The 141,630-nt window shown below is 42.3% G+C and overlaps 5 protein-coding genes and 1 long non-coding RNA gene across 9 annotated transcripts in view; 4 read left to right on the plus strand and 2 right to left on the minus strand.

Moving 5' to 3' along the window:
* The first annotated feature begins 9,039 nt into the window (after positions 1-9,039).
* Positions 9,040-71,607, plus strand: CCDC88A (coiled-coil domain containing 88A). The gene is made up of 33 exons (XM_041417210.1): positions 9,040-9,106; positions 9,647-10,028; positions 10,150-10,250; positions 24,505-24,613; positions 28,220-28,289; positions 31,849-31,907; positions 32,499-32,582; positions 33,137-33,277; positions 34,818-34,987; positions 38,174-38,255; positions 38,810-38,968; positions 40,343-40,489; positions 40,969-41,113; positions 41,719-41,903; positions 43,263-43,400; positions 45,477-46,547; positions 47,000-47,127; positions 49,963-50,104; positions 50,679-50,855; positions 51,357-51,518; positions 54,327-54,604; positions 55,300-55,443; positions 55,955-56,141; positions 56,507-56,652; positions 57,324-57,416; positions 57,612-57,826; positions 62,542-62,625; positions 63,649-63,852; positions 64,141-64,212; positions 64,769-64,855; positions 65,187-65,267; positions 66,655-66,917; positions 68,108-71,607. The coding sequence occupies exons 2-33, from the start codon at positions 9,966-9,968 to the stop codon at positions 69,113-69,115; spliced, it is 6,195 nt and encodes a 2,064-aa protein (XP_041273144.1). The 5' UTR covers positions 9,040-9,106; positions 9,647-9,965; the 3' UTR covers positions 69,116-71,607.
* Positions 71,608-76,732: 5,125 nt separating this feature from the next.
* LOC121342634 (prolyl-tRNA synthetase associated domain-containing protein 1-like) lies at positions 76,733-78,283 on the minus strand. Its single transcript, XM_041417201.1, has 2 exons — positions 78,157-78,283; positions 76,733-77,588 (listed from the first exon to the last, which is right to left on the minus strand). The coding sequence occupies exons 1-2, from the start codon at positions 78,235-78,237 to the stop codon at positions 77,151-77,153; spliced, it is 519 nt and encodes a 172-aa protein (XP_041273135.1). The 5' UTR covers positions 78,238-78,283; the 3' UTR covers positions 76,733-77,150.
* A 2,382-nt stretch (positions 78,284-80,665) lies between these two features.
* MTIF2 (mitochondrial translational initiation factor 2) lies at positions 80,666-90,352 on the plus strand. Its single transcript, XM_041417232.1, has 14 exons — positions 80,666-80,834; positions 82,024-82,255; positions 82,721-82,826; positions 83,721-83,892; positions 84,131-84,291; positions 84,709-84,885; positions 85,283-85,422; positions 85,795-85,919; positions 86,652-86,856; positions 87,436-87,688; positions 88,381-88,521; positions 89,280-89,444; positions 89,574-89,714; positions 90,096-90,352. The coding sequence occupies exons 2-14, from the start codon at positions 82,031-82,033 to the stop codon at positions 90,263-90,265; spliced, it is 2,181 nt and encodes a 726-aa protein (XP_041273166.1). The 5' UTR covers positions 80,666-80,834; positions 82,024-82,030; the 3' UTR covers positions 90,266-90,352.
* Positions 90,353-90,905: 553 nt separating this feature from the next.
* On the minus strand, positions 90,906-92,556 carry RPS27A (ribosomal protein S27a). Its single transcript, XM_041417233.1, has 5 exons — positions 92,397-92,556; positions 92,109-92,163; positions 91,828-91,913; positions 91,398-91,529; positions 90,906-91,084 (listed from the first exon to the last, which is right to left on the minus strand). Exons 1-5 carry the CDS (start codon positions 92,442-92,444, stop codon positions 90,935-90,937), a joined length of 471 nt encoding a protein of 156 aa, XP_041273167.1. The 5' UTR covers positions 92,445-92,556; the 3' UTR covers positions 90,906-90,934.
* A 26,248-nt stretch (positions 92,557-118,804) lies between these two features.
* Positions 118,805-135,298, plus strand: LOC121342662. 2 transcript variants are annotated; one of them, XR_005953592.1, is made up of 4 exons: positions 118,805-119,229; positions 133,838-133,906; positions 134,447-134,676; positions 135,239-135,298. It is a non-coding gene; the product is annotated as an uncharacterized LOC121342662 (long non-coding RNA). The 2 variants fall into 2 exon arrangements; XR_005953591.1 differs by lacking the exon at positions 133,838-133,906.
* Positions 135,299-139,844: 4,546 nt separating this feature from the next.
* The window catches only part of RTN4 (reticulon 4), a 42,104-nt gene continuing 40,318 nt past the window's right edge, over positions 139,845-141,630 (plus strand). Inside the window, exon 1 of one of the 3 annotated variants that reach the window (XM_041417241.1) lies at positions 139,845-140,427. In XM_041417241.1, the coding sequence (XP_041273175.1) occupies positions 139,977-140,427 (451 nt within the window). In that variant the 5' untranslated portion in view covers positions 139,845-139,976. The remainder of the gene's footprint in view (positions 140,428-141,630) is intronic. The other 2 variants (XM_041417242.1, XM_041417243.1) reach the window with 2 other exon arrangements.

Below are 141,630 nucleotides of genomic sequence, written 5' to 3' on the forward strand. Positions count from 1 at the left end.
GGGAAGTCTCCAGGGAGCAGAGGGGGATCATTTGAGTCAGAGGTCACTCGTGGGCTATTTCCACTATTAGCACACAAGCCCTCTGCAGCAGCTTCTGCTTTCTGCCAGCGGCTCCGTGTTCTCTGTGCTCCACAGGCACCCAGGCTGGGAGCTGCAGCTCCTGCAGGGAGCTCATCAGAGGCAGGAGACCTCTCTGTGCTTTGGGATAATGATTATTATTACTGCCAACACCCCTTTTGGGTGACTGTCAGCTTCAACTATAGCACAAAATTGGCTGTCCTCGTTCGTTAATTAATTTTGTTTGTAAAATACTCCTCTGAGGGAGAGGGAATAAATGTTACCATTAAGGACTTAAATAGGCTTTCAGATGAAATACCATAACCAGCTGCAGGTCAGCAACAAACCATTCTTTGTTAAGGTGTTTTCCTTTTGCAGAGATACAGCCTGAATAAGCTGAATAATCTCATCCTTTTAAGGCAGACTGTTAAGGTGGACTAATTCTATGATCAAAAATATTCTATAGATCATAATGGCAGGAAGAAATAAATTTCAAACTGTTAACTATTGTAGTAGAGCATTTTCTGTGGGAAAAGGGCTACAATCTTCTACTTTGTATATTAAATATATCTATTATATTTTAATACTTTATATATTTTTGACCTGTTACTAATATTTAAAAGTAATAACCGTAAGAGGAATTAAACATTCTCTGGCCCACACAAGAATTATCAAGCACTGATAGATCTGATATATATAAAAATCAGAATTCTAATCTTACCCAGGTTATCTTAAAAAAATCACACAAATCATAGACTCTTTTAGATTGAAAAATATCTTTGAGTCCAACCATTCCCCCAGCCCTGCCAAGGCCACCACTAAACCACATCTTCAAGAGCCACATCTGCATGGCTTAAATCCCTGCAGGGATGGGGACTCCACCACTCCCCCAGGCACCCTGTTTCAGTAGTAATTTTAGCATTAAAAATAAGGAGCATGTTAAATTGCTTCATAATAGATTTTAAAAGACCCAGACAACTGACATTTCAGTATAAGCCTGAAATTAGAAGGAAATTTAGTATTTTGCTGAGCCATCCTTTGACCTTTCAGCCACTGCACACTGTACACTTAATTCAGAAGTTGTTTTACAGAATGGAATATAAAAATCTTAAAGAACTTCAATATTGTATGACCACCTTAGGTAAAAATATAAAATTTTGTAGATGCATAAAGCTGGCAAGAAGAATCCACGGAGGGAGATATTTAGGTACTGGAATGGGATAGGCAGGAAATAGCTGTTGATGACAGTGGTTTGCAAAAGCCTAAATAAAATGACCAAACATATCACTGTGGGTTTTTGCAGAAGAAAAATTACCTGTTGTAGAAAAATGCTTCAGTAAGAAATTTTAAAGGGGGGTAGATTTGGATTTAAAAAATGGTATATGAGATGAACATAGGTAAGAATTGCAATTTTGTATTCATCTCCAATTAAATACACAATTCAGCTGGTGTCACAGTGGATTGAACTCTCTGCACTGAATGCAAGCCAAGGGGTCCTGCAGTTAACAGTGGTGTCTGAAAGAGGTGTGAGTGAGTAGGCTGTTCCCAGTTCTAGGGAACCCAGGAATCCACCCTCTTTCAAGAAGCTTCATCAGGAATGCTATCTAATAAGTCTAATTATAATTTTTTAAATCCATCATTAATTACTTTTTAATGACCTGTAGTTTTGCCTGTTAATTAGTTCATATATTTTAATATCAGTCTTTTTAGTGTAATGCTGTAAATAACTTGTGTTTTCTTGTTCTATAAGTTGTCAAATTATTTTCCCAAAGGCAAAATAGGGATATCTTAAAAGCTTTTAATTGTTTCACCAGTATTTCCTGGAGAGAAAAGCTGTTTTCAGACGTAAATAATTTGACAAATAACCAGGGATAAAATCAGACATGAAAATAATAGGATAATCCTGAGAGAGGGAGCTCAGAAGAGCAGAGGCTTGAACAGAAGTGACTCTACTGCAGCTGCATTCTTTGTGCTGTGTATTTTTTCATAACTAAGTCCACATACACTAATGGAAATCTCAAGGACAGTAGTGTTCTCCACCCAGTTCATTATTTCCTGACCTTGGGAAGATCCACCTCCAGCTGGTGAGGAATGCCTCTCTAATGAGACATGCTAACATCAAAGGTGATGCAGGGCTCTGGAACTTAATAACCTCTCCTGAGCTCAGAAATCTGGGTCTCATGGCAGCACTGCCCAAGCTGCTGGGGTCAAGTGACATCCAGACTGCAAAACATGGGTGAAAGTAGGGAGGCACCAGCAAGGGTCCATGGCAAAGGACAGGGAGCCAATTACCTGGGACGTGGTGTTGTGTGAAGGAAAGTAAACTTAATGCCATAATAAAGCAAAACTGAGGCAAATGGAGCTTTAAGAGGTTAAAAAGTCTTTCCCAGGGATAAACATCCTCCACTGTTTTGTGAAGCTGAATGGGGAGAGTGCTCCATGCTGAAGGAAAACACCAGAGAAGAAAAACTGCTCATCAGGGATGCGAGATGGCCTAGTGCTGTAGATACAATTCCAGTGTCTTGCTTTCCCAAGACACAGATCTGCAGATCCACAGGCAGCTGTGTCTGCTAACAATGAGCAGCCTGGGCTGCACTTTGCTCCTCATCAGAGGAAATGCAGAGCGTGCTCTGTAATTCATCTTTCTGACCCAGTTCATAAGAAACACTGCTCGTACTGGCAGGAGCTGCTCTGACAGAAGGCATGTCAGCAAGGGCTTTGCTCAGTCTCACTCCGCTGGCCACAACAAAGTGAGTACCTCAGCTATTGTCCTGGTGACTGCTGCTCTTGCTGTAATGCTCAGTGCTTGCTTTTAGGAAAAGAACGATCTATTTCTTTTATATGCAGCAAATAACAAGGGGAAATTCACAAGCAGCGTTATTAGACAGTCTTGTAGTTCACAGATGACAGCTGGAAACAGGTAAATGTTCTATTGGCTAAGCAGGAAAAAGAGCTGAATTGTAATGCTAAGTTCAAATGAATTTTCTTTGAAAGGGAGTATTTCTCTGACAGCCTTTTAAGAGTTTAAACCTATGGAAAATCTTAGGAATGGCTATTAAATTTAAAAATCAAGATAAATACTTGGTTTGTTTCTGATCACGTCAGTTGGCCTGCCACAGTAACATTCTTCCTGCCTGTCAAGAAGCTGTAGGCTCCTCCCTCCTCAGACGAATCCCAGTATTAAATGTGACACTTTCACCAAATGTTTCACCATTTAAGTACTGTCCATGTAGTCCTCAAAGGAAAGCATGAAGATGGCACACACAGGCATGGCTACAAGTGGTCAATAGCTGTTCTTGCAATGAACATTGTGCCTGACAGGAAATTCTGATGAATTTGACACTGGTACCCATACAGGACATTCTTTGTCTGCTGTCTCTGTACTAATTTCTTGCTATTTGCCACAATTAGACACAAACTGTAAAATGTCTGGGATCTGTAAAAAATCTTTAATGGACAACACCAACTTTCCCCAAGCTCCTACTGTTTTCTTCTTATTTTTTTTTCATTCCAAATACCCGAATTTTGAGGTTACTTACCATTTTCTCAGGAAGTTCCCTTAAAGTTGATGGGGAATTTTGGTCATGTCAGAACAGACACTGTGTCAGGGAAGAAATCTTCAAGAATTGTTGTGGAATTTTCAGTTCTTTATTAATGTTACAGAGGGATTTCCCCTTCTTTCCACTCCTGTGGAACAAAAAGTAACTTTTAGTCTGCTGTATTTGTGGCACCTTTAGGAATTCATAGCCACACTTAAAAAGGCTCAGCCCCTCAGTGCCCTTTCTCTTTATTGTCCCATCTTGATAGGGACTAGGGTTTGATAGGGAAATGGGATTCTCTGGGAGCAAGCAGGACAAGGAAGGTGGCTGTCCTTGTCACTGGCTTGCAGTTTTCACCAGACACTGTCCTATCAAGCCAGCCCATCATCAGAACACTCCAGTTTTGGCTGTGGTTTCAAAACTCTGCTGTGGATCCCAAGCATCCAGGCCTGGTCCCTGTTTTTCCCGTGTTCTGAAGTGCCATCAGGCCAAGGCTGTTAACCCAGCAGAGCCAGCAGCGAGAGCCGTGTCACGTCTTTCCTCTGCTCGTGTGTGAGAGGAAGAGAAAACCACTGCGTCTTGCATCAGCCAAAAAGGGAAGGTTGGTTGTCATCTACTCCCCAAACTGTCCCCTCCCTTGGCTCACTGCAGGCAGGGCTGACCAGAAATGTTTTGACAAGCCCTGACAAGGTAAGTGGGGCTCTACATGGTCACACTTTCCTGCTGTCTGCAGATTCAAGGCATCAGGTTTTTTCTGGATGTTCTTTTTCAATTTTTATTTTGCAAATAGCAGGTACAGGAAATGATGCCACAAGCAAAAAAAAAAAAAAAAACGTTCACTGAGAAGATGAAGTAACTCTGTAATTTGTAGATCTGGGATCTAGGCAGAGATCATTTATAATTTCCATGTCTGTGCAGAGTCTTTGTGGTACATGGAGATGCAAAAGAAAGGAGATGGGGGTGCTTCACCTGTACAGGAACAAACCTGGCTCTTCTAACAACCAGGTAATCTCTAAATCTGTTTGTTCAGAAGCAGCAGGTCACACCCTGTAGTAAATACTGACAGTGCTGTTCCAGAAAATGAGATGTGAAAGAACAAGATTGTCCTCTATGCATTTTTTCAAATTATAAAAAGGATATTTTTTAGTTCCAAAATATTCCTGAATGTGCATTCTTAGAACAGTTAGAACTATTAAAACTTCAGTTTTCTAATAATGTTTCTTCTCTGTTTCTGGGTCAGCTAACTTCAGTGGTCAACTTCTTCAGCTTCTGGGATTGACCACTGTAAGTGCAATCATCAAACTTTCTTTTAGGAGCCTTCCCAGGTAAAAAGTGCTAAAAGAATGCAGCCAAATATATCACCAGCCACAGGTTACAGTAAAGTAGTCCTGTAGAGCTGTGACTTGTAAGTATTTCCTAGAACAGTACTCCTGGGACTCCTGACAGCTACGCTGAAAATGAAAGCTTTCCGTATTCAGTTCAAGATCAGAGAAATAACTCGAAAGACAAACATTTTAATTCATTTTAAGGCTTGTCTGTCAAACAGGGGCTGAGCAATCAAAGGCTGACAGCTTCCTGTCCTAGGGCAAGTTGTCTCACCTCGCTGAGGTGGCTGCAGTCCAGGTTCTTCTGGCTCTGACTCCACTGCAAACATCTGTCCTGGCAGCAGTTCATCCTGGTCGGTGTCTGCGTGTACCTGACAGGAGGTAAATGTTCTCACACTTGGTGGCACAAAGTGAGACCTACTTAGAGGAAACTTTAGAGTTTCTTCATAGGTTTTCAAGGTTCTTACGCTTGGGGGAAAAAAAAAAAGAAAACAAAACCCAACCCAAACCAAAACTGAAAACAAACAGGTTTTCAAGGTTCTTACTCTTGGGAGAAAAAAAAAAAGAAAACAAAAGCCAACCCAAACCAAAACTGAAAACAAAACTCTCCTGACTGCGTCTGGACACATTCTCTGAAATTTTATCTTGTACTAATCTCCAGTTCAAACAGGGAAGTGTAAATCATTCGAGGTAAAACAGCTGACAGTACATTTCATATCTAAAATGTAGCAGTCTTTCTGCAGGAAAGGTGATCAACAGCCATGCTGAGCACACAGGCCAACTGCATGATGTGGATGGAAGCAAAAGCATCTAAAACCATTTAATTCAATTTTTAATGCTAGCGAATCTCAGTATAAAACAGTTCCTGTGAGCCAGCTGCTGTTACTACTACATGGGCTATCAGCTTCTACTGGCTGGGCTCTAATTCCTAGAAATTGCTTTATGCCAAAGTCATTACTGCCTAATTAGAGCCCACAAGAAACAAGGGGATGAGCCAGGGAAGTTCCATGGCATTGTGGGCACAGTTGCAGTTGACAGACTGCTGCCAGACGCAGGGAGCGCAGCGGTTGGTTGGTCAGGCTTGTACAAAAATGCTTTTGTGGCTGCCTTTAAGGGCTGGGAATTTATTGGCAGTTATTTCACCCATGGATCACCAGGTTCTCATTCAGAACCAAGACTGCAGAGTTTTCCTTTGCCCTTCCTTATTTCTTTTGTTTCACAGGAGGGCTGAGTTCACTCTAGAGATCTGGTTTGGGAGGGAAAGTCCTGATTTTTGGTGAAAAAATAAAGCTGTGAGAATCAAGTCATTTAACTATGCAACATTGTCTAAATTTAGAAAAAAAAATCATTAGAATGCAAAAAGACTAATATTACAAGGTCCATAATTTATTTTTCTGATCTGTTACTTATATTGGCAGTTATTTCACCCATGGATCACCAGGTTCTCATTCAGAACCAAGACTGCAGAGTTTTCCTTTGCCCTTCCTTATTTCTTTTGTTTCACAGGAGGGCTGAGTTCACTCTAGAGATCTGGTTTGGGAGGGAAAGTCCTGATTTTTGGTGAAAAAATAAAGCTGTGAGAATCAAGTCATTTAACTATGCAACTCTGTCTAAATTTTAAAAAAAATCATTAGAATGTAAAAGACAGACTAATATTGCAAGGTCCATAATTTATTTTTCTGATCTGTTACTTAGGCATCCTGGGAAACAAGTCAAGATAAGGTCCATAATTTATTTTTCTGATCTGTTACTTAGGCATCCTGGGAAACAAGTCAAGATTGGAATTGGGTTTTTTCCCAGCCTTGGACATTAGGAAAAATATATATCCAATATTTGTATTTAAAAAAACCCTATCTGTTTAGCTTTTACTTGATTTTTTTCAAAAGCACTTAATTTCAGTCATTCTATTGCAATGTTTTGTGGGATTTTGGTTTTGGGGGTTTTTTTGTTTGTTTTTTTTTTTTTTTTTTTTTTGTGGAGAAAAACAAAAAGGAAAAAAACCCTATCTGTTTAGCTTTTACTTGATTTTTTTCAAAAGCACTTAATTTCAGTCATTCTATTGCAACATTTTGTGTGATTTTTTTTTTAAATTAGGTGAGCAAAACTAAAGGTATTTGAAAAAATGCTGCTGCAATTTAATTTATACCACACAGAAGAGAAGCTGGATTTAGTTTGAGATTTTGTAAAATGCTTTGCCAATGAACCACATAATGTATTAAGCAGATATATCCATGCATATTAATGAAGGATTGAATACTGAAAGCACAAGAAGCAGGAGAAGGCTCAGGGAAGGGACAATGATCAGGCCAACACACTGCTTGTCATCCTCTGATTCCCACAAAATCCTTCCAGAAAGTTGAATTTTACCTTAATATGGGTGTGTCTGGATTCCACCCTCTGAGGAAAAACCTGCCCTGCTTCTGGATTCCACTTCCTGAGGGGAAACCTGCCCTGCTTCTGGATTCCACTTCCTAAGGGAATGAGTTTTTCTCCTCACAGGCACCTTTATTCTCAAAAAGGGAAATGGGAGAACATCTCAGTTCTGCACTGAGTTTTTCCCCAAAGGAGAATGAAAGAGCATCTTTTCCTCCCATGCTTTTCCCCTCATGGATACCTTTACTCCCGAGATGGGCAATGGAAAGTCATCTCTCTCCCACACTAAGCTTTTCCCTCAAGGCTACTTTTATTCCCCGAGAGGGGAATGGAAGAGCGTCTCCTTCCCACCCTTCTCCCCTCACGGGCATCTTCATTCCACATAAGGGGATTGGAAAAGGATTTTCCTCCCTCCAGTGCTGAGTTTTCCCCTTACCTTTATTCCCCCAGGCCAAAAGGATTTTCCTCCCTCCCGTGCTGAGTTTTCCCCTTAGGGGCACCTTTATTCCCCCAGGGGGAATCGAAGAGCCGCTCCCTCCCTCTCTCCCTCCCGTGCTTTTTACCCCACGGGCACCTTTATTTACCTTTATTCCCCCAGGCACCTTTATTCCCCCAGGGGGAATCAAAGAGCCTCTCCCTTCCTCCCTCTCTCCCTCCCGTGCTTTTTACCCCACGGGCACCTTTATTTTCCTAAAGGAGATGGAGAATATCCCTCCCGTGCCAAGTTTTTTCTCCCACCGGCACCTTTATTCCCTAAGGGGGGAATGGAAGAGCATTTCCCTCCCTCACACGCTTTTCCCCCTTTATTCCCCAAAGGGGAAAGGAAGAGCATCTCCTTCCCGCCCTTCTCCCCTCATGGGCACCTTCATTCCCCAAGAGGTGATTGAAAGAGCCTCTCCTCCCGTGCTTTTTCCTTCCCTCACGGGCACCTTTATTGCCCCAAAAGGTAATGGGAGAGCATCTCCCTCTCTCCCTCAGGTGTTTTTCCCTTTACGGGCCCGTTTATTCCCCTAAGGGAAATGGACAATATCCCTCCTGCGCTGAGTTTTCCCCTCACAGGCACCTTTATTCCCTAGGGAATATTCCCTCCCTCACACGCTTTTCCCCTCACGGGTGCCCTCCCCAAAGGGAAGAGCATCTCCTTCCCGCCCTTTTCCCCACATGGGCACCTTCATTGCACAAGGTGACTGGAAGAGCCTCTCTCTCCCTTTCTCACGTGCTTTTTCCCTTACGGGCACATTTATTCTTCTGGGATGAGTTTTCCCCTCCCGGGCACCTTTATTCCTCAAAGGAGAATGAAAGAGCACCCTCCCCTTCTACACTTTTTGCCTCACGGGCCCGTTTATTCTCCTAAGGGAAATGGAGAATATCCCTCCCGCGCTGAGTTTTCCCCTCACGCGCATCTTTATTCCACAAGAGGGGAATGGAAGAGCACCTCTCTCACGGGCACCTCTGTTCCCCCAAAAGGGGGATTGAAAGAGCATTATCATCCTTCAGGGACACCTTTATTCCCGGAGCGGGGAAGGGACGAGGCTCTCTCCCCTCGCCACAGCGAAGGCTGAGCGGTGCCCGCAGCCGCATCGCGCGCGCGCGCGCCGGGCGCGAGTCCTGCAGCGGTTTCGCCGCGGCCCCGCCCCTTTCCAATCGCGCCGCCATCCCCGAGCGGCGGCGGAGGGATACCCGGCTCGGGGCGGCGGAGGGATCCTCACGCAGGAGCGGGCGGCCGGGCAGGGAGGGCGGGAGGCAGGCAGGGAGGGAAGGAGGACGAGGACGAGGCGAGCGATGCGGCGCGGCCGCGCTGGCTGAGGCGAGGTGGCCCCGCAGTTCGGGAGGACGGGGGTGGGGAACGGAGCGGAGCTGGTGCCGCGGGAGCGGTGGCGGAGCGGCAGGAGAACAGCTGGGGAGGGGTCGGGGGGCGCTCCGGCAGCGGCGAGGGGAGAGCGGAGCCTGAGGGGAGCGGCCAGCGCGGGGGAAGGGCGAGGCTGCGGGGCCGGGAGGCGTGTGCCGGTCCTGCCGCTCTCTGGCGTCGTAGTTCAGTGGAAAAGGGAAGGGATAGAAAAGGGAACTGATTTAAAATAGCCCCCGATCCCTCCGGGGGCCGGTTCCCTGTCGGTGCCATTGCGGGGGGGCAGCGGGGCTCTGGTGCAGCCGCAGCCCGGGGCTGCGAGAGGGGCGGGGGTCGCTGCCCTCGCTGCTCCCCTCGCCCGGGCTTGGGGCTTTTTTTGTGGGGAAGGGGCAGGATGAGCTTGCGGAGTTTCGCTGGAATTTCTCCTTCCTTTCTGAGGCGCTGCCGCTGCTGAAGCAGATTTTTCCTTCCTCTCTTTTTTTTTTTTTTTTTTTTGTCTGATGCAGAATCCCAGTAGCTAGGCAGCCTCCCTCTTTTCTTTCCTTCCTTCCTTCCACCCCTTCGCTATGTAGGAAGGGAGAGGCATCAATGGAAAGGCTGAAATACGCGTAGATGGACTTTCGGATGCATTTTTTCTTGAAAGAGGACGATAAATCCCGCTTGCCAGTGCACTGACTTTTGTTGGTGTTGCATCGCTTGGTAAAAATGGGGTTCACTCACTCCAGCTGAATCCTTGGAGCATTCCAGAGAGTTGCTGCAGTGAAGGACTTATCTTTATTTTTTGCATCAGAGGAGCTGCATTGATGTTAACCATTTTTTTGTAAAATGGAGAACGAGATCTTCACACCCCTTCTGGAGCAGTTCATGTCGAGCCCTCTTGTCACCTGGGTAAGCGTTCATTTTCCCCTCACACGTTCCTGGTGTTATTTGCTCATTGTTTGAGAAGAGCCTTGCGGCAGGGCAGCGAGGTGGACTCGGTGTCACGGAGCTGCTGCTGGTTCTGTTCCAGGTGAAGACGTTCGGACCGCTGGCTGGAGGAAATGGGACCAACCTGGAGGAATATGTGGCGCTGGTGGATGGAGTGTATCTGAACGAAGTCATGCTGCAAATGTGAGTGTGGGCAAGCGCTGCCTTGGGGTAATTTTTTGCTGGTTTGTTTCTCTTGTATGTTTTTGCTGCCTTCTGAAAAATCCTTTCCCCCATCTCCCCTTATTGACCTTGGTAAATTACTTTCATTTGTGCGTGACCCGGTCATGTGGTGACTTAAGAGGAGACTTGGGATCGTGGCAGATCCCGACTCCACACAGCTGAATGTCCCAGCAATGTATTTGCAGGATGTATAGTGTGATACAGGCTGAATCATCATTGTAGAATTTACTGGAAAACGGGATGACTGTAAATAGTTTCCCAGATTTCCACTGAGAGGCATAAAAAAGGTTCATCCTGCTGTAAGTCGTGCTCATAAAGAAAATTTTTAATAAATTCGCTTGGCTAATGAGGTTCTAATCCATATCTTGGTGCACGTGACGTGCAACTTAAGGATGGCATGCAACTCACACAGGGCTGTTCACTGAGCAAAAGGGCTGCCCTGAAACTCCTTCCTCTTCATTTTCCACACTTCCTAATTAGAGTAGATAGCAGTTGAGCAGTAAAACTGATGCTTTAATTGTGAGTGTAGAGTGTTTTCTGGCTATAGCCAACAGAATAAACGTTTTTACATGGGGTTATAAACTGTTTATTGAAAACTCTGGTTGTCAGAAAAAATCCTTTACAGTGGCTCTCTGTTAATCATAATTTTGACTGGAATGTTGCCCACTACTGTCATGCTGGAGAGTAACACTTGTCAGGTGTCTAGTCATATAATCATAAAGGTGTTACTAGTGCAAAAATTTCTACATACTTTTTTTTTTTTTTTGGTATTTTGAGTCCCTGCAGAGAAATTCATCCATTTTCTGTGTAGGTATGAAAAGCTGTGGGCTTATGGCCGGCTGGGTACATCCATCAGTGTGTGAGCAGCTTGTGTTGGCAGCTGTTCCTCAGGAACACTGCTCAGGGATGGGCATCCTCTTGCTCTGTTTATAGCTTTTATTCATATTTAGTGCTTTAAAAGTTATTACCCTTGGTGTTCAGCTTGTGTAACTAATCTCTGTCAAAAGAGCAACACTTTACCACGTAGAAGTGTGAATTCACAGCCTTTTGAAACCAGTATTTTCTTTGACACCTATTTCTGTACAACTAAGGCTCCCAAATATTCACTTCTAATACTTACTCTGATGTTGAAAAACATGGAAAACTCGGTGGAATGGAACTTTCTGAAGAAAAAAAAAATTCTGAGTGGAATCTGGCACACTTTAATAAGAATTTTAAGTGATGCATTTAGCTGAAGAATAGTATTTTTATTTTATGACTTCTTTCTTTTTTTTCTTGGATTGCACAAAGTAAGTAGATTGTCAGCTGTGGCCACTCATTTGATATGTAGAACTTCTATGGGATAAAAAAGTTTGACAGCTGGAAGGCAAATTTAGCAGTGGAACAAGGTGATTTTGAAGAATATGGCCTTAAACTTTTTTTTTCAGTCAATTTCTTAATATGAGTATAAATGGATGCATGTATGTAAAATGGAAAACTGTGGAGAAGGAACATTCCCATGCCTGAGGCACTGTGTGTTGAATTTGGCTGTGACTTTGTTCATCCTTGACCCCATGCCATGATTACTGTACTTAGGAAGCATTGGGTGTGTGTGTGTAAAAAATACACACTGGAGATGCAAATTTAAAAAAATTATATATTTTGGTATTCAGAACAGTGAAAACTACCTCAAACTGGAGGTGTGTGGAAAAGCATTGGTGTAAAAATAAAATGAATTTTAGAAATATGTCACTGTACTGGAAGGTCTTTTGGGAGCTGAGATGTATCACGGCTGGTTGCTGCTTAGAATTGCCTCTTAGAACTCTGTTCATATTTTGGGAAAGTTCAGTTTGTTTTGGGTTTTGTGCCAGGGTTGAAATAGGGGAAAAATTGTTTCATGTTTCGCAGTGTGGTCGTGTCTGTGGTGAAGTCACTGTGGAAACCTGTGTTAACTTTTAGTCCTGTTCACTTTGAATATCCACCTATTAAGCAAGTGTCTTCATTTGCAAAAGCACTTCCAGGATGGAGCTCTAACTAATCATCAATACACATTATTTCCTGTGTTTTTCCATTTTTATTTCTCTTTTATTTGCCTTTCATTCATTACTACCATATATTAAGGATATGTGGCAGAAAAATTTGTGTCATGTGACTTCAAAAGAGGGGTGATTTTTTTCAGAATGTTGGGCTTGGGGAAGTTTTTTTTGGTTGTTTGGTTTGGTTTTTTTTAAAGCTCAGTGACTTCACTTGAGAACTGGAGGTCTGTGGTTAGGAGCTGTGGCAGTGGGGGCTGTTAGAGGTGCTGTGGTCCTGCTGCATATGGACTTTAATGCCTACTTTTTTCTTGCCAAATGTTGAAAGGACAAATTCTGTGACCATAAAAGTGAGTGTTAATATTGGATTAGGCATGGTTTGTAAACAGTCACACAGTCAAAAAAAAAAAGTGGCTTTGTTAGTTAGAGAAGGTTTTCTGTTCAGTTAGAAAAGAGTTAATCCTGCCCTCCGTCACCTGCAGGTGAGAGTCCAGATTTGGTTCTCCTTGTGCTTGTCTGGACCAACTTTATTTTCTACAATTGTAATGATTCAGACAGGGAGGAGAGCTGTCAGCATTGGAATTGTTGCAGGATGCTGATGGTGCTGAGATTTATCAGCACTGAGTTTATTAGTACCTCATCCACGAGAGAATTCATTGCATTCCTTGTGTGTTTTTTACCTTGGCATGTTTTGGGACATGTGAAAAATTTCCCAGATTCTGTTCAGTGACCAGTTACATCTGAAGGGCTCTTCCTTGCTGGAGATGCTACAGGCCAATTGATATTATTTTTTTAATGTTACTTTTAATTAAGGAGAGTCCCAGTGTTTATAATATTAGCTCCTAACTTGAGAGAATGTCTCTAATTTCCTGTTTAAATTTAGGTCCCATGCTTCAGAAGTATCCAGTTACTTACCTTCTGCTGGGATCAGTCAGTATCTGATACTTGTGGATAGAAACCCATCTGTCTTTCTAAATCTGAGCCTTTATCTTTGTGCTCTTTGATACAAAAAAGGGGTCATGCATCTTGGAAATAAATCAGAGCATGAGGGATCACTGCACTGGTGTTCTGCCATGGCAGGGAGGTGGAGGAACGTGCCAGGAATGCTTCATACCTTCACTGCACCTCTGTGTCATAGTGCTTCTAACATTTTATTTATAAAGTGCTCATAGGCTTGAGTAGAATCTGCTGTGTTTGGTACTGAAATCAGTGAACCACTATCTTTCAGTGGATTAGTCACCTGTTGCACACCCAATTACAATTGCAGTAAAATAATACTCAGTTGTCCTGGAGATATTTTTCCAGAACCTGATTAACATCACCTCAGGTTTTTTTCATAGCCTCAGCACTGTACTGTTTATAAACTCCTCTGATCCAAAAAAACCTGCAGTATTTTTACAGAAACACTCACTTTCTGCGTGGTGTTTATTTCCATTTTTGATAGGTCTTGTTCTCTGATACTTGTTAACTGAATTCCAATAGGATTGGGTAAGAAACGTGAAAGTCTTTCAGTATGAGCTGTGGTTCCCAAACTGACAAGAGTCTTGCTGGTTCCTTTGAATAAAAAGAGACAGCTGCAAGTAGTTACAAGATTGGGGCTTTCATTACATTTACCACCACCATTAATATTTGGTCAAGCAACAAAGACTTGAAACAGTATTTTAGCTTTAATTGTTTTATTTTACTGTGCTTTGTATTTATGGAAATAAATCTGGTTTAAAAGAAATATTGGACCCAGACTGTATGCAGAGTTGGTAATGGACAGAACCAAACTCTGGAACTGAGTTAACTTAATCCACTGTCTGGAAAACCTGGCTGCTTTCATCCTGCTGTGCCTTTTATAACTTTGGTCTTAATTACATGAATTAAGTGATACTTTCCATATCAGTCTTTGCATCCAGACATGCTGAAAACTACTTCAAGGATGAAGTCTTTCATGCTTCTCCTGGGTTTTTCCCCTTTTACCATTCTCCCACTGTTTTTCACTGCCTGAATCCACATGCAGGCCTTTGACACCATCAGATTTTCCAGGTGGACTGGCTGCCTGTTTCCTCCTGCCACGCTGGTGCTGTGTGCCTAGAATGTGGACAGCTTCCTTGGCTCCCGTTTGCAGCTCTCAGCCTTCACTTGTGCGCTTTTTTCCGAGCGCTTCAGCTTGCCAGCCCATACTTCTGGCTTGCCTATATCTCCCCCTGAAAACTGGACTCAGTCTCCAGTGCTGGAGCCAGCTGCTCTGTGAAAGGGTGCAGCCACTCAATCCAATTAACTCCTTCTTGGGAAGACCAAGGAGGGAGAGGCAGCTTCAGCCAGGCCCTGGCTGGGTGGGGAAATGGAAAAGAGTTTTGAGGAAAAGGGAATCGGCGACTTTGGCAGCAGAAGTAGGAATGTGTATTTTAGAAAAAGGTCAGATATTATTAAGTCCCACCTTTATCATTTCGTGGTGTAGATTCACACTTCCCAGATGTGCTCTGTCAGGTTTTCCACAGGTGCAAGGTGTCACTTGGACTTTGTGAGAGGTTTTGCTCCCAAGAGTAGTTCTGCAGCAGCAGGGCTGACATTTTTCTTCAGGAAAGCTGAATTTGTAACAGTCACTTATTGTGTAAAAAAGCAAATTCTTCAATAAGTGGTCCAGCACAATGTGTGTCAAGACTGTGAAATTAAACCCTTTTGGTTAGAGAAGAGGAAAGTGTAGTTCTTAGTGTAATGATGAATGATTTTAGATGGGACCATCAGCCTGCAGTGAGCTCTCAATTGGGCAGGTGAGGGGGAGACAGGCTGATACCTGCACCTGTGAGGTGCTTGGGCTTTTCATAGATAGGGAGGAAAATGCATGGGTTGAACATGGACTGCTTGAAGTGGTTATCTTGGCTTTTCTCTGTTTTACTGGTTTTGTTGCACTTTTGTACCCTTCTCCACAGCTGATGTCCACTTTCCTTCATCCTGGCTACCCTGATTTATTTCTGAGCAGGAAACTGCTCTGTAGTTTACGCTTGTTCTGTGCAAAGTTTTCAAAATTAGGAATTAAATCATCTAACCTTCCTTTACACATACACATCCACTTCTTTCCTCTTTCCTTCATGTGCCATCTTGGTTATCCTTCTTTGACTCTGTCTCCTTATTTCTTTTGGTAGCCTGCTACTGACCCCATTCTTACTCTAGGCTAGTACCTTGGGCCAGAGAATAAAAACTGAATTTAAAACTATTTTTTAATACATACAGAGAATTCTGTTAAGCCTGTCAACCTGTTCCATAAATAACCATCTTAGATCCAATATCAAAATAACTTTTCTTAGCATTGAAAGCATTCTGGCAAGGAAAGAACATACATTCACTATGGCTTTGCAGTTTCTTTTTTAGAGAATTTTGCATTTCACATTCTACATGCTGTTTCAGAGCACTGCATGAGAATAATAGCAGCAGTAAAATGCAGTTTTAAGTTAGCTACAGACACCTGGCTGGTCAGCTTGTCCCCTTCAGTGGCAAGGCTGTGCTTCTTCAGATTTTGTGGCTGGTCTGGGGATCTCTCCACCACAAACCCTTGCAAAGCATTGCTGTGCTCTGATCTTTCTTTTGAAAACTAACCTAGTTAACTGAATTTGGGTCCTAAATCAAGCTCATCTTATCTTGCACCAAATTTGAGATTTACTTCTAGATTTTCCTCATTTGTTTCTTCTGTTAAGAAGGGACTTCTGAGATTTGTGTTTGTTCATATGTTCTTCTTATTTTTGTTTCCTCCTCTTTTTTCTCTAAGCTAAATAGCAATTTGTTGCCTTCCTTGTCTTTCATAATGAACCACTTTTCCCTAGGTAGTAATTATTTAGGGATCAAGACATTTTTCCGAGATGCTGCTTTGTTAGAGCACATGACTTCAGTGGTCAAAGATTATTTGGGAATAACTGTGTGAGAGTGTCTGTGTTTGTGTGCTTTGTTTTAGAGTCCAGTCCTGGACTCTATCCCTTTATCCTGAAGATGCTCCAGAGGCAGTTGTTGTTGAGCACTGTTTGCAAAACGCCTCCCTTTTGTTTAATGGGATTAATTGATGCCAGGGCTTTGAATTGAAGCAAGGCTACTGCTTGACCCAAGCAAAAATTGTCTGATGTTGTATTTTGGGATGGGAGATTGCAAGGGCTGAACTCATAAATGGTCTCTGTTCTATTCCTGTCCATTGAGTGAATCTTTGTGTTGTACATTTAGAGACACTCCAATACTTGCTTTCTTTCCTGTAGTGACAGAAGACAGTCCACTTAGGTTTATTACAGAATTTTATCTTGGTTTAAGCTTCAGGGAAATATTTGCTCTAGTTTTTCTCTGTGTGGTGTCTTTGTTTTTCTTAAATAAGCCCCTGAGCAAAAAGTGTCTGCTGGAATTTCCTGGTAGCTTGGGAATACACTTGCTGTATATTTGGAGTATTGTGTGTGCTGGGCAAAACCAGAATAGAGATACTGGGAGATGTATGAGAGAATGCAGGCAAATGTCACATTGTCACTAGTCTAAAAATGGGTGCAGAGAATGATGAAAATATGTATTTTATTATTAATAATTTACTTATAGAGGGTTTATTTCCCTTCATAAGAAAGGAAATTATCTGCAGTTATGGTGTTCCAACCAAAAGTATTTCATGGAAATCTGTGTGGTGCTATTTTTACATCTGAAGACCTTTCTAGTCACTAAAACTGCAATATTTGTGTGGATTTGGTGCCATCACACATCAGTATTTCCTGTAGTTGTTAATGCTGAGTACTGAGGTGTTTACCTGTGGTCAGACTGTTTGTGACTCTGAAGTGAGAACTAATTTTCTTGAGAATTTGTAGCTTCAGCCAAGTTTAAAGTCAAGAGTAAAATGAGTGAAAGGAGAAAACTGATTTTTGGTAGTGCTGTGATTATCAAATAAAGCAAAGTATATACTACTGTGGTGCTGTTAGGGTAGAAGACAGAAACTTGTCCTTACAAACTCTTCCTAAGTTTTTTTTTTCAGCTTAAATAATGAAGACTGCATAAATGTGTATTGCTTTTAAATCCTACATAGTAATTTTCCCTTACATTAATATTTTAAATGTCTTAGAAATCATGTTAGCTCCACAAATGTCATTTGCTCAGGGCAGTAAGTGTTCATTGTCTTCTGTTCTTACTGCTTGCTGCTTCCTGGCAGCGATGACAATTCTGCTTCTTTCATAACTTGATGTTTCTTCCAAACGAATACCTTCATGTTGGCAGAATGATCCTTCCAAGGTGTGCTGTGAAAGCATTTCCTGCCTGCACCCTGGGATGTTTGGTGCCAAGCCAGGCTGCATCTCGTGGGGCAGATCTGGCGGCGCTTGTGTGCGAGGCCGATGTGACTGGTGTCACAGCAGTGCTGGGGGTGGCAATGTTTGCAGAGTTCCCCTGGTCAGTTGCTTTGAGGTGTTAATCACAAAGTCATGTCGTTCTCAACTGCTCTGTTTTTTGGTAAAACTGAGTAGGTCTTGAAAATTTGGACTCATCTCAGAAGTAAAAAATGTTGGCTCTGAGAGGGAAAATAGCACGCAGTGCTTGAAGTAGAAACCAAAACTTCAGACTTCGTGATCCTCTGTATTTTGCTTCTGTGGTGTGTCCATGTTGTTGCTTTCCTGGCCTTTGGCCTGTACGCTCTTGCATCCTTGGGCAACTTTTGGGTTTAGTTTAATTTGGAAAACTGTGTGGTGCAAGTACTACAGCAGTTTAATTCTCCCTTTTCAAATGATTTTTCCTGCTAAACCTTCTGTAGTTAAAAAGACCCTTCAAAACCAACCAAGCAAACCAACAAGGCGTTCCTTGAAAGATATTTAGATTTTTGGGGTAGAGTGTGTTTGTCAGATTTTCTGGTTCTCATATGTTTTTCCTCACTAAAATAATGTTGTTTGTTGATGTTTCTTCTGGGAATTCTCAAATTTTTAATGCCTAGGTGTGTTTATTTTGTTCTGTGCTGCTCTGCATCCTGTAGATTTTCCTTTCTGTGAGTGACACGTGTTAATTTGGTGGCAGCCAGATTACCTTTTGCCAGCTGTGCCATTCATTGATTTGTTGTGGGGAGCTCACCCAGGTTACTTGGTGTGGTCAGCAGTGACTCGCTAGGTTCAATTTTTGGCAGAAAGCTTTATTTTTTTTAACGTACTACCTTTTAGTGTGATAGGAAAAGAATAGTCAAGGTCAAGGTGAAACAATAGTAATAAAGTTATTTCATAGTATTTGATGATAAAGACAGTGGTTGCTCTATAAACTTGGAACTTGAGGGGTTTGGGAGTTTCTGGTCTTTTCCACAAGAGTGTGCTTAGTCAGTGACAGGTGGGCTGTTTTACCTCCTTTCTTGTTTTCTCACACATTTTACTCACCTGCATACATCTTCTTTACTGCAGCTGGGGAAAAGAGAACAAAAATAAATCTGGGCTGTTCTGGACTTCATTTTGTTTATGTTTTAAACCCTGGGAGGAAGAAGTGAAAGATCAGTCAGCAGACCTGTTGAATGTGCTGTGTTTTAGCCTGGCTGTTGGCACATTCCCGTGTGCGCCTGGCAGCGTGGGGACGTGAGGGGATGTCTCCAGGCTGATGCTGCCCCCACAGCGGCTGTGGTGTGCAGCAGGTCCCCGTCCCTGGAGCAGGGAGACGCAGGGTTACTGGGCAGGACACAGCTGCAGCTCTTGCAGCACCCTGCAGCCGTGAGGAGCCGTGCAGCTCCTGTGCTGGAGTGCCAGCCAGGCTGCTGAGGCACCGGGCAGCTGCCCTGGGAGCAGTTGAGCCGCTGGGATGCTGAGCTGAGGCTGGCAGAGGGAAGCTGTCTGCATGTGCTCAGTATGCAGGGATATGTTCTTGGCAGTGCTCCCTGTGATCCCACCAGCCACTCTGTTTGGGTTAGGCCAGTTGGTCGTGGTTTGGTTGTTTTTTATTTTTGAGTAGGCATAGGGCTTCAGCCTCCTAACAGTTTATGGTGTTGGACATAATCCTAGGAAGTGGGGTTTTGTGCAAGGGCCAAGAGACTTTTGATGTTAGGCCTGCTTCCTAAAGCTCGCATGATCACGAGGCAGAAAACGTTGGATACAGCTGTTGAACTTCTGGCACACACAGGCAGTCCTTGCTAAGTGCAGAGTTAGCAGAGTGCCCTTAAAGGGAGGTATTAATACTGATTTTGTGACAAAGTGTATCTCAGTGTTTGGGGTATCTTCAGATGTTTGAGCAGATGACCATTTCATCACTGCATTGGTTGCTGCTCAAGCAGTATCATCTCAAGGATAGAAATGCAGTGTATTACAACTAAAAGGGAGATTGTAAAATGTTAAGCAATTTGAAGATTATCAGTTGTTCTCCAGTGAAAGCACCAGGTTGGGTTTTTTTCACTTTTTTATTGTTTTGTCAGTAAAAGGACACTGCTGTATTAAGTCTCTTTGTAAAATACATTTTGAGCATGCTTATTATTTTTGTGCCAGTAGTAACTAATGAAGATGCTGCTTTGTTAGTTAGTCTATCCCAAAATTCTGTTATCAGTAATGACTAAAATATATGACAGATACCAAGAGTGAACCTCAGCATTCCAGTTAAAAGGAGTTGGCAGAAAATAAACTTTATCAGGCATGCAGCATTTGGTTGTACAAGTGAATGCTGTGCTGCTGTAAGCTGAAGCACAGGGTAGCATTTCACTGAACTCACCAAATACATTCAAACAATGGTATATTTCAAATTAGGGTGCGTTATGATACCAGACTTAATCATTAAGTACCATCAAGGAACAGATGGCAGGGGAGGACACAACTGGTTTGCAGTCTGCATAGATTTAAGCATGAGGCCATTAAGCTATCACATTCCCATTTCTGATAGATTTTGGTCAATGAAAAATTAAAGACACATAATCCCTGATTATATGAAGTCTCAATCTGTGATTCATGACACTGGTAGTATTTCAAAATCACTGAAGTTCCCTCTGTAATCAGGAGTTTTAAACGAATTAATGCATTATTGGGATAGATGCTCCTGGTTTTATTGCTATTGAAATTAATGTATCTTGTCATAAGTAGGTTGCTCTTAAATGTAAAATTGCTTAAGGGTATCTTTTACTGCTCTGCTTCCTATCGACTTCTAGACAGATTTGCCCTATTTTGCTGGGCTGTTTGCCACTGAAGCAGCTCAGTATCCCCACCTCATCAAAGGAGCAGTTCAGAGCATGGATGGCCTTAAAAATGTTTATAGTAGCCACCAGAATCTGATGGTTTTAAAAAGCTGCTTTCTAAAGCTGTGTCTTAAGCTGGCAAAGTAGGCCTTTTTATCTTCAGAATGATTTAATTTGCATCCTATATTTCCAAGATCGTCCAGTTTATTTCAATGTTATTGGACCTGATGTATTCTAATAAACAGAATTGTTTCGCATTAATAAAAATATAATAATTATAAACATTTTACTGGTCATAGAAATTCAATTGTTCAACTTATGGGTATAAGTACTTCATTAAAATCTTTAATAAATTAGTTTTCCAGAACTGTAAATGAGTTTAGAGTTGCTCTTAGAAGGTTCTGGCAGTTCATGCTTAGAATTTTATCTTTCTGTATGAAAAATAGTTACACATCAGACTTCCTGCTTAGTAAAAAGTATTAGTATGCCATGACTTGGACCAGCCTGAAAAAATACAATTCTACAAACAACATAAAATGGAAATGAGCAGCCAGGATCCTGCTCTATTATTTCCTCTTCAAGAGGGGCAGATAAAGATATCAATACTTAAGATGATGAACTATATTGACTAAATAAATATTATTTAAAATGCTCTTTAGTGGATTATGGAGACTCCTGAGCATTCAGGTTGGAGTCTGAGAAAATGAGACCTGGTTATCAGTATTGGAGGTGAAGGTGGATTTAGTTGTTTTTGTTTTTTTTTTTTTTTTAATAAGGCATTTCCTGTTCAAGGACCTAATCATGGTCCTTTCATGACACTGGTGTGAGGAGGAATCTGTCAGGTCTGTGCTTGGCTGCTCCATACACAAACCTGACAGTTCTAACACAATCTGAAAGGTAGAAATAAATCAGTGATTGAAGATTAGGGGGCTCTGCTAAGCACCAGCACAGAGGCTGCTTGGTGGGAACCCCTCAGTTTTTAACATTTACTTTTCAGCACAGGGTTATTTTAGTAGGTAGCCCATAAACAGTCTGTGTTTATAATCATTTAATGGCATAACGTGGTTAGAAAGATCTCATTTACTGCAGCACAGAGGTGAAGTCCTGTTTGCACTGGAAGGTGCTGAGAGCAGGATTGCACTCTGGCAAGCATGGGAAACAATTTTTTGTCCAAGTCACTCATCCTAGTCATGGCTAACAAGAACTAATTGAGAGTGTCAAAGAACTGACCTCTCATGGTTGAAGAATAATGAGCCAAAAGGACGTTCATTACCAAAAAACAGAAAAAGGAATCTACTACCAATAGTGAGTTATTGGGGGTACATGTTTAATTAAATTCAAAATGATTGGTAGAGAGTAGTATTGATATCTCACTACCTTGCTTTTATTGAACCTTAAAAACAGTGATTTGAACTTCTTGTTACCACTACCTACTTTTAAGTTCTGCTGAAAAATGTTAAGGGAACTTGGAGCTTGGGATTTCTGTTGGACCCTTTGCCATAAGCTTTTGGAAAATTTTAAAATTACTAAAATAATGTTTTCTGTGCACCAGGCTGTCCCAAGGCTGACATTCTGATTTTAATTGCTGGTTATTTGCACTAGCAGAGCATCTTGAACCTGGACAGTGGAGTTTTCCCAGTGGTAAAAATACGTGCCCAGAGCACGTCTGCGGCCCAAGCTTTTCCAGCAAAAATTCACAATCTCAGTAAACTGCTTCCTGCAATTTAAGCCATCAACAAAAAGCCAAACCAAAACAAAAAAACCCCCAACTTTGTTTTAAGCTACAGGAATGAATCATTTTGGCACTAAGCAGGTCACTAAACTTGTCATAGAGGGAGGTGAGGTTGTTAAAGCAGCCCTTCCCTGCGGGCTGGGCTGATCCTGTGGTGTCATGAAGATCCAGTGCTATGGAAATGTTGAAGTTTTTGTTCATCCAGGATCAATCTCAATATCCTAATACAGCTTTGGAAATGAGAAAATGGAAAGCCTGAGCTTTTATGACGTTTGTGTTTTGAGTTCTTGTGGTTGCACACTAATTTTGGTGTTGATGCTAAAATAAGAGCTGGCACAATATCCAGGAAACCCCTGTGCCCTGTTTTGGGTGCTCTGAAGGGAGAGGCATCTGAAATGTGTGGCTGTAGAAATGCTGCTGAAGATGATGAAAAAGCCCAGAGATAATCCCATGGTCATTAAGATTAAAGATGAAGATTAAGGGCCCAAATCGGCCTTTTGGAGATATGCATGTAGAAATAGGAGACTTCAGCTGATCTCTGTAGGTCAGCAGGATTTATTGTGGATTTTCTCTTCTGATTTTAACAAATTTGAATGAATTCAGTGTGGAAAGGAGTCCAGTTCTGTGCATCTGCAAAGCATAATTATTTTTAGCCCATTTAGCTTTTACAGCTACAGGTTGGCTGATCTAATAAACCCAAGGTCACATCTTGGTCACATGGTTTGGCTAATATGTTCTAAAATATATTTTAATTGTTTACAGTATTTTTAGGAACGTGGAGATGAGCATTTAGGAATGAGGCAATTACCCATGTCCTAATTTTCCTAGATTTGTAATAATAAATACAGAAAAAAGATAGTGTGCCTACTGCTTTTCTTTGAAAAATGTCTGTGTGTTGGAGGTGCATTTTTTATATGACCTGACTTCCTTTCCCAGCAGTGGTTTTTCTATTATTTCTATTTGTGTTTGTAAGCCAGGAAATGCTGATAGCAATAAACTGAAGAAAAGACATAAATATATATATTTTTTAAAAAATCTGATATGCTAAAAGTTAAGCTAGCTGTAAAAGGCAAATAAAGTTTTTGTAGGTAACTTATATATAAATGAAAAATACTTAATTTTTGTACAGAGAGTTTATGTGAAACTACCAATCAAAGGGATAAACTGCATCAGAGTCAGTCATGATACCACAATATTCAGGTCATTTTTGTTTTATAGCAAATAACTCCCCTCTGTGCATTTGAATCTGACTCTTATCCTTTGCCTGTGAGTGAGTTATTGAATTCCATTACTTTTGCACATTACCAGGATCATTCTCCATTGCCATAGTATTTTTTGAAGGTTGTTCTTTGGGGTTTTTTCCTCCTAAAGTTTGCCAGTGGCTGTTCTGGAAAGTGTATTCTGTATTCCATTGTTTAAATCATTAATGACAATGTTGAATAAAAGCAGAGCCAGCAGACACATATCCCTGCTGGGAGCCCTGGTTTGACAGGGAAAAATTGGTAGTTTGTTTTTTGAGTGCAGCATCCCAGCCAGCTCTCATTTATCTGATGGTAATAATATCATTAAACAATACAATAATACCATTAGATATCAAAAGTTGAGTTGTGCAACTGTATCAAGAGGCTGTAAAAGTGAGAAACTTCACATTGGCCGTCCCTTAGGAATTCTTTAACTATTTCAGAGAGTGTTATGGGGTGTGCTTTGATTCTGCGTGGTTTTCCATGAGAAATCCCAGTGAATGGTTGTCCTGCTGTCCTCTCTGTGTTACAAGGTATTGAAAAAGGGGGTCTCATCTGCCTTTCCTCAGGTCCTTTCTACTTTGGGAAGGAAAAAGTGATTGATTTCCTCCCTGAAGCCAAGACAAACCAGAGAAAAATCTGGTAGTATATGATAGTACATGACAAAAACTCCAATTAATGCCTTTGTTGTCACATTCCAGCAATCTGTAAATGCATTTAAAACAGTTTAGTGTGTGTTACCAAGATGTGTTTCATATTCATCATCATTCTAAAAGTTAAAAATTATGTTTTGTTCCTAGTAAAATAACATCATATAGCCATAAAAACTTTCCTGTCAGACCCATTCCCTGGGAATTGTGGTGGGTGCTCCCAGTTTCAGGCTGCATTGGCAGCAAACAAGAATGTGAGGCTGGCTGGCTGTGTCAGAGACACATTTCAAGCTCTTTCCATCTTCCACAACTCCTTACTGATTTCTGGAGGGGGAAAACAAGGCATGGTTATCAAGACAAGGAATGGCTGTGCTGGCACATTAACTATACCATTTGTTTTATAGAGAAAGCTTTAAAGATGAATGTTCAGTGTGTTTAATGTCTTCTTTTTTCTTTTATTTTCACAGCAATCCAAAGTCTGCTAATCAGAGGATAAACAAAAAAGTAAACAATGATGCATCATTAAGGATTCAAAATTTGTCTATTTTGGTGAAACAAATCAAAACTTACTACCAGGTCAGTAATTGCTGTGTTACGTTTTGCCTGGAATTATTTCTAAATTTTCTTCTGTAGTTATGGCTTCAAGGGTAACAGGAGTAAGATGAACAAGAGATACTTTGTATGGATGATTGTTTAGGTATCTGGTCAAATTTCTTATTACTGTTTACAGGTATAAAGGTGGTGTGGACACACTTCTGTATGAATCTGTTTACAGAATACTCTCTGTGTGCAATTACTCCTGTGGTTGGTATTTTCTGAGTTGAAGCAAGTTTTGTGCCAGTGAGAGAGACTATTACATGTGCATTTAGTCTTGTAAAATGGAATTTTTGTTAGAAAAACATGATGAACTTTACTGGGCTTTGAATTGATTTGGGAGTTTGTAGTAAATGCAGTGAGGATCTAAGAGCTGTAAAAGAGCCACTGCAGTTTGATGCAGTAGTAGGAGCTGGTCCTGTCCCTGCTGGATAGGATGCTGTACACATGGACACTCCAGAGCTGGGCACTGCTGCTGTCACCAGTGTCCCTTTAGCGTGGCTTTTAGTGCCCTTCCCCACTCCCCTGCTCCTTCCTGCCAGGAGAGCCCAGACCTGGGAGAAAACCTTTGCTCTGCCTCTCCCCACACCTCCTGGCCAACCTGTGCTCCTCCTGTGTCCACCCACAGTGTGTGCTTCCCAAAACTGCGAGTGCAGTGAGAGTTCCCAGCTGTCAGTGCCCTGACCAGCCACAGAACACCTTCCCAGCACTTCCCCCCTTCTCTCCTTGGCAGCCCCTGCACATGGATTTATGGGCTGCCTGCTAAGGCCCAGATGCTTTTCCTTTTCCTTACTGAAGGCATTTTCCCCCAGGCATTAGTGTTCCACAACTGGTGCAACAGAAGGCACAAACACTGACAGGATTGATCTTTTTTGGAACACAAAGCATTCCCCATCCTGCACTGGCCTCATGGTATCACCAGTCCAAGTGCTCCAGGACCAGGCAGAATTGCTGGCTTTTAGGTACCTTTGGATGGTTCAGGATTGCAGATGTTGCTCCAAACTTTTGTGATAGAAACAAGAGCTTTTTTAAAATAAAAAAAAAATTCTTTTTTAAGAAATGGTAAAACCAGTCACCATGCCTTTAGTGGCCCAAGCTATATTGAACTGCCCTTTTAACTGTTTTATACACTTTTCTCCCCAGTCTTTCAGGGTTTTGGTCACCATGCAGACATTTGAAGGGCTGGTGTTTCTAGCAGGAGTAAAGGCATTTATGCTCCAATCTGGAGAGCTCCTTGGAATCTAAAATTGCTTTTTGCATGTTGTAGGTATTCCCTCCCTACAGTGCCTGCAGGGAGGTTTATGCTTTGTGGTAGTTGAAGTGTTAAAGGATGGGCTGTTTCACAGAGGGGTCACTTGAGTTCCTGTCACCTGTGAAATTCCCCAAGGCAGGAAAGCTGGGGCTTTGATGGATGCCTTGGAATCAAGCTGAGAGGCCTCCCTTAGCCTGGGGTGAGGCAGGAGCCTCACACCCCAGTGCTCCTGAAAGCTGAGTGTACAGGCACGGGCCTGGGGCTGTTCTGGGGATGCCTGGGATCCCAGGGGAGGGGACAGAGACGTTCACTGAGGCTTGGCATGAATGTGGGAATTTGGGACTTTTAGCACTGCGTTGACCTAACTCTTCTCATTGTGAGCTTGTCCATGCTGCTTTGTTCCATGTGGTTTTGTAACATCTGTGGAAAACCTTCTCTCAGTTTAGTGAAAAATCACATCGGTGCTGTGGATGTACTTGTCAAAAACCTGCACTGGTAGAATGTAACATTCAAAATTAAGTTGTTATATTAGTCAATTTATTTGTTCCTGTATCATCTTTGTTATTCTCTGGAATTACAGTTCTGGTCCTGAACCAGTAATTGGAGTGTGTACATTTCTTGGCAGTGTAAGAGCATGGAACTGTTCTCAACAGTTCATTCGAGACATGTGATTCTAAATTTTTTGGTGGGCTCGAGAGGTTTAATCCAGTGACCCTCAGCAGGTTTGACTGAGGAGGTGAAAATCTTCAGTAAAATAAATGCTAGTGAAATGTGAAAGTTTGTGCAAGCAAAGCCAGTGCTGAGGTTAACACTAAGAGACAGAAAAGGTGTCAGACATCTCTGGGGCAAGGCAGAGGTGTTGTAAGGAAACAGGTGATCATGTCCATTCAGGACACATGTTTTGGTTACTGCTGCTCATACTCTGCTTTGATACATGATCAGCTTCATGATAGCATCATGGAATTATTTAAGATACTACCAAAAACCACCCCCAAAAAACAACAAAAAGCCACTCTAAAAATATGTGATTCTTTCATAGTTGCTGTCGATACTCATTAAATTAGTTATATTTTATCTGGTTTATATTGATTTCAAACATCTTGTGGTGCACTTCGTGTCTTATTTTTATTTAAAAATAGTCTTTATCAAAGTCTGAGAAGTACAGGTGTCACAGTTGGTTGGATTTCATCATATTGGAGGAGGTCAAAGCTGTTTTCTCCCTCCTTATAATTTGTCTTAGGCATGTCCAGTGGGAATGTATATTTTGCAGTCTACTATTAATCCAGATATAATTTTGATGTTGTGTATTAACTGGTGGGAACTTCCAAGTATAGCTGTAGCTAATAATTTCTACTGGTGTTTTTCAAGAAATATTGGGGTTTTTTTTCAATTTGACCTAAAGCAGGTAGACCTGTGTTAGGTTGTTGCTTATGATGTGACACCTGATGTGTGCCTTGGGCTCTTCTGGAATATGTTCCTTTTGAGTAGGAGCATTTCATATAATAATGGATCTGTCACTGTGGAAAAACAAAAAGCCTGACTATAGGATGGCATCTGCTGGGAATAAATATCTGGGAACAGGAGAAAGACTTTTCTGCTTCAGGAGAATTAGGCTCTGTCTAGACTGGGGATTTGACCCGATTACAGCCATTACAGGAGCTCCATTGATGGAATCCATGGAACACATAGGCAGAGCTGCTGGCACTTCCCAGCTAAAATTCCATGTGATTTGTGCAGACAGGGGTTTGTACCCTCATAATCACAGCTGGCCCAGTGTCACTGCAGCAAAAACCCCTGGGATTTTTACATGTGTGTTTTGGTGAGGCCAAAGAAACTGTGAAATAAAGGAAATCGATTTTTTGCAGTGGGAATGCACCTTAGAGCCAATAGAACAAATAATGTATCAATACATGTTTTGGTGAGGCCAAAAATGTGAAATAAAGGAAATCGATTTTTTGCAGTTGGAATGCACTTAGAGCCAATAGAACAAATAATGTATCAATAAGTTAGTCAGGGAAACATGACCATAATAAATTTAAAGGGTTTTGCTGCATTCTGAGACTCGGGATCTCGTTGGCTTATGATCCCTAAGCCAGCTCATTGCCACGAGAGGATTTTGCTGTGTGAGATGATTGTGCAAACCAGTAAAACAAAGCTTCTGTAGAATAACTCATATTTGTTAGTTGTTTTTTTAATTAGAATGCAAATAATTAAGTGTTATATGAATTGACTGCATGAAGTCCTGAAAAATATTAAAACTGTTTAATTAATACTGAAATGGCTTTGCTTTCATTCAGTACATATGATGTAAATAATGTTTTAATTAACTTTTGTAGGAGACTTTGCAGCAGTTGATCATGATGTCTTTGCCAAATGTGCTAATAATTGGCAAAAATCCTTTTTCTGGTAAGTTTATTTTTGACTAAGATAAAAATGTATACTGGTGTGATAATTTATATTCTTTCCCTGGAAGTAAAATGCCTGTAGGGTTGAGCCTTTCAACAGAAGATTGTTTAAATACTTTATCAAATAAGGGGCTTAATAATAATGAGTAATGATTTAATAATGATTTTCTTTGTCCACACTCTAAAAAATGTGTTCTGCCACAGCCTCAGCCCTGGCTTTCACTAGGATTTATACTGAGCCTGAGTGCATTTCCCAGCAACCAGTGAACCACTGATGGCACAAAGTTAAAGTTTCACGTACTCCCAGCTACTGCACCTTCAACTTTCTTCACCTGTGTCACCGCTGAGGGAATTGGCAGTCCAGTGCATCTCACTTGATCCAGCTCCTGATCCTTGTTTCTCCTTCCCCCAAACTCTCCTGCTTCTCTTGCATCCGTACCTGAAAAATATTGCAATTACCTTCTTGTTTTCTCCCCTGAACTGACACTGTCTTCTCCATGCTCCCACCTTCTCTGCTTCCAGCTCTGAGAGTTGCAATTTTCACACCAAGAAAATTAGCCTGTGTGGAGCCAGCTGACTGTCCACAGCCACTTGGGAATCTCTGCACCATGCTCTCAATTCCAGAAGCACGGAGCAGACACACCTGGCCTGCATGGAGCCACTATGGATTGGGCAGAATTTATTTACCTAGGTCTAATGTGCCCCAGGTGTTCTCCTCCTGACGTTCTGACACCTCAGCAGAGAGGTCAGGAACTGCTCTAGCAGGCTGTGTAGCTTCCCCTGGCTGTTTTGATTTCTTTGGGATGTCTTCTCTGCCACGCTTCTGTGTCTGTGGGACAGGGGCTTCCTCATGAGCCAGAAGAACCATCTGTGTTTCCTCACTTCCCAATCCCAGGGCTCATGACATTGGTATTTTCCATATCCCATCTGCACTGTCCCATCTCTGTAGGTATCTTGCTTTAGTTCTTCTGGGTTTTTACTTTCTGCTTTTCAGTATTGCTGCTTTTGCTTCCGAGGTCACAGCTTTTTCAGTTTTTATATGTGCAGCTGCTGTCATATGCACCAAGAAGTGTGAATGTGGTCTCTTCCTTTCCAAAAGAACAGAATGCATCGTGCTTTTTTAATTTTGGTTCCAGACTCTCTTAAGGTTTTCGAAAGACTCCATGGATTTGCCTAGAAACCAGATTTACTGGAAAAACAGATTTTAAAAACCCCAGCTCATAATATTGTTTTGTAGTGACATTTTTTATTCTGTTCAAGATACTGAGAGAGAATGTTTCCATAATATTGTCTAGTATAAGATGACATTTCATTGAAAATGCACTATCAAACCCCACAGAGATAATACTGCATTCAGTTGTACACATTCAGTTTTATGGTTTGGTCATTTTTCAGGTGGTGTCTTTGTGTTTTGGGGTCTGTGGTTTGGCAGCTCTGCTGGTGTGTGCTTTGCTGTTCTGTGGGGATTTTGTTGGATTTGTGAGAAAATTTGGACTTTTCTGTAGTGTAGCACTCACATTTTTAAAAAATTGTTATGCTTGGACAATTTGGACATTCTTGAAGGTGTTTCAGCTCCCTGCTGGAGTTCAGTCACAGAGTTTGGTCTGAACTAGAATACAGACCTGTTCTTCTGGGTTCTGTCCAGAACCTTTCCCCTTAAAAAGTTAGGGCTGCTCTTGCTGTGTCAGCTTGGAAAAGGATCTCATCCCTACAGAGGTTTTTAAGCTTTTTTTGGGCAGGTGCAGGGAAATGAAACCTCAGTGATCTTTGGAGACACTTGCTGTGTAAATCTGTTTGCATCAAGGCAAGCCCTGGAGTAAAAGTCAATTCCCTGATCAAGACTTGGATCCAGTCCACTAAAACTTAGGCTGGAGGTGTGATTTTTCACAGGGCTTTTTCCCAGTTTTTCCCCTTTGCACTTAGGGAATGATTAGTAGAGAAATTCCAGAAGGTGCCAAATTGCAGATGGCAGGAGCAGCTACCAGAGGCAGTTGGCTCATGGAGGAGAATGCAGGGAGAAGGCTGGAGTTGAGGTTTGATAAAACAGCTCAGCAGGGATTTTATCAGGAAATATTTCCTGAGCTGATTGACAGGAAGGCAGTTGGAGGAGAAAACTGGAAGAGAGCTACAGCTTGTGACTGTAAATGTTAAATTAAATTACAGAGGGGTAATGATGAGGCAAAGGGGAAGGGGGAAGATGAAAGCAAGTTCATATTCCTGAGGGAGCAGGGCAGGGGAGGATGGAAGCCTGCAGAGGGTGTGAAAGGCAGGGATAAGGGTGAGCACAGGGAAGATCAAGCAGTGGCACAGGGCAGGGACAAAGCTCAGCAGTTGAAGGGTGTAGAAGAGAATCATCTGTTTCTGTGTTTCTGATGGAGGAAAAGGAAGAAAACCAGAAGATGAGGGAAGCTGAGATGGTTCAGTATTTTGCCCTGTTCCTTCAGGGAACGTGGGGGAGAGACAAGGAATCAATATTCAGGCAGGTGTTTGAAAGGCAGTCAGGAGATGAAGAGTGAAGAGGAGCTCAGGGATTGCTTAAAAATTAAGAAAGTGTGATTGCTTTATTGGGGTAAGTGAATGTAGGCTATGAGCTGTTGGATTCCTCCTGTTGCAGTATTCCTGTTAACCTTTATTGATAAAAGGCAGAAAGTCAGGTGGAATTCCCCTTCTTCAGCTGAAGCAGCTTCTGATCAAACACATTCCATGATGGTTTTTCTGTTTCTCCATAAAAGACTTAACAGCTTGAGCCTTTGGGATACAAGAAGTCTGAATAAATGACTCGAAATCTCCCATTTGAGTCTATGTTTTTTATAATGTATTTATCTACCTGAGAAACCCCTTGAAAAATTGCAATATTCCATGATCATTGGGATTATACACATTATGTAGCTCCCTCTAAAAGCAGCAGCTTGAGTCAATGCCTAAACTGTTTTGTCATCCTTGAAGCATTTGCTTCATGGCATTTATGTTCTAGATATAGAATATATTTCTATATTTAGTAGCAAGATGAGGACATTGTGAACGTAAAAAGTAAGAAAAATTTTTATTAATCTGTAAACAGAGTTTTTTAACTTAAGCTTCTTTAGGAGATTAAGATGCTTAAGGCCAGATTTGGAAATGCATTTTGATTTTTTGGATGTGCAGCTGAATATCTAATACAGCTTTGTAAGGAATTTACATGAACTTGTCACCTAAACTCTTCCAACTTGGGAGCAACAGATAATTAAAGCACTTTTGTAACTATCTTGAGACACCTGAGATTACCATTGAAAACTTGATTGTAGGTCTCTAAAAATGTCACTGTGAAGTTCTCCTTTTTGAAGGGCTGAGGTTTTTTTTTCCATTTGAAATTGTTGTGGCTGTTAAGCTGTTGGGTTACTCTGGAAGTTGGCAGTTAAATGGCAAAAAGGACTGAGCTGAAAGCTGCTCTGGTTGTTTTCTAAACTAGGTTAACATAAATGATATGGGAATACCAAGAAAACCTCCTGTCTTCTGAGGTGTAGGAGAAGAAGCTCAAAAGACAATTTTACAGTTACCATTTTTTCTTCTTTTGTTCTCAGAGCCAGGTACTGAAGAAGTAAAAAAGCTCCTCCTGCTTTTGCTCGGTTGTGCAGTTCAGGTGAGTTTAATTATGTTTGTCTCTATGAAACTTGAATTACTGATCTCTTTTCTTACTATTTTAATACTTGGGGTGGTGTAAAACGTTTCTTCCTTTGGTAGAAACTGTACAACTGCACTCCTTAAAAAATTGGAATATTCTGATTTTTAATTAAATGGCTACAACCCTACACCTGTTACTGCACAAATACCCCCAATACCACCATAATGGGTTATTAATTTCAATAGTGGTAATTTACCTAATACTGTAAAGAAAGGGAGGAAATGGTAAAGTGCTGAAAATTAACTCACTGCACTGTTTCATGTATTTAATAAACTATCACAGAATTTGAATAAATAGCAATTTTAAGAAACCTCTTCCTTGTACCATTTCAATTTGATTTTCCTTGTATCATTTAATTAGTGTTGAAAGTTATAATTACTGTAACATGGCATAAACCACGGATTTGCTGGTCACCAGAATTATTGGATAATAATTTAGTCATGTGGCCATTGCTTTATAAGTTTTAGCTCTTAAGAAATGCAAAAGAAGAATTAAAATACTTGCCATTATACATATAAATGTGTATAAAATAGATGTCTCTATTTTTAGTGTCAGAAAAAAGAAGAATTTATTGAAAGAATCCAAAGTCTGGATTTTGATACCAGAGCAGCTGTTGCAGCCCATATTCAGGAGGTATTTTGGCGGGGGGGTTTGCTTTTAATTTTGGGGATTTTTTGAGATGGAATATTGTGATGCAGGAGGGGGAGTTGCACGTGTTCAATGGCAAGTAAATCACATATGTGATTAGCATATTGAGTGGTTGTAGTAAGCAAAAAAGGCTTTTATTTTTTCACTTGATTCACAAAAAGATTTAATGATTGAGCATTTTTGGGTTTTATTTTTAGAGCAGTACCAGAAAGCAAGTCTGTTGCTTCCAGGATTTCTTAGTTACATATAGCAAATTTAGTTTAGTGAAATCTTTATATGCAAATTTCTTTATAAAATACCATTCTAATCAAATGTATGTGGTAGATAATTTATAATGTTATTGTCACCTTGCCAGAAGGACAAAGTGCTGCTTCCAGGTAGACAAAAAACCCTTCCTTTACTTACAATTAAATATACTTTAAATGTTTTTTCATACCTTATCCAGAGAATTAAACCTCTAGAGCTGCAGATTTTTTTTTTGCTTGCTTTCTACTCTTAAAATTTCAAGAGTTTTTTCTCTTTCATTTCACCCCATGTAGGTAACTCATAATCAGGAAAATGTGTTTGACCTGCAGTGGATGGATGTCATTGTGCTGACACAAGAGTATGTTGAGCCTCTCCTCAAAAATATGGCATTGCATTTAAAAAGACTTATAGATGAAAGAGATGAGCACTCAGAGGTATGGATGTGGCTTAAGAGAAATACAAAAAATCTTCTTTTTTTGAGATAATGCAGCTCAGTATTTTTGTAACTCACAGTTTAATTTTCTGCTGACATGTTAAAGCAAGGATTCCTGACTGCCAGAAAGTTGTCTCAGGTAGTTCCTCTGTGCATCTTTGTTAAATGATGTAGGAAAGTTAAAGTAGAAAAGAGAAGAGGTGATCTTTCCCACACAGCCAGAGTGGGAAACAACTTCAGCATTGATCAGTAACTGAAAACAGAGAATCCAAAGCTGTATCAGCTGCATTTACCAGGAATCAATAACCCATCAATTTGCAAGCCAGTCACTGAAAGCTGCTCTATTCCCATGTCCTGTTGTCCAGGTTTCAGGGGGACAAAGCAGAATTCATACCAGGAGAGGAGGCTTTGCAGGCTTATCTTGAGGCACAGTTGTTGTATCATGTTAGAATCAAGGAACAGAACTGTATTTACTAAATGTTTGAGTTGTGAATCATCTCTGTGGTCCCAGATTTGCCCCTCAGTAGAGTGGATGTGTCAGTGTTGCAATTATTCCAGATATTCCTTTGACAGTTTTTCCAGATCACAGCCTTGACAGGAATAAAACAGAGGGTAGAGGATGGGGGTGATGCCTTTGTGCAAATCAAAGGAAAAATACTTTAAACTATGAGAGATGTTCATATTTGGCTAACACCTTTATTTGTAGGGGGACATAGGAATATTCCTGTAGATCTGGTGCTTCATTCAGTTGTTAAGGATGCTGCTGCACGCTGAAGAACACCACTTTGTTTAGAGATACACATTTATCTTTACTTTCAAGAGGTGGTGGTTTTCATTTTGTTTAGAGATATACATTTATCTTTACTTTCAAGAGGTGGTGGTTTTCAAGGAATTCACACCTTTCATTACCCAGTCCATTCTGAATACTGGCCATTTTGTGGGCTTAAAAGTCTGAAGTGAAAAACAAAATTTAAAATAGCAGAAGGTCCTGTTCAAAAGCTGTGTGTGGTAGTTTCTGGAGTCCCCAGGATGAAGGAGGAATATGATAAATCTGATTCCATGTTCTCAGAAGGCTTATGATATCAAAAATGATATTTTATTGTACTATATTGAAGAATACTATACTAAAACTATACTGCAGAATAGAGAAAGGATACATCAGAAGGCTTAACAAGAATGATAATGAAAACTCGTGATTCTCCTCAGAGAGTCCGACACAGCTGGACGGTGATTGGTCATTAAACAAAAACAATTCACGTGTTGGATAAACAATCTCCAGCCACATTCCAAAGCAGCAAAACACACTCTGAGGCTTCTCAGCATCCCAGGAGAAGAATCCTGGGCAAAGAGGATTTTTCAGGAAATATGACAGCGACAACTCTTTGCTTTAGGCATAGAGCTGCATGTAGAACTTTTGACCTCTTCGATGGCCAAAACCTTTCCATGGTTGCCGTGCCATTGCAGCGTTTGATGTGAACGACACCCCAGAGGTGGCTCTGTGAGGGCCCCTCTGGAGCTTAGGCTGTGCTCTGCCTCCTCAGACCATCATCGAGCTGTCGGAGGAGCGGGACTGTCTCCGTTTCCTGCCGCACGCCTCGGCCGCGCAGTCCCCGTGCGGCTCCCCCGGCATGAAGCGCACCGAGAGCCGGCAGCACCTGAGCGTGGAGCTCGCCGACGCCAAGGCCAAGATCAGGAGGCTCAGGCAGGAGCTGTGAGTACCAATGTGTTGTGGTGAACTCTCTGTGTGTGGAGACACGAGGCTTGACTTCATTTCAGAAGGCTGATTTATTATGTTAAATATTATATTAAAATGCTATATTAAGACTATACTAAAAGAACAGAGATTAGAAGGCTACAACAAGAACAAAACAGAATAAAACAGAATAACAAAATCCTGTGACTGCTCACAACCTTGGCACAGGTGGCTGTGATTGGTCATCAATAGAAAACAATCCACATGGACCAATCAATCATGGATGCACCTGTTGCATTCCACAGCAGCAGATAGTAATTGTTTACATTTCTCTCCTGAGGCTCTTCAGCTTCTCAGGAGGGGAAAAATCCCAGCAAAGGATTTTCATAATATCATAGTTACACCAGTGTGCACTCAGATCCTCTCCAAATGCTGCCTTGGCACGCTTCTAGTCCTCTTCAGACCAATTCTTGGTCCATTCAAATGGGTTTTTTAGTTACTGCTCCCCAGAGGGGTGTTTTTATAATACAGGGAGATTTGTGGATCCATGGGACAAATAGGATGTTTCATCTGTGTTTGTCTCTGTTTGTATTCATAATGATGTTTTGACCTAAATTTTATTCTCTGATGTCCCTGAAATCATGGATTAAAGGTGGAAGTCTCACAAATCTCAGCTTTTTGTTCTCGAACCAGGTGATCATTAAAGGGAGATGATTCCTTCTCCACAGCATGATTTGGTGACCTGTTTCCAACAAGTATGGTTAATTCATGGTTTAAAATCATGGCAGATAGGACAAAAAATTTCCATTAGAATGCTTTCCTGTCCCCCACCTCTTTGTTCCTGTGTAAAAGATTTCTTGTCTAGACAACACTTACTTCCTCCTGAAAACTGCTCCTGATTCTGTAGGTTTCTGTGGGCATTTTGTCTCCATAGTCAAGGAGCAGATGTGAGCAGAGTGAGGAGTTATTTGAGAGAAGATCAATAACAGACCTGTGGAGAATCTGCTTCTCCTGTAGCAGTGTGTCAGTTGTTTTAGCAGAGTGAAGTGTGTGTGTGTGTGTGTGTGTGTGTGTGTTCTGAATTAAAATGCTCAACCTGAAGAGATTCAATATGTGTAGAAACAGCATAAATATTTATTTTTTTAAAATTCAGCAATGGGGAGAGGAGACAGGTAAACTAAATCACAAGCTAAAGGTAGCATAAGTCACAATTCCCAGAGTTTGTTCATCAGATGATTTCTAGCTGGCTGGATTAAGGATCTTGTTGATTTACTCTGAGGATCCCCTTCCCCCACTACAGCATGGTCTTCATGAGGAACAGAGGACAAAAGATGGGGCTCTTTTTTCCTGATGTCTGTGTTATTATGTGTCTCCTGCAATGAGCCCGCCCAGGATATTCTATAAACAGCTGCACCAAGAAAATTAGTGAAAAAATTGCTGTTATTAGTTTGATTGACAGTTAATAGATAGCCTAAACAGTGAACACTGGTATGTTCTGTATAATTTAGTCCAATCCTCTCCAGTCTGTAGCTGAAGCGTGCAATTAGGGCAACACTGATGGCTCAGAACAGTCCACATTTTGCACTCTTATTTGAATTCAGTTGGTAAATAATTTCCCTTTACGTGTAGCAGTATCTTAAAATACCAGACTTGGATGAATTAACTTCTGTCTGCAGCATTTAGTGTTAAATGCTGCATCTATTTGATAAATTTTAAATTACATTAATTCCAGACTTGGAAATACCCAGCATAAAATTTATGTATAATCTGGTTTTGGCAGTGAACCTTCATACCTGGTTTAATATGCAGTGTAGCAGATGTAATTTCCTATAAAAGGTCTGCAAAGATTATTTTTCAGTTGGATGCAAACCAGGGAATACAGAAACTCCAAAGAAGGAATTTGCACACCTCATTTTCTGACTGTTGAGTTCTGCGTGTTCTCATCTAGAGCTATAAGAGGAATATGGATGCTGATGGAAAAGTTACAGAAATCAGGAATAAATTTGTGTTTGTTTGCCTGTTTCTGAGCACCTCTGGAGAGGAGAAGCTGTGACAGGGATGTTGCACTGAGCTGTGCAGAGCTGAGCCTCCTGTGCTTGTAGGCTCAGTGACCTTTTCCAAACAATCCTTTTCCAAAATGATCATTCATGGAGAAACAGGCTCATTTTTGAAAACAACTGCTCTAGTTTTGTTTAAAATATACCTATTTTTTAGTATGATTGCTTTGAGATAGCATTATACATTAGAGTCCATTAAATTTTCTTATTTCCCCCTTTTCTACTTTAGTTTCTTACTTGTATTGCAGAATGTGGAATAATACAGTAACACATTGGAATATGCAATACATTTTTAAAGAATATTCAATATTGGCAGGTTTTTCTCCAGCAAATACTGTTTGTTCTGAGGTGCAGTTGAATTTTGAACATCAGGTGTTCTTTGTCTGTGAGAGAATTAAATATTTCCTTTGCACTTACTCATGGTTTAACAAACTCATTTTTTAAGGATTGGGAAATGAGTTGGAAGTTAGGAATGAGTCATGTAAGAATTGTGCCATTCTATGTCAAATTGTTTTTATCACAGGTTTCTGAGTAGACTAAAACAGACACTGTGTTGTTTCCATGAAGTTAAAATTCATTGTGTTTTCATGAAATTACTGAGCTTACTAAGCAGTGTCGTTTTCAGTAGAGTAATGACACCTAAACTCCTTAATTCTCTGCAAGAAAAGGAAAAATTACAGAGCTATAAAAGTGCTTTTAAAATTGGCTTTACTGGATTGTGACAAGGGGTCAGTGTCTGGTTCTCCTGGAAAGAATTTGGACCTTCTGCATGTGTAATTTGAAATTCTGAGTTGAGTTTTGGATGTGGATCTCCTGGTAACATTCATGTGTAATGCCTGTGGCTTTTTACACAAAATCCCTTATTGCAAAAATTCCTTATTACACCCTGTTTTCTGCCCCCTGTGAGTAGGAGACAACAATTTAAAGCACTGTGAAAAGTCTTATCAGCATTTAAAATATTAGATAAAGACTAAAACCAAAAGAATAATTAAATCTTAATGACAACACTAAATTTTGCACTCTGATGTCCCTGAAATTGTGGGTTCAAGATGGAAGCCTCACAAATCTCAGCACTTTGTTCTCAAACCTGGTGATCATTAGCAGGGTTTGTGGCTGTGTTTAACTGGATTGTGTTTTCTCCTTCAAGTGAGGAAAAGACTGAGCAGCTGCTTGACTGTAAACAAGAACTGGAACAGATGGAAGCTGAACTGAAGAGGCTTCAGCAAGAGGTGTGGGTTTAATCATTTTATTATTTTAAGAAAAGTTGCCACCACCAGAAAATTCAGCACTCTTTTTTGATATTAAGTATGTTTTCATGTTTATATTTTTGCTTTGCATTCTGAACCTGACCTGGTGTAACTTACTCCTTTATTTGGTGTATTATGATGGGGAAAAAATGCCCTGACTTAGGTTAGTATTTCTTCTCTGATTTTTTTGTTTCTTCATTCAAGCAGTTTGCCACCAGTGCATCCTTGAGAAGATCTTAAAATGAAAATGTTCCAGTTTTGTCTGATTTTTCTTTGTACTTTGTGTGGTGATAATGAGGGGGAAAACCTTAAATACATAGATTAATATACATTGTATATAATTGTAGTGAGTCCTTGAAAAAGCCCAGTGCAGTTTCCTTGGACATACAATCACCTACAATCCTCTCCAACATATTCGATTTTTCTTTGTATTTCTCAGAATGAACAATCCCCCTCTGCATCCCCTTCATTTAATCAATGAAGGAGCTGTGTTCTCCTTCACCTTACCTGTGTTCCTGTGTCTCCCTGTGTCCCAGAACATGAACCTGCTGTCGGATGCCCGCTCTGCCAGGGTGTACAGGGATGAGCTGGACGCGCTGCGGGAGAAGGCGATCCGCGTGGACAAGCTGGAGAGCGAAGTCAGCCGCTACAAAGAGAGGCTCCATGACATTGAGTTCTACAAAGCCAGGGTGGAGGTGAAGAAATTCAGGGGGGAAATCACCCAGAAGCACAATTCTTCTCTTGGCTGGGGCTTTTTCAAAGTGTGTTTGGAGATGAAAGCGTTGGGATGTGGGAAAGCGTTTCAGCGTCTTGCTCTGGAATATGGCAGTCAGGTTTTTGTGACAAATTCCATTTTTTTGGGAATTGTTTCCGTGTCTAACGGCATGGAAGTCAGCAGTGTTCACCAGAGCTCCAAGCTAGCAAGGCCAGTGGAAGCCTCTGTGAAGGATGGATTGAGAAACCCACAGAGGAATTAACTGAAAAAATGCTGTAAATGTAATAATTCCTTTCTCCCCCTGTAGGACTCCTAAAGGAAAGCAATTTTCTAAGGCAGGTGTTGGGAAAAGGGAAGGCTGTTCACATAAATGAGTATAGCACAATGGCATAAAATACACTAAAAAAAGATGTACCAACACCAAGCAAGGGAAACAGAATTCTGGCATGAATTAGTAATTTAGGAGGCAAATCAACATGCAGGAATTTATCAGGCCATCATTCTGTCTGTAAATGACAAGTTTGGTGGGCAAGTGCCATATGGTATAAAAATTAGTTAAGGAAAACAGATTAGTATACAGGATTTGACAACAGTGGAAGTTTTATTTTCATAGAATGTTTAAACTAATAAACACCCAAAAAAATTGTTTGTGTTTCACAGCTTGTAAACTATTGGATATTTCAAGCATTCTTCAGTACAGATAGATGTTAATTAGTTGGGTTTGCTTCGTAATAATTGTGAGTTAACTTCATGTTTGTGTAGGGAGGAGTATGAAGGATATTTATGGGATCTTTATTCAGATTTTGCAGCTGACTGTGTGCTGAAGTTTGAAAAGTTTTGTCTTTGTATCATGAGGAAAATTGCCAATTATGTATTTTGCACATTACTTTCATCAGATGCTATTAAAAAAATCCTCTGTGTACCCAAATTAAAGCTGCTCAGGCCCTTTGAGAGTGGCTGGTTGTATTTTAAGATTGTGGTTGCATTTTCAGCATCATGGCCTGACTTTGGGCCCAGTGGCCTATAAACCTAATTTTGGGCTGTACATGCAGTACATCTTTCCAGATCACAGCCCAAATCACAGAGATTCTGATGGTTTGATTATAATTATCAACACCTTAATTGTTCTTAATGGCTTAGGGAGTATTTCGTTCACGTCAGATTTTATTTTCACAGAAATTTGTAAGTTGCATTTATGTGGAATTGCTGTAAATGTGCTTTTTATAAAAGTCTGTTTCAGCTCCCAGTTTAGTTTGGGTTTCTGAAACTGGTTGTGATGTGTATCAAAGTTTGCGTGAGCAGGGGAATGCTTCTGGTTTGGGATTTATTTGTTGTTGTTGTTCCATTTTTGCAGGAGTTAAAGGAAGACAATCAAGTGCTGCTGGAAACCAAGACAATGTTGGAAGATCAGTTGGAGGGGACCCGAGCTCGTTCAGATAAACTGCACGAGTTAGAAAAAGAGAATCTACAGCTGAAAGCTAAATTGCATGACATGGAGATGGTGAGTGTCAGGAGAGGGTGGCAAAGGCAACTGATACACACAGAATTTCATTTCCATTTTTAATAAAAGCCTTCAAAATAGCAGGGAAGACAAGGAATGTGATGATAAATGCTGAGGTTTGAGAGCAATAGGTTTGATTTTTTTTTTATGTGAATCAATTGTCACTTAAATATTGTGTTTACCCGTGCACTTTGCTTCCTAATATTCAGAGAGGAGTAAACTTTGGAAGAGTAGGGAGTAATTGCTGTAGGTTATGAGGAGAAGAGTTTCTTTGAAATCTTCTTTTTACTGTCCTCTTCAAAGTTCTCCCAACTTTTCCCAGTTCCTCCCCATCTCAATGTCTAGGCAGACCAGAAAAAGCACTTTGCCCTTCCCTGTGACAACATAATAAAGATAATATAATATAAACATCAATAGAATATAGATAATGAAATACTTTGCATGTATTGAGACTTTTAAGCTGTGAAATAATTTTCAAGGAGCGTGATATGGACAGAAAGAAGATTGAGGAGCTCATGGAGGAAAATATGACCCTAGAAATGGCTCAGAAACAAAGTATGGATGAGTCTTTGCATCTTGGCTGGGAGCTGGAGCAGATAAACAGGACTACTGAACTTTCTGAAGGTAAACATAAATGATTGAAATTGAAATCTCAGAGGCTAGGTAGCATTAGGAAATTAAATGTCCTTAGTTCTGAAGTACAGAGCATGTTGTCCTGTGGAGAAATGCTGATTCCCATGGATCCATTGAGATACAGCCTACATGAGAAGTCTGTTCTTGTGGTTCTGGGTCAGTTAAATAGTTGTGTAAACCCCATAAAAACCTTGAAATTGCACACTTTGCCATTCACACTTCTGTACTCTGCAGCACAGATCATGAGTCTTCTTGCTTTGCTGTTCTTAAAGTTAAGGAGAAGAGCTGTGGTAAAAATTTTGACTCCTCTATATAACATGCTTGGATACAAACTGGATTCTGTGCAAAGCACTTGTGGAATTTGGAGACACGTCCTGAGTTGTGGGGAACAAATCTGTGCTGTGATTAGGAACATTGGGAGAGTAGAACATATTTTAATTTCTAATATTTCTAATCGTTATCAGCTCTGGTCACTAAGAGGGCATTGGAAGGACCTTCAAAGGCTGTTAAATCCTCTAAGTTGAAAAATGCAGAATCCAAAGAATTCTGTCTAATAAGTCACCTTTTATTTAAATAATGGTGTTTTTCTCCTGCAGTGCCACAGAAATCACTGGGCCATGAGGTGAATGAGCTGACATCCAGCAGGTTACTGAAGCTGGAAATGGAAAACCAAAGTTTGCTGAAGACTGTGGAAGAGCTCCAAAGTGCAGTGGGCTCTGTGGAAGGCAGCAGTTCAAGGATTCTGAAAATGGAAAAAGAAAACCAAAGACTTAGCAAGAAGGTAAAGGTCAGGGTGTGCTTGGATTGTGTGAGAGCTGCCTGATGTTCTTTGCTATTTTCTTCCCAAAGGATAATTTTATGAATTGCTGTTATTTTGGGTAAGGCATTACAAGGGTCTAAGTGGAGTTACAGTGTTTGTAAGTTTATGGTAAAAAATGAAACCACCTCCGTTCCGAGAGGTTTTTCTCTATTGTGTGAGTGTGTGACCAGTTTATTCAGAAAGGTCTTAGACCAGTGAGGGGAAAAAATAATAATGTATTGGGGATATGATGAGTAATGGAAGTGGTTTAGAATACTGGAGAGCATTAATTTTGGTAATTATGTAGCAGAAGAAAGTGTGTCTGCAGAAGTGGAGAGTGAGTGATGAGTCTGAGCTGAAAACTTGGTCCTGTGTCCTCATTTTAGCTGAGGGAGGGAGAAGGTGGGTCAAGGAATTGATAAACAGCTCAAGAGGGGAGTTTGCCAGGTTTAACAGTACTTTGCTCCTCAAATTATGTGTATCAAATAGAATAATTTAGTCAGTGGTATTTATAGAGAATAAAAATCAGATAAAGAAAAAAGAAGCTGGGGCTAATTACAGTGGAGTGAAAATGTCTAAAGTTCCTGAAATAGCTTTGACTTCAGCAGCTATTTCAGGTGAAAGACTATTCTTAGAGTGGCTAAGAGATAATTAAAAAAAGAAAATTAAAGAAATCCCTACTGTATTCCATGCTTCCATAAGTTTTCTGATTCCTAAGAAGCTGGTGTTTTTTGGAGCAGCCTCTGTGCTGTGCCCAAAAGAAAGCTGGGAGGTACAAAAGAAAGGAATAGGTGTAAGAAACACACAAACATCATTCAGGTCAACTTGTTGCCACGTAAATGTGGCAGAGAAATCATGCTTGGGTGTTTTAAATTTTAAATAGCTTTGCTCTCTGCAAGTTGGAAACACTTGACAAAACAAACTCATGTATTTAATTCCCAAGGAATCATCTTAATTATCTCTTGAAATAGTTAAGTAAGATCAAACAACGTTCAACCTTCCTAAGTTAAAAGGGTCTTGGAGGAGAAGTATGAATCTCACTGAAATGGAATTTTAAGAGAAAAAAAAGATGCTTGAGGAAATATCTAGAGCCTGAGAAAATCTGACCCTTTTTTTTTTTTTACACTAAAGTACTTTATAGATACAGTGTTCTGAGCCAGGGAGAAAATTCTGGCAGGAGTAAATGTATTCCCAGAAGAAATTAATGTTTCAATTAAAGATTAGAAAATTCTGTTTAATTCTTTCCCTTAAGCTGCTTTATTCATTTCTATAAGGGTGCCTTCAACCCAGCTAAGACTGTCATTTTTAAGTACATTTTAAAACTTTTGTTTCTCTTTCCAGCTTGAAGAGCTGGAGAATGAAATTAGCCAAGAGAAACAAAGTCTTCAGAACAGTCAAAATCAGAGTAAAGATTTGCTGAAAGAAAAAGCACAGCTTGAAAAGACACTTGAAGCACTTCGAGAGAACTCCGAGCGGCAAGTGAGTTGCAGAACCAAAAGTTTTAATGCTGCTTTGTGCTCTGCTGGTCTCCTTCTGTAGCATTTTACAGACATAAAGGGACTGTAAATGTAGTGGATTTGTCAAAAGGAGGTTCCTGCAGGAAAACAGCTTTGCTGGGAGCTGCAGGCAGTGAGAGACGTGACTCATTTCTGGCTGGGGCTTTCCTGGTGGGTTTAGAGCACTCCCACGGCTTCGTGGGCATCTGCTGGAGCTGCTTGGAGGGTGTAGCTCAGCCAGGAGGGAAAATTGGGAACTTTGGAGGGAAGCCAGACACCTCCCAGAGGAGGAGAGCAAGTCCCAGGCAGCTGGCAGTGTGTGGAGTAATGTTGGAGTAATGTGAGAGTACTGATGGGAATTGCAGCAGCCTCCATCATTCTGCCCTGCACTGGGATGGGTTCCTGCTGTCACCACCTGGATTTATTTGTGCCTGCCAAAAACTGGCATCTGACTCCTTGTAAAAGATGTACCTGTGCCTGATGGACACTGGCACCTTTGAGGTGTCTGCAGAGCAGCCAGCAGGAAAAAGAGTTCTGGAAGTTTCTGGAATTCCCAGATGTAGGAATTGAGTCCTTCAGAATTAGAACTGCAGTTAGTTTTTATAAATTCTATTTATACCTCCTGATGACTTGGCCATTTAGTTTAATTTAAAGTACAGTATTCTGAAATGCAGAATATTAGATTTCAAAAAATGCTGAATATTTTTAAAGGCCATTCATCAGTAAGTGGAATTCCAGAAGGAGGAAAAAAGGGAGGTGGAAAAGAAAAAGCTTGGCATGGAAGGTTTGCTTTCATTTAAAGATACATATCTTGTTTTAGGACTGATATTTCAGTGGGCCTATTTCTGCTTAAAAATAATATATTTAGGGGCTGATGGGGCAACAGCATCTTCCATATCTTCCATAATCCTGTGCTGACACTGGAGTTGACTGTAGGTGGTTTGTTTGATCTCATCTGAAATCCTGGAGGCATTTATCAGGATCTTTTTGTAGAATTGGGATTCTAGAAGCAGAATTCATGGACAGTAATTCAGTGCCATGCCAGGTGCTCCAGAGCTGTGTTTTTAGGCACCTGTTAAGGAGTTTCTGGTGAATATTCCAGAGCAGTGTGTCATTGCTGGGAGCAGAGCTGTGGATCTGTAATTAATAATTCCATTCAGATTTCACTGTGGAACAGCCTGTAATTTTCTCAGTCTGTTTTTCATTGCAAGCAGCACTTTTGCTTTTCTCCCAAACAGTTTATTGTTGAAACATCCCTTACACTGGGTTATTAGTGTACATTTAAATATTGATCCAAACAGTTTTGCTGGATTTTGCTGTCTGGTGTTACATGCCCAAATAATTCCAAATGATTTTGAGCAACCTAAAGAGTCAAGAAATACTAAAAATTAAGGTTTAAGTTCTGCCTTTATCCTTGAGGTAGATCTGGGAAAATGTTTCCTATGAAAATAATTCCACTATCATAAATTATGATTTAATTTCTCTGAAGCTGGTTTGAAACAGAGTAACCAAAGGTTCTTTTTAACTCAGAAATCAGTGTAACTTTGGTGTGTTTTTTCTCAAGTTGTTGTTGAATGTGATCAGGGTTCCCTCATCTCCCACCCATCACCTCTACTTTTTCCTAATGAAATAAAGAGATTATTGTGGCTCCCACACCTCCCTCCATCTCGTGCTTGGTTTAGAACTTGCTGCAGTCCTGTTCTTTGTGGACACAGCTCTGGAAATCACAGAGTGTAAGAAAAAACAATCTAAACATGGGTAAACACAAATGAAAATTAAATTTGCTAGGAAATAGGTAAAGCTTTCTTTTGATTTGTGCTTTATTAGTTTTGGGTTTATGTTTATCTATTAATATTCAAGAGGAAGAGATGTGAATATTTACTTTGTTGTCAAACTTGAAATAATGTTTGTAGTTCTTCACATAAACATTAGCAGAGTAAGAGATTTTCTTTAATTTAAAAGGTGCATATGATACAATGAGTATCTTTCAGTTTAGGTATGAAAGCAATTCCTTGTTGGCACATTGTTTATCACTTTACCATTTTTCTGCCCAAATTAGATTAAACTCTTAGAACAAGAAAATGAACACTTGAATCAAACTGTGGCTTCTCTAAGGCAGCGCTCACAAATCAGTGCTGAGGCAAGAATGAAAGAAATCGAGAAGGAAAATAAAATCCTCCATGAGTCTATCAAAGAGACTAGCAGTAAGTTAAATAAGATTGAATTTGAAAAAAAACAAGTCAGGAAAGAACTGGAACACTACAAAGAGAAAGGGGAGAGGGCAGAAGAATTAGAGAACGAGCTGCATCGTCTGGAGAAGGAAAATGAGTTATTACAGAAGAAAATCACCAACCTAAAAATCACTTGTGAGAAGATCGAGGCCTTAGAACAAGAGAACTCTGACCTGGAGACGGAGAACAGAAAGCTGAAAAAAACCTTGGACAGCCTGAAAAACCTCACTTTTCAATTAGAATCGTTAGAAAAGGAGAATTCCCAACTCGACGAAGAAAATTTAGAGTTACGGAGGACAATTGAATCCTTGAAGTGTACAAGCATTAAAGTGGCACAGTTACAGTTAGAAAATAAGGAGCTGGAGAGTGAAAAGGAGCAGCTCAAAAAGAGCCTTGAACTGATGAAAGCCTCTTTTAAGAAGACTGAACGCTTGGAAGTCAGTTACCAAGGCCTGGACACAGAAAACCAAAGGCTACAGAAAGCCCTGGAAAACAGCAATAAGAAGATTCAGCAATTAGAGAGCGAATTGCAAGATTTAGAGACTGAAAATCAGACCCTGCAAAAGAACTTGGAAGAGTTAAAAATCTCCAGTAAGCGCCTGGAGCAGTTGGAAAAGGAGAATAAGTTGTTAGAACAAGAGACTTCTCAACTGGAAAAGGATAAGAAACAGCTGGAAAAGGAAAATAAAAGGCTTCGACAGCAAGCAGAAATTAAAGATAGTACCTTAGAAGAAAACAATGTCAAAATCAGTAATCTGGAAAGGGAAAATAAATCTCTGTTTAAAGAAATAGTTGTGTATAAAGAGTCGTGTCTGCGCCTGAAAGAACTGGAAAAGGAAAACAAGGAACTGGTGAAAAGAGCTACCATTGATAAGAAAACCCTGGTCACTTTGAGAGAGGTAAACACAGAGGAGTTTCCATTCCCATCGTAATCTGTTTCTAATGTACAGAAATTATATCTGGGTTTCTGATTTGGGGGTTTTATTCTGCATTAATCTGTGTACTGTTAACACATTTATGCATTAGATAATTAAAATTTCTATAGTCATAGTCATGGAAAGGAAGAATATGATATTGCTGGAATGTTTCCCCTTCAGTGTCATGTTCCAGACCAAATTTAAAGAGAAATTCTAAAGGAAATTATAAAGGGAAAGGAAGAGAGCACAGGGAAATCATATTCTAGTTGCAGTGTAATTTCTGATCCAGCTGAAAGCTGGCAGCTGGAAGGAGACTTAAAGCTGAATTATTCCAGTCATGTAGTGATAAAACACCCTTGTCTCAGCACTCCTAGAGCTGAGACTACGTTACTTTATTTCACTGAAAATACTGACTGTAGTTTCTTCTGTGCAAGGACTTGGTGAATGAGAAGTTGAAGACTCAACAGATGAACAATGATCTGGAAAAACTGGCCCACGAGCTTGAGAAAATTGGCTTGAACAAGGAGCGTCTCCTGCACGATGAGCAGAGCAGTGATGACAGGTGACAATGGCAGGGCCTGCATGACAAAGAGGACAAATGAGGATCTTTTGTATTCAGAAAGTGGTTTTGCAGACTGGTTCTGTGCATACTCTTAGATTTTTAAGGCACACTCATAGACCCAAAAAGGAACTTGATATTTTTGGAAATTAATTAGTTCATGTGCTTTCACATTCAGCTGACTGTGACAGTGAGTTGCCACTTTTTGTTGCTAAGAGACTCATTGAAGTATGTCAGGAGATACAGTTAATTATAATTAAAATGTTTTATGCTCTAGTCAGCAGCAGCAACAGCAGCAGGAAAAGATAATTAGCTCAAAGTAGGTTTTTTTTCCTTTTTGTCTGCCTGTCTGACACAAATGGTTTTTATCACGTAGTGATTACCTTAAAGTGTCTCACTCTTTCCTTGCAACCATTTCCTTCTAATTCTTCAATTCTCAAGGAAAATGCATTCCCAGTTCCCCTGGCTGGGAAGTATCCAGTGCTTGAGTGTCTCCAGAACTTGGTGGTGGCTCCATCACTCCTCCACACCTGCCACTGGAAGGCAGCTGCCATGACATCTGTCTCTTGTGCTGCATTTTCCTCCTCTGCCTTATCCTGCAGGGATTTAGGGAAAATTGGTGACAGGAGCGAAGCAGACAGTGTGGGCTTCCAGCCAAGCTTTGCTTCTCAGTGCAGTTCTGTTGTCATGATCTGTCACTACAGCTTTGTCCTGAGCACGGAGGTTGATCTGGTGCCTTCTGTGTCCAAAGGAACCCAAATAACACTTGGGGTTTGAATCCAGCTTCCCTTTCCCAGTGCTCTGTCACAGGGTGATGCCAGAGTCATGTGTTACCCCCTCTTGGTTTCTGCTCATGGCTTTCACCTGCCTTCCTCAGCTCCCAGATGAGTTCAGGAAAAGTTCTCAGAACTTGAACTGGTTGGATTTCTTCTGATTTAAGCATTTCTGTGTCATAGAATACACAGAATACAGCCCTCGATAAGCATTTGATGTGTCCCTAGGTAAATATATGAAATAAAAAACCACCAGACCTTGATCCAAGGTGAAGCTTAAACTTAGATGAAGCCCAAATGGAGCAACATTTAATCAAGTTCTAGGTTAGAAGTGGTTGGGCTCTGCTGCTGGCTTGAGGGTCTTCCAAGCTCCATGTAGAGCTGGAGGATCATGAAAGGGCAATGTTTGTTTTCAAAGTGAGAACTAGGATTGGTTTGAAGTTTTGTTCAGCCCATAAATACCCTGCTTTTTCATTGTTCTCAACTTCTTCATTTATCCCAAAGATACCTGGATTGCTTTCCTTACATAACAATACTTAAGTGAGCCAGCTCTTCTATCAGGGCTATGAAGAGCTGGGTTCATTGTGGATAAAATTACTTCTCAGTGTGGTTTTTCATCTGCCTCTGTCATTTTGATGATGGAAATTAAAAATGTACCACTTTCTTCCTCCTGATTGGAAAGAGCTGCTTGTGGTTTTTAAGAAATTATCTTGGTAGCACCTCAGAGTCTTTCTATTGGGGTCTAAACTGGCCACGTTTTATGAGTTAACTTTGAAGTGTTTTCCATTTTCTCTTGCCTGCTCTCCTTGGACAAACAGATTTATGGATTTTGGCTCTGAATCAAAAATAACCCAACTTGCAGTTATATTCAAAAATTTGTACCATCTTTCATTGTTCAAAGTGTAAGTGGGTATTGGGTCTCTGCTATTATTGTTTTTCCTCCTTTGTTTTCTATAGAATTGTGTCATTTTTCAGTAGCAGGAATTGCTTGTAGCCAAATGTGTGCTTCAGCTCAGGAAGGTGAAATACTGTATATTCTACTAGTCTCAGGCTGCCTACTATTCCATAAATTCTTGGGAATTAGTTGTCATATCTGAAAATCTCAGATTCCCCTCCTGCTGCATGATGCTACTGGACAGCTTTCTGCTTATTAATTCTCTTGCCATTGGTCTTCTGCTCCAGTTCCTGCCTGGATCTGATGCCATTGTCCATTCAGGAGTCTGCTGCAGTTTATTCCCTTCACTAAACTGATGGATCCTTCAGCAGCCAGGATTAGAAAGGGGGATATCAGTGGTTGGATTTATTTTATCCAGCTGTGGGGAGGAGTGGGGTGTTCTCCAGATTCTGAGCCACACACAGGGACTGAACTGCTTAGAAGTGATTAATGACTGTGGGTTTTGGTATTTCCCATAAAGAATGTGCAGTTCTAAATCAATGCAGTTTAATCTCACCACTTCTCTCTCAAATGGACATTTTGAGGGGTTTTAGGTGCCCTACAATAGCATGAATATGGTTAAAAATGGAAGCTTTGCACATCAAGGGTGGCAGCAGTCTTAAAATACCAGCAGCTGGGCTGAGTGAGCAATTTGCACATTGATGCACCAAACGAGTGTGCACCTGCACAGTCCTGTGCTCCATCTCCTTCCCTGTCCTCCCCTTTGGAGCTGGCAGGAAATGGGAACTGATGAAAATCTTGCTCTCCAAATACTTCACATCCTAATTGAGTTCAGGTCCCTGCTGGATTTGCTGGAGTGGAGCCAGAAGGAGTGCAGGCACCACTCATGAACGATGCAGAGAAACCCAGCACCCCCCTGGTGTGCCTCAATGGGTCTTTTTCTGGGTCTAACATGTTTTGAAAGAAAGGAGGAGTCAAAAATGGTTTTGACAACCATCATCTTGTTATTTTTGGCATAGAACTTGCTGTGGATGCTGAGGTGTCTTCAAATTTTTGACCACAGCACCCAGGGATTTTGGATGTAGCTATGAGTCTTTTCTAGAACATTTCAGAATTTAAATACTTCAAATAATTATTTAAAATACAGACTCTTTTTTTGCTGTTGGCCAGTAGGTACAAGCTTTTGGAGTCCAAATTAGAATCCACACTCAAGAAGTCTCTGGAAATAAAAGAAGAAAAAATTGCTGCTTTGGAGGCTCGTTTGGAAGAATCAACAAATCTGAACCAGCAGCTGCGTCAGGAACTGAAGACAGTAAGGAAAAGGGCATTTTTCTAGAATATTAAATGAGCTGTTGTTATTTCTGCACTTTTTGGGTAAGACAGCAAAAAATGAGCATCATTCAGGTCATAGAAAGCAGGACAAAGATGTGAATGCTTTTAAGACTCTGTTGAAATCACATAAAAAGTTGTTGAGCTTATTCACTGGCCATGAAGATGTCACCTGGGTAAATATCCTGGAGTTGATTTGATTTGAGATGTCATTTCCAGTTACATTTTCTGGACTACCTTGAGCAGTCTGAGTAGATGGGTTGAAAAAGGAAATTCTATCACCTTGGTTGTAGAATTTTTAGTATAAAAGTTGGGGGATACAGTTAAAAACACTGAAATAAAATATAAAATAGAGGTCTGCTGTTTGTTGGGGTTAAACTGTCCATAAATAACTTGTACATCATCTCCCCAAACATGTACAAAAACCAAATTTACAAATGCAGTAACAGCACTTCCTGTTCTTTGAGAAGGGTCGTGGTCAGGTAATAAAGTAATAAATTTGGAAGTACAAAATGGAAAATTCTAAACCTAACCTGAGTTGTCCTAAATAATTCCAGGTGAAGAAGAACTATGAAGCTCTTAAGCAGAGACAAGAAGAGGAAAGGATGGTTCAGAATTCTCCTCCAAGAAGCGGAGAAGGAAATCAGTCTGTCAATAAGTGGGAGAAAGAAAATCAGGAGACTACTAGAGAATTACTGAAAGTTAAAGATAGATTAATCGAGGTGGAGAGGAATGTAAGATGTGTTTTAAATATGATTCTGGTGGTAATTATTTGTGGTGAGCTATTCCAGTAATGCAAATGAGGGTGCTGTTAAGACACTTTAATTGATCACCTTGTTCCCATCCCAAGCACAATCTGAGTTAAATACAGTGTGTGTAGCAGCTGGATTCTGCTCTGTGGGATGCCATAAAGCACTTGACAGGCATTTTAAAAGGAAATGTGAAAACCTGAATTTGCCCTTTGGCATCCACAGCTCTCTCTCCAATCCCTGCTATATAACCCCTATTTACACCAGTCCTGGAGGTTCCTCTCCTGTTTTTCCATAGGTGCAACATCTGTTACCTGGTTTTCCAGTGATAAATCCCCCCAAAGTGTGTTTGTTCTGCAGTTTTATCCCACCCTGTCAATCTCTGCATGGTCCTGCTGCTTTCTGTGGTCTGGAGAACACTTCTGTTTTATCTTGGACTTCCTGGAGCAGCTGTGAGCTGAGGTTTTGTGTGGTTTTCACCCCCAGAACGCGACGCTGCAGGCGGAGAAGCAGGCGCTGAAAACGCAGCTCAAGCAGCTCGAGACACAGAACAACAACCTGCAGGCCCAGATCCTGGCCCTGCAGAGACAGACTGTGTCCCTGCAGGAGCAAAACACAACTCTGCAAACTCAGAATGCCAAGCTGCAGGTAATGCTGCTTAGTTTGCTTTCAAAAATAAAACTAAAGGGTTTTTTTTCCAAAGGAAAACTTAAAATGCATAATTATTGTTAGCTTTAAAATTACATTTGGCTTCCTGCAGAGACATGGAAAAGAAGGTGATGTGAAAATAATCTGCACTCAGCAGTCAAAAATAGTTTGTTTGCTGATGAATAATTGCTTTTTTAGAAATCTGTTTTAATTTTTTGTCCAATGTAAAATCTTGGCTTTATACTTAGAAGCAGAGTAGATTCTCGTACCAAGCCTTCCAAGATTCATTGAGATTTTACTGTGTTTATACATCTAAATTAGATCAGCAAAGTAGTGTGTCCAACCATATTCTAATAAATTTTATCTATTTTTATAAATATTAAAAAAAAAAACAAAAATAAGCCTATACCTAAGAGGAAAATCAAGATACTTAAATACAGAAGATTAAAAAAAAAAAAAAAAATAAGCCTATACCTAAGAGGACAATCAAGATACTTAAGTACAGAAGATTAAAAAAAAAAAGAAAATGGAAAGCTGCATAAATATATGAAGAGCTGAACTGAGATAATTGAGAGGCAGTAAAAAGGGTAATGTGGGACCATGGAAATTTATAAAAATGGTTGTCCCTGGAGTCTTGCAGCTCTTCTGGCCAAATTCAAATGTTACCCTTATGGTTTAATAGGGTTATTAAATATGTGTCTTTTTTCTTTAAACATTAAATATTCTTGTTAATCAGTTTAATGCTTTTTGGAGTTCTAAGAATCAAAACTCCTTCAAGAGGGGATGAAAACCCCACAGTGCAGCAGAAGTAGTAAAGAGTGTCAGAAAGGATGGAGAGCTGATGGAAATCAAGATGTCAAGGACTGTTAAAATGGAACAAAAAATTTACATTTGGTGGATGCCTGGAGTCCCCTCCTGGCTCTTCCTGGAAAGCAGAATGTTGTTGTCCCATGGATGCACTTTCTGCTGCCATGTTGAAATGTCACTAGTGCACAGCACACCAGTAAAACAGGACATTGGTGCACACCCTGTGCCACCTCTGGTTGTTAAAAACCAGTAGATATGACATGGAAGTATCCCATTTAACCAGTTAAAAGGGGATTGCTGGGATTCAGAGCTCTCTGAGTGCTTTGTAATTCCCTTCATCAAAAAACCCCAGGAATATCTATGTAGTTCCTTTTTTGCCTCATGCCCAGCAGCACAGCCCTTTCCTCTCTGGCAAGACAATTCTCCATGAACTGCAAATCCAAGTGGAAGTTGAAATATGTTCAGGAAAATCAAAGTGATGAACTGCTGTCTAAATCTGAAGAGCAGACTGAGCTGCTCGACCTGGACTGTGCCAGAATTGTTCCTCGGCAGCTCATTCTTCTCTTCCTCCTGATAGCCATAAGGAGCAGCCAGGGGAAAGGATGTCTGAGAGGGTAACTGGGAATTCTGACCTAACCAAACTCAGGATTCAGCCTGGGAAGTTTCCCAGCACACCCATGCCATCAGACATGACTTCATTTCCAGTGAAAGATTCAGCTTTCTCATCTGTAACAAAGAGCACTGCAGTTCCAGCAGGAAGGGATTTGTTCCCTGGTAACAGCAGGAACTGGAGTGAGAGATGGAATTTTTTTTTCCTTAATAGATACCCCGAGGGTATTAGAAGGCTCAGTAGTTTGTGGTTTTCATCTCTTGAACAGGAAAGAGAAAGAGGCTGGTACAGGTCAGGTGACAAGCACCAGTTGTTTAAGATACCAAGGATTTCTTCAGAGGCACAAAGAGTGAAGTTGTTGGTTGATTGGGGCTTTATAAACTGTTTAATGTTAAAGGCTTTCGTGTATGAATACACATGAATACTGTTCTGGGACAGTTGTTGGGGAACTGGTGCTGTTCCACAAAAGAGCACAGAGCAGAACTTGGGTGGTTCCTTCCAGGTGCTGTTATCTCCCTCTCTCTGTTAAATGGATGTTCCTGTTGGAACTTTCATTGTGAAGGAATGTGTGGATGCCATGAAGGTTTTATGGCGACAGTACAGAATTTTTTAAAAATAGATCTCCATGCCAGTGTGAAAGTCTCTTTTATTTTAGTCATGTCACAGATTTGGCTTTTATTAGGATCACTGGTGATCCATTTCTCCAAGGTATCTTGGTGCTGGAGGAAAACAGCCCTGTCAGCAAGATAACGTTTTAACAGATGTTGAAAGGTAAATAATAATTTGATCCATCCCAGTCAATTTAATCACATGCTTCAATGCTTTCTGCTAAAAACACTCTTGGAACATTTTGAATTGGAGCTGTCTCCTGGGATGTAGGAAAAGGTTGTCTGTGGCATTCACATTCTCTGAAAAAATCCCTTTGCCCAGGATTTTTCTCCTGGGAAGTTGAGAAGCCTCAGAGAAAAGGAAAACAATTCTTACCTCATTTGCTTCTCCTGTGTTGTGTTCATGTGTGGAATGTGTTTGGAGATTGTTTACCCACAGGTGATGGTTTGATGGCATTCTGGTGTGAGTTATTTTCACTCTTTGGCCAATCAGTGCCAAGCTGTGTCAAGACTCTGGAAAGAGTCACGAATTTTCATTATTTTCTTTTTAGCATTCAGTTAAGTATCTTTTCTGTATTCTTAAGTATAATATAGTATAATAAAGTAAGAAATGAGCCTTCTGAGAGCATGGAGTCAGATGGATCATTCCTGCCTTCATTGGGGCATTCTCTGCAAATACAATCCTTGTCAGTGGAACAGCCAGAAGGTCGAGAAGGGTTAAACCCAAACAATCTTTAGGTGGGAGATAAAACAACTCAGACTGCTGCACGTTTGTGGCTGCAGGTTGAGAATTCCACGCTGAACTCCCAGAGCACGTCCCTGATGAACCAGAACGCGCAGCTGCTGATCCAGCAGTCGGCCCTGGAGAACGAGAACGAGGCGGTGCTGAAGGAGCGCGAGGACCTGAAGGGACTCTACGAGGCCCTGCTCAAGGACCACGAGCGCCTGGAGCAGCTGCACGAGCGCCAGGCCGCCGAGTACGAGTCGCTCATCGCCAAGCACGGCAGCCTCAAGTCTGCTCACAAGAACCTGGAGGTGGAGCACAAGGACTTGGAGGATAGGTGAGAAAACCAGTCTGCCATTCAGACTGCTCTCTGGTGGCAGTACCAGTTGTTGGTTTCTCTGGGTCTGGGTTGAAGGCACTGGAGATGGTAGCTCATGTTCCAACTCAGGTGTTTATTATTTCTTATCGGTAAAACAGCCTCACTACTGTGAGCTCAGCAGCTTTTCATTAGAAGGCACAAAATGGCCGACAGTCTCTTGTTACAAGGTCTTTTAAGACTAAACTATCCAATTAAGAACTGACACCTAGATTATTTTCTCTTTTAACCCAATAGTTGATCCCAAAGAGCCCACAATGCAGACTTTTCTGCCCAATTACAAAATGCTACCCAAACCCATGCAGAAGAAGCATGAAGAGGAAACCCAGGACAGCACCCTGTACCCTCCATCTTGCTTCCATCCACAACATACTAAAAATCCCAAAACCTAAATTTCTCACCAAGTGATATATCTATACTGCTCTCTGTAATCTATTTCACATTTCTGTGGATTCTAGTCTGTTGAAGTCTAGGAAACTTTCTCTATGAATGAGGGTTAAAGTCAGTGCTCCTCTGGGGGTCAGGGCACCCCAGAGCGGACCGAGAAATATTCCCAGTGCCCTGGGCTTCCACAGCTCTCTAATAAATTGATAGAATGAATAAAATCACCATCACTCAATCACTAGATTATGACTTTAACAGAGTTGTCTTTGCAGGTACAATCAGTTGCTGAAACAGAAAGTGCAGCTGGAAGAACTGGAGAAGGCTCTCAAGACAGAGCAGGACAAAATGCTGCAGCAAAGTGAGAAGCACGAAACTGTGGCAGCAGAATATAAAAAGCTTCGGGATGAAAATGAAAGGTAAAGAGAATTCTGGCACCTGCCAGTGCAGCCTAAACAAGTGGTGTGTTCTTCGCATTTCTTTGACACCTGACACTGCTATTCCATATATTCATGATCCCACAAAAATAATCTTTATATCCTGAGGGGACACAGGGATAAAGGGGCATGGCAGCGCTTAGAGGAACAAAGGGAACCCAGGAATTGATATGTTTAACTTCCTTGATTGCCAGAGTTTGGGCCATTCCTGTTTTGTGTTGGCAGGAAAGCCTGGCTGTTTTGTAAGATTCTTTTATTCTTCAAACCAGTTGTGATGTAGAGATGCTGCTTTGTATTTAAATGTACAGAGAGTAGTGCTTGGCTCAAAGGCAGAAGACATTCCTAGGAAAATGAGGCTGGGATAACTTACAGTATGTGACAGTAAGGAATTTGTATGTATATTTTATGGAGTAGTTAGAAATGTCATGTTTCAGAGGGAGTGTGGATAACAAATTCATTTCCAGCACTCTTTGATGGTGTCTTTGCATCCCAGGCTCACTCACACCTACAGTCAGCTCCTGAGGGAGAATGAAGTGCTGCAAACTGACCACAAGAATCTGAAAACATTATTGAACAATTCCAAACTGGAGCAAACACGGTTGGAAGCTGACTTTTCCAAACTCAAGGAACAGTACCAGCAACTGGATATTACATCAACAAAGCTAAATAATCAGTGTGAGGTATGTGGGAGTTCTGCTGCTTGTAATGGCTGGAATCACTGGAATATTTTCATAACTGTATTTATAGGTTCATAAAATCATATGAAGTGCTGGAGTATCAGTCATTTATAGATAATGAAGTGGATCCAAAGACTAATTAATTTGCCTGCTGTACAGGCAATACACAATCGCAGGCTCATATTAGGGAAACTGGTTTAAATTATTTAAAGCATCAGAGGCTTTTATCAGTTGATTCATGATTTCATTTTGAGTTTGATTTGACTTTAAGACCCCCTCTGTAGACCTAAATTGTCTTGATAATCTCATTATCTGTGTGTAAAATACACTCACCTATAATTCATGGGCAATTTCATCTGTTTTAACAGCTGCTCAGCCAACTTAAAGGAAACCTGGAGGAGGAAAACAGACACCTGCTGGATCAAATCCAGACATTAATGCTGCAGAACAGAACATTACTGGAGCAGAACATGGAAAGCAAGGATCTCTTCCATGTGGAGCAAAGGCAGTACATGTGAGTTGTGAAAACAAGGAAATCTTGTGATTAGGGCAGTGACACCAATACCTGCATTTCTTTAAAAAAGCTTCTGTTAAATATAGAATTTAACACATGTGCTGCTTCTGAAGTGTTTCTCTTTAAAATAAGAATTTCAGTGATGAATGTAAAACAGATAACTCAAAATATCAACATTATATTTGTAGTTCTAAAGGATCAGTGCAATTGTGTTCATTACTGATGATGCAAATAAGGAATAAAAATTATATTTATTCCTCATTCTACTACTGGCAAAGTTTAGATTTGTAATCACTGTATTTGTAGATTGATAATATTCATACATGAGTCTACATACATTGTAGATTAATTTGCAGATTTGTAATCTAAGCTTCTTTAGTGGACTCAAGAGAAGAGAAAATGTGCTTATCTAAATGATAGAGCACTTGATTTAAAAAGGAGGAATGTGTAAAACAGGCAAATGGAATTTTATTCCATTTTATATCATGAGGTTAAGCCTAAGGCTGATTGTTTGCTGTATCTCTTGCTTTTTCAATGAGAAACAAAGGGTTATGTAAGAATTCCACACAAAAGGTGATGCTTGTCAGATAAGAGATTCCCAGAGGAATGTGCTGCCCACGCATCCTGTATATGTTTTTGGAGCATAAATTATCATTAATTTCTGTTTGCAGTGACAAACTAAATGAATTGAGGCGGCAGAAGGAGAAACTGGAGGAGAAGATAATGGATCAGTATAAATTTTATGAGCCATCTCCACCAAGAAGGTACTGATGAACATGATGTAAAATAAAGCACAGCTCTAAGGCACGGCAGACCTGTTCTGTTCCCGCTGAAAACTGAGATTCCATTACAATTGTGGGATCAGAATCACCTCTGTCTTGCTCATAAAAACTAGTTGAGTCTGCAGGCCTAAGCAATGTGTTGTAAATGCAGTGAATGTGCTGTGGTTTTGATGACAGAAGGGGCAACTGGATCACCCTGAAGATGAGGAAGCTGATCAAGTCCAAGAAGGACGGGAACCGCGAGCGCCTCAAGTCGGTGGCGCTGACGCCCACGCGCTCCGAGTCCAGCGAGGGATTCCTGCAGCTGCCCCACCAGGACAGCCAGGACAGCTCCTCCGTGGGCTCCAACTCCCTGGAGGATGGGCAGACCCTGGGCACCAAAAAGAGTAGCAGTGAGTACTGCAAACCGCTTGGTTCCGTGAATAAACCTTGGCTAAATGTTGGAAAAGACCGCGTGTTGTGGAGGATTTGTAAAGATCATTTCTAAGTCCGTAGGAATGAAGCCTGAATTAATTTATTAAGGGCAGAACTTCTTGCAAACTCCCTGAAGTGTTTGAGCAGAACTAGTTTTGAGCATTTCTGTAGCTCAAAATGCTAGTGTTAAAATACACTCACAGTGCCTGGGTAAGATGAAGCAGGCACTGGTAGTGGGTCAGGTGAGCAGGATTTGGGATAGAATGCCCGGTGTCACCACAAGGACCCTTTTTGTTTCTCCCTCTTGTCCCAGCATGACTCTTCCCCCTTGTGTTGGAAGTGTTTTCCAAGCTGTGGCTGTCCTAACATCCTTGAGTTGCTAAAAACACCTTCTGTCTGAAGGTGTTCCCTCAGCATCTCACACAAAACCAGTGATGAAATTTGGATATGCAACCAAAGGAAGTGTTAATGTAGAAACACAACCTGTTAAAAATACAGGAATTGTTACTGATGCTGAAATTGGAGTGAAGTGGTTGAGAGGGAGAATGAGGACTCACAGAATTACAGAACTGTGATTAGATGGAATATTCCAGACACAATTTGCTTATCTTGAAAGATTTGATAGCTATTCCTTTAGGGTGCCCCCATTAGGATATATATGGTCAGATTCTGATTATTATTATTTATTATCTGTGCTTTTTGTTCTTCACTCTTGGCATGAATCATAAACTGCCCAGTTTCTCACAACTTGAGAGGTAGTTACAGCCAACTTTTCAGGATGTAATGGTTCTGTTTAATAACTATGCACCAAAAGCATTTTGGCTGTGCATGTAAAAGCATCAGAATCCATGTGCATTAACAGTCACTTCCAATGTTTGCACTACTACTTTTAAATTTAATGTATTGGGTTTCAAAAGACAGCAGGTCTGGGGTTTGTGCCAGCTGTGAATTACTACAGCCATTATGATGTGTTTTTTTTTTTTTTCTTCTGTGCTTCTTGCAGAAGCTTAGTCAAAGTTAAAAACATCCAAAAAATGCTGTTTCAGGAGAAGTTAAAATCAGATCTGTATTTTTTTAATAACTGAAGAAAATAGTTCCAAGGTACATTTTAGCACTTTTGTTTACTAATTTACCCCTTTGGGGACTCAGCCTTTTCCAGTGTCAGTTTCAAAACAGATACTTTTAAAATTTTTAAAAGCAACTGTTGCTTTTACATCCAAACCGTGAGTGGTGTGGAACTGGGGAGTGACTGAAGCTGTCCTGGATGTGTGTCAGTGGGAACTGAGAGTGTGCACGCTGTGGTTCAGCCCATCTGCATCTGTGTCAGCAATGTCATGTTCTGGAAGGGCTTTTCTGTGACAGTTTTCTTTGCATGATCCTTGGGACCTTGTAGTGTGCAGTTACCCTGCTGGGGAGCCACGGCTGCAGTTACGGTGGCTGAGCCTCAAAAGAGGTTTGAAGCTGTTCAGACCTCATTAATTTTCTACTCCATGGACCTTGCTTATGTTCCCCTTAATCCCAGTGTATTTATCCACAAACTGGAAGGGCTGATCTAATTCCGGATCCTAACCTTCCTCCATTACACATGTCGCCATGGAAACCACAGTTTTGGAGAGAATTCGGATGCATTTTGTGCCAACTCAGCTCTGACAGTCTCTGAGACAGAGATCTGAGACAGTTTGTGCCTCACAAAGCAGAGAGAATATCTCAGTGTGACGGGTGCTGGTGATGGTGCACATTTTGCAGTCTTCTTCTGCTCCTAGAGTGACTGTAAGTCCTAAATCCTGGCATGTGGGGATTCTTTTCTGTGGGAAGCAGTTTGGCAGTAGCAGCTTCCACTGAAGGAGCTACAGGAGGGAGCAAACATGTGAGTGCTGCCTGTGTGTGCCAGTGCTCAGGTGTTGGAGCTCCCTGTGCTGGCTGAAGGCACCTCTGGCTCTGGAAGACTTCTGTGCCTCCCTGGCTTCCAGCAGCTGGGCAAGGAGCTGCTTCCAGCAGGAGCTGCTGAGGTGAAGTGTCCTGAGTGTCCTTGAGGAGACAGGAGAAGGCAGCTCACCTTCCCTGGGACAAACCAGCCGTGTTCTGAGCTGGAGGACTGAGTATGTGACACAGAGATCTCCAGGATACACAGGGCTCACAGCCCCCATTCCCTGTCAGAGATACTGATTTCAAAAGTGTTTGCTGTGTGTGACATCTGTAGTTTTTCCCTCTTTTGTGGGTGGTGATGGAGATTGTGTTTTTCCAACACAGGCCACTTTCTCATGCAAATGTTTCCAGGTGAGCTGTTATCTCCCTGGGAAAGGTGATTTTGGCACAAAAATCAGGTTACCCTGTTCTCAGAGAACACCACCTGATGTCTCACAGCGTGGCCAGAGCCTGTGTCTGATCCCTGTGGGAAGGAGGGGGTGCCTGGAGGGCAGGTTAATCCTGCAGGAAGGGTGTGCTCCTGACTGCAGGGTTTCACCTTGGCTTTTCACGCCTCCTTGTTCCCAGGTACTGCCCACAAATTATTATTGACCTCCCCTCATGATCAGGTGAGTGCCATGGATCTGCTCTGTGCAGAGCTTTTCCTCTGGATGGGGCCATTCTTGAGCTTTTCCAGAGAAAACCCAAGGCAGGCAGAGGGGATTTTTGTTTTCTGTGGAGAAATACAGATATCCTTTGCTGGCTTCCACTTTAGCCATTTCAGGAAGTTAACAATTTCCCAAGGAATTAGGGCTGTTAGTAAAATGTCATCTCTACTAGGAACACCAGTAGCAGGTATGCCATGTCACAGAGGGAATAAAAGGAGTGTTCTGGGCTCCCAATACCGAGGCATTTTGAAGATTTCTACCTTATATTTTGTTCTCTGCATGAACAAAAACATGTCAGGATTTTAATTCAGAATTCCCCAGAGGATTTCAGGCAAGCAGGAGAGTTACAAAATGGGATGTTTTCTGCTCACTTGAGGAATTCTGCAATACTCATTATTCATTCTCACCTCAGAAAGCAAGAAGGTATTCATGGAATGCTGAAAAGAAAAAGAACACCTGATTTCTCCTGTAGCTCTGCCATCCCAGGATTAATTATTAGCATTACTATTCCAGGACATTTTCTGAGGTGAATTCTGTGCAGCTATTACTGACACAGTTTCCCCTGCAAGCATTTTGCCTTTTGATGCAGGGTTGCAGGACATCAGTGGCTGCAGGGGAGTTTCCTGGTGGGCACAGTTGCTGAGAGCCATAAATCGGCCCTTTTGGAGGGGATCTGTGTTAATGGACAGGAAGGACAGATGACTCCAATGGTTCTTGAGCATCCTCTGGTTACACTTTCGTAGGTTTTAGGAGTTTCTAGTGAAGAGGAGTCAGTTATCTTCCATAAAGGATTACAGAAGTTAGAGGAATTTTTTTTCCTGTGTGGTCTTGATGACAAAAAGTAGAGATAGAGCAGAACGACTTCTATGGTTGGATTGGTTTGTGAACCTGTTCCTGTGGGTGCAGACATGGGAAGAGCTGATGGAGAGGGAGGAATAGGGAATATTTCAGTGCCAGGGTAGCTCATGTGCACTTGTAAATGGTATCTATGATATATATGCACTGCTCTGTACACAGAACTGCTGTGTGCCAGGCTGGGGGAGCACACCTCCCAAAAGGGGGTGCAGAGACAAAGCAGGCAGAGCATGGTCTGACAGACCTCTGCAGAAACCAGAGCTGCTGCCATCTCTGCAGAAATCACTGCTTTGGGGAATTCCATCCTGTGTCCCCTTCTGGATCTTTCCATGGTGCCTCCTGTGCCTGGCATCGGCCCCCAGACTTACCCAAGGCAGGTCAGCAGTTCCTAATGCAGAGTTCCTGACTCCAAGGACAAGATTAACTCGTGACTTCCCCTCCTCCCTCTTTTAATACTATTTGTAATTTTAACTCTGTAATTCTCCTGGTAGAATTTAACTCAGTTTTCCTTGGGCCCTCCCAAAACGTTACAGCAACACTCACATTTGAATTTTCTTTTGCTGTTTTGGGTTTTTTTTTTCCTTTGGTGTTTTTTCAGCTAAAATACTTGCACATTTGAAGCAGATTGATTTTAGTATTTTACCAAAATACTGCCCATAAGTTATATTGATCAGAAGGCCCTTTCAGGTTTTCTATGAGACAGTAGATGACCAAAGTTATTACTGAGCACAGAATGGAAGAGCTGAAGACTGATAATAGACTGTGTCCTCTTAGATTTGCAGGCAAACCATTACAGAATTTATTAACCCCCCAAAATAACGATGTGAACATATTTTAACATAGAAATTGTACTTAGAGTTGCTTTCATTTTCAGCTTTTTTTGCTTCACATTTTTCTTTATATTAAAAAAATGCTGGTTTTCGCAGTTAAAATTACATAGTGGTCAATTCCTGTAATCACCTGCAAAGAAATTACATTTCTTTTTTCAAGAGCTTCAAACTGTATTACCCTCTGCACTGTAATTTTCAGTGCATTTCTGAGTGATCCATGGAAGTTTTCCTAGTGCAGTTTTCCTGTTTCTGTGTACTTTCATATTTCATTATCACCCAGAAGCAGGAGAACGATAGCTTTTAGCATAGCATACCTAGCTTAAACTCAGACATTCATTTCTGTCCTTAGTTTCAACATTTAACTTCCATCTGTTCTTCTCCCTTTTTTTCTTTCATTTCCCTGTTTCCGTTTTTCCTCATGCTATGACATAAAAGTGGGTGCACTGAAAAGACTGCCCTTTTTGAGGAACAGACCGAAGGAAAAAGACAAAATGAAGGCCTTCTACCGTCGCTCCATGTGTAAGACTTTATGACAGTTCAGCTTCTTCTCAATGGCTACACTGGCTTCCGTTACTAATTTTTCACTAACCTCTCCCTGGACTGCGCTCTATTTTTCCTCCTCTTTTGCAATGTGCAAGTCCTGCTACGGTACAAGGAGCTGGAGCTTTTCCTTTTTACTTTTCTTCCCCCTCCACTTTTTTTATTTTTTTTTTTTTTTTAAACTTTGGCACTGAATACTTTATGTCTGTGCAGCTGTGTAGCCACAGGTTCCCATGCACATGCATATAATCTATTCAGTGCCTTGTGACTGCATATATTTGTATACATAGCTGTCCATATACACATGGCCCCATGTGTATATGAATTTACAGTGCACTGTGTTAACGGAAATGGTTTTAAATGACACGTTTCGTAAGCCTTTTGTTCAGAAGTCACTGTAATTTTTATTTTTTTTTTGTTTAAAGCGAGTGTAGGAGATTGTGCAAGGCTCTCTGGTGGTCTGTCACTCTGCGAGCGTTCATCAGTTCTCGTTGCCAGAATGCTGCATTGATTTCTTTTGTTTCGTTTTGTTTTCTAATGAGGGGTGGCCAGTTTTCTCGAGTTTGGGGAAGTAAAGGTGAATATCATCAGATGTGGTATTTTTCAGATCCTCTCTCTGTTGCTCTGTAAACCCCAGTGTGCCTGCAGTAACCTGCACTGTACAAGGATCCCGTGTCGGCGCCGGCACTCCGTTGTATGAGCACCCGTGCCCGTTTTGTCCCCGCTCATCCCATTTTCTCCCGGCAAGCAGCTGGCAGAGCCTCTAACAGCACCTGGCGCATGGCGACCCCTGCCAGACCCGTTTTGAGCACCTCCCTGCGCTCAGGAGCCTGAGCCCTCCCTCCCGCCGAGCCTGTTGCATGCGGTACCCGGGCTGTGGTTTGCTCCTGCCGGCTGCGGGCGCTTTAATGCTTAGAAAACTGTCCGACCTTTGCAATGCACATTAACGACCGGAGCAGGTACATTGCCCACGCTGATCGTTTGCTTTCATTTGCATCCCAGCCATGAATGACCTGGTGCAGTCCATGGTCCTGGCAGGAGGACAATGGACAGGTAGTTCTGAGCATCTGGAGGGTCCTGATGATATATCCACGGGTAAAAGGAGGAAGGAATTGGGAGCTATGGCCTTCTCTACTACAGCTATCAACTTTGCCACTGTCAACTCCTCCACAGGCTTCAGATCCAAGCAGTTGCTAAATAATAAAGGTATAGGTAGAAGCTTTTTGCACCGTGATGTAACTTTGTAAATATTGGTTTGACTTAATGTTTTAAGTTTTTCAGTCTTAATAATTGAGTTGCAGTGCTAAAATAATGAACCCATTTAATAACTGCTGTTATAAAATGTTTCAAGGTTTTTCCTACAGAATGTTGCCTAAGTAAAAATGGATTGCTTTGAAAAAATATTTAAATTTTTACCGTTTTACCAATTATAAGTATTTTAATAATCGTTCCACTTTATTTTTTTTACATCTTTCTTTATGTCTCTGTGTGTAGATACTACATCCTTTGAAGATGTAAGTCCACAAGGTATTAGTGATGATTCTAGTACAGGATCAAGAGTTCATGGTAAGATGTGAGCTTTAATTGAATGAATTAAGGATATATGATGTGAATGTTAATGAATTTGTGAAAATACAGTGAATGGCATCATTGCAATGAGCATGCTCTCTCTGATTCTCATATCTCTCCAATGTATTGTTATCATTTCTTCAGATTCTCCTTTCTCTCTTAACTACTACATCAGACAGATGTTCTGTATCTCTGGTAGAAAGTATTTGTGAAGTGCATCTGAACAGCATCAAAACATTTTCCCTTTTAGTGGGAAAATGTTTTAACTTCCATTTGGAGTTAATTGTAAATAAAGGAAGTTAGCATTTCAATCTTAAAAAAATCAAGTCCAAATCTGGCCTGAGTTTTCAATGTTTATTGTTCAGTGAACCCCAAATCTGCCATGTGCTGTAGTTTATAAAATCATTGCACGTTCCTTCAAGCAAAGCTTTGAAGTGAAAAATAGGCTATTAATAGAAGTGAAGTTTTAACTGTACTATAAACATTTACAACGAGTACAAGCAGCAGACATTTTTGAGGCTACTAACAGTGCATTTCCCTTGTATTGGCTTAGGAGTACAGGACTTTATCTGTGCAGATGCTCTTGCTCCTCCTGTCCGTGGCATTCCAGCCCTGTGCAGGGTTCCCTGTCAGATCTGTTGTAAGTGACCTGACCACAGCAGCCCCTGCATGCCCCTGTCTGAGCCCTGCTTCCCCACTGAGCACTCCGTTTCAATTCTAAACTAGACTCTTTCTCTTTTCCTCTCCTCTGTACCTCGCCATTCCTGTAGTGCCCTTTTCCAAAGTGTCCTCTTGGACTGCCTGGAAATTCCTTCGCTTTCTGATCTGTAAGAATCCACTTTGTTCCCATGGGCATGTTCAGCCTGGGAGGTCGTGCATGATCCTCTGAGCATTCTGGCAGCAGAATGTGAAGGTGCCGTGTCCTCTGCTAAAATGTTGTTCATCATGGTGTCTCCTAATTTTCCATTCAGCTTCCAGACCAGCCAGCCTTGATAGTGGCAGGACATCCACTAGCAATAGCAATAACAATGCTTCACTCCATGAAGTCAAAGGTATGCTGGGGGTGAATTCACATCCGTGCTTCATTTCCATTCTTTTCTCTGTAAGATCATCTGTAGAGGTTCAAAAACCCCCACAAGCAAAAACCTCCCACTGCACAGCACAGCCTGTGCTTCCTTGAGTGTGCCACAGCCTTCATTCCCCAGATTGGAAGCACAGGTATTTTATGGTTTTAGTAAATATTACAAGGGTGGTATTAGTTTTTAAGTTACCAACTATTTTAAATCAGACCTAACCTGGATAACATTGTTATAATAAGAAAAATAAGAATTCCCCCCCAAATTACTTGAAAAGCTTTTTAAGATGAGAAGTTGCTACTTTTTTTTTTTTCTCCAAGCATCCTCCTGCACTGCGCTGCTGCTGTGAGCTGTGTGCTGTACAACTGCACAAAATGGCCCATGTGATTCATGCTAGAAGCCTTTATATTTTGGTTTTTATAGATTATTAACATCCCTGGGTTTATCAGTATTCTCTAAATTGTATTTATTAAGAACCCTGATGTATTTTTGTAGCTCATGGCTTTTTTAGCTGGAGACTGTTGTACAGACTAGACTAGAGCACTGCCAGCTCAAGACTTCATATAATATTCATGGCTTGCATCTCTTAAATGTTGTCTGTTTGTTTGAAAATTTAGGAGTGAGTGCTAGCTGAATATTTCTAATATTTTATTTTATATCTGTGAATTGTTCCCTTCTGTAAAAGATCCCTTGAGGTCATCCTTGCCCCAGTGTCTGTACAGGATTAGGCATTTCCACCATGAACAGTTTATCTTGGTTCAAACTTCATTTCATTTCTTAGGAGTGACATGAAGCTGGAAATACTTGATTATGCATCAGTGTTTTTAAGCAATTCATAGCTACTGACAAATAAAATGAACTGGTGTTGTGGAATTTATTTTGCATCTAACACCATGTGCTTCCTCCAGGTCCCAGTTGTAACAAACTAGGAGTAACAGCAGGAATTTTTGGAGCAGCACCATTCCTGAATAGTTCTTATTGGAGAAAATATTTTCTTTCCACTCAATCCTTTGTATTTCCTTTAACATTTAATTACCCTGTGCCTCTCAGTGATGCTGAACAAGAGTGGAGATGTCTCTTTAACCTCTTGGAATATATTATTATGTAGGTGGAGGCCCAGATTGTAAGTGAAAGGTAGTTTTTATTTTTAAAAAATCATGCCATTTTTGAAGAGCTGCAACAGGTAAGTCAGGGGAGTGTAATTTTACAGAGCAAAAAATAACAACTGGGCTTTTTTTTATTTTTTAAATAGAATGAATGCTAACTGAATCTGGTAACACTCCAGATTTCAGTGGGGCTGTACAGGTTTACACCTTTTTGGTGTGTTTCTAATGGAAATACTTACTGCCTTCCCCCAAAGCAGGTGCAGTGAACAGCCAGAGCAGGCCCCAGAGCCACAGCAGCGGGGAGTTCAGCCTGCTGCACGAGCACGAGGCCTGGTCCAGCAGCAGCAGCAGCCCCATCCAGTACCTGAAGGGGCACACCAGGTCCAGCCCGGTGCTCCAGCACAGGACGCCCGAGACGCCCGAGAGCCGTGGCAAACAGACCAAAACGGGCTCCCCTGGCAGTGAAGTTGTCACCCTGCAGCAGTTCCTGGAAGAAAGCAACAAGAGTAACTCCAGCGAGGTCAGTGTGAGAGTATTTAACTACACAGTGCCCCATCTGTGGCTCAGAATTAATGCAAGGCACAGCGAGTAGAATTCCTTAAAGATTTCCTGGAGCTGTCGGTCACACCTGCATTGGGAGGTCACAGGCACTGACTCCTGGTGCCCTGTCCAATTCCACCAGCAGGAAATCGGTGGGATTTTGAAGCTTGACCCTCTGTGGTCTCTGGGTTGGGTAGGAAAGCCGACCTGTACTGACAGAGGTGTGCAGTGTGTGGGACACCAGGGCTCGGAGTGGGATCACTCTTCTTCTTCCAGTCCAGCAGCAGCTGCTGTCACATCTGTCCTGCATCAACCACAAGGAAAATGTTTGGCTTCATTCCCTGAGGAGACTCCTGTCTGCTTCAGTTTCATCTTCTTAACAGTACTGGGAAACCAAAAGTGACCTTGGAGCTTTTTGAAATCTGAGAGAAGTGAGATGAAGGGAATGTTTCTGTAAATCAGTGACAGTTTCTAAGAAGTTCCAAATCACCTCATCTCTGCTGGAATTCCAGGTTCTGCATCCCTGGTTCTTGAGCAGATCTGCCCAAACTCCTGTAGGATATCATGCTGTAGGATCAAGCTAGCCAGTGGCTGTGACTGGGGCCTCTCAGGAGTGAGGATCCAGGGTTGTCTGGGGCAGGTGACACAAATCTGGAGAAGATTCTGCATTTTTTGGCTCGGTACTTAAAATGGCTTTCACTCGTGGTCTCCCTGAGGAGGATTTTTGGGGTTTAAGCACTAGACAATATTCTTGTGGCAATATGAAATAAAACCCACCTAAGTCATCAAGCCAGGTCCACTGCTGTTCATAAATGCCAGAATCCCTTTCATAGCCTCACAGACCCATTCTGGGTGCAAGGGTATGCAAGCTTTCCAGTCTTCTCCCAGAGCATTTCCCTAATGCCTTTAGCTTAATTCTTACCCAGCTGTCTCTGGTACCACTTTGAAAACAACTGCAGTCTTCACTGAGTCTGAATATTATTCACCTAAACTCTTTTTTTGTAAACTGTACAGAAGACTCCAAAGTATGTGTCATAAATGTTTAATACTGCTTTTAGAGATGAGAAACTAAAAAAAAAAACCCAAATCTTTGTGTTGTTCATTTATGTCCACAAAAATTGCTTAAGGTAAAAATTGCAATTTAGAAACATCTGGTTTCTGTTTTTACAGATGAAATCTGCAAGTGAAGAGAACCTTTTAGATGAAGTGATGAGGAGCTTGTCTGAGTCTGCGGAGCTGGCAGGGAGGGAGAAGCTCCGAAAGCAGCCTGCAGCTGGCTGTGGGATCGTGAGATCCCTGAGCGTCAGAAACACAGTGGATTTCTCGGATGGACGATCCCTCAAACCAGAGCAGCTGGCGAGGCCCAGCCTCCGGAAGGCTGAAGATCTCTACTTCAGCAGCTCTCCAATCAAATTCACCCCCGGCGCCCCGGGGAAGGCCCGGTCCGTGAAGGAAAAGATCCAAGCAACTGTGACCCAGCGACAATCCAGGGACTGCAACCCCTACGCCACCTTACCTCGTGCCAGCAGCGTCATTTCCACGGCAGAAGGAACCACCCGAAGGACGAGCATCCATGATTTTTTGTCTAAGGACAGTAGGCCGCCCGTGTCCGTGGATGCAGCCCCGGCCGACAGGAGCGCTCCGCCCAGCTCCAGTGAGTACCCGGCGCTGCGGGTGTCCTCTCCTTGTGTTCACTGTGTGCCTGCCAGGGGGGAGCGCGGCCCGCAGGGCGAGGCAGCTCCCTCGCTCGCACCGCGTCACGTAGGAGGTAACCCTGAGCTTCCCAAGCCTTCCAGGATGGAAAGGCCAGGTTGTCGTGAGAGGACTTTGCCGAGCGCGGGTGTGTTCTGGGATAAAGCCAGCGGGTCTGGGAGTGGTAGTGCAGGGTCCTTCGCTGCGCCCCAGCCCTTCTTATCCCTCAACACCGAGTTAGTCAGCAATATCAGTGGATTGCCCCCGAGATCCACCTCCAAAGCGGCCGACCAGGCAAACGTGTCGGCGTTTAGGTCAGTGCTGAGGAGCCAGGAACAGCCTTGTGCTGCTCCAAAGGCTCAGGGTGACCCACGGGCGGCTCTGGCCAGGGACCCTGTCCCTGCCTCCGGCCCCGGCGAGGCCCAGTCCCCGCTGCTGGTCTCGGAAGATAACCAGACCCTGTGGTATGAGTATGGCTGTGTATGAAAGAAAGTTGTGTTATTAAATATTTATGTCTAACATGCCATAAAGGTGTTCTCCATGTCCACTGGATGACAGAGAAAACTTCCCTCCAGTGAAGGAATCATTCCTGGTTTATCCGCGGGGCGGTTGTTCCCTGCGGACGGTGGCTGTGGACTGTGGCATGTTTGAATGTGGAATTGTAACCCCACCAAAGTCTGCATGAAACATTAATTGCACTGTGTATATTTTGCATGCTTTTATAATACAAGCTCTATTTTTATTTGTCACGCATTGCAAATATTTTGGTGTTTTCCTGTTGGTTACTGCTGCATGTTAAACCAAGCGCATGCCCGGAACGGCGCAGGGAACAGCATTCCTGGGACAAGGACAGCACTGGCACTGGAGCTCGAGCTCTCAGGGCTATCAATAACACACTGAATATCTACCTGGGGGAAAAAAAAATCTTCTTTCAAAAATTAATTACTAATGGGGAGAAGCAATTGGAGAGATCTCAGTGTCTTCTTGCCCTTTTCATTTATGCCGTGTCATGGCATAAATGCACGAGGAACAAGTGCCCAGTAATCCAAATAATTCAGTGCCTCTAGTTCACACAGTAAATATTAATTACTGTCCATACTGAGTAATAAACACATAGACCATGCATAACCCTGAACAGAAATGATAATTCTTACAAAGAGGTGTTAAGTAGTTGCATGATACACAGCACTTGTCATGAAAAAATGACCTTTTCCACCTTTTCCCTTTGGTCTGCTTTGTCTTTCCAGTCATGGGTACAACTGTGGTGATGTGTTTGGTTTTATCAGGGGTCAGATAACAGGCTCCTTGTGATGCATGGGAATAAAAAACTGTCTTGAGTATGGTGGAAATTCATTTTTTCTTGTCAATGGAAATACCACTGATGTAATAGAAAACAAATGGTGTAACAAAATAACAGAAAATGTTAAATTAATGCAGTTGAATAAAAGAAAAAATAACAAAGTTGCTTGCAAGGTTGTGGGAGGATATGAATGCTTCAGCACATAACTCTTTAATTTCCAGCTGAGCAGCTACAGAGAAATGTTGAAAAGTAATTTGTTAATGTGTCACTGTCTCTGCAGGTGCTTGAAACTTCTCAATGGTAGATTTAGACAGAGTTTAAAATTGTATCAGATTTAAGCTATAATCACACTAGGCTCTCAACTTGAGCACTTCTTTGCAAGAGGACATTAGTTATGCCAGTTGTGGGACCTAAAATACATTATAAAAATTTTGAATGACAGTATAGCTAGAGGAAAAATAATTAAAATTGAAAATATAGATTGAAAACAACAAGTGTCACATTCTGTTTTGTACAGATGCATTTATTCTGCCAGCAGTTTTGTGGCAGTCACAGAACCACTGTGTGGGCTGAACTTTTAATTCCTTAGTGCTTAATTAGGGAGGGGCAGTGAATCCACAGCTCCCCAAGGAAGAGCAGCAGCTATCCCATGTGGGAGTCTGGAAGGGCTCTGTTTTATATGGGATGGGAAGCACTGCAGGTCAGGAGCAAGGGGAGGATATTGAATGTGTGTGGAGAATAAAGTGACTGTTTGAGGATGTGACACAATCCTTCCCCAGTCCTTCCCCACTCACTGTTTCCAGGCTGATAAATCTCTCACTTCTCCCAGTACTGGGCAGTCAGTTATTGCTGTGTTCCCTCTGGAACTATCTCAGCAGCAAAAGAATGAGAAATCTGAGCTATATAATCTCAATTTCACACATGTTTACTCTCACAGAGCAAGACCGGTGTTCTGGTCTTGGGTTATGCCATTTGGCTTCACTCCAGTTTGTCTGTAGTTGTGTTGGGATTAGGGTGAAGAGCACCAGTATCCCAAGTGATGTGTGCACAAGGCATTTTGCAAATTGTTTAAAGAATTACAGTCCCAGCTCTGAGAGCCCTTAATACAAACTGATCCTGTGCTGCCAGGGTCTGGCTTTTCTTCCCTGTGCCCTGCAGAGATGCTGGTCAGATCAAGGTGCATAGCTGCTTTAGGTCAGCTCTGGCTGCAGAAGCCTTGGGTGTGGTGTTGCCTCCTCCTCTTGGGTTCTTAGATAGTGGCACCTACAGAAACTTCCAGTATTGTCCTCAGCTTTCTTCTTAATCCCCAAGGGCTTTGGAATTGCCAAGCATGAGTGTCCTGGAGTACTAGTGTCTCCAGTCTGCTGGAGCTGGACACTAACCATGTCCAGCTCAAGCCACTCTGCTCTGATTTATAAACTTGCAAGGAATTGCATTTCAGTTCTGAGGATAAGAACTTGTTTTGTTCCACTGAGTTCAGCAGCAGCAGAATGTTCTGCAAGAGAGCGTTTAATGGCTCTGAATAATGTCTTAGCTACATTTGTTAGTTACATATGAAAAAAAGAAAATGTTGTCGTGGACAGAAGGATCTTTTTTTCTTCACTTCTTTAACAAGAAGTTCGTGGATGTCTATCTGTGTTCAAATAGTGGAAGTCTCCATGGAATTCTTTCCATTCCCAATCCCTGCTGCTCCTCAGCCACATGTGCATGGCAGGCTGTGGAACACATGGAACCCTTGCTCATTCCTTGGTTCCTGCTGCCTTTGGGCCGTGCTAAGTTAGGACTGCATGACACTGATAAACACTAAATATGTGGCTGCTGCCCAGAGAGGTTTTGTTGTTCAGGCTCAGCTGTTTGCTCACAGTTGAGGTTTGCCTGGCTCAGGGTTTGCTTGATGCTTTGCTTTCAGTGACTGGTGAATTCAGATGCTGCATTTTGCATGTTTGAGCTGTTGCATGCAAAGACAGTTCTGTGGTTTGTGGAACTGAATGTGAACGTTTCTGTCGGTGTGCAGCAGGTCCAAGTACAGTGAAAGGAGTTCTTTGCTAGGCTAGGGTCAGTCAGTTGTGAGTGCACCTCGTTATTGCTTTCTCTTTCCATTCATGCACAAATGGAGGGTTGGTGTAGCTAAAGGTGACATGTGTCTGACTGTGGCTTTAGGAATAACACCTGGCTGTTGTAAATGCTGAGATGAATGTCAGTGAGTGTAGCTGAGCAGGCACTTGCAGTGAGTTTCTTCTGTCCCTCTCCTCTGTCCTTTCCTCCTAAAAACAACCAGAAAGTGTTTATGTATCCTTTTGCTCTCCTAATGAGTAGAATGTGTTTTAATGCATGAGGGGTTTTTTTCATGTCCTGATAAACACAATGAATAACCTGAAATGCTTTTCTCTGCAGATGTGGAAGCTATCCCAGAAAGCAGAAATTCAAAAAGCAGGTCTAGGGAGCAACAAAGCTCCTAATTCTATTACCCACTACCTGAGCTGTGGGCCAAGTGGTGAGTTTCCTGCCCAACCTGTAAATGAGATGAATTTCATTTACAACAGACTAACAGCATTCCATCTCAGCCCCAGAGCACATTGCATTAACCAGATGTAAATCCTGCTTGCTTACCTGGCTTCTCTCGCGCTCGCTCGTTAGGCCGGGGCCGGTGGCTCTCCAGAGCTTCTTCCAGAGGCAGGGAACCTCACCCTGCTCAGCCTTTTGCCTGTAAAAATGACATTTATTTTTATTTTTCCAATCTCCTGAAGAAGAAAGTTCAAAGAAATCCCATTAAGAAATAATACTGTAGTCAGTTTTTAGACAGGGACAGGTAAATCTGAAAGAACAGTTGAACAAAACTCAGAGAATTCAGTACTCCACGGAATCTGTCTTTTTATAAAGCTTGTTTTTGATGTTCTGTCCTCTTCTTGATTTCCCTGAGCCCCTTTGGTGCATGCTGTTAGTGCTGTTAGTGACTGAACTCTGTGTGTTGTGCCTCTACACTTGAAGCTTTTTCTTACACTCTTTTCTCTTTCTGCCTTTCGACTGAACACAGAGAGAAAAGTGTCCTTCAGTATCTCAGTGTGAAGCCTTTATATCTGAAGTAACAAGACAGCGACTGTAGGAATCATTAATAAAAATTAAGGGAATTTTTTACATTCTTCGTGACTAGAGCAGGCAAGAAATAAAAACCTACCTACCTACCTTCCTTCCTTGAATCAAGGAGCTCTACTGGAGTCTACTGCCGAAAATGTGTAGATGGTCTTAGGAATTATTGCACATTGCACTGTTAAGATCTACTGAATAAAGGACAGTTCTCATCTCCCTAAGGACCAAGGATTTTAAGGTCTCAAGAATTACTCCAGGGGAAAAAAAAAAAACAAACAAAACAAAGCTTATTTCATCTTCTGTTTTTGAAATTAGCCACTGATTTGCTTAAGCTTCTGCTAATAATTAGCCAAAAACCCCCAAAACTAGCAGTTTCTATTTACGTCTGTAAATCTAAAGGAAATGCTGTAGAATTTGGTTTAAATGGACTGTATATACAGATACAAAAACCTCACAGCTATTGGCACTTCACTGCCTTATTTGGTTAGCATAATCTGCATGAAATTGCTCTTAAGAAAGTTTATGCTGATTTTTGTTGCATACTGCAAGAGAAAAATTTGTTTACATCCATGGAAAAGCTTGGTAACTAACAGAAGTGGGAGTCATGGGATAATGGTATTATAGAGACATTGTTTGTCCTTTGTGTTTTTCACATTCCCGAGTTACTCTGCATATGTATGTTCAGATGTTTCTGACAGGAAATTGTCAGGTATGGTTTTTCTATAACTTTTATTTTAATATAAGGCCGTTTTCCACAAATGCCATTTCCAGGATAAGACTGTCTTACAATGTTTGTGTATTGACTAATTTTTTTTATTTTTACTGTTTGTCTTTTGACATGAGCTGATTGTGGCTTAGGAGGTTTCTTGATGGCAAAAAGAAATGTAAATAATATCATATGCATTTTACAATCAGAACCCTCTAAGGTTATCTTTTACTAGATACATTTTGTTCATTATTGATTTATATTAAAGTCAACAAACATTATTGGTACATTTGGTGGTCGCATATATTTGTCTGGAAGGATTTGCAGCAAGCTCAGAGGAAGTTGATGGGAACTGAGACCCAAAACGAGTTGTTCTATTTTATTAAAGCCAGTAAGCACATTCCTGTTCCTCATGTAAAGGGTTGTGTTCCCTGTGTCACCTCCGAGTGTCCAACAGGCAGGTGCATAATGTCACCTGCAGCTTCCTCAGAAGGTGAGCCCCACTGCTGAAGGCAGTTCAACAGATTGAAAAGCTTGAAATCTTCTCAAAAAGGGAAAAAATGAGGCATGCACAATAAGCTTCAGAAGGGGGAATTTTCTCTTTGTGTTCTTTAAAATGAGTTTTTTCTGAAATGTTTTTTGTGATAAAATGGGCTAAAAGATCTGTACTAAGGGCATAGCGGGTATGACAGACAATTCAAAGGCCATAAAGACAGGAAAATATCTCTTAACTGTGAATGACAGCAGGTCCAGGCTCATTTCAGGACCTGGCTGCTCCTCACTCTCTGCTGACAGGGGACTGATGCAGCTCAAACCCCCCAACCAGAACCATTCGTCACGTTACCGTTACCGAAAAATGCACGGCTTGAACGAGGCGATTGAAACTGCAGTGCCAAACCCTGCCAGGACCCCAGCTGGGTGCCTGTGTCTGGGGACACTCACTGTCCCTGCCGTGACTCTGGCACACACTCCTGTGTGTGGAGCACTGCTGGGCAGTGGAAGTGCCCTCAGCACAGCTGGATGTGTCCTTTCCATCGCACAGGGATCCCCTCCCGCTCCGCTGGCCGCCTCAGCTCTTCTCACGCCGCCTGCTTTGCTTTGCAGAGAAGTTCCCTGGCACTCGAGCAGTCAGGTGGCTCTCTGTGCTCTGCCAATTCCCCTTTCCTTCTTCCTTTCTTAACCTTCCCAGTCTGTGCCCTTAAAGGGAAATAAAAAACCAAATTTAACCTGGGAGCAGCTTCTCAGTTCCTGCTCCTCCCAGTGCCAGGGATGCACAGGGCAGCTTTGTACCCCAGGAATCCCAAACCCAGCACTGCCAGTTCCAGGTTACAAAGGAGGTTCTCGTGCCATACAATGTATATGTTCTATTTGCTTTTCTGATAGTCTCTGAGGATTTAGTAACATTCCCAACACCTATTATTATTATTATTATTTCTAAATTTTGTCCAGGACATGATGCAGCCTAACAAAGGAGCTCATGTGTGATTTTTAGGGGTAGCTGATGATGTGTATGTAAATATCTTTGATATTAATAAAACTGCCTTAAAGGAATGTACCGAGGTGTGAAACAGAACTAAAAAAGCTCTTATTTAAAACTGTAATTTCCTTTACATATTGATTTTTTTAATGTTTGCCATTGTATACATTTATTAATGATGTTATTAAAATGCCAAACCAAATAATTTTTATTCTTATTTTGTGTGTGTATATTTATACACACTTTTTTTTCTGGAAACTGATGTTACTGGAAGGGTATTGGTGTCGTGGTGATGTGTGCAGTGAGTATTTCTTCTGGAAGGAAACTGATAAAACTGTAGCAGAATTTTTCTGGACCATGTGTAGTTTGTTCTGTGTGATTTGTGTAGAGCTGGGTAGCTTTTAACTGTACACTATTTTGATACTATTATTTAAAAAATATTGAAAAAAGAGACTGATTTCCTAAGTAAATACAAAAAAGAAATCATTCTAGATTTGCCAGATGTAGTATTTGAAGCCTGGTAGTTATTTTTGCTGAGATGAGTCTAAGGATCCCTTCTGAGGATGAAGTTAAGTCACACTTTAGGCAGTGCAGATTCCAGGATTGTGCACGTCCTTCAAAAAAATTGCCACATTTAAAACATTCCAGATTTTAAAACTTTGGCAAGTCAAATCTAATAGTCTTTTTTTTTTTTTTTTTAACTGATAAGGGATTTTGGGGTACCACAATAAAAAAAATGTAAGGGGTAGGAAGAGTGAATGGCAGAGAGAGAGCAAGGTAAACACTACTTTTAAAGACACATCCTGATGGATCATTGTGGAGCCAGTTTAGTGGTGCATTTGTCAATCCAGAGCTCATTCATCAACCCAGTATTCCTAAATACCACAAGTTCCCTTCAGTCTATAAAATCACATGTATCTGGACGTCTCTCTAGTACTCTTCCTACAGCTGCAGCATTTCTTGGTCACTTCTTCCCCACTGGACATGACTCCCAGGATAGATGGGGTTGGTTTGTGTCAGAGGCAGAGAACCGACACTGCTGGGTGGTGAAGGGAACAGGTGCCAGATCCTTCCAGAAGGAGGAAAAGTGGTAAGGCTGTGAGTGAAGGAACTTGCCTTACTGTAGATGATGATTTTTCCTCCTCAGTTAATAGCAGTTGCTCATTCACCCAAGATCACAAATGCTTTTACGTGTTTTTAATTCATGCTCCTGTAGTTTTGGTTTCAGTTCATCCCAGCCTGTGCTGATGCTCTTGCCCTGGAGGCATTGTTTGTACTGACATTTTCCTTGGGCTGCATCCAAAAGCCTTCACCCCCCATCCCCTTCAGAATCCATCCCTCACTCACTGCTCCCCTGGCTTTGGGTTTTGGGGGGTGCTCATTGCCATGGGATGTTTACTGGACTTGAGGGAGTTTCTGCTGCTTCTGTCTTCAGCACACCGTGATTGAACAATGACAATCAAATGCATTTCCTGTAGTGTAGGTGAGGGGGTTTTTTAGGTAAAAATAAAAAGAAAGCAATGTGTAGTGGGGCATAAGTGGGTGCAGGGACAGTCATTCTGTCCTGGGGGTACTGACAGGTGTCCTACAACGTGGAATTTGTTCTTTCCTAGTGATGGCAAGTTTAAACCTTCAAGGCCAGTCCCATGCCTGGGAAATTCTAGTTTTATCCATTTACTGATAAAGACTATAATAGTATTTAAATAATGCCTTTTCTACTTACTAGCTACTAAGTGGTAGATTGCAAAATGTCTTTTTAAGAACATTGTTAACCTTCTAATAACTGAAAGGTAGTATTTTTTCTCACCAGATTATACGATACAAACTTACATAACTGATACAAATGAAAAAGGAGTAAGCCATTTTTTTTCCAAGTTTTATTTGTAATGAGATTTTTCACCAGTTTTGCTCTACAAAAATCTACGAGTAGCAGTAGAAAAATGAACTTCCTTCACTTAATGTCTTCATCGAAGTGTACGATGACGGGATCGTGGCCTGTTGATCTCACAAACTTCAGGAAGTCGTCAGGGCTTAAGCCCATGGTTGCAGAATTTGTCATTGGATGAAAATACACCTTTTCATGGCCTCCCTCGAGCAAGGCAGCGTCCAGCACCAGCCTCACATCTCCCTGGTCACAGAAGAGGGCGAGCGGCGTGGCACAGCCCTGACCCACTCTGAGCTTCTCCAGCATGGCGTTCTCGTCAGCAAATCTTAGGTTTCCACTTCCAACGCCCAGTTTTTTACCAAGTTCGTTCAGATTGACCTGCCTGTTGTGCAGGACGGTCACCAGCCAGAACCCTTTCTTCTTTTTGTCTTTAAGAAACAGGTTTTTACTGTGACCTCCTTTCATGTGTTGGACGTGCGGCATCATTTCCTCAACAGTGAACACCTGGAAAACAGCACCAGTGCGGTGTCAGACTCTATATCCCATTAGACTCCCAGTCGTGTGCTGGCACGTATCTTTTGTTAAGTATTTAGAAAATGCTGAATGTTCTACTCGGCCTAAAAGCTGTACCCTTTTATGAAGGAATTTTAACAGAACACGAATAAAATGTGACGAACTGCTCCGGCACACTTTCAGAATCGTTTCTGTCTCGTGTGTGCAGCAATGCCTCGCTTTAAAGGCAGCGCTGGGAGCGCTCCCGTTTGCGGCTCCACACACTTGGAATGACGTGGCTTGCACTGGGAGCGAGCAGGAGTTTGGAAAGCATCTTGGATGCCGCCGACTTCAGGGCAAAGAAGTGGGCGAGCCGCTCCTCAGACCACGGGGGAAAGGGGGTGGATCTGGAGGCAGAGTCAAAGCGACCAAAAAACGTCCCCAGCCATTCTGCCAGGCCCTGCGAGAGCTTCCACACTGACACTTGTGCTGAAACTGCTGGACCTCCTCCCGCCCTGATCCCGCTGTGCCCCGTGGCGAGGCAGGGCTCTACTGCCGGCTTTCCAGCGGGCTGCCGTACCTGCGGGTGTTCGGCGGTGACGGTGGCGATGCCCAGGTCCCGCAGCCGCCGCTCCAGCGCCTCCCGCAGCTCGGCCGCCATCGCTGCCCGCCCTGGCCCGGCCCCGCTCCCGGCCCGGCCCCACTCACGCTCCACGTCGTGCAGCTTGGCCCGCTCCTCCTCCACTCGCTCCGGGCCCGCCCACGGGCAGCGCCCTGCCGCCGGGAGCGGTGAATCCATTAAAATTGCACTCGTTTTTGCTAAGGAACACCCTCCCACTGCGGTTCAGACCGTGGGTATCGTATGTCCCCATCCCACCTGAGCCTCCCCTCCCGCGCAGATCAATACGTTCCGTGTTCCTGTGAGAAACGCCAGTCATTCGTTTTTCTTTAAGAATTTTAAAAGTTTAATCGTGATAAAATGGTTATAAAAATAGTAATATAATTGGAGGAATAAAAAATTGGATAATTAGGATTAGGACAATACGAGACAATAAAAAAAAAAGAGTTACGGACAGTCCAGGTGCCTCTTTCTGGGCAAAATAAGCCCGAAAAAAGGACCCACGTAAACAGGATTAACCCTTAAAAGCAACAGCCTGTTTCATATCCACACACCTCATACATGATGCATAAATTCCACTCAAACACAGGATTCTGTCTGGTCTTCTTCCTCTGAATCCTGACGGTGTCTTCAGGGCTGAGCGAGGCAGGAAGAAGTTAGTTTATTCTGAAAAGGGAGCAATAAATTCTTTTTCTCTGAAAGATTTAGGTGTCCTGTGGCTGCTGTCTCGTTGTGAATACTTCATTCCTCTCTTTAAAAAGTATCCTACATAGCATAGTTTCTGTTTTAGCATTATAGGTTATAACCTAAAACTATATTTAACACACTGCTTAAGAAAATTAACACAGCATAACTTTCTAACATAACACATATAATATTAATTTTAATAATTACGAAAAGGCAATCATAAAATACGCATTTTTCACATTCCTTAAAGCCATTTCCTTCCCAAATAGTGACATTAACACATTGCTTCCACACACATTCCATGGGAACTGTATTTGGTTCAAACGTTGGTTTCAAGCAGATATTTGTCTCCGTTTAACCTATTAATCTTTATATATATATATATATATTCTTGCTCTAATTTCAGGTTCTGGAGTGCTCCTTACAGTTTTGATGAAAATGGTGCTAGATAAGAAAGTTACCAAAAAAATCAAAGCTAAAAAGAAAATCAAAATACATGATACAGCCTATAAACAAAAACTGCATCATTTGTATTTTTTTAAATCAACCAGTAATAATCAGAACTAAGGGACAAAGCCAAACATTAATGGCCACACAGTTGGAAAATATTTCTACAACCCAAACCATCGCCCTGACCTATGACATCAATAATTATTTGTTTCCAGTTTACCCTTCAGAAAAACGGGCAATCTGTAATGAACTTTAAATTAAAACAGTATGACTCTGCGGTTAAGAGACATGTGGATAAAATACGATGGCACGCTAATTCCCAGAGCATTACAGCAGCACAGAGGAAGATTTCCAGGCAGCATCCAGTGGAAGACAACTTTTAATTTTTTAAATTTTTTTTTTTACTGTGATCTATTTTGGAGATGATTTTACCCTTGGAGAAGCACTCAAAGGCCCTTAGCATTTCAAGGTGCCTTTGAAATGCAGAATGCTTATTTTTTTCACACTGTGATCTATTTTGAGATTATTTTACCCGTGGAGAAGCACTCAAAGGCCCTGAGCATTTCAAGGTGCCAGTACCCCACCTTTGAAATGCAGAATGCTTATTTTTTTCACACCCAGCATCATAAATAAGCAAATTCTTGTAGGAAAGATACTGAGGGCAGCAAAACACGTGTGGAAAACCACGTGTGTGAACTATCCCACACTATGGGCAAAGAGCGTGAAATACACAGCTCAGGTATGTAAAGGAAATAATGGTCATTATTTGTCACACCCAATTTGCCGTGTCCGGACAGGAATCGCCACAGCATCAGAGCCCTGGGATTACCCCTGGGTTTTACAACCAGCATTAACCAGGTAACATTGAGGATTTTTCGCTTGCAGAGCTTCATCTTACGTTTTGGTTTCCTCTACTCCATTAAGTGGCGCTATTTTAGAGACGCCAAATTAGAGAGGACTTAAACATCAGGCACGTCAAAGCTTTCGATTGCATGTGGGTGGGGAGGGCTTTGCAGAGAGGAAGCCGCTGTCTCCTGGCAGGAAGGAGTAAAACAGATTTAAGTGTGTACCTTTTGTGTTTTACAAAATAAGTTTCAAAACCCTAGAATGGGCATAAACCAACCTAGACAATCCCAGACAAATAGATGTTTTAAAAAATAAGTTTCAAAACCCTAGAATGGGCATAAACCAACCTAGACAATCCCTATCCCCGTCCCCTGAGGGCATTTCCCGCCTCCCGTGAGGCGAGGCCCCGCCCCCGTCCGGGCAGCCCCGGGGTGGCAGCTGCGCCTGCGCGGTTCCCTCGCACTCCTTCGCGGCGCATGCGCAGAGAGCGGCGCGCCGGGCGTGAGGCACGGAGGGGACGCGGAGCCCTTTCCCTTCCTTCCCTTCCCTCTTTTCCAGCCTCATTCCTTCCTTCATTCCTCGGGCTGCCAAGGCCGGCACCCGGGGGCTCGGAGAAAGGCGCTGCCCCCGCGGGGAGGGCGGGCTGCAGCTGACAGGTATTAACCAGCCAGAACCATGGGTAGGAGAGCAGCGGGAGCGGGAATGTCGCTCCTCCACCCCGGGAGCCGGGAAGGGCTTTCCGCAGTCAGAGCCTGGCGTGGGGTTCGCTGCTGTGAGCTGGGCCAGTGTCGCCTTGACCTTGTGTTGTTTGTGTGTGTTGTTTGTGTGTGTGCAGCGTCTTGTGGCAGCTCCGCGTGGGTTTTACCCACTCGGCCCCTTTAAGGTTCTCTTTGGGGTTAAAAACGCCACCAAAATAGCTGGGATGGGTTGCTTACTCTGTCAGGTGCTCGCTTCCTGCAGGAATCCGGGTGCAAGGGAGGTTTTAAAGGGCCCGCAGCCATTCTGGGAGGAGCCGAGAGCGTTCCCTGCCTTTGGAGCTGCAGGGAGGGTGACACAGGGACAGCTGTGAGTGGGGACATGGAAGGAACAGAGAGTCCATCCCCGAGCAGGACAGAATCACAGAAGGGTTTGGGTTGGAAGGGACCTTAAAGACCATCCTGCTCCACCCCCTGCCGTGGGCAGGGAAACCTTCCAGGATCCCAGGGAGCCCCGTCCAGGCTGGCCTTGGGCACTTCCAGGGGTGTGCCAGCGCAGAACAGGCAGCTCTGAGCAACAGGAGAAGCTCAGGGTGTCGCACGGGATAATCGGCAAAACGACTCAAACCGGAGTTAAGATGGTTAAAACAAGATGTGGGATGATCTGACAGAAGCCTCATTGCTGAGCCGGGGCTTAGGTGTCACTGCCGTGCTGTGGTCTTTCAGTGGTGCTTTTGTCTGGAAATGCTCAGGAAAAGGGCATTTAGCAGGTGTGTTTTGCTGGCTTAGAGAGGTGGTTTTGACACTTGGGTAATTCTGTCAGTATGGCATGAGGAGTGCAAATGTGGGGTTTTTGTAGGAGATGTCATAGAACCTGCAATGAGGGAATTAATGGTTCAAATCAGAGAAAGATGAAAATCTATAAGGTCTTAGTAGATCCATGTGTCTGCAGTGGAGTAGTGGGGAAAGGTGAAGCACAGAAGGAAATGAAAAAGCTGGAACAGTTCCTAAACAATTTCATTTTGTCAGCATTAAAAATGTTTGGAAACATGACATCTTCATTTGTGCCTTGTATTCCTGTACCTTTTGTCCTGAGAAGGAGGATCTTTGAGCCTCGAGGCTGACCTCGGTGTGTGCTTTGTGTTTGCAGTGGGGAAATGAACCAAGGGTTGCTGCTGAGGTTTGAAAATCTGCTGCAGCTCCGTGGTGCCTGCCAGCAGCTGCGTGCCCTGTCCTCCAGGAAAGTTTGTGGAGCACAATGGAAGCCTGTGGAGCTGTCTGCACATCCCGTGGGGTCCCTCCCTCCGCATCCACAGCTCTGGCCAAAACACAGATTAATCAGTGCTGCCTTATCACAGTGCAGACATCTAGCCACAAAGGAGGTAATTAAGGACATCCAGTAATCCCTGGGTTTGTGTGGCAAGTACAAGAGCTCCGTTTGAACTTTTTAATTCAAAAAGAAAAAAGGGCTTTATTCATGAGTATAGAGAAGTTGTTATAAATCTATAAAACAAAATGTACTTCATGTATATTTTTTTTGCCATTCCCTTTCAATGCTGACTTACACCAGTAGCATCATGAATTTTTGCTGATAGTGGAGGAAATTATTGCAATATTTATTGCTTTTTGTCCTTGTTCTGAAAAATTAAAAATGCAGAAAGGTTAAGGGTAGTGTGCTGTATATTTGAAATGTTCATTATGATCTGTTAACTCGTTCATTAATTGTAATTAATTGGTATTATAGTAAAGAAGATGTGTTTATCTCATATGAGAGACCATTGTCTTTTTAATATTGTTTTTGTTATTTCTTAGTATATATTCCTGTGTATGTGTCCAATTCCATGTAGGAGACAAAAAAGAAGAAAAAGAAGATTCCCATGACGAGGGGTGAAGTGGAGATAAGGCAGAAGATGACTGTGGAGGAACTGGCACAAGCTATGGGCAAAGACATAGGTGAGAGCCTGCTTTGGGGTCTGAAACAGCAACATTTGTCACAGCCCTCCCACCAGTGGGACAGGAAGAGGTGTCTTCAGTGGCCTGAGTGGTTGTGATCCATCCCAAAGGAAATGTTGGGAGACATTTACAGTGCAGACTAAAGAGAAAAGATGTTGGGCCATCCAAATGACCAGGCCAGGCATTTAAATGTGGAGAAGCCATATCTGTCTGTCCTTTCCAGCAGAAAGGCCTCAGATCCATGCAGGCTGCTCCTTGTGGCTGTGGTTCCCAGGGGCTAAATTATTCCAGAAGGAAAATGCTGCCTGGTCTGTCAGAGCTGGACCCCTGTGAGTTAAGAACTCGAGGCTAAAGAGCTTCAGCCCAAAATCCAGAGTAGGAATAGGAATCTTGGGTTCAGGAGCAATTTGTGTTTCATTAGAACAGTCCTTTGATTAACTGGGGGTGGCAAGACTTGTCTGGAATTGCTCCCTCTAAAAATTTTCTAAAAATTTTTGACTGCTGTGTCTCTACAACCAAAGGAAGGAGCATGTGTTCAGATTTATCAAATTTCCTTCCTCCTTGAATCACTCCTTTGCTCTTTGCTATAGATGAGTTTCAGCTGTTTTCTCTTTTGGAGTTACTGAAAAAGTAAGCTAAGAATATCTGAGTGGAAAATAAGATTCTAATAGCTACCTGAGTGGTAATTTTCAGTAAATCTGCAGAAAGTTCTTCTCTGCAAGTACACAGATTAATGGCAACTTCCAGATAAATCTAACTGAAGGAAAACTGCTTGGTGAATAATATTTATTAGCACAAAGAAAATAATGGAAAAGTCTGATGAAGTGGGTTGGGTTTTTTTGTCCCACATGTTTTTGTGGATGTAATTGTTAAATGTGTTTGTGTTTGCTGCAGATCATGTTTATGAAGTGCTGCTGTACACAAACATGAACCTTGATTCAGTGGAACCAGATTCCATCTTACACGAAGACCACATCAAGATGATTGTTCAAAAATCAGGAATGAAGTATAAATCAGCAAAACTGAAAGAGGAAAAGGAAAGAAAAAACACAGATGCTGTCAAGAGGCAAGTTGTGAACTGTTCTTTTTTTGGATCTTTTTATTCCTTTCTGCAGGTGTTTGGGGAGGAGGCAGCCTTGACTGTGTGCTGTGGTGGGCATGACCCAGTGAGGTTTTTTTGCCATTTACAACCCCTGTTTTTGCTGCAATTACAGACCTCCTGCAGACCATCGAGTGCTGTGGTGGGCATGACCCTGTGAGGTTTTTTTTGCCATTTACAACCCCTGTTTTTGCTGCAATTACAGACCTCCTGCAGACCCAGCAGTGCTGACCCCACGGCCCCCAGTTGTCACCATCCTGGGCCACGTGGATCATGGCAAAACAACCCTGCTGGACAGCCTGCGGAAAACCCAGGTGGCAGCCATGGAAGCAGGAGGCATCACACAACACATTGGAGCTTTTATTGGTACGATCCAAGTCCACCTGCTCAGGTGTAACACAGTTCCCTCTCCATCTCACACAGCAGGCTGACTTGCTGCCAGTTCACTGGGGAAAAAATTTGCCACATAAATGGTGAGAAAGGAAACTATGACATAAAATGTCTGTTGCTGATACCTGTCGTAACTATGTACATAGAACTTGGGAATGAATTGTCTGCACAAGTTGATATTAGACTCTTTGGGGTTATGGAAGATCCCAGGACACTTTCTTGTTCCTGAGGATTCAGCAGCACCTTTGACCTTCATGCCAGCAGCTACCTGACTGCCTAAAACATGTCATTATTATCAAAATGCCCTCAGAGGAGTGATGCTTGATTTGACAACATGTCAAATAAAGCTGGCTGAAGTGCTGGTGTTAAGCTGCATTTACCATTTTCTCACAGTGCACATGCCTTCTGGGGAGAAGATAACCTTCCTTGACACTCCTGGCCACGCAGCCTTTTCAGCCATGCGGGCGAGAGGCACCGACGTCACCGACATTGTCATCCTGGTGGTGGCAGCGGAGGATGGAGTGATGCAGCAAACCATAGAGTCCATCCAGCACGCCAAAAATGCAGGAGGTACAGAGTGGGGGGGCCTTGGGAACCTTGCTTTTACCTCTCAAAAAAGGCTCCTTGGACTGGAATCCACAGAACTTGGCAATCCTAGTCCTATTCATCATCCCCTGCGATGTTTGAAAATGTCCTGAATGTTGCAGTAATACAGAAAGATCCTAAAATATGAATATTTAACAAGACAGGGGTTCATTGTTTGGGGTTTTTTTTACCTTCTCTACATGGTTAACTCCTCCAGCTTCCTCCTGGTAGCTCAGATCTCAACAGCTGCTCAGGGAAGGGGCACCACGTGAAATGATCTATTCTAAATGTCCATAATTTGCTCTAACCTTTCCTAGCAGCTGTGGTGGTTAACAGCAGGTTTTGGTTAGGTTGGTGCTGAGTTTGTGTGTTCTCTTTTTAGTTCCTCTTATCCTGGCCATTAATAAATGTGACAAACCTGAAGCTGATCCTGAAAGAGTAAAGAAGGAATTGCTGGCTCACGATGTGGTCTGTGAAGAGTTTGGAGGTGATGTTCAGGCTGTAAATATTTCTGCACTCAAGGTAAGATTGTGGTAGAAAAAAATGATGTTGTTCATGGGTGTCTGATATGTGCAGAGAAATGCATTTTTATTTGGCAGCTGGAAAATAAAAAGCTCCTCCTAGTAATTGATATCTTGCCATGAGCTCAGTGCTACTGGCTCTTGCCAGAATTATTTGAAAGACACTGAAATGTATTTTGAGGCTCAGGCTTCTAGCAAGCAATTATATCTCGTTTTTCTACTGGTAATTCAGTCCAGCAGTTTTGTGTCTGATGTCTGGAAGTCTTGCCTGGGTGTTAAATGTCATCACATTTCACTGGGGGAATTTGGCACTAAGGGTTGGACTGCTGATCTCACTTTGCTTGGGCACTTCCTTTATTCTGGTTTTATGCAGGGGGAAAACCTGATGGTTTTGGCAGAGGCAACTGTTGCTCTGGCAGAGATGTTGGAGCTGAAGGCAGATGCCACGGGGCTGGTGGAGGGGACGATCATCGAGTCTCGGAAAGACAAAGGGAAAGGGTGAGTCAAGTGCCACCTCTGTAGCTTCAGGGGAGCACTTTGTGACAATACAGACACACTGGGCAGGGGACTTGTGCCTCAGTAAGTAAAGCCAGAACACTTCCTTTGCAGTGTTCCTAGCCAAAGCCTTGAAATACTGCTCTGCAACACAGGAGGTTAAAAACTGATGGGGCAAAATTCATCATATCCCTGAAATGAAAATCCTGTAACAGGAAATAGTTTCAAATGGTAGAACTTAAGTGGTTTTTTAAATATCTCATTAAAAAGGAAGAATGATGAAGTTGACAGTCAATACATACAAAATTTGTGATTAGTTTTGTGTAACACAACATTCTACCCTTAAGTATCTTAGTCCATTGGCAGGTTCTGTGAACAAGGTGTGTTCTGCCCTCTTTGAAAATGAACTGATTCTACAAGGTTGTTGGGATTTGTTGTTTGGGGTTGGAGTTTTTTTGGTGGGGATTCACTTAATGTGTAAAATCATCCTGTTGCTGGGTTCACAAATGTCAGATTTTGGATTGATCTGCAAAAATGAAGAGTACATTACAGATTTTGGGGCTTTTTAACTCACTGAAACATTTGGTGAGTGCTCTAGTAAATCATCACAGGAATATTCTGCCAGTGATGGATCACAAATCCATTCTGGTTGTGTTGTGCCTACCCTGGCTGTGAAGACAAGGAGAAACATCACTTGAATTTTGTCTGTTATTTTTCTCCTCTGCTCTTCACTAGTCCACTCACCACAGCCATCATCCAGAGAGGAACTCTGAGGAAAGGCTGTGTTCTGGTTGCAGGGAAGACCTGGGCAAAAGTGCGTTTCCTGTTCGACGAGAATGGCAAAGCTGTGGATGCAGCCTCACCAGGCATCCCCGTGGAAATCATGGGCTGGAAGGAATGCCCCTCAGCAGGAGATGAAATCCTGGAAGTAGAGTCTGAGGTACAGAAAGAACTCTTCAGTGAAAAGCTCACACTGCTGCAAGCATGGGAAGGAGCTGAGTAACAAAATAAGTGAGAGCTTTTGATCACCTCGATAATCTCATGAAAAGTCAAGCATAGGGATTAAGGGACCTGATCTAGATGCTTTGGAAGAGGAATAAGGTTTTGCATTTTGCCTCTTTCTTTTCCACCTTTTCCCTGTTGCACTGATTGTTCCCCACTGGAACAATCCAGTACTTGAGGAAATCAGTGTTTTAATTTGAGAAGGACATAACTCTTGCCTGACAAAAAGAAAATGCATAAAATACAGCTTGAAATAGGTGTTGTGAGAGCTGGAAAAGCACCACATGAAAGAATGAACAATAATTCTCTTCTGCAATGCAGAGATACTATAAAAATAGGCCTTGAGTCATGTGGTAGCTCAGGGAGGAAGAGCTCTTGTCTCATTCTCTGCCATCTGTGCAGCAAAACTATGGTTAAAAGTGAAGGAAAAGGAGTGAGCCTGTAGAGAGGATTGCAGGAAATTGCAGAATGTTCTGATGCAGTGCTTTAAATGTAATGTTTCTGTGTTCCTGCCCAGCAAAGGGCACAGGAAGTTGTGGCTTGGAGGACCTATGTTGAACAACAGGAGAAGGTAAAGAAGGATCTGGAAGTTATTGAAGCAAAGCAAAAGGAACACAGGTTGGAATATGAGAAGAAGCAGCAGAAGCTGGCCCACCTGACCTGGAGACAGAGGAAGGCAGTGCTGTACAAGGCCAATAAGCATCTGATGTTCTCAAGGCCTAAGGAGAGAACAGAGATGGATGAAAACACACTCTCATTAATAGTTAAAGGTGCTGTCCCTGTCTGTGTGCTGCTCCTTTGGTTCTGTAGTGCTCAGTCTGAAACAGAGCTCCAAACTAAACACAGCTTCTGTTACTAGAAGTTTGATCCGTTTAAAACTTACTGAACTTCTCTTATAAGAGCAGGGGCATCAGAAAATATCCACTGGTCAGGAGGATGTGATGCCAGCAGGGCCAGAGCAACAGGAAAATTTAACATGCTCAATGCACTTACCCAGGAGCTCCTGAGTAAAACCCATACATATAAACCCCAATATAAATAAAAATAAATAAATAAATAAATATACACACATATATAAAACCCTATATATGTAAAAAAACCTCCCAAGCTATAAACATTTTGCATCAGCAAAATAGAGTAGAATAACAATTATGTATCAAAGTGGGATAGGAGGAACTTGTTTAACCTCATTTATTGATACTCAAGCAGTGACTATAGTTGAGCACCTGCAAACTTGACCTGACAGTGACAGCAGATGTAGAGCCTCTGGCCCTTCTCTATTTATCCAGTTTATTTTTGGAATTAACAGACTTTTTGGATGGGTTTTAACTTACTACTGGAAATATAGTAAGAGTGACAGATGTCAGAAGACTTTCTGTTGCACAGTGTGGAGTTGACATAAGTTGTATTTCTGTGTCTTTGACTTGCACAAAGCCACCAACACTTTGATTTATCTGTGCAGGTGATGTGGATGGGTCTGTTGAAGCTATTCTGAACATTCTGGACAGCTATGATTGTGAGGATGAATGCAAACTAGATATTGTCTACTTTGGAATGGGAGATATCAGTGAAAATGATATTAGCCTGGCTGAAGCGTTTAACGGTGGGTGTTTCAAAATCATTTTACAGTTCTGAAATTACTGACTTGCTGAAATGCATAGGCCTCAGGCAGGTTTGTTTTCTCAATGATATTTAGCAGCATCAATACAGTAAATTTTTTTTGTGAATCTTGAAAATGTTTCCTTGAACATCAGACCGGTGCAGAAGGGGAGGCTCAAAGTCTCACAGAAATGGAAGGACTCTGGAAAAGCTCTTGCCAGAAATTCAGTTGCTAAGGTTAAACTCTGGCTCTTCACTCGGGCTGCTTTATGATGCTGACACAGGGCAAAGCTAGAAAAGCAGGTTAGAAAATCATTTCCTTTGTGCAGGGAGGCAGCTGGATCTAGGACTGAGTCAGTTGTTGCTGTTCATACCCCATAATTCTCACCTGCTGCAGAGGGTGAGGTCACTGCACGTGCCACAGGTGGGCAAGAATCATTTAGAATTCACTTCTGGCTTTATTTGCACAACCTAGTTGGTTTTCCAGCCCAAAAAGAGAGATCTGTGTCCTTTACATGAGTTATATGTGTTATTTTCTGCTTTGATACCTCCAGCTCTGTCATCAGGGACCTTCTGTGGGCTTTTTGGGGCCATTTATTTTGATAGGTCTGTAGCAGTCCATGAGCCAGAGTGGGAGAGGCAAATGGTTCCCCCTTAAAAGAGAAGCAGGAATAAAATGTACCCTGTGCTGCAGAATTTGACTTTCACTGTTCAAAGACTCATCCCTTGTAGTTATCACTTGACAGTTTTTCTATTTCTCAGGTGTAATATTTGGATTCAGTGTGAAAGCCAGTGAAAGCATCAAAAAGCTGGCTGATAAAAAGGGAATAAAAATTAAACTTCACAACATTATCTACAAACTTATAGAAGACTTGAAGGATGAGCTGAACAGCAGGCTGCCCCCAACTGTGGTGGAGACCACAATAGGTGAGTTTTCATTGATAGATTTTTGCCTCAAAACGTGGCAAATTTTGTACTCCTAGAAAAATGCAGCCTGCTTCTACCCCGTGCCAGTTTGTTATTCCTGTGGACTTCAGCTTTACTTTTTCCTTTTAGGGGAAGCTTCTGTTCTTGACACCTTCTCTGTCACAGTAGGAAAAAACAAAATTCCAGTGGCTGGATGCAGAGTGCACAAGGGGCTGCTGGACAGAAAAATGAAGTTTAAGCTAATCCGTAACCGGGATGTTATTTGGAAAGGTGAGTGGAATTGCCACAAAACGTGGATTTGTGCTTAGCATTTTTAGATCTTGCTAGTTCCCTGGGAAGTCAGCACAAAGGATCCTAGAGAAATCCTGAATTCTGTCCAGGATGGAGAGGAAAGTCACCAAATGCCAGTGGAGTGTTCCCTGACCTTTTTCCAACCACCCACTCTGGCAGGCAAGTAGGAGCATCACAGGATCCACCTGCCAGAAGGAGCTGGTGTCTGACTTCCATTAACCACAAGCATTCCCCATCCCTACATTTTCCTGCTTTCCTTGTGGAGCCACAAAGTGAAACTAATCCTGCAGGAAGGGCAAACCAAACCACAGCTCTGCTCTGCTGCTGGTGGCCTGTCTTTCATGCATTTTCTCTTTGTAGGATCTTTATCATCACTGAAGCACCATAAAGATGATGTCCAGGTAATAAAAACAGGAATGGATTGTGGATTGAGTTTGGACAAACATCTGGAGTTCAGTATTGGAGATGAAATTATCTGTTATGAAGAAAAAGAAGTTCAACAGACAACTTCCTGGGACCCAGGATTTTAAAGACATTTTAACATGAGAACACTAAGGGACAAATATTATGATCATGGCTGGCCTTTAAGTCTTAACATTAAATGAACTTTCAGAGATGCACAGGAGCTGTTCTTTACATCAGAGCACTTCAGATACATTTTATATCCAAAATGTTCTGCTTTTCTATCGTGTCAAGCAACCAGCTGCCCTCCCCTGGACCATGGGATAAACCACTTGAGTAACTCCAAGCACTTGAAGTCACTTGAAGTGTGCAAAACCAGCATGATAAAATATTTCTGATGACAATCTCTTGGCTCCATATTAGCTGAGCCATCTCCTCCCTCCCCACCCCGTGCTGCTGTGCAGTTTCAGTGTGCTGGCTGCATTTTGTCACCCCACTCTCTAGCACTGACCCACTCTGGACCTCTGAAGTTGCTATTTTCCCACATCAGAACGGTCTCATGTTAAAGAGACCACTTTTAAGGTTAGCTTGGGTGTTGGTTTTCTTCCTTTTACAACTGCTACCCAAAATTCTTTAAATCCAACTGCTGCTTCAGTTTTACACTAAGCATTTCACCCTAGCTGGCTGGCAGCACCCCAAGGTCCTCAGATTTTACTGATCAGCAGAGAGGAAACGCAGCGCCACAGAAAGAAATCCTTCAGACGTACAGAAGGTCAGATTTTTATTGTCTGGTACATTTACTTGTCTTCTGGCTTGTTGAAGCAGTATGTCAGACAGCACTTGCCACAGTAGTGCCTGTCAAAGTGACTGGCCATGAAGACTCCAGCCCCACACTCCTCCGAGGGGCACTCCCGGCGCAGGCGGCTGATCTTGCCGTTCTCATCCACCTGGGAAGGACAAACAGGCAGTGGCTCAGCTCACATACACTCTCCACCTTTTAGCAACAACAATCATTTTGAGTATTTTCCACTGGCATAATGGTTTTTGTAACAGCAACTACACCAAACTTCTTGAGGTACGTGTCAGAAGCGCCCAACTGCAACAGGTCGTGTGTCTTTTATTGACCACATGGGATATTTGCAAGTAGAAGGAGTTTAAATATTAAATACACCAGAATCTGTGCAGACCAGTTACAGGCTCCACACCCTCCCTGGTGAGAGCTGAGTTTCTGTCAATTCCCTCCCCAGTTGTTCTACCTACCTTGTAGTACTTGAGCACTGCAAGCTTGACCTTCTTTCTCTTATGCTTGTTCTTCTTGGGAGTCGTGTAAGACTTCTTCTTCCTTTTCTTAGCACCACCACGAAGTCTCAGCACCAGGTGAAGGGTTGATTCCTGTTTGTAAAGCACATGAAACAGACTCAAAATGCTTTCTCCAGGCAATGGCAGCATTTAAACAGACCTCTTCCTTCTACCTAGAGAAAGTACATCTCTAGTGCCAGGCACATAGGAAAGCTCTAAAAGGATTATTTTCTGTTAAGGTGGCATCCCAAGCTCCCAGCGTCAACACTACTCCAATCCCTTGATTTAGCTGAATTAGAAACATTTCTCAGTCTCAGCAGCCAAGGCCAGTCAGCTCTGCCCGTGCCAGCTCCTGGGTACAGCCCTGCTGTGTCCTGCCTTTCCTACTCACCTTCTGAATGTTGTAGTCGGACAGTGTGCGTCCATCCTCCAGCTGCTTCCCAGCGAAGATCAGCCGCTGCTGATCCGGAGGGATGCCTAATGGTGACAGAAATCGGGAATAAATGAGGGACGTGAGCTACGGCAAGCTGTAATAAAATCAAGATTGCTGCAGGGAATTACCCCTGTGTAAGACACACATCAATCCACAAGAGTGAAGGACAGAACATGAGTATATAACATATACTCATCGATATCAATATATAATAGTCAATAAGTGCCTTTAGAACATACCCTCCTTATCCTGGATCTTCGCTTTTACATTTTCTATAGTATCAGAGGGTTCAACCTATTACAAAGCAGAACAACAGAATCAAAACGCGCCGCACATTTTAATTATCCCAGCAAGGCCGAAAAACCACGAGGTGCTCCCGGCACAGGCCCGGTGCCGCCAGGGCCATTCGGGCCCCACCGCGTGCGCCGCGCTTCCCCACACATCCCGGGCGCATCCCGCTGCCTGCCGCCACATCCCCGCCTTCCGGAGCACCGGCAGGCGCGGGCGGCGCGGCGGCGGCGGCTCACCTCGAGGGTGATGGTTTTCCCCGTGAGGGTCTTCACGAAGATCTGCATGGCGAGGCGGGCGGGGGGGACGGCGGGGCCGGAGCGCGGGCTGCCCGCGCTGCTCGCGGAATGGCGGCGGCGGCCCGAGAGAAGGCCGCGCCCGCACGCACGGGGTTTCCGTGCGCGCCGCAGGGGGGGCGTGCGGCACGCCTGGACTACAACTCCCGGCATGCTCTGACAGCGGCGGCTGCTGCCGCGCCTGCTGGGAGATGTAGTCCCGGCACGGAGGAGTGGGCGGGAACTGCGGCTCCCACAGTGCATCGCGGTGGCCGTCGTGAGGGGAGGAGGAGCCGCCATGAGGAGACGAGGAGGAGCTGCCCTGACGGGTGAGGCGGGGCCGCCGTGAGGGGAGGAGGAGGAGCCGCCATGGCGGGTGAGGCGGGGCCGCCGTGAGGGCGGGCTTCTCCAGCCGTGTGACTCAGTTTTTTCTGTGCGTTGTAGTGTCGGTCGGTGGGATTGTTATTCCAGGGCTGGCAGATTTTTGATTTACCTGCGTCTCCGTCAAGGCCAGGTTGGACACGACTTGGAGCAACCTCGTCTAGGGGGAGATGTCCCTGCCCATAGCGGGGGATGGAGCTGGAAGAGCTTTAAGGTCCTTTCCCACCCAAACCATTCTGGGGTTCTGTGAAATCCCAGAATTCGATGTCCTGCTTCTTGAGGAGGCAGTTTAAACACGCCTCACAGCCGCTTTGCCACCTGCAGATTCCTCGAGATCAATTCCAGGTTTATATCTGGGCAAAGATTTTTAAAACTAGAAAAGCCGTAGGTAAACTGGGAATAAAGGACTCCCAAATCACGATTTAGAAATTACTTGTTAGGTGGGATTATGCTCGTGAGTCAAAAATGGGAAAAGCTGAAGCAGAATCGGGACCTGCTTGAATAAATCAGCTGGGGCCATTTTAATAATTTCAACCCTCCTGTGTTTTGGTGAGAAAATGAGAAAGTGGGTTGTGTTGGGTAAGGGCTGTCTGAGGGGTGTTACATTGTATGCAACAGTACATTTCGTAAGATAACAAGTAGTTTTCAAGTAAAGGAGCTCTTGACAGTAGGTAAAAAGTGGTTTGCTGTTTTTTTGTCTCCAGCTGGTGTAAGCAGACTGGTTGTGACCTCTGTGTTGTGACAAATTAAGGACTGATACATTTTCAGCTGGTTTTTGTGCCTCTGTAAACACTGCAGTGGAGTCAGGGTCACTACAATGAATTCATCATCCCAGGAATAACAGTAGGGTTCATGCTTGAAAACTGCTTTTCGTAACTTTATGGGAGTTTTGAAATGATAAAGCTGTCCTAAACCAGGAGAAAATCAACAAAACTAAAAGGACCCATGACATTTATCTCACATGCCCTGTGCTAGCATTACCAGCCCTTCTGTGCAAAGGTTCCTGCTGAAATTCCTGAGGGATTCCTGCCTGCCTATGTCTGCCTTCTTCAGACACTGAGATGGGAAAGGCTTAAAATATATAAAGATTCCAGGTTTTGGAGATGGATGGGAAAAAGGGGTTCTGGCTCTGCTTTTAAATCTTGAGTTGGATTGGTATTTTAAGATATTAAAATGCACAGCCCCTGCTCCCTTGGTTTTCCACAGCTGTAAGTGCAAAGGACATTTAGTGCCCACCCAGGGAAAATATGTGGTGTTCCAGCTGTCCAAATAAGTGCTGGCTACCTTAGTTTTAAATCATTTTGGTGATTATTTAATCTCAGGTGAATTTAGAGACTGCCTCATCATGAAAAGTTGTTCTGCATTTTCATCATCTTGCTTTGCTTTTGGGGCTGGTTTTTGTTATCTTAGAGCAGCACCATGAAGCTGCTCTATTATTTTCTCTGTTCATTTTATTTTCCTTATGCCATACTTATTAGAGTGTTCCAGAAAGTTGTTTTCCTGTTAATTCTCTCTCTATAAATGTCATATCCAAAAATACATGCAGTATGTTACTGTATGCAAGGATATCCTCACTTCAGCCAAATGGGAATGTGAGGTGTTTATTGCCAGAATCAAGGATGGTAAAAGGAAAGCAGTTTTTTCTTCACAGGAGATTAAAAGCTCTGGAATCTGAGCCCTCAGCTCTGTTATACTATAGGAAAAGATTTTTAATTGAGATTAATTTATTTTATTTAAAAATAATTTTATTTCAAAGATACAATTTATTTTAATGTAGAAATTTATTATTAATATTTAAAATATGTGCAAAACATGTTAAGACATTGATAATTTAATTATCTCTGCCTTCTTTCATTTCTATTTTTAAATGTTTCCACTGTTGTTTTATTTTCATATGGCAGCTGCTAATGATTGTGTAAAACCTTGCTAACATGAAAACCTGAATTTAACTGATGCTGCTGAAGGTGTTTCATAAAAAATTATCTGCCTGAGGGGATTTTTTCAGTTCTTAAAAAAATATCCTCAGTTTAATTTATTTTTTTTTTAATATATAAATCTATTATTTTATAAACTTTGTGATTGTTTGGTTTGGGTTTATTTTGTTACTGTTTTTCAAAGGCTTTAACAGTTTTGACTCTGAATTGACGAGATGTTACTGGGGTTATCCTGCCCTGCCATGTTTTGTATTTCGTGGTGTCCCTGGTAAAATGGATGAAGAGTCACTTGGATATTTGGAAAGGAAAGAAGTTTGTGTGCTGTAGCAATTTGAAATGTCCCAGTTCACACATCCCACTGAATGCAGCCCTTCCAGGACACGCTCTTTTGGTGACCCTTGTGGTGTTTATGAAGGTGCTGGCGTGACAGCCATGCACATGGAGTCCATTTTCACCCATTTTCACAGGTTCTTCCTTGGTCCTTTCTCTAGAGGAACTGAAATTGCAGAGCTCAGCTCTTCTGTGTGTTGTGAAAACTGACATGCAAATCTTCAATCTGTTCCTGTGTGTACAGGTGAAAAAAGTACAGCTTGAGGCTTTTCCAAAAGAATCCAGAGTCCTGGAAGGAGCTGGGCATTTGATGCTGCTGAAAACCCCAGTAATGCAACAGTCTATTTCTGGGTGCTGGGATCTCATTGCTGATGTAATCCCTGGGTATCAAAGCCACAAATTAGTTCATTAACTCATCTCCTATAGCCTGCTGAGTAGCTGCTACTCAAAAATAGCTCTATCCTGTTTCTAGCCATTGATTAATTAGATTAGTTCTTCCCAAATCACACATGCTATATTTTCTGTAATTTCACTTGAAAAGCAATACATTCTAAGGACTTGCAGCCCCCTGAGATTTACCTGTCAGTGGTGAAATGTGTCCTTTTCATTCTTCTGTATGTTCTCTTCCTTAGACTGTTGCTTAGTTATGACACCATTTTTAATTCTTATTTTATTTCCTGGCCATATTTCAGACCATTTTATGGGAGGATTTTCAGGTTACCATCTCTTCTAGTGTTTCTTGATATTGTCATTCTAGGACCTTTCTATTTACAGGAATAAATGTTCGTTGTATCCATGTTTTCAAGTAAAAGGTTGGATATTAATATCACCTCCAGCCTTTCCACAGTGTGCAGGGAAATCAGTCAAGATCACTGTGTGGCTTTATGGCAGGGAAAGGGAGAGGTAACTATACACAAATACAGAATAATCTTGCTAGCTGATTTTTCAGATGATTGCTTCTTTCTGTTGGAAAAGTGTCCTAACACTGCATTAATTCACTGTCTCAGTCAACAGTGGATTAGAAAACTACAATTGTCATTTATGAGGGCTGGCTTTAACCTCAAAAAGATTTTTTTACCCAAAAGATGGGTTTGGGCTGCTGGAAGAAATGAGCAAATAAAGAGAACACAATAAAAATTTAATAACAAATTTTGAAACTTGGAATTTTAACTTAGCTCTGATTCCAGCCTACAAATTACTTTGGATTCAGCGCTCCCTGGGGCAGCTTTCCATGGAGACAACTCTGCAGGCACTTGGCTTTCAGTGGTGCCTCTGTGAGCTGACTCTTGGGCAAGCTGCAACTGCAGCACTTGGTGCTTAGGACACACAAAAATAAACAGAGTCCTGCTTGGTTCCAAGGTCTGGAAGTTTTCAGAGGAGCTTTTCCTTGCACTGCCAGACCCAGGGGCAGAAGCTCTCCAGGCAGCAGGAACCCAAGCCAAGGGCAGACAACTGCAGCAAATCACACGGGCAGCAAGTGCCAGGAAAGTGCTCTGCAGACAGACTAACACCTATCTGCCTGGACTGAGCTAGAGAAGTGCTTAAATTTATAGACAAAATTTCTGAAAATTAGGTTTTCTGCATCCACACGTAGTTATTTGCATCCAGTGTGCTTTTTGTGTCTTGCTCCAATGAACTGCCCTTGACTCTGTGCATGCAGCTCCGCTGTCATTCTGGTGCTGTTAGGGGTTTCACAAATGGTTTTGAGTGCAAGCAGGGATTTTGGCCTTTAAACCTTTTAAGTTAAAATACATGCTCCTTCTCTTCTGTGTCATTAATTTCATCACCTTTATTTTTTTCAACTCAGTCTTTGGATTTCTAATCCACATTGAAATCAGTGAGTGTGTTCTACAGTATGCTTAATATGAATAGTAAAAAGCTTTTTAGGGCAAATTCAGGATATTTAAATGTGGGGTTTACTTTTCCTTAGATGCATTGTTATTCTAAATGATACCACCAGTACTTTGTAAGGCTGGGCTAAGACAGAAGTTGCCTGGGGAGAAAATAAGCATGGAAAGTTATCTCAGAATGGAATACTTGAAGATGAGAAAGATGCCAGGCTGCTGGAACGTGTTTGCTGGTCGCTCCTCTGCACAACAACAGAGGGAGCACTTAGAGCAGGCAAGTGAAGAATCCTCCTAGCTCAGGATGAGCTGTAGGAAACACTGAGCATCACAAACAATGCTGAGAGTGCTCCAACCACCAAGTATCAGTTATTTGTCCTTTTAATATGTCTGTGTGAGAATGTGTGCACGTTTGTATTTTAACTGGAGGTGTATTCTCCATGGAGAAGAAGGCTCTGCAATGGGATGGAAGTGGTTTGTGCATCTGTGTTGCCAGCTGCAGTACATCAGGTCTGTCCTTGCTGTAGTCTGCACAGGGGTTTAGAGTCAGTGTGAGTGAGCTGCTGCTGAGTGCTGCCTCATTAGGGAGCTGCCCAAAGGGGATGCAGGGCAGGCACGTCCCAGTGCTTGGTCTTTTTGGTCTGTTCCCTGCTAGGTCATTGCTGGAGTCATGGCACAAGTGAGATTATCAAGATAATTAACAAATCCTGTCAAAACAACAAACACCTGCCTAGAACAAATGTAGGCTTTAGTCATGTGCACCCACCTGCTCCTTGGGCTGCTGTGGGAATGGTCTGGCTCGTGATATTAAACTGAGAGCCAGTATGAGCTTGGCCCAGGCTGCTCCTTAAGAAATTGATAATTCAGCCTTAAGGAAGGAAAGATGCCCAACTGCAGCTTCCCTGGGTGCCTGTTGGCAGAGCCTCTTTCAGCTCAGCCCACAGCCAGTATCAACAGGAAGAATACTCAATGTCTTTTGCTCTTGTAACCGTGATACGTGTTCCCAAAGAACACTTATCTCAGTAATTAAGCTACATGTAGCTACGGCTGGTTGTTTCAGTTTTAATACATTTTGGCACTCTTTAAAAGCATATTTATTACATGCATAAATCTGCAGAGTTAGGATTCACAAGAGAACTGTAGTTAAAGAAAGAATTACTACTGTAGAGATATTGTGTGGATGAGGAATAGAGAAAGGTATGGAAGTTCACTTTTCAACATGTGGAGTGATATGCTCTCAAGTATGTAACCCTTCAGAATGTAACTCAGTGTGGATCAGATTTTGACCAAAAGAGTGAAAACAGTGAATGAAAAGGTCACTCACTGACTTTGTTACTGCACAGAAGCTGACCATGCAAGAAAGCAGTGCAGGTGTAACTGCCACACTCCCCAGAGTGATTTCATGGCTCTTGTTTAATGTTTGCAGCAGCTGAGAAGTGAAAGTGCTTGTTAAATCAGACAAGACAGTGGTGGACCAAACCACAAAGTTTTAGTCTCTTTTTCCCTTTGTAGCCGTTTTCACAGTGCAGGAGGGGCTCCTAGCAGGATGTATGATCAAATGGCAAGCCTGAGTTAGGTGCTTCTGTTGTTGACCTATTTACTTGTTGGTTGGTTTTTATTCAGCATCCTCTGGAAGTTTTAGAAATCAAACTCCATAAGAAAGTGCAGGTGCAGTGTCAAATGAATACTGTCTAAAGCAAACTGAGGAGGATTGTTCTGGTGTGGCCTCGTGTGCCACTTTTTCCTTCAGAAGAGCTTGGTGTCTCCCAATCTGAGACTCAGTTGCTAATCATCCATTGAGATTTAAACCAATTTAGATGCTTGCTTTATTCAGTAACCTCAAGAATTTTCAGTCACTTCATCTTGAGGGGAAAAAAACTCTCTAAAAAATTCTCTAGCAAGATGGCATATACTTTTACCCATATACTTTTACCCATGTACTTTGTCCATAAAAGCCAAGCAGTATTTTAGCAATATTCAAACACCCAAAGTTACACATAAAGAAGAAATGGAGTTTCATAAAAGCTAGAGACATCTGAAAATGCCCAAACAAGTCTAAGGATCCATGCCTTGCAAAACTTTGCCTCCAGTCTCAGATATAATTTTGAAGGAAAGGTAGGTGGTTTCACAACAGGAGGAGCATGAGTGCTGTCTTGTCACCTCAGTGGTAAGAGAGATTCTGAAACATTTTGGATACTGCTAGTACTCATATTTATTTTTTCTTTTTTATTATTCAAACCTAGATTTTATAATTTTCTCAATGCCTGACTGACTTGGGTGAAACTGTCTGGTCAAAATATGATAAAGTAGTTGTGAGTTTCTAAAATACTTGAAGAAGGAACAAAAGATACAGGTGTACAGCATCATGGCCATATGCAATTTATTACTGCCAACCTGTGAGAAGCTGAATTTCTTCCTGTCTGTGCTGGACTGGTGTGCTGCAGTCACTCCCAAAGGTCAGCCACAGCATTATACCTTGATTTATGCAGAAATTAGGCTGTTAACTAACAAGAGCTTACTGAATGGGACATTAAAGCTGTGGGAATGAGAGGAAATGGGAGGTTACTTCCAAAGCCTAATGCCCAGCACACTTACCTGAAGGAGGAAGCCATAAGCTGTTCTTCCTGCTTCATAGGATTCTTCTGATTTAAAATTAATTCATTATTCATCTTCTGTCTTTAATTCATTATTCACTGAAAAAGTACAAAGCCCATCCAAGATCCACTTCCAGCTGAGTGCACTTACCACATAGAAGATAATTTTGCTCCACTGCCTCACTAAGAAATTTATTAGAGCTTGAGGAAGTGATAATGTTATTTTTATTCAAGTCTTGTCTTTGTGAGGTTTTTTTTTAATATTATTCTGACAAATTTTATGGAGTGGAGATGGGCATGACTAAGATTTTTGCATGCTTTAAGCACAAATCTCTTATGTGATGTGAGAGTTAGGTTTTCTGAAGTCATCCAAAGCCAAATAAAATTTTATGTTGCATCTTTTACCAAATAAAAATCATGGGTAGAAGGTTATCTGTATTAAAAAAAATTGTGTTGATGAAGAGATAAATGCTAAAGGTATTGATGAGGGTTTATACTGATGAGAGTCTATACATGATATTCATTAGGACCTTTTAAGGGAAATCAGGATATTAATTTTTTTAATGTTGTTTCTTCAAGCTCTTGCCATTATTTCACTTTTTTTCTTCTACCTTCCTTGTACCCCCATGGGCAAATTATCCTTCTACTTGAAATCTCAGTATGGGAGGAGCAATCTTTGCCTGACAGAAGATTAATGACATTAGCATGGTGACCTAATAGGGTAAATGTGTTCTATTTCTATCCCACTGTAATCCCATCGAAATCCATGAGTCACACTAAGGATGCTTGGCCTTAGTCCCTTTCCTTCCCTGAGCTCCATGACTTTTTCTGCTCTCAAAGCTGGATGCAGCCACCTGATTTGTTGAAGCCATTGGTCAGAGCCATGGAAAAGGCACCTCTGGCCAATGATCCAGGCTTTCCCAAGCCTAGAGACAGGAATACTTTTGACAAATAGTTTGGAAACTTCCAGATGCGCTGAGAAATCCTGGCAGTTTTATTCCAAGTTAATGGATGGAATCTGCTGTCTAGTCACAGTGCTCGAGACTTCATTAATTAAAGCTTCTCCCTGAATTTAGTAAGCCATAAATTCTGTGCTTTGCTCTGATGATGCTCAGTCTGGCCATTCTGCTGGATAGCTGGAAATGGAAGTAGGTTATCTCTGGGGAAAGCAGAGCAAAAAATGAAGGATTATGATCTGAGGTTTTTGTGGTTGGGTCTGTCAGGCTTGAACTCCAGTTGTTCTCTATTTTATGCTCTGCAAAAATAAGCATAGTCTAAAAAAAATATTTTTTAAAGTAAATACAGTGCAGGGGACAGGATTAGCGAGCATGCAGCTGCTGAAGGCACTTGGGTAAGGTGGAGTAAATTAATTTTGAATGAAGATCACATTGGAATTTCAAAGGCCAAACTGTTTCCCAGTAACTCACCATTAGTGCCTGATGCGACTGGGACATCTAGCTAACTGTGCTTCTCCTTCAGGAGGAAAAATGAGATTATAGTAAAAAGAGAGTGAAGTGTCATTTAAGATGTGTCAGCACAGACTATTCCGTGCTTGATGCTGCAAGTGAGAGTTGCTCAAAAGCAGGAAAACCTGCACAACCCTCCCTCCTGGAATCACCAGAGCAGCAAGTAGTCAATTACCAACATTTTGATCATAAACTGTCAAGGGAGGGGGAGGTAGCCCATGGAGTTTCATAAACTGTAGGAACACAAAACCGTGTAAGAAGAATGCTATTAAAAAAATTCCTTCCAATAAAACCATATTAGAAAAGAAATCTCTGCTGGATATCTTGCAGAGATTATTATTTCTTGCAGAGCTATAGCACCAAGACTACATTCTCATTTCACCAGATATTGCTCAAATACCAAGAGACAAACAGCAAAGATGAAAAGAAAGCACACTACAAATATTGAAGTAGATCTGGAAAGGTCACTGATAGACACTTTAGTTTTGGTTACTTTTCTGAATTCTAAAATACATAATGAAAAGAGCAGAGGGGGAAAGAGACACTGCATAATAATTTGAATTTTTTAGATCAGAGTCTGATTCTAGAGATTAATTGCTGGTTAATTTGTACATCTGAGTTCTACTTGGACCAAAATTAAAGAGTAACAAACGTGACTGCATTATGAATATGATCTGGATGCAGTAGATAAGCTAAACAACTACTTGCTTGACAGCCTTGAGTGTTAGGTTATTTTATTCCTAATTGCACAGAAATATAAGGTGGTTGCAAAGTGCCCCACGCCTGATGAGGAGGTTGCACCTGGCCCAGCTGAGCTGCTCCTTTGCTGAGGCTGCTGCTGTGGGGTCACAGCGCAGAGCTGCTGCCAGAGCACCCCGCGGGCCTGGCCCTCTCCCTGCTCCCCTCCTCGGCTGCCGTTGCTCGGGCAACGGGATCATTCAGCAGCACAGCAACAACAGAAGGAAGCTGTAAGGGTGGGAGGAGAGAGATTTCCCAAGGGCTCTGGAAAGGGTGGAGGAAAGAGAGGGAGAATATTAGTACATGTTTCAGAGAAGATGTTTGCCCTTGTCGTACAGAACGGTGCCAAAGGCTCCTTCAAAGCACTGCAGTTCTGCTGCTTTGTAAGTTTCCCATTTGGAGCAGCTCCTTTCTCTCTCTTGGCTTTTGCAAGAGCTGAGCAGATGGAATGAGGTGCCAGGTGCTGGAGTGTTGATGTCCTCCTGGGAGGGCGTGCTTGAGGGTTCATGCCAGTGACTTTGCCAGGTAAACTTGGGGTGAGGCACATCACCTGCCCTGTGTTGGGCCAGTAGCAAAGCTCTGATGCAGAGGAGCAGTGGCACCTCGAGGAGCCATTGCAGCATCAGGGCTTCTCCTCCCCTTGGCTCTCAGAACACCTTGCTCTGTGTCTTGGGAGCTCTCGCCTCAAGAATCACAATCAGAAAGCTTCTGGTATCTGTTTTATCAAGTAGGGAAGATGGTGTCTGTAATCATCCTCTTATAGGAGTGAGAAAATATTACAAAGGAAAAAAGCACAACCCCATACACCTCCTCACATTTCTACAACTGCATTTGGAGTATTGATCATTTTATCAAAGCTGGTCACAGTAAGAGCTTGTTACTGAAATTCCTTTGAACTTGATGCTGGTGAAAAATAAATGTTTCTGAGTTCTTAACATTACCTCTTCATTATAATTTGATTTAATAGCTATTACTTTTATTTCATCAGTACCAGAACATGAACATTCTGTAGGCTTAATGCAGTCTGTCCTTGCAATTCTGATTTCCAGTTAGTTGAAATTGATTGGCTGACCTGACATTTATATTTATCACATCTTACGGAGGATCCAGGTTCTCCTTCACATAAATTTTACTGCTGCTCTCTGTTAGCTCTTTTGTGCAAAAAAAAGCTTTACATAATGTCAGATACAGTAAAAAAAGCATCTTAATCTTTTGAAGTTGTATTGCACTCAAAGCTGCTATCAACAACAAGGTTTTGTCCCCTTAATTGCAAATAATTACATTGTTTGGATCAAACTGTTTCTTTTCATGGTCATTTTTGGAAAGAATTTTGAAATGAATTCTTACAGCAATGCTGACAAAAATCTTGGTCATAATTGTATGATTAGCACTTCTCATGTTGGCCAATACTGTTATCTCATTACTTCCCTTGCAGAAAATTTACATGTGTTGTGTCTCGTCTCTGACAGTAAATTCCTTGGAGCCCTGATTGTCTTTTGTTCTATATATAGCTGTCCTGCAAATGAAGTCTTGTTCATGAGCAGGGCTCTTGTGCAGGGTGGTAACAGAAATCAGAACTTCCTCCTGTATATTTTCCCATTAAAATGGGCAGTGAAGGCAGCAGCAGAGCAATGACATTGACAGACTTGTTCATGCTGGGGACTGCTCCCAAAGGCTGCAGGGGGCTGCAGAACAAATATTCATTCAAGTATTTACACTTTGCTTCCAAGCTTGAAGTTCATTTCTTGAGAAGAACAGTTGGCTGCATTTGTATCAGTCCCCACCGAGAGAATTCTTTGGAATGAGATGTAGAATTTAGAGCCAAGAAGAGGAATAAATAGAATTTATTAGATCAGGGTAGGGAGTGGTAAGGTAAGTGGAAAGGGAAGAGGGAAGAAAAGTTAGTTAGGAGTCATATCCAAGGTAATGAGTGCTATGGAAAGAACAGGAGATAGGAGCTGGCAGAAGGGATGGTGATTCTGTGCTGCAGTCTGAGGCACTTAACACATATTTCATGTTTTGAGGCACAGCATCTGATGGGAAGCTGTGACTTTGTACCGTGAATGTGTGATATTATTCCATTAAAATGTACGTGTCACATCACCAGGTACACAAATAGTTGGTTTTGTTTTGTTACCCTTTTCATCTGTGAAAGAATAGGTGGCTCAAGAACAGAGATGGGCAGTGTGGTGCTGCACAGAAAGGAAAGCTGAAAGAGGAGACCTGGATGCAAGTGAGGAAGGAGGAGAGGAAAGTTTCATATTATTTATGAACTTTGAGATGGGAGAAAAACAAAACAGAAGAAAACTGTAGGAGAGGATACAGAAATTAAAGGGAGCATAGGCACTCCTTGAGCTGTGAAAATCAAATAATGCAAATGTTTCTGGGTGAACAGCAGGGAATGCTCAAGAACGATGAATTTGTAAAAAAGATTGAAGGAATGTCAAAAGACAGGTATAGCTTTATTTTTCAGGTAGAAAAGACTGTCATCCAGTGGCCCTTCGGCCGGGGGCTGTATAGCTTGTATGCCTTTCCTTTTTAATTCCTCTAGGGGAGTTGTTTGTATTTTTGGGGATTTTTTTTTTTTTTTAGTATACAAAAAGCTCCTTTTCACTGAGCTCTTCAGCTGAAGGAGACACAGGAGCCCAAAAAAGAATGGAATTGTTTACAGTCATATCAGTATTGAACTGAAAACTACAAAAAATGAAACTATTCCTGTTAGGAGGGAGTGTTTCTTTCCAATGTGGGTATTATGGAAGTGTTTTTCAGGGGAGATTATAATTTCTCCTTTGGGATATTTGAAACTGGATGGGAGAGAAGAGCAGAGAGGCGAGTGGTGGGGTACTGAACGTTGTGTGTGAGCACAGCAGTGGTGCAGGATGGGCCGTGTGAGCAGAGCCAGCACTGCTTTGCCATTTGCAGCAGGTCTGTGTCTTTAATTAGACTCACAGACAAGTAATGCTGCGTGAATTTGCATCCCAACAGTTGCATTCCAGGCTGGGATTTGAAGTGCAAACAGGAACTGGCAGCTGTTCGTGGAATATTTGAATACAAGGTTATATTCAGGATTTTCCTTCAGCACTGAGTGTGGGTATAAATATTGTTATGCATCAGGATTAATACATCCCTCATTAGTTGCCCATGTCTAAATCCTCTTTGCACTGAGATACTTACAGGGTGGGTTTAGTTATTCTTAGGGTTGATCCTTTGGCCAAAAAAATGTATGACAGGGTTTAATAGTTGTACACTTGCTTCTGCTAAGCCCTGCTGTTAAACATACTTCTAATTTCCAATTGGTGACTATATGCAATTTGTCTTCATAGCTGTGGTTGCGGGAACAGGTTTGTATTTTTCTTTAGCTAATGTTTCCAAATTGAGTCGCGTGTCACCAGCAGAGAATTTTAGAGCTGAATTTCTTCCTCATTCTACAGCCTACATGTGGCAGGAGGTTTTTTTGAAGAGGAGCAGCTCAATGGTCTTCTCATTCTAAAATGCTTTTGGAAATTCCCTTGTTGATTCACACACTTGTAAATTTAGATTATGTTTGTCACACACAAATAATGCCAAATTCTCTTGTGCCTCGTGGCAATATGTGACTCTTGGAGGTATTTATTCTGCTGGGTTTGGAATGACAGAGATCTGTACAAACAGCAGTTTGTCCTTCCCAGAACAGTGGTGTGATGCCTTTGCCTGCAGAGAGTCTGGGCTAGGAATAGGCATGAACTGGAGCCTTACATCCGTGTGGTTGGGAGCTGCAGGGAAACAGGGATTCATGGTCTCCAGGGATTCGTGGCTTTGAGTCCAGGTCCTGGCACAAACCACACTTTTATCTCTTATCAAGAGCTGAATCAGCATCACTGCTGGTCAGAATCACAAGGCTTGGAGTCGAGACCTACATTTTGGGGCTTGGGATCAACTGTTGAGACACGCTGGGGTACCAGAAACAGCATAAACAGGACAGGCCATACAGCTTTAGGAGCTTTGCCGGCCGCTCGTGTAGCCCGCTGCCACCTCCGGAAGGCAAAATTCCTCCGGGAAGGCCGGAGGTGGCGTGATCAACGAGCGGCCGGCAGGTGGCGCCCGAGAACACCGAGTGCCGCGCCCGGCCGTGGCTCGGGGTCGCCCGTGCGGCTCCCGAGGACCCCCACGCGGGATGTCTCCTGGAATTCAATCCTCCAGCAGCAAGGAATGCACCAAGGCGACACCCGCCCATTGCTCCGTGTAAGAAGCGAAGCTGTGTGGAGGCTGCTTGCAGTGCTAGTGACGGGGACGGATAAGAACTGCAGGATTCAGAGGGTAATGCCCATGGCAGGAGGGGAAAAAAAATCCCTGCTTCCAGATGTGGCTTCATTAGGTAGTGAGTTATCTGAAAAAAATTCATGTGGCAGATAAACCTCTTGTAAAGCCTTGCAGAAGGCCAGGCCGTTGCAAATAAATAATTGCTTGGGTGGGTGTAATAGGGATGGCATGTCAGGAATTATTTTTTTTCTTAGTCATGCTTTGCAACATGTGTTCAAATATTTCTTTGCTCTCATAAATATTGGAGAGAATAAGATGGGAGCCTAGATGGTGGAGCCTTCTTCTCTTGCTCTCAGCACTCAGGTGAAAACACAGAGGGATTAAAGATGGATTAGACAAGCATTCTTGAGGGAGCAGAGAACTCTGGGAACACTACTCTGGCCTATTAATGGTGAAGGATGCAAAAAACTGCCTGGCCCTTTTCTGGTTGGAAAAGCACAATGTTTATATTGCGTTTTATCTGATGTACAGCTTCAGTTGGTTTTGTGGGATTGGATGATTATTTTTTTCCCCTGCATATCTTTCTTTTTAACTGTTTCAGGGTACCCAAAGTGTCTGCACAGTTCTTTTCAGGTGTCCTTTCCCTGGTGTGTCCCATGTGCCTTAAAATGCCAGCAGGACTCAAAATAAAACTGTGACCCATAAATGAATACTAAAACTGTCATGTCATGCCAACTTGTCAAGATACAAAAATTTACTTTTAGTAAGGCAATTTATTCTCTGCAGAGTTTTCTGCCTGATTATTTCAGAACTTTTTTATCAACTTCAATGGGAAGGAAGCGAGGCTATGCCATGAATATACTTTGTGTGCCTATTTTGATTTAATCTTGTATATTTGCTAGATGATGGGTGTGGAGGAGAGTCAGGGTGTGTAATTATGATGTGTTAATTAGTGCCCTAAAGCTATATTTAATTAAACCTTTAATAGCAACAGATTACAAATATTCTCAGGAAATAAATTCCTCTTTGTGAAGCAGGGCCATTGTAGTGCAGCCTAACTACGAACCCACAGCCTGACGGCTTGCACCTCCAACACTGATTTTTCTGTAGGGAGTGATAAGAACACGGGTAACGAAGGGCAAAGTGTCAGTGTCACCATTTTAGCAGCTGAATCTATTCTGTCTGTCTCCTGCCAAACAGCCTATTAAGCCTTTTAGCATGATGCTGTCTGTGACAGTAGGAGATGGTCCCATTTATACTAACAGCTTCACCGAGGGAGTAGCAGGAATACCCTTCAATAGTCCTACAGATAAAATCCCGCAGAGTACATGGAATAAAAGTTGCTTAAAATGTGTTGTTTTCAGTGTATTGTAGCACTTGTTACCTACCTAAGGATGTTTAACACACAGCCTAAATGGCATGTCACTGAAGTTCTACGTAGGATTGAAAGTATGAAACTGTGTCTATAATTTCCATTTATTCTATGGCTTCTGTTGAACTATGTGACCCTTTACAAGCCCCTTTGTCTCTTTTCTTCCATGTGCTCTCTTTGTAATTCTCAGTATAGTTCAGGATGGCACAAAGAAAATGTGCCAAGCTGAGCAGAAGTCCATTCCTAAGACCTGTCAAAAACATTTTCTCAGCTTTACTGCACTTCAAAGCAACAATGTTATCCTTTCCTAAGGTTTGCTTCCTTGCTTAGCAGTAGTTCAGAAATTCAATATGCCATTTGCTTATGCACCATGATTTGTTTCACAGAAAAAGCTACTTTTTTTTTTTTTTTTTTTTTTTTTTTTCAGTGATGCTAGTTAAGAACCTAAATTTGGTTTGGTTTCCCAAAGAACAAATATTGTTAGAGGCTTCTGAGTTGTGGTACTGCTTAGAAACAGATCTCAAAGACTTTCATCCCACTCAGCTGGGACTCTGAGTTCTGTGAAATTGCAGTGGGTAAGGTACTGAAGGAATGGGCAGAGCCTGAGCTCTTGTTCATGGTCAGATATCACACTGTGCTGATCCAAATTCCTAATCAAACAAAAAGGAGGCAAAGGTAGATGTGTAGCCAGTGAATATTTAGGCAGAATTAAAAATAAAACTGTGGCAGTAAAACCCCTCAGATCCTATGGAAATTGTTGCTGCTCACTGAGCAGCTGAGGGAGAAAAAGCTGCTGAGACTTTTGGAGTCACTGGCAGAGGCTTCCCAGTCACTGCTGGAGACTGTTTGAGCATAATATTCCATAAAGAAAGAGAACCCTCAGCCTCAGCAAGACAGACCTGTGTTCCAGATCAACAGAACAATCAAATTAAAAATTAATAATTGGCAGTGAGGTGAGCAGAGAGGGAAAACTGCCCTGGTTAGCCTATGCAAATGCAGTACCTCCCTGCTGTGTACCTGTACTGTGGGAAACAGCTCAGCAAACCCACACCGGGGTTTCTCCTGTCCACACTTGTGCTGCCACACTATGCAAATGTTTACATTCCTGCTTGTTTGCTCTGTGCATTTCCCTTCTCTTTAGTTACCTCCCCAAATAATTAAATAATTAAACAGCTCGTTTCCTGCAAAGATCTGTTGGCCAGTAAGTTTATTTCCAACTTTGCTATTGACCAGGGTTGTAATTGGTGCAAATTGTGTTTCTATTTCATGGTACCGTTTGGTTTTCTTACTCAGTGTTCACAAAGGTACTGCTGCTGAATACCCATTTTTTGGTACCTTTCTGGTTAAATGAAGTTTTCCTCTGTCAGGCTTTCAAGTCAACAGATGCCAGCAAGGCAGACTGAGTGGTCTAAGCTGATAGAAGATTTTGTCCCCAAAGCTGCAGTCTGGGGAAACCTCCAGTAAATTCCTGGTCCCCATATGCTGTTATACAGAAGAGCATGTGGTGTCCTGCTGTCCCTTCCAGGGAAGCAGTGTTTGGGGGGGTGAGCTCTGTCTGCCACTAAGATGGATAAATTCATTTTTGCAGGGTTTTGTACACAGCTATTGGTATTGCTTCCAGGCACTGGTTTCTGTGTAGAATGAACTGATCTTGAGACTTCCAGGGGGAAAAAGCATCAGAAGAGAGAAAATCAGTCTTTCTTCCACTAGATGCTCTTTAAGGAAAGAAGATATGCAAATTCCTTTGGATTTCTTTCTGGCAGACTGCAGTTGCAGTGCACAGGACACTGCTGCTGGCTGTGTCCCCACTCAGCCCTTTGCTCCTTGATGGGCACTGCAGTAAAACCTCAGAATATTTACAGAGCTGCCATAGTGCTTGTGTCTCACACATGCAGCAGATTTGGCCTTCATTTTCAGAATTTCCTTATGCCACTGAGGGTTTCTTCATTTGGATTTACAGAGCAGAGATCTCCCAGCTCCTCCTTAAAGCCTTGCTGCTGAGGCACCTCCATTTTCTGTTAGGTAATTGAGGTTATTGTAACACATTACTTGAGGGGCATACAAGAGAAGAGACTTCATCTGATATTCCAAAATAAATGCTGACACAGTTTTTCAGTTAAAAAAAGTTTGTCAGAATATTTTAGAAACTAACAATTAGATGCTAATATTTCTAGACTAACAGGAATAGAAATCAGAATTAATGAGTTCTCTGCAGGTACATCTGTCACATATTTAATGATATGAGGCATATTTCATGCTCACAGCACTCTGCCAACATTATACAACCCTTGTAAGAGCTCTCTGCAGTAAATACCAATCTTGCTTTGCTGATAGTGTAAATGAAACTTAGTTCCAGGCCTGACACCCTGAGCCTTTAAGAGAGTCTCCCCCTAAAGTCAGTGGCTATAGACATTACTTGGGCTGTCTGTGGACTTGAGGGGATTATTCCTGACTGCACATGTCCTTGTCTGAGCCCTCTGCACAGCTGGAAGCTCTGCAGGGCCTGCATCACTTGGGTGCATCAGTTGCTGAAGCCCCAGACACAGAGAAGCAGCTATTTCCAAACATACCTGTTGAGCTGCTCGAGGCTTCTGGGACAGAGATAAATGCTAAATAAACACATTTGCTTGCAGAACAAAGTTTAACCTGAAACAATACTGTCAGGTTTCCAGTGGGTGGTAATTAAGGGACCTCATTTGTCTCTGTTACCATTCTGCCCTGTGTAAAATTACAATAATAATTGCACCTATCTTAGAAGAAACTGGAAGGATAAATATTTCCCTAGTGCTGAGACAGTGTTGATCTAATAGAAATATATCTTAATCTTTCTTATGATAGAATAAGAATACCAAACTAAGGTGCACTGCTGTCCTTGAGAGTGCACATTCACTGACAGAGGCATCCTTTTCTTCTGGCAAACTGTGTTCATTCCAAATAAACTGGGAGACACTGGGCTCTTCCAGTCTTTCCATAATTTCCAGTATGGCCATAAACACATTGCATCTGTGGTTCATTTAACCTGAAGTTTCTAAAAGAGGCTACTCATAATTGGAAATCTGTTTCAAATTCACTGCTTTTTACTCATTTGGCTCACTCTCATTTTTAGTCCCAAGTAGTGTAACTGTTATGACCATTAGTAGTTTTTGAGGTAAAAGTTGAATGTAAGGAACACAGGCATTATAGTTTCAACAGCTGCAGTTCTGCCTGAGGTGTTGATGTTGGCAGGCATTGAATTCACTTCCCCAAACCAGAAAAGCCACTCCCAATTGCTTTGAGCATGGTCCTGGGAGATGCTCATGTTTCTTTTTGAACTGTCACATTTCAGGATAGGATAATTCCATGTATGACAGACATTTTCAGGCACAGAGGGGGACCTAAAAGAGAACCTTTAATTTGAATCTTAACTTCTCTCTTATCTAGAAGCTGTTTGAAGGTCTGTGGGAATCCCACTAAAAGCTTAATTTCTAAAGTTCAGTTCTAATTCTGAATTTTCCCTGGACTAAAAACAAGGAGGATTTTTTTCCAGCTGGACCTCTGGTATATATTGTGTCTTTGACATCACTCTTGGTGGCATTGACAGAACAGAAAACCCTTCATGGGGGGTTTCAATGGATTTTGTCCATTAAGGGAATCTCCATTTACCCTGTGTGATAAAAATTTTTCTCATGAACATAGACTATGCCTTATAACTTTGTTCTTGAACTGTAGATGAGAAATTATTCCTTGTCCTGGGAAATGGAGACTTCACTACATGGAAATATTTGTGTTTCCAGAAATATCTCCTGCTGCACACGAGTTCTGAGGCTTCCCTGTCACAGTGCTAACACACCTGTTACCTCTGTGGTAACACTTTCCCTTCCTTTCTGCTGCAGCAGAACATCTGTTCTTTTGTGCACACGCTTTGAGATTGGTCTCTTCCTGCAGACCAACATCCAGCCCAAAGGACCTCTCTGCACATGGATCATCTTGGCTGCTGCCTAGGAGCTTCCCAAGAATATGTTAGTGACCAGAATTACCCAGCAGCACTCACTATTAGTTCCCTCACAAGGGCTTCTCAAGAATATCTTGGTTTTTGAGGATGTAGAAATAAGAGTTGTTGGTAAGGACTGTTGGTACCTCACTACTGTTATTGTCCCTGGACTAAAGAAACTTGAGTTGATTTTCTTTTGCTTTATATTGAGCTGTAGCACCTGGAAGGACAGCTTAAAAAAAAAAATGTAAATCCAGGGTGATGGAATCCTGACAGATCCTGATGACTTCAGGCTGAATGCACGGGCTTTAGCAAGTGCCATATCTGCACTGGAAATGGCAGTGTGGCTTCCAGGGATCCAACCTGACCCTGAACTAGACTGTCCAGAAACAGGGAAAATTAGCCCATGGCAAACTCTCCTCAGGATTGCTGCAGCCAAGGAACTTCCAGGTCTCAGTCAAACAAGCTGGGCTTGCTTAAAGCTAGTTTTTGTTTCTATGAATTGTATCTCAGGCTTCAGTAAAGATCCATCCAGTTCTGGTTTTCCCACTTCAATACAGGGAAAATATTCTGTGTGCTACAAGAAAAGCTTTACCAGTTGTGAATAACAAATGCTGGTGGGGCCAGGAATTTTTGTAGAATATCTTTAAGGGCTGCACAAGCATCAGCAACTAGGCAAGGAAGGATGCTGAAGTGGAAGGGATCATGTCTTGGGTCATCTAAAAGGGATGTTCAAACTGCATCAAAACAGCAGTAACTCTGTTTTGATACTACTAAAACAAATTCCTGAGAACGATGTGTGAGAAAAAAAGATGGGTTTAATGATTTTGATGTAATCTGTGAAGTTTAATTAGGTATCCAGTTTTAAATCCAGTTATGTTTGCATAAGTGGAGGAGGCTTTAGTACCTCTTAATTCAAGAGGCCATGTGACCATGTTATTTTCTCACAGACTGCCCTGCAAAAGGCCTGTAAAGTTGAAATGCCCATCAGAAATATTCATTACTTTTCTCTGTGGCCTTCTTTATTTTATTTCTGAAAATTTGTTTACTAACAATCTACAAAATGTGAGTCAGCTTCACTTAAAAAAGCAGAAAAATAGACAAACTTGAGTCAGCCAAACTAACTGTTCCTTCCTTTTTATCAGAACTGAACCTCAGGGAGGTCTCAGAAGAGGTCTCTCCTGAATTCTTTACTGAAGAAATGTTGTACCTTGCATATGATTCCAGTTTGTGAGGATTTCCACTGTAGAGAGAGTGAACTGAACTGTCCAGTGTTCAGCCCCCTGTGTTGTTCCTGGTCCCAGTTTGTGTCCTTTTAGGCCTCTCTAGGGTCACTTGCATATTGGTCATTGCCTCAGCTTCTCCTTGGAGTCAAATGTGAATAATGATGAGCTGGGATCCAGGCCTGTGAAATCCCAGAGCAAGGGCTCTGTTTTCCTGCTGTGCAGTTCATGTTTCACTCTGAGTCATGCTTCAACAGGTTCAGCAGCTGTGCCTGTTAAAGTGTTCTACAGGCATGTTCTTTTCATGTGAAGGGAGATGGAAAGGCAGAGCCTGAAGGAAATCCAGGTTGATAAATATCAGCTGTGCTAATTTTAGCTACAATTAAAGGTTTGCAGCCTGTGCATGGCTTGGGACCACCATGGACAGTTGTTTCTCCAGTTTTGATTGCTGTTGTTTTGTATGGTTGAAAGGAATGAGTCCCTTCCAAACTGGCAAGAGCAACGTGTGAATGTGTGGGCCTGGCCACCTCTGTTGAACTGCTTTGGCATGGATGTTTGTGATAGCCCCCAGCTCTAGCCAAACTTCCACCCACCTTTTTGATTTCACTAGGATTTGAATCTGGGAATCACATCTGCATGTCTGTACTACCAACTCTCTGTGGCAGCCAGGTACACAAGCACCCACTGCACAAATCAATAGTGCATCATGTGTTCAGGTTCAGCTTTCTCCTCTGAATTCCTCTGTCTCCTGTTGTCACCCATCTGTATTATATATTTCATAATTGAGCAGCTCATGCATAAAAGATCCTTATTGATCAGCCATGATTGAAGAAGTGCTGTTCAGACTTGGCAAGGAGTTAAGCAGAAGTCAAATCAAGGGCAGGGCTGGCAAGTGTTCAGGCTCAGGCACCACAATGCTGAAATCTGCATTTATTCTAATCTGTTCAGATACGATTTCTGCAATGCAGCCAGTGGCTAAGGCTGACCTTAAATCCAAAGAATCCTTGGCTGTTGGGCTGTTTCCAAAGGCTTAATCCCTTTTGGTCTTGAATTTCTTTTGTTCCTCCTTGTGCCTCCACAGAATTTAATGGTATTTCTATGGCTCTGTTAGTTTTCCTGAAGCAGTCCTGCAAATTACTTATGGATTATTGGTATTTTTGCACTTTCTTTTTGAAGTAATCATTTCCCTTCAGTGTTTCAGCTGACATGCAAGCACACTTGGAATTGCATCAGGGCTGCTCTGTGAGTCCAGAGGCAGGACCCAGTGTGGTACGAGGCACTCCTCCAAAGAGCCTGAGCTGAACACTCAGCCACTGCTTTTCTCCCTGTGGTTAAAATCCAGCCCTGCCACACCACAGATCAGCAGCTCAGTGAGTGTGATACAAGTGTTATGATGGCAACAAAGAGGGAGAAGTAAGAAACAAGCTGTGCTGCCCCAAGTCCCCATCTGTGATCTCTCTAGGTAACCTGGCAATGCTTTATTTTATTTTAATAGAAGAAATCTTTAATAGACAGAATCAGCTCTGTGGGGCTATGCAGGCAAGATATTTTATCCCTTTTTGCTCACTTCCTGCATAACATCCTTGTGTCAATCTGGAGAGAACAGCTGCCTTCTGCACTGGGGAGGAGGTTACCCTGAGCAGGACAGGGGAAAGCAGGTTCCTGACCTCATTTTCAGTGCCTTCATCTTCTAGCACCTGGTTTCAGCATTGGTGATCAAAGTCCTGCAGGTGGGTAGTGCTTGCACTGCCTGATTACATACAGAGCTGTAAAAACTCTAGAAATGTAGGGCTCCAAATTCAAGAAACTCTACAATGTACATCTGAGTTAGAATTCTTCTGAGGGAGGTGATGCTCCCCCTCTGCTCTGCTCTTGTGAGACCCCACCTGGAATATTGTATACAGTTCTGGTGCCCCCAACATGAGAAGGACATGGAACTGCTGGAGAAAGTCCAAAGGAGGCCACGAAGTTGATGAGGGGGCTGGAGCACCTCACCTGTGGAGACCTTCCAGGATCTGCAGGGGCCTACAAGGAAGATAGAGTGGGACTCTTCATCAGTGTGACATCCTGGAGTGCGCCACAAAGCTGATGAGGGGTTGGAGCACCTCACCTGTGGAGACCTCCCAGCACCTTCCAGGATCTGCAGGGGCCTACAAGGAAGATAGAGTGGGACTCTTCATCAGTGTGACATCCTGGAGTGACAGGATGAGGGGGAATGGCTTCAAACTGAAAGAGGGGAAATTTAGATACACAGAGGGAATTCTTGTCCGTGAGGCTGGTGAAGGCCTGGCACAGGTTGCCCAGAGAAGCTGTGGCTGCCCCATCCCTGGCAGTGTCCAAGGCCAGGCTGGCCAGGGCTTGGAGCAGTGTGGGATGGTGGAATGTGTCCCTGCCCATGGCAGGGGGTAGAACAAGATGATCTCTAAGATCCAACACAAACCAAACCAGTGATTCTCTATTATTCTGATATTTATATATTTATTTCAGGGACAACAAGATGCACCTTACCAGTTACATACTCTTCCAGATAAAAACCAAAACAACCCAGAACCCAACCCTCTAAATACTCTAAGAATTTCCTTTTTACTGTCACCATGACAGTGTGTTTTTCCCTTTGACTTATTTCCTGGAAACAGCTGAATCATTTCTTGCCCAAAAGCTCGCCAAAATTTGCAGCCAATGGCATGGAAAATTTTGACACAGGTTTGTAAAAAGCTCAGGTCAGATTGTTTTAATGGGGAGTGGCAGGAATGTTCACAGTGTGGAAGTCTGGGAGCCCAGAGTGTAATCCACGTATATGTAAACAGAGCTGTGGTGTTAGATCACCCAGGGGAATAGAAGAGGAAAAACTTTCTTCTGTTAAAGGAATGCAAAAGACTTTAAAGCAATCATTTTTCTCCACTAGTGATGGTGTTCCTGTGGTAAGCAAGGCCAGCACATTAGATTTGCGAGTGTTCTGGAAATCTGACCTTTCCTGTAAATCTGAGCAGGATGACTGCCTTTGGTTTCATCCAAGTGTAGATGTGTATCTTAGCGCGGCGGCTGGAAGCTTTTCTGGTTGTGGCAGGCACTGTTTAGCCACAAGCTGAGGTTCCCTATCACATGCTCAGTGAGATTCCGCGGGACAAAGGCTGTGTAAATTGAATTACACTAACACCACCTATGGATTCGGGGCTGCCGCATTTGCATTACAAACGCCCTTACAGTGTGCATGCCCCGCACTCACCAATTAGGCTTTCTTCTCAACCCTCTTAGTCCTTCATAAAAAGAAAGAAGATTTTTTTCTTTCCTGATGGAGTTGCAAAGAAAAGCTGCTAATGAAGGAGTGATGAATGGTCTGATTGTGTTCCTGTTTGTATAGTTTCACCTTCATTTGCATCAGTACCAGGCACAGATCCCAAGACTCATTTTTCACTTTTCAGTGCTCCTCTTCTTTGGCCCCTGCCTGCACTAGGACCAACCAAACAAGCACATTTGTCTTTGCCTCCCGGAACACGGACTCGGAATATTTCCCTTCGTGCATCCTAGGAGCCTACACGTGGTAGGATGGGATTTCTCCCCAGCACATCTGGCTTCTGTTGCAGGTTGGTTTGGGAATCTGACACCAGCTGGAGCGACACAAAATGTACTGGGAGCCGTCACTGCTTTCCCTCGGGAACACTTAATGCATCATTTCTAAGTGTGTCTCCATTTCCTGCTTCAAGGAATGGATCTCCTATTTAGTATCTTTCCCCAGCAGTTCCCACAGCGTTTGACGCTGTAAAATAAGTCCCCACACCTCCAAGACCAGGGAAAGCACACAAACAGCGTGTCAAATTGCTTACACAGAACGCCCCTAAATGATCCAATCAAACTGAATCGATTCCACAAACAGTGGAGCAATCCCTCTCCCTGTAGGAGCAAACGAGTACACACAAGCCATGTTTGACTAGTGACTCTTCAGTTCTGGAGTTCTTTGGTTCTTCCTATTTTTCCTGACATTTTGAAAACAGCAACTGCGAAAAAATAATGATTTTCTTTTTAAAGAAGGAAAAAAAGAGAATGAAAGAATGTGTCCCTTTGTTTTCTATATCTGTTCAGGGAACAAGCTTCATTGATTGAATGCCAGGAAGAGGATAATGCAATCTCCCATTAGGCTTGTTTGCATCTTTTTCCAGGATGACAGTTCAAGTCTGCTGGCTACAGATGGCCTTTGACAACTGACAACACTCACTGTTATGCCAGTGCATGACTTCATCTGTGTGACACTGCATGTGACTGCAGCTTTCTTCCTCTTTGCTTGCAGGAACTATTCTCCATTTCAGGAGCACCAGGAGAACAGAGGAAGTTTCCCTTGCCAGAACCAGAAGCCTAAAAATGCCTTCGAGGCACTGGAAAAACAGTATTGTTGGAATATTGTTGTTTGCTTGGGGCTTTAACCGCCAAGTCTGAAGTTCAGAGGCCAGATTTGGTAAAGCTTCAATACTTTTTTGAATGGACATTTTTCAATGCTGGTAAGGCCCACATGGGCATTTCAGTGTCCCATGCTCCAGAGTGCTTCCCAAAGGGACACCAAGCTTTGCAGTTGTGCAGGAGGTGCAAAGGCTGCAGACCTGTGCTGGAATTTGGGGGAGTTTTTGTCTTCTCCGAATCTTGGCAACCCCAGGGAATGCTGCAAGTTGAATGAATGGAGTCATCCATCATCTAGCAGTAACTGGAGTAGGTTGAACTCATTCCCATTCTGTCTTTTGCTTCAGAAGCAGAAAAAAAATAAGGCTTATATTCTAGACTTTTCTTTTTGCCAGTTTTAAACACAGGTCACAATTTGAATTATGGTTAGTAGCTATTACCTTGTCCTACTTTTTATTATAACTGTTTGATTTAAACTTGGTTCTCAGGCCTGTTCTAACACATGTAATTTACTACTGGCTTTTTTGAAAAAAAAAAAAAAGGGAAAATATTTTATATTTTCTTCAACTCTTTTTTTTTTCTGTTTATTGCTCTAGGCAAATAGAGAGCTGAGATAACAGAGAGTGGTGTGGCTCACATACAGTGTATACAGGTGCTGCTAAAGTAGTCCATCATAGGCCTGGACTGGGGATGAAATTTAGCAAATACTGGGCCTCATATCAGAAGATGGCATCCAAAGAGTTCAATAGAGACAAAATTACTAGAAGTCATATTTTTCATCCTTTTTTAGTTGTCGTGGAACTCAGGAAGCCTCCTCTGAATTATATGGCACAAGCATTTCAAAGTCTTCATGTTAGTAATTCACTTTTAGCAAAACAAAGTGTTTTTCCATATCTGGGGAACAATGAAGAGTATAAATAATGACCTCTATTTCTTTGAAGATCACATTTCAATGATCCTGTCTTCACTTCCTCCAGTGGTGGAGCCACATTCCTGTGAAAATTCCACTGCCATGAGGCTGTGAACCATGCTAACAAATAGGGAAATGAATGTTCTTAGCTGAAAATTTATTTTCTTTGGGTGATTGTGTTGTTGAGTCTGTCAAAAACTGTGGGCAGCCTGGGAGGCACATAAACACTGACATCCCAAAAGTTGTTTGATGTTAGTGAGGAGAGCCCTGCATCTGAAGAGCATGAGTGAATTCCATAACAGTTTCAAAAGGCAGTTTATTAAAATAACATTTAACTGTCCTGGATAACTAAAATATCTTAATTAGGGGAGAGTTTAGGAAACAAACCAACATTCTGAGAAGCTGATTCTCTCTCTGTCTTGCAGGCAGGCCAAATAAGCCCTTGTGTGTTGAATAAGTCACAGAATAGGTCTGTGACTCTTCAGAGCATCACTTCTCCAAGTACCACTAGTAAAATAACGTGTTCCCCAAAACCTGCTAAGAATGAGTGGGACAGATGCTGCAGATTTCACTTTGACACTCATCCCATCTGGTCAGGTGGTAATCTAAGGGATGACAAAACAGAGGAGTGACACTGGCAAAAAGAATTTCTATCCTAGTTCCTTTAGTCATGTGGTGGACATGTTGGATGAACAGTCAGGGTCACATCCAGCATTGGTAATGCTGAGTTATAGTTCCTGTTCTGTTCTGAAATCCATCACCTCTTCTATCAGGCAGGGATTGATCTCTTCAAGCTGGCAGGCACGGGGCCAGCTAAATGTCACCTCTGCTGTCATGCTCCAACCAGCCTCTTCACAGAATTAGCTACCAAAATATTCATATTATTCTTAAGAGTCTCCTGATGCAACACCGCTTCTGAAAGATCTTAGATCAAACAAATTGATTGCTGCTTCTGCCCTTGGTTCTTGCGACAGTGGATGAATCTGCTTTCTTGTTTTGGGACTTCAGAATGTGGGAATTTTCCCCTTGGTCAGGCTGATCTTTCTCTATCTGATGGCATGAAGTTGAGCCCTTGGAAAGGACAGGGAAGAACAGCAGCAGCTTGGCTCTGAGCAATCACTTTGGCTGGCAGTCTGGGAGAGAACACAGCCTGTTGACTGGCAGTGATATAAATATTCAGGGCTGGATTGACAGTATGCAGGACATAAGCCTGCTGGGAACAGTGAAATTGAGACATGACTTCTTTCCTTCTTTTGTGCTCCTTTGTGAAGGCATGAAGGGTGTCCAGCAACAAGTTCCTTTCCTTCCCCAAAATAAGGTGTTAGAGGACAAATGGAGCTGAGCGACGAGGAGTTGTTGGTATTGTTTTCCTCTTGGTTTCAAGTTCTGCAAACAAAGCTAGAGCTGGTAAGTGAATATTGCTTAGCCTGGCTGGCTGGACCTTCCCAAAGTGCTGAGTCTCAAGGCTGTTCTTGCTTCTCCTCGGCTGAAGAAGGGCTGTGTGAATGACAGAGAGCTTTGGTGTTTTATTGCTGTAGTTCACCCCGTTGCCTATCAGGCTGAGGCTTGATGCAAAAGATAATGAGTTTTGGTGACAGTGAAGAAACAGTTCTCAGTAGTAGTTAGGGGGCTGCATTTAAAATCTGATTAATGTGGTGACATCAGTACTGAGGAATGTTATTTGTGGTCAAAAGAGATCAATGGTTCTACTCCAAGACGTAACCATTATGAAAAAAGCTTTAAATGGCTTTCTAGTATGCCTGTTTCCTGAATGTTAAACTGATCATTAGAGCCCTTTTTAACTTGTCCACTCATGGGTCAGGTAAAACCACCAGGATTATTCAGAAGCACTCATCATATCCAGGATGAATACGAGTGTTAGGCTAAAGAGCAGCAATTCTGCTTATCAACAGACCTAAAACTGCATCAGGTCTGAGATTTTTCCCAGTAATGTAGCTAGAACCTTGAATATTTAACTGTATTGTGGAGTTGCATGTGAAGCAGAACCATTTCATTTCTGTACTTACATTTATGCCCATTATTTCCTTTCTTCCTTTGGGGCATTTTCATGTACACAGCAGGAGCACACCTGAGATGGGCTCTGAAAATTGTTGTGTAATCTCTGTAGGCAAAGAGCATAGCAGGGGAAAGGCATGAAAGGAAAACTACCAGATTGTGAAAGGGAACCAAGACTGACTTTCTGCATTGTTCTTATTGGCACATGCTCTTTCTGCTTCACATTCTTACGTTGCTGAGAAACCCTGTCATCTGCAAACAAAACCAGCTCCTGCAGGATGGAGTGTGTGCTGAATGTAAAGAGGGAGGTGTCTGCAGGCAGCCTACAGAAACCTGCCACGTTGTTTCCATGCACACAAAACGTTCCTCACTTTTTGGTACCAGACTCACCACCCTGACGGGCAACCTGGCTGCACTTAAGGTATTTTATGTCAGGAAGTTTTTCTGAAGACTTGACTTGCATGTTCTTAAGCAGTAAATACAAAGCTGGTATTAAGTTATGCATCATGATCCAAAGCATTGGTCAATGTTGTGTTGAAATTACAGCATGTGGAATTATAGCATGTAATTTTCACCAGGAACACCCATCTCAGGGCTTGTGGCTGTTTCTCCATACTCTTGAAAACACTGGCAGTTTTAGTACTAGATTTGGTAAATTCTTGCAGAGTATCTCTGGTTCATATTTTATTGATTATAGAATTTGATCCTGTAGTATCTTTAATAGTTTGGTCTCTGTCCATTTCTGTGTGTCTTGCCATCCCTTTATCTCAGGATGAAAAAAAGACTTAGTTGTGAATTCCTTTCTGAGCTGTTCCCCAAAATTTACCCACTGAGGGCCATACCTGTCCTTGGATATTTAGAAGTGTAGCTCTAACTAGCAAATGCTGAAATAAATTTTAAAAAAATTAAAATAAAATATATCCCCAGTGGTGAAACAACTGAACATTTTCTCAGGCAAAAGCTGCTTAGCCAGACAGCCTGAGAGCAATGGCCTGGCTGCATTCAAGATCCCGATGGGAAGACACTCCTGGTAAGGAAGCCTTGTCACCAGGAAGCTGCTGGTAGCAGATGGCAGTGCACAGCCTGGGCCAGGGGTCTCCTCACATTCCAGTTCCCCATTATGTCTGCACGGGGCTTCTCTCCTTAATAGGGGAGTAGGAGCTGGGCTTAATGGGCTCTGACTAATGACTAAAAAGGGGAAAAGATGAAGAATTGGCTCCTTTGTGATTTTCCTTTTTTTCTTTCACCCATCTTTGACAGGCTGTAAATGGATTTTCTGTAGCTGCTGCGTTTCACTGGGGAAATGAGCAGGGTGTGTTTTTAGATGATTAGTCATTATCTGTAGGGTTTGTACTCAGCCCTTGCACTGCATCCCTGTGAGACCAAGGAGGCCTTTAAGTTTCCAAGTGGGAATTCCTACTGGGGAAAAAAATTGCCTAAATTCTGTTCATGCCCAAGGCAGTAACAAGACCTGTCTGACTTCATGGCTTGTGACTAAAGCAGGCTCTGGGCAAGCATGTGACTACCTGGCTCCTGTTTAGGAGCTGCCTCTGTGCCACACTCTGTGTCAGCACCGTGGGGAGAGAAAAGACTCCATTGTCTCCATTGCCTCAGCCCACCCTCTTGCCTTTTAGAAGGCTTCAGATTTCCAGATGTTCATGTGTATGTTCAACAGACAGATTTTGGTGATAAGGGTAAGAAATGTAAATGTTTATCTTTCAGGATTAGCATGTCATTCCAACTTCCAGAAAAACTCTGTGGAGTAAATTCCCTGATGCCCCATGTTTGTGCTCTGCTTGCAGAGAGCTTGGCATGTGCCATGTCTCAGTGTTTGTTGGATCAGTATTTCACTGTTACAGTCTTGAAAAAAGAATGAGAGTGATTCATGAATCAAGAATACCACAGTCTGTATAGGGAAAAACCAAAACCAAACCTTTACAATCAGTCTATAATCCAACTAGAAAAAAGTGCTGTCTGTATTGGTAAGTCTTAGGTGAGGCTGTAAGGCAGGGAAGGAAAAAAATTTAATTCAGGCAAGTTTTTTTCAAAGCTGAATAATCTGAGAATATTTGGGCTTTTTTTCAAAGTTCATGGAGTCCCCAGACAGATGCAGCCACCAGCTTTTTCCAAAAGCCCAGTATAGTTATGTCACTGCACTGTGCTGAAAGAGATTGCAGAGGTTATTTAGTGGGGATTCCCACTTGGGTGTTTGTGGGAAGAAATGACCTAGTGCTGTGTCTTGGCAGGTGAAAATGCATGAGGCACAATAGGGGCTGGACAGGAGAAACCCATTTCACAGGTGGGGAAAGTTACAGATAATTTAGACTACATATTTTGGCTTAGGACACCTGAAACATTTGAGAGAACTTTACACAGCATGTTCCTTAGAGCTGAGTGATATCCTGGTGTCTCTAGGACATTTCATATCATCTCACTTGGCACTGAGCAAGAGATCCAGTCTGAAAACAATTAATTGACTCGGTTTACCCAGGTAACACATGGAGATAAATGTTACATTTACAGAGGAAGGTGAGTGGCAGATACAAAATGGATTCTGCTGTTTATTACTCAGAAAGAACAGTAAAGCCTGCCACAGTTTACAGTAAGATCTGTAAACTCTCATCTGCAAGATGAGGAAGTCAAGCCATGAAGATTTAATATCTGTGGAATTCAGGGGAAAGATTCCCTGAGGAGCTGGGGTAATCTGGAGACTAAGGCTGGGGGACAAGGTTTGCTGTCACCTCACAGGTCTGTGTCTCCTTTAACAGTCACCAGTGAATTTTATCATTGTTTCCTCAAATTAAAAAAAAAATTGTTTAAAAAACATAAAAATATTAGAGGGTGTTTGAAGGAAACAAGCATAGAAAAGTGGAAATAACTGTATTTCTCAAAAAGAGGAAGGGAATGAAGTTTTGAGGTGAGGTATGTCTGACAGGAGGATGTATGATTTAAGAAGAGGCTACTCCAGGCTTACTCCAGAGGCCTTTGCTCTGCTGCCATTTACAGTCAGTGGTTCTGCTTCTCCACAAGAAACAAGGGCAAGCCTAAAAACCACAGACACCTCCAGGAGGCAGTTAGGCTCAGCTGGCCTCAATGACACAGGGTAATTAACATAATTGGCATCTCCTTGTTTATGGTAGCTGAGGATCTGGCCAAAACAAGTGCAGTGTGTAGCACAATTGTAACGTACCTTCAATTCACAAAAAATTTGAAACACTTGTAATTGCTGGTGTATCCTGTCAATAACCAAAACAGGCTCAGTCACTCCTGTCTGTTTGAACTCCACCAGGAAGAAGCAGTAGCAGATTTTCTGACTCAGGTATGTAAAATGAAGGCTTTTGTTCAGCCATGACACATTTGGATGTGGTAGATCACCCACACTTTGATAACATAAATAATGAAGTGGTAAAATGCTCTCAGTACCCTACTAATTGGTTACAATGGAAGTAAAGGGCCTTGGTTGAAAATTGCTTAATGGGCAACTTGAGATAGGTTTCCTTTGTTTGAGAGGTTGTTTAGGTGTTTATTGTACTGTACAGATAACAGAGTTTTGGTCAAAAGTTTTTAGCCTAAGTCTAAAGAGCAAGATCAAAGTTCTAGAAGGAAAAGCAGTCTGTTTCAGGCAGGTTTTAATTGCATTTTGGAACAAGAAAAGGACAAAATTATCTGTCTGCTGTTAGTAGATGGAGAGAAAGAAAAGAATGATCAACAGAGCATGGAAATGAAAGAAGAATAATTACAGACCTGTCAGTGAAAGTATTTTTTTCAAACAGGTACTCAGTTTCAGCTGTCTCAGTTTACCCACTGGCTGCTCCCTTCAGTACTTTCACTTTCCATGGCAGAACTTTCACTGATCATTTCTGCAGCTGGACATTCCACATTTCTGCCTTCTCCCTAGAGATAAATACTGAATATCTTACAGCCCTGGTGGTTGCAGTCTGGGCTCTAAGGGGGAAAGGGACATTTATTGAATTAATTTTTCTGCTCAGTCAGAATTTAGTGAAATCTCTGCTTAACTTGCTTGTGATTTTTTGTTATACTTGAGCAGGATTATCTCATGCTTTTGCATGACTGCTATGAATTAAGTCTCTACCAAAGGTTTTACACATCCATCTGCTGTTCCTCTTTACCATATGAATCTGCTGGAAGATCCCATTTGGAAAAGGCTGAAGTTGTGACATCTTTCAGTTATACTGAAGTACTCCTGGATTCCTGGGATCAAACAGGGCTAATTCTGCAGTACAGCCTTGGGGCTGTACAGAAATAATGGGAGCAGGGACTCAGACAAGTTCTCAGGGATAGTTCTTGAAATTCAGGTCCTCTCTTTGGAGCTAATTCTTTATGCACCTCGCTGTTGCTGTTAGGCAACACAGGCTTATTTCCCTGAGTGAAATTCACATGTGCAGGTGAGGCTTGTTGAGTATTTTTGGCTCCAGTGTAAACATGAAAAAATGTAAATCAAAGCGTGCTGGATATGTTTTTATTGCTGTTGCAATCTTGTTGCTTCAAAACACAAACAGTAACATACAATTTAGGGGAAGCTAGAAACTTAAGGTTTATTGGAATATTTACCAGTAAAAAGGCCCAAACTTGCTATCTCTGTGATGATGTAAATTCCTGCAGCCTAATGTAAGTATCTGCTGATGTATGAGGCCTGTAAACATTTCTGCAGTTTTGTAGTCAGAGGATGGATATTTGTCATTAACTGTTTCATAAAAATTGAGTGTAGATCACAGCCTGACAGCCTGGTTTACCCTGTACCTGTTAAAGACAATTGCAGGGGGTTTGTACTGAAGGCCATCATATTTTTGGCTGGAGTCTGCAACTTTTATACACATGAATTATTTTATTTTTTTGAATACTTTTATTGAACTCTGCATGGAAATATTTTCAGTGTGGAGCCTTGGGCAGTGTAAATTATTCAGAGGAGCAATTATTTTGCCTAATTTTTGGCTCCGTTGTAACAGGAATTATAATTTAAACACCTATCAGAAATATATTTGTAGTAACTGAAGCAGCAAATAGACTTTCTAAAATGTGCCTTGAGAAAGGACATATCACTTGCTAAACATTGGAGAGAAATTTACAGGAGTGAAAAAACGTTGGGTTTATGTAGGCTGGAAGACAAAGTCTAAATTTGTCAGATGGACTTGTCTGTGTCCCTGCATTTGACTTGTCATGCTACAGGTATTTAGGAAAATGGAGGTGAATTTTTTATCTGACTACATTTAAAAAGAAACTTACTGTCAATGTTGTGGGCCAAATAAAATCTGGTCTCAGTGCTCACACTCCTGTGATTTCAGCTGAAGTGCTTATGGCAAATCAGATCTGGGCTTGACTATCAACCATTTGTTGATCTTTTTACAAAAGATCAAATTAAAATCTTGCTGTCATCAAGCAAATCTCTACTGAGGTTCCACTCATTCCAACTAATTTCAGACCACGTCACCCATTGGCCTGATTTTTTACATAATGGGATACTTAGCATGGGTTTTGGTCTTTGTATGGATACCTGGGAACACTGAAATATATTCTGTCATTTGCCCAACATTTTGAGCCAAGTTTTCCATGTTAAATAATTACATCTGGATGAAGTTATAAACTCAGATTAGTACTTTACACTGCTGAGTCAGCTTCACCAATTTAGTATGGAAATGTGTTCGATTGTGTAAGATTCCCTGCTGCAACACCTCTCTTACTGAAACCTTTCCTAACAGAGCAAATCTACTGACTCAGGTAAGAACACTCATTTTTTTCCCAGAACCATGGAAGTGTAGCCATTCAGAGATGTGCACCAGGTCTTGTAATTTATATTTTCTGACTGCTGTACAATGGCAAGGGCTTCAGCAGCATCTTTGTGTGCCAGGCTGGAGTTCACTTTGCGTGCCCAGCACTAGAAACGTGTGGCTGATAAGCTGATGCACTTTTTATCTACTTTGGAGCCTGACTGACATCTCCAAACACTGTTGTATCTAAACAGCTTGAATATGTGACCTCATTCCTTAAATACCATCACTTGAACAGCTCTTGTTGCTAAAATAAAAACAGTGTTGATTCTCATTTGTGAAAACTCCCCCAGCCCTCTGACAGCCCAAACCCAACCACACCTCCTTTTACTACGATTAAAGGGTTCATTTGTAGCCATTCCACTCTCTTCATGTTACCCTGTGACTGGCACACAAATTCAGGCACACGGAAAAGAAACTGTTCCTCGGGAACAGTTCCCAAGGTAAATGATCCCAGAAAGGTGAAGTGGCTTCGTTTTGTTTTCTTAGGCTGACAAGTAGTTTAACTACTCTCTAAACTGAGGGAAGACTGGAGTTGAGCCAAGCTTTCCAGAAAAAAAGAGGCCAGGATCAGCTTTCCCCTTTTATGCTGGTTTTTAATGCTCAGAAACAGGCCCTCTGCATCGCAGGCCTGTGTCAGTGCTGTGTTAAATATAACTAGAGTTTTGAAAGCACAAGCTATGCCCTCCATTCAAACACAACCACTTGTCTCTCTGCAAACAGTTTCTGTTAAAAAAATCTTAGAATTTTCATCTCTGAAGACCATTTCCGTGGAAGAGTTGAGGTGCACATCCTCTGAAAAGTAAATTTTAAAAAATAGGGTTTTTTTTAGTGAACATACTTATTTCTTAATCCTTAAGCAGACTTTTTAATTTTGTGCTGAAAATCTCCAAAGAGAACTCACTACTTTTAATTTTTTCATCTGGTGATAGAAACTGCCATCAGGGTTAGTGTCTGATTGTCTGTCACCTGCTTCTTAAAGCTCAGTATTGTTTTGGTAAGGGAGGAGTGACAGAGAGTGACAAGAGAGTGACAACAGCCATCTGTATTTTCATTTACAGCAACCAGATTCAGCATTTTTTTTTTGGAAATAAAGGACTTTCACATAGCTTTGGACCCCAAACCTGCATTTTGGGGGGAAAAAGGGTAAAAACTCTTACTGTAACTGGTGATCACAGCAGGTTGGACACGCCTGCAGGAGAAAGGCAGTGCTGCTGACTTGCCCATTGTCCTGGTGGGACAGCGAGGCCTCGGGCCAGCCCGAGTTCGGCGCTTGGAAGGTGAGGGAGTCGCTGCTGCAGGGAAAGCGCTCGGTGCAAACTCCACAAAGCTCCGAGGGTCAAGAGGAAGCACCTTGGGGCCAAGATTGAATGTGGCTGGCAACCAGGGTAACTAAGCTTCTGAGGGAGTTATGTGCTTACTCTGCCTGCTGCCAACAAAACTCCTGCCAACATCTTTTTGTAGCGGATGAAGTCTATTAATTCTGCATGCATACACAGCAGCAGAGAGGGTCTGACATCACGCTGGCCTCAATGGAACAAAACACAGACATGAGGAAGGGCAGGCGCATCCCAAAGTGGCAAGGAAGTGGATTGGCAATGTTCCCAAAAAGCAAGGAGAAGCATTTCACTCCCACGAAGGCACTGGCTGTGTGCTGGCCCCTAGGAGCTCTGTGAGATGTTGTAAAGGGAACACAGTTTAAGGATATCTAGAGAACACAGGCATTTTCTCTGCTCGTACTGCAATGATTTGCAGACTTCTTAACACTCTGCTTGCAGAGGACTCAGGTGCACTGAGTGCACAGAAGTGGCAGATGGAATCCTGTAATGATTTTTAATTACATCTTTGTGATACTTGGCATATGAATGAAATTTAGGCTTCCTGATGGTTTTATTAGATCCGTAAGTGAAAAATTTACAGACTGAAGGAAAGAGCTGAAAATGGGACTGTGAGGAGATCCATAATGAGTGATTTAATGAAGTAGTTAAATCCGCTGTAGAACACAAATTGTTTTTAATTGGAAACGTTAGACAGTTTAATCTTTCTATCAAATGTTCAGAGGAAATCAAATACCCTGTTGTATAAAAAGCAGCTGGGACACAGGGAGAATGGCCCTTATATCAGTGCTCTGTAAGAGGTCAATGACAATTTTAATTGATGCTATTTCAGTTCTTGTGGTATGGTGGTAACTAGAATAGAAATATCTGAACCGCTTGTTCTTAGAAATGTGTAGACTTTATCCAGGAGAATTTTCAGCTTAGAATCAAGTACAAGGATTCGATGAAATCTGCAAATACAAAAAAATGGGTGCAGTTAAAGATCATTTTGTGGGTGCATCCCATTCTATTTATTTCTGAAAAATACATTGAGTGGCAACATTCACTTATGTTCAAAGACACACTTAGCAGTGTGGCCAGATATCATTAAAAATGCAGCTTGTACAAAACCTAGTATTACAGTTCTAGAAAAAAGTTTTTAAACAATTGCTTTAAAACCTTTTCTTGATTTTTTTTAAACTTTGCAAAGCCCTTTTTATGCCTCTTTCTATGTCAGCCTGAGAGCACAGCATGGTCCTACTAAATCCATCTCTTTGGTGTCAGTGTTGCATACCATCCTAAATAGAAACTAAAGGAATGGGAATATGGGCTCAAGTTGGAATAATAGCAGTATTCCCAGCTTGGTTTTGCTTTTTTCAAATACACAGAGGAAGATTGCTGGGTCCATTAGAGACAGTAACAGGAAACAGAATGTAACTAATTTTGAAGGTAGATTATTTCTAAAGTTTATCTGTCAGGAGACCTGCATTCATTCATTCATTAAAAAAAGAAATCTCTGGTCTTTTGGTCTTTGCTATGGACTGAAAGATTTAGTAGAGAGCACTGGGAGGTGTTTTTTCCCTCTGCACTAAACACCTGAAGGTGGACTTTGTGGGTCAGGGACACAGGGGGAGTTTGTGCCAGACTTAGATTGCAGTGTGGTTCCTCTGCTGACACTGAGCTCTTCCTGGAGCCCACGTTGCTCGTGGGTCACCTGGAGCACATCCGGCCTGAGTGCAGCCAGCCAGGGGCTGAGCTCACACTGGCCCCTCAGAGGGGCTCTGCTGCAGCAGCCTGAATCCATAAAGCTGAGTCTCATCCAATAGCTCATTGCTGAAAAAACTTGCCTCTGATTTTAGTCACAATATACATAACATGGACTCTCTAGAGCTAATCTTTACCCAGGCTGGTAAAAATTAAGGTCGCTTCCCTTTTCCCAGAAGCAAATACACTTTTGCATGGTTCCACACATTTCTGGGGTTTATCAACATCATTAACGTGTAAGGCTGTGCTGTGCATTCTTAGAAGGAGGTTGTTCTCCTTCCACTGCAGAGCTGTGCAGAAAAGCTCCCTCTGGAGAACCAAGAGGGAGATGATTTCATGCCCAGAGCGTGGTCCCTAATCCACAGCTCCAACCATTGCAGCAGGGCTTCCCATCAGTCCTCGTGGGACTTCAAACCCTTGTGGGCACTGGGGATTATATCAGTACTGGTGACTGTGTTAGGATAACACCAACTTTCTGTGTGTCCTTTGTCCCCTGCTTGCTTTCCCAGACTGTTGTTATTTTGGCTCACTTGTGTTTCTCCCTTGATCCCAGCAGTCCCTGGGTTGGTGGCTGAACTGTCACTCCTGTACACACTCAGAAATAGAAATGCTGAGCTGAGCAGCTGCATCTCTTCAACTGTACATTTCCAGGTCTGAACAACTTCTGTTTTTTCTCCCCAGCCCCATTGTGCTTTCAAGGTTTTAGGTGCAATCCTTCCAAAGAGCATTAATCATATTAAAGGTTTAATCACAATAATGGTTTTGCTTATTACTGTTATTATACATTCAAATGTCTTCTCAGCTTTTATTTGTGGGTGGGTTTTTTTGCTTAATCAAGTGATTGAGGATGCATTATTAGTCTACAAGAAATTTAATCGGAGTGATATTCATAAATGCAGACTCAAATTTGTTATTATTCAATAAATGAATGCATGGCTGTTTCAGAGTATTTTCTCAGGATAGCACCTTCCTATTTTGATATCTTTGTACAACTGGAACAAGCAGAATGGAAGGTCAGGCTATGAAGTCAGTGCTGGCCATACAGAGAGCAGTGCAACAACTATCTCTTGATAGTTGCACCAGATTCTCCTTCTCTTGCCTTTAGGTGCCCATAAGCAGCTGCATTTTACTGTAGTAACACTTAATTCACATCTCTGAGAGAAAAATTGGTCCTCAGAAATAAATTTTGAATAAAAAGGTGAGTAGAGAAAATATAGACTTAATTGTATACCTAAAATAACAGAACTGACTCAAACTGTAGATACATTCAGTGCAGCAAGGGAACCTGAAATTAGAATTTTTTTTTCTTTTGTCTTCTGCTTCATTGGTTTTTCTGCTTGTAACGAGGGCTTTATGCCCTTTTCTTTCTTCTGTCTTCTTTTCAAATAAAACTGAATCAAACTATTAATACATTCAGTACAGCAAGGTAACCCAAAATTACACTTTTCACTGTTTCTTTGCCTCATCTATTTTTGTGCTAGAAAAGGGGATTTCTTGCCCTTTCCCTTTTGTCTTCATCTGTTACAATTTCTGTACATTAGGCTCATGATTCATTTCACTCTTTTCTCCTAACCCTCTCATGTCTGGCCACAGGCCACTTTTCCAAAACCCCAGGGATACAGATTCCATTTTGTTCTGCTTTCTTCTTTCTCCATCTGCTGATGGCTGACTCTGCTTGGCTTGTCCTCCCATCCCAAAGCTTGCTCAGCAACCAGCACAGCTTCTATCCACAGCTTCCATCCACAACTTCCCACCTTCCCCGTTTGCCATTTCCATCTCTCTCCCATGTTGCTGGGGAGCCCCAAAATTCCCATCTCCAGTGCCGGTTGCTCTGCCTGAGAAAATGACTTTATTCAGGCACGAGGGCAGGAACTGCCAGCTGTTCTCCAGGCTGGCTCTATGAGGTTGCCAGGATTTTTGGGAGAGCAGCACACAGCCGATGGCAGGGCCAGAGCTTCTGTGTGGCAGCACTGAGAACACAAATGCAGCAATCATGTGGGCTCCTTATCCAGGTATTGCCAAACCCCAAACCCGCCTATCCTGTCCAATCCCCTGTGATGTTGCCCCGGGTGACACAGCTACAAACACATATATCCCACACAGATATCTGTGTGCTGCCAAGGCTCAGAGAGGATTTTGGACCAAAGCAGTCCTGTGCTGACATGACACAGAACAAATGATAACGAAGTTGGTCTTTGTATCGTGCCATAACTTCATGGGCAGAACTCCTTCAGGCTCCTCTGAAGTTTGCCGGTGTGGGTTACCAGCTTGGCCAGTGCTCCCAGCTGAGCGTCTGCTCTGGCTGCCCAGTGGGAGAAATCTGATTGGAAAAGATTTGAGAAAGCCCCTGGTGGCAGAAGGTATTTATAGCCCCGCACAGCGTCAGGGGCTGCCTCCGGCACTGCGGGCTCGCAGTGCTGCATCTGTAAATCGCAGATTATGGGGGCTTTGCCTTAGGAGCTTACAGCTGAGGAGGGCTCACAGGAGTGTGTGCCCTTACCTGTCAGAGAGCAGACAGTGCCTGGCAATGGAGCTAAACCAGGTACTATGGGATGTTATTCTGAGCTCTCTTGGATTTTCTCAGTGCGTGTCTATCTTTCCTTACTTGTTCTAGACCTGCCTTGCAAATCCAAGCAAATCCCAAACATTCAAGAGAAAACAACTGCCCAAGAATGGGAAGTGGAAAAGCTGACTGCTCTTTTTCCACTGACCCCTTTGGTTTGTTGTTGCCTCAGTTTTCCAAAACACCCCTACGCAACACGTCTTTCATCCACCTGTTGTAGTGAGCTTTGTGAACTGTGTGTGGGAGGAATTGACTTCATGACGTGCCAGTGTTGTGTAACTCACTGAGCCTTGGTTCTTGACTGGGGAGCCTGAGCACTCCAGAGGGTAAACTGAACCTAATTAGTGTCCAACAGCCAGTCTGATAGATTTGGCTTTTTTGGTTCACATTTTGGATATGTGTTTATCCATCCATCCACCCATAAATATGCCACACACAACTATAAATGCAAAAATACTTAGACTGAAGGAATATCTATAATTTGAACTAAAATTTCTAAGCAGAGAGGAAAAAAAAATCCCTAACACAATGTAAAACTTGCATATTAGTAGGAATGCAATAAAAATTTAATTATCATGCAGTTGCCATAAAACAATCTAAAACTGAACCAATGTATCATATACTGTGTATTTATATGGTGGCACCTGATTTCATTGTCAAAGCAGTTTAAATAGCTCTTGCTATTTCTGAAAAATATGAGTGATGACATCCCATGCTATTTTTAGGAATAATATATTTATCTTTATTTAGTTGCACTTAGATGGATGCTATATGGGGAAGTAAGAATTACCCAGTCCTGGGCTGTTTTAGTCTGGGAGAACTAAAGTTAATGGTTTGTGATGGTGCCAGTGCTGATCTTTCTGTTCTGTGGGGCAGCAGCTGGAGGTCTGGTCCATTTTGGAATCTCTTTTTGTCTGCTCCCAGCTGTCTTCCCTCTTATCCCATAGTGGAATACATAAATTACTTTTACAAGTTCAGCATTCTGGAGCAGTCATAGAAGTGGATTTTAAAGGGGGAAAAAATCCTCAGATGAGGGAAGAGAGGCTGATTCTCCTGAGGCTGATAGCAGTAACTATCACTCATCTCATGGAAAAGCCAGGATGGAATATTACACTTACTTAATATAGAAAGCATATCCTTTGTGTGCCTTACAATTCTTCTTCTTCTTATACTCTGGAAGAAAAAGAAAGGATACTTGCTTCAAAGAAGAATTCAGTGCAACAATTGAACATCAGTATGAACTCCCAAGCTATAAGGAGGGCTAAACCAGGTCAGATGAGCAGAACATGAGGGAAAGGATGATCTGCTGAGGGGCTTTGCCTCCAAGTGGGCTGAATCTGAGGATGCTGTGAGACAAGAGTAGAAGGAAAGCATGACACTTCCATAAGTACTGCAAAGGCACCACATGAGTGATCAGAGGTACATTTGACCATCACATCAGCTGTATGAGCACCCTGAAGTATCAAGAAACTGCCTAAATATCATGTGGGATCACCAGTTATTGAGCAAAATGGAGGAATTTTTACATCTAACTAATAGGGGCAAGGAGGTTGTCTTCTCACCATCCGAGGAATGTATTTGAAATGCCAATCAATAGGCAGGCCTTTGTTTTGGGTCTCTGCTTTTTTACTAGGATACCTACTAAACAGTTCTGCACTGTAAGAAATAGTGTTGCTAAAAGAACAAATAAAATTGACATGAATTCAGTGGCAGCCTAAAAGGGATCACATATCTGTGTGCCTTGCTCCTCCTCCAGATGACTCCTCCTCCAGTCTAGGTAAAAAACTGCTGCTGGTGTAGTGTCCAAAAACTGCTCATGGAGACTGGCTTTACAGCCCACTGCAGAGCTGAAGAATTATGTAATTATATGGTTTACATTTCCCTGGAAGTGTTCAAGGTTGGTCTTGAAACAACTTGTTCTAGAAAGGTATCCCTGCCTATGGAATATGGGGGTGAGGGGAGAGAATGAAATGGTCTTGAAGGTCCCTTCCAGCCCAAATCATTTTATGATTGCATGATCTTATTCTTTTAATCACTGTCATTTACAAGAATTCTGTTGAATCAATTTAGTTGGATAAGTCTTAAAGAAAGAGTGCTATTCTAAATTCTGATTTTATTTTCAAAAACTTCTAAACTGATTGGGATTTTTTAAATTTACCCTGGCATTTCTCCCCAGGATATAGTCAAGTTATTTCCAGGCTCATATGTTAAAACTTATACTGTTTAGCAACCTGATTCTACCTGATGGAATAAATCCAGTAAATCTTAGCTAACAGCCAGTGCTGAAGTAATAATTTGAGCAGATGTTACATGTCATTCAAGTAGTTAGTTTTTACTGAAATATGTTAGTTTTTCACAAGATACAATGAGAACAGTAAAAACTATGTCTGCACTGAAAAAAAAAAAAAGGATTGAAAATGGTTTAGAGTAAGGGATACCTGCCAAACATCATGCTCTAGAAATCTGAAGAACTTTGTTTTTCTTTAGGGACTAAAGTAGCCCTGTGCCACTTCTTTTCCATGTGCTGTTTTCTCAGTATCTTTTCCTTTCATTTCTGCTCCTTTTTACAGGATATATCAGAAAGACTTCAGCCTACAGGATTCCTTTTATTCCCTTGCCAACACTGTGGTTGCACTTAGGTAATCCTTCACCACTGGCATGACTCACCTAAAATACATCCCTATCTACACCAGTCAGAAACTAGTTCCAAACCAGTAAAACAAGCAAATTCAAGTTTCCTATAGCTCCAGGTCTTACACTGTTTGCATCTCTGTCCTGGAATATCTTCAGTCGTTCTCTCATCCTCCTTTTTGGTTTTGCCATCTGGGTAAATGACAGACAGGCAGGCTTGTAAAAACTACTTATATATACACCAGTGGAATGGGGAACCACCAGCTTCTCCTGGCTCCCTCTGCACTGGACAGCTCATCAGCTCTTTCTAATTCTAACTAACCAGCTGCTGGTTTCTACAAAACTATCAGGAATTCAATATCCTTGAATCTTCTGCCACTGCCATAGTTAAGTGAAATTGCCCAAAGTGTTCAAAAGCTGGAATATTTTGTCTGGGGAAAGGTGAGGGAGGTAAAGGGCCTCAGTGTATGACCAGCTGGACGTGGTACTGAGAAAGCAGGGAAGTCATGTTGGACATTTCTTAGCTGTCCTATCTTTGTCTGACCCAGATAAAAGGAAGAGCTCCCTAAATACTCTAAGAAAGAAGCCTCAGTCCTGGTGGTGTTGCCAAAGCTGCCCTACATTCCGTCATCCCCCGTCAGAAATGCTCCGTGGCCCCAAGTACCACCATGACCCAGCTGAAGACTCCAGCTGCTGGAGCCTGCTAAAGGCATTTGCAAGGGACAAGTTGCTGAGAAGTGAGCAAAGTTCTGGAAAACAGCAGCTCTTCCTTTCAAATGTGAGTTCAGATCAATGTGCTGCTCCCTCTGCATGCTTTGCCTGTATAGTTAAGTTTCCTAATTCCAATAGTGATGCCATCAGCCTTATCTACAGTAATGGTGAAATTGTTGCCCCCATCAATCTGTTTGTTTTCTCCTAGGGCACATTTGGTAGCCAAGGAAATAACCCTGAATGTTGGTTACCAGGCTGTTTCTTTCCTATGTGGGTCAATATCAATGCTGAGAAAGAGCAAAAATTGATCTCTAATATAAATTATATACACTTTTCCCTTTACAAAGCAAAGCAGCTTAAATCCCAATTTATTATAGCTGCAAGAAATCTCTAAATTTTAAAAAAGCTCTTAAAATAATGTAGGTAAAATGCCATGATGTCAGAGTGCTCATTCTTGCTGTTGTAAGTTCTAGTCACTGAGTGAGTGACATCACTAGCTCAGCACCTGGAGTCAGAATGTGGAGGAGATTTAAAACAAAAATTAGGATGGGGGAACATTAATTAGAAAAAGTAGTTGATACTATCTGGAGCTGTTTGTTAATGGAGAATGGATTTATTTTTTTGTCTAGATCCAATTAAACTGATGGTCCTTATGTTCCTCAAGAGTGAGAAGTATTATGGCCAAACTGTAAGGGAATAATTTAATTGTATTTCTTAAAAGTGTGAGGGGCTGACAAGTAGTAACATTAAACCTAATGTGGGGAATTACATGTATTCTGAGAATTACAAAATCCTGGGGGTGTCATAAGACATGAAGTTAACTGTATTGTCTTTTAAGTAAGACCAAAGGGGTTCTTCCCAAGAAAAAAGAGTAATCAGACCAAATTCCCATTAACAGTGGATCCCTGTGCAGCTTTAGAGAGGTGAGTTTTTCATGTCACAGTCTCATTTGCTGGAGAACATTGTCATTGTTTTGGTTCCCTTCAAATGTTACGAATTTTACTGATGAACAAATGTGTTCTTGTCCACTGTTGTAACATCATTTTAATGGCACACATCAGCTTTGGTGCCTTTGAATGACAGCTTACAGAGACCAAAAAGAAAATACCTGGATGTAGGAATTTAAAGGTACAGCTATTGGCAGCTTTTCACTGGTGGCACTTGGTGTCTTTTAGAGCTGTCCTGGAACTGCTCTCATTCATGCAGCTGGATGGGCTCAGCACCTGGCTGGCTGAAGGAAGTTCTGCAGGGTGTGTTGTGACAGGTCTGAATCAGAGCACTGTATATTGACATGGTTAGTGGGACATTTACTGTAGAAATGGATGTGTTTGATTCCAGTCAAACAATTCCAGAATAAGGAGTGCCTGGAACACTAAAGAATATAACAAGTTAGAGAAGTTATCATCAAGAAAATGTTATTTATAGCAGAGGACAAGGAAGGCCTCACAGAAGATTGCAATAAAGCCCAGCCTGGCTCAGTTACCATCAAGAGATGGAACTCCCTTTGTTGTATTGTTTTCACACTTTTCCCCCTCCATATGCTGCATTTGTATTAATAAACTAAGCAGTGATTTTGTCACAACATGCCACCGCTGATCTTGAAAAGAAGTACAGCAGGTGTTCAAGTGAAGACAAACCTATGAGACAAATCTGCTCGATTCAGCACTGGCATAATCTGAAAACAAAGCATTGCAGAGTTTTATCCTTCCAGAGATAAAGACATTATGTCTGAAACCTGGGAGATTGTCCTTAAAGCTTAAAAGGAGGGACAGAAATCCGGCCACCCTCGCAATTTTAAATCCATCCTTTAAAATCGCTGTCTGACACCAAATGTGGGGGTTTTTCTGTTGGATCCTGCTGTGAAGTGACAGTGCTGCATTTGTCCTATCACCATTATTATCTTAGTCCATGATCTGCTGTGATATCATATTACTTCTGTGTAAGATAAAGCAGAAGGTCAGAGTGGACTGACAAAATCCCACCAGTACATCACCACTGGCAGCACTGCTGTGGAAATTCAGAAATATCCCCACTGGGGTTTTTCATGGAATGTTTTCCTTCCTAACTTTGCTATAAGAAAACAGCTCATGAAAACTAAGTTTTCACTAAGTTTGAAGTAAAATAAATTGCTGAATATCTGCAAAATACTCCTACTTGTTGTCAGTCTTCCTAGCAGAACTGTACAATACTTTTCTAAAGAGCTAAAACCTGGGGTGTTTTGCAGTAGTTTCAGTACTACAGAGCTCTGTTTTCCTCTTGCTTTTTAATTTGACTTGCTCAGGGAATAAGGAACTCCCTTCCTGTTTCCCCCCAAGACCTTTAGTCACTTCCTGTCTCTAAATAAAAACTCCTTTCATTTGTTCTTAATAGATGATACATACTCTTCCAAGTGTTCTGATAAAATCAGCCAAATTATATATAGATTTTTCCTTCTTGTAGATGACCAAAAGTCCCCGTAGTTAAATATGTCAGCACTCTGTCTATACTCTGAATTTGAAGAATTTTTAAAGGTACTTTGTTGCCTTAGGTTATATTATAATGGAATTTTAAAAATCCATTTTCTTGTTTAACCAAGAGATGCAAAATGTAGATTTTCTGGTGAAATTATAAAGACCTTATTCAATCAAAGTATTTTATTTGCTATGCCTCCATTCTGCTGCTGCTGTAGCATCCCCTACATCACTGTAAAAGGGGCTGACTTGAAAAGATAAATGGATGATTTGTCAATGAACACCCAAAATCTTAGGGGCAAAGAATGGCATCTAAAGACCTCACATTTTGTCAAGGCCTTATTCACCTGCTGGGAATATTTATCTCCATCACAATTACAATGTTGCCCTCACTGTATTTATAAAAATACTTTGCACATTTATTTTGGTAATTTCTGGTAGTGATAGGGAATATTGATGTCTTTGTACATTCTTGAAAAAAAAAATCTCATCTGGAATTTCCTGTGCCTGATCTGAGACTGGATTGGGTCAGGGAAAGGCTGCTTGGAGGAGCAGGGGGAAGGGTGACAACATAGCTTCTCCAGTATTAGCTTTGGAAAGCAAGGGCTGGGCAAAATGTATTCTTCAAAACTAAAATTGAGAAAAAAAAGCAATTTAAAGGGAAGAGTGGTAAGACAATGTACCTTGGCCTTGAGAAAATTAAGACTGGAAGCTGGAAGGTCTCTTGCAATTTGGAAAAGGGGGTGTCTTAGAATGGCCTTCCCAATACTAACAGCAGCAACAAATATTTGGGTTCAGATTGTTCATGGGAAGAATATGACATGTTTTCCTGAGGCAAGAGAGGACTCAGTGCTGGGACCCTTTGGAGCCCCTCCATTCACTTGTTGCCATCCCATTTTTCAGACAGTGACTGGAGCTGGCGATTGAACGCCGTTGCCAGCCAGAAGCTCTTCCCTCTGCAGTGTGAGGTGTGGCTGCCCCTCAGTCCCTCTGTGTGCACTGAACTGATCCCACTGGGGAGCTTCTCCTGCTCCAGGCTGTCAGTCACTGCTGAGTGGGACAGCTCAGGGAACATCCATCTCTGCATCTCTGCACCCTGCATGGCACAAGGGAAGTGCCAGGAGAGCTGCTTCTTTTCCTTAACTTCTCGTGTCTCACTGAACTGGCAGCTGCTCGCTCTGTTTCCATGAACTAATCTCTTTGTACAGGAGAATAAATCATCTGTGGGTTAAAAACCCATAATAATATTGGAATAGTGTTAAATATAGAATTATAAGGCCTTTTGGTCTTATTGAGGCGGTTGTGTGGGTGGAAATTGCATCCAAATAGAAGCTATTTTAGTTAAATTAAGTGTTACCCTAAGGGCTTTGGCCAATGTTCCATCTCTGAGCAGAAAGCTGGAGACCACACCAGAGTCTAACACGAGGCAGGTGCCAAGTTTTCTTCTGCTCTCCCTCTCCTCTTTCCTTACCTCTTTCCATTGCTCTTTTTTTATCCCCTTTCCTCTTTCCTTAAATTTATTCTTCCCTTCTCCTTTCCTCTTTCCTTTCTCTTATTCCTTTCATTTTTTCCTCTTTCCTTCTTTCTCTTTTCATTTTTTATTTCCTTCCCTTTTTTTCCTCTTTCCTTTCCCCCCTTTCTTTCCTCCCTTTTTCCCCTTCCCTCTCTCCTTTCCTCCCTTTTTTTCCTCTTTCCTTTTTTCTCTTTTCATTTTTTCTTATTTCCTTCCCTTTTTTTCCTTTTTCCTTTCCCCCCTTTCTTTCCTCCCTTTTCCCCCTTCCCTCTCTCCTTTCCTCCCTTTTCCCCCTTCCCTCTCTTTTTCCCCTTCCCTCTCTCCTTTCCTCCCTTTTCCCCCTTCCCTCTTTCCTTTCCTCCCTTTTTCGCCTTCCCTCTCTCCTTTCCTCCCTTTTTTCCTCTTTCCCCTTCTCCCTTTACCCTCTTCCCTTTCCTTTCTCTTTTTTCCTTTTATTTTTCTCCTTTCATTTTTCTTTTCCTTTCCATTCTTTCCCGCAGAAGTTGCACAATTTAAATTCATACCCTAAAGAGATGGTGAGATCTGTTCATGGGGCTGCCTTACGCTAGCACGGGTGGCTAAACAGGTTTATCTCTTCTGACAATGTCTCCTCTCTGTTTTTTTTCAGACCCGGGCAAGTTTTTGCATCATGTTTTGGTTAAAACTTCCATTCCCATCGGAGGAAGGCGCTGGCTGACTCCACTTCCCGCCCCAGGGGATGTGCCTGCGGTGATCGGCGCGATGCCCAAGGAACAGGATCGGGATCGGGACCGGGACGGCGCCTTACCCCTTCCCTGCCCCGCAGTGCGGCGGCTCCCGGGGTGCCTCGGGATCCTTCGGTCACATCCAGGGTGAGAGAAGCCGGGCTAGGGCGGATCGGTGCCCTGCGCCATCCATACCCGGGAGCCCAGCCATCCCTTTCTCCTTCTGGAAATCGCTGAGGCATTCTGGCCGCTGTTTAAAACAACAAAAAAAGGGAGAATGACACTACTCCTGGCAGAGGAGAGGGGTGAATCGCGCCACGCGCTCCCGGGCTGTCTGTCGCGGGGGGATGGAGGGGCCCCGGGCCATGCCCCGTCTCCTCTGCCGCCCCTCCCGCGTTCTCCACGCTGAACTTTACCCGACTTCTCAGCCCCGCTCCGCTAGCTCTCGGGCCCGCCCATCTGATGCATATTCATGAAGGGCCACGCCCGAACTCGCCTCTCATTGGCTGCTCCTTGCTCTCTCCCGCTCCCATTGGCTGGCGCCTCCGCCGCTCCGGGCGCGGGGCGGGGCGGCCGCGCCCGCGCCTCCCGGGCGGTGACTCACAGGGCGTGGAGTGCGGGTCCCGCAGCGGCGGCGGCAGCGCAGCCCGCGCCTCCCCCCGCTCCCGCACTACTCATTGTTCCGCCCGCTCCAGGCACCATGGACGAGCTGGACCAGTCGCCCCTGGTCTCCTCCTCCTCCGGGCCAGCCCGGCCGCAGCAGCCACAGTTTAACTACCAGTTCGTGCTCGACGACGAGAAGGAGGAGGAAGAGGAGGAAGAAGAGGAAGACGAGGACGAAGACTTCGACGAGCAGCTGGAGGTGATGGAGAGGAAGCCTGCAGCGGCTCCCGCCGCAGCCCCGCAGGAGCGGCCGCCACAGCTGCTGGACCTCGGTGGCCCCGCCGAGCCGCCCCGCCCCGCTGCTCCGGAGCCGCCGCAGCCCGACTGGAGCCCCCGGGGAGCTGTGTCCTCTTCCTCCTCCTCTGCCACGACGCCGTCCCCCGCGCAGGAGCAGGTCCCGGCCCCCGCCCGGCCCTCGCAGCCCCAGCCGCCCAAGCCCGAGCCTGCCGTCGTCCCCCGGAGCAGAGGGTCCTCCTCCGGCTCAGCTGGTGAGTGCTCTCGCCCCGGGCCCGGGGAGGGTGGCGGCCGGCCGGGGGAGCCTCCACCCGAGCCGCTCCGGTCCTCGAGCCCCGCTGCCCCGCCGGGAGGTTCCCTTTGTCTGGCGGCCCTCGGCCGCCTCCTGCGGCATCGCTCCCTCCCCTCAGCCGCGTTCGGGCGCGGCCCCGCTCCCCGTGGCCCCGCCGCAGCTCATGCTGGAGAAAGGGCTCCCCCTCCCCTTTCTTTCTTTCTTTTTTTTTTTGCCTTTGTGCTCCCACCCAATTTCAGTTCTGAATTTCCATAACTGCTGAATAGTCAAATCCTTTCTTTGCAACTCTGAGGGCAGGGAAAAAAAAAAAAGGAGAGAAGTCTTGGGGTTGTAATTTCCTGCTTCTGTTCCAAGCTTCTGAGGATGAACCAGGAGGTGGGATAATTCTCTGAATTAAAACTGCATTTGTTAAGAGGAAGCCAGCTTTACTGCTGTCCTTTATTTGTTATTCAGACTTTGCCACTTCTTCAAGCTTGACAAATTTAAGAAATTAGGTTTTTGAGGCCTCAGAGACTGTATTCTCCTCACTGTGATTTTTGAAGCCTGCTACTCCTGAAAAGCCTGAATTGAGCTTGTTTTGGCTGAAGGACATGCCACTAATTTGTGCTGCCTTTATAAAAAGGGCCTTGATCAGCACCTATTAGTACCTATTAGCATGAGGAAAAACTTAATGAGTGTGTCTGTGAGAGAAATCTAGAGAGTTTGTGGTATGGGAAAGAGGAGATAGGTTTGAGGCTTTAATAGCCAAGAAACAGGAGAGAATAGTCATTGGTAAATAGGAGCTACCTGCACTTCTGTCATGGATCTCAAATAGAGGTATTCAGTGTTTAAATCTTAAAAGCATGATGCAGGAATAAGTGAGAGACTGGGTCAGGAGTTCTTGAAGAGCAGTTGTCATTGCATTGCAAACAGACCTAAGTTAAATACAAGGACAGAGCAGGTTGAGCTCAGAGCTGTGTTCGTGCAGAGATGAAGTGGTGAAGGGAATTTTCTTGGGCATTGTCTTGGAAACTGGGAAGGACTGATTTGTCCAGTTGGTGTGGTTATGGCCCTTTGCTATCTTAGGGAAGGCTGCCTCTGCATCTGACTTCTTCCCTGACCAGTGAACAGCAGCTGCAGGAGGGTATTGACTCATGAAGAGCTGGTTGCCGAGCAGTTGTCTCCC

The sequence above is a fragment of the Onychostruthus taczanowskii genome, unplaced genomic scaffold, assembly GCF_017590055.1.
Source record: "Onychostruthus taczanowskii isolate IOZ18803 unplaced genomic scaffold, ASM1759005v1 scaffold55, whole genome shotgun sequence".
In the NCBI taxonomy this organism is placed as follows: Eukaryota; Metazoa; Chordata; class Aves; order Passeriformes; family Passeridae; genus Onychostruthus; species Onychostruthus taczanowskii.

Bases quoted from the DNA above. Each gene is read 5' to 3' on its own strand.
- RPS27A (XM_041417233.1), bottom strand. From the start codon at position 92,444: ATGCAGATCTTCGTGAAGACCCTCACGGGGAAAACCATCACCCTCGAG. The intron at 92,164-92,396 runs GTGAGCCGCCGC...GCTTTGTAATAG, and splicing joins GGAAAACCATCACCCTCGAG to GTTGAACCCTCTGATACTAT. The intron at 91,530-91,827 runs GTGAGTAGGAAA...CTTTACAAACAG, and splicing joins CCGACTACAACATTCAGAAG to GAATCAACCCTTCACCTGGT.
- LOC121342634 (XM_041417201.1), bottom strand. From the start codon at position 78,237: ATGGCGGCCGAGCTGCGGGAGGCGCTGGAGCGGCGGCTGCGGGACCTG. The intron at 77,589-78,156 runs GTACGGCAGCCC...GCTGTTTTCCAG, and splicing joins TCACCGCCGAACACCCGCAG to GTGTTCACTGTTGAGGAAAT.
- CCDC88A (XM_041417210.1), top strand. From the start codon at position 9,966: ATGGAGAACGAGATCTTCACACCCCTTCTGGAGCAGTTCATGTCGAGC. The intron at 50,856-51,356 runs GTAAGATGTGTT...TTTCACCCCCAG, and splicing joins TAATCGAGGTGGAGAGGAAT to AACGCGACGCTGCAGGCGGA. The intron at 65,268-66,654 runs GTATGCTGGGGG...CCCCCAAAGCAG, and splicing joins TTCACTCCATGAAGTCAAAG to GTGCAGTGAACAGCCAGAGC.
- MTIF2 (XM_041417232.1), top strand. From the start codon at position 82,031: ATGAACCAAGGGTTGCTGCTGAGGTTTGAAAATCTGCTGCAGCTCCGT. The intron at 82,827-83,720 runs GTGAGAGCCTGC...TGTTTGCTGCAG, and splicing joins AGCTATGGGCAAAGACATAG to ATCATGTTTATGAAGTGCTG. The intron at 89,445-89,573 runs GTGAGTTTTCAT...TTTTCCTTTTAG, and splicing joins TGTGGTGGAGACCACAATAG to GGGAAGCTTCTGTTCTTGAC.